The following is a 144,179-nucleotide window of genomic DNA, read 5'->3' as shown; positions in this document are numbered from 1 at the left end:
TTAGGGCCATATCCATTCTAAGTCCAATGTTCTTTTTGTCCCGCATTATTGTGTTTATTTGAATTAAATAATAGGATAAGAGAAATGAATAACAGATAGTTCCGTTATCGGGTCACGTTACCTCGTAATGTGTAACGGGTCTCTTTCACGTTTCGTAATCATTCAGGGGTTATAAAACGTGGTTAGAGGGCTGGAGTTTCACATACGGAGATACAAGTAACTCGCGTTTTTCGTTTTCTCTCTCTCTGTTATATCTCTCTCTCTCTCGATTTTCCCTGTGGGTGTTTCCCTGAAAGAAAAGTTCTACATTATCCATTTGCTGAGGTTGTCTTCGAAGAACGATCTACCATCGGAGTGCATCGATCCAGATCGTCGAGGCTACTGTATCTTGGGGGAAGGACGCTGGACCTCTTTGCACTGTATGTGAGGGCGAATCTTCTCTAAGGGGAGTATATTTATACGCTTGAGCCTTTTGCAGAATAATAACATGATTTCTTTGTTGCTTTTATTCTGTTCAATGCATATGTTTGATCTATTGATCTTGTCTGGATTTTGGTTTAAAACCTTATATGACATGCTTGAACCCTATTACAATTTGAATCAAATGTTTTATTTTTATATCATGTTATATGAAAATTCGATTTACAACATAATATTGCTTTTTATTCTAACATTCAATTCCAACCTTCACTTGGAGGATTCCAACTGTGTACAATCATACATGAAGAACATGTGAGTTTTACTCACTTCTTAGATGCTACCCAATTATCTGACCTCCCTATGCAAGGGCCATGATTCACATGGTCGAATAAGCGGTGATGAGGAAACTCGATAGATTTTTGGCGTCCTCTCATATGGTCCAACACATGCATGACATGCAAGCTGTAGTTGATTCCATAACGGTGTCGAACCACTCCATGATTTGGTTGTTATGGGATGAGGGGATGGGCTCACGCATCACGATTTTTGCTTGGAGCTTTGGTCATTTAGAGAATCGAGATTCTTGGACCTCCTATGTGATTTGTGGAATTCAGTCCCCTTGGTTGATGGTTGGGCAGCCCAAAAAATCATTGCTAAGCTTGGATTTGTGAGGGGTAAGATAATTGATTGGAGCAAGTCCACTTGCATTGCTAAGTTCAAGGACTTAGATTAATGAGAATCACAACTAAAGTCCTTACAACTACGCGAGGAAAGCATGTTGGATACAGTGGAGGCCTCAAATCTGAAAATTCAATGGCAAAAACTTGTCAATCATATTGGGGAACGAAGGATTCACAAATGTACACGGTGGAAACAAAGAGCTAAGGCCCATTGGCTCAAGTCGGAGGACTTGCATACCCACTACTTTCACTTATGTGCTTCCACAAGGAGAATGGTGAACAACATCTCATCCTTGGTCATTGATGGGACAAGAAAGGAGGGTTCTCAAATCTTGTCTTGTGCAATCGAATTTTTCAAGGCGTGTTTATCTAATGCAGTGGTAGTGGATTATGATATCTTACTTTTTGACCTTTCTGGATCAGGTGGGAATCATTAGTGCTTTCACCTTGAGGAAATCAAGAAAGCTATTTTGTCCCTTCTAAATGGCAAGACCTTGGAAATCAATGGTTCTTCATCGATTTTTTTTTAAAATACTTGGGAATATGTCAAAGGGGATTTGTTTTATTACAAATGATGGGGGACTTTAACTCCAATGCAAAAATTCTGGCAAGTATGAGAAAATCAACAGTGATTCTCATACCTAAAGACATGCAAGCAGAGGATATTGGCAGATTTAGACCCATCTCCTTGGTGGGCACATTCTTCAAGATCATTTCAAAGATATTGACATTAAGATTCAAGGGAGTTATTGGTCGCCTTATCTCGAATTAGCAAAGCACTTTCATCTTGGGCCAGCAAATTCATGACGCATGTGTTATTGCTCATGAGACTATTCACTCAATCAAGCTTGCAAGTAAGAAATCTTTTGTTTGGGAAATTAATCTTGAAAAAGCTTTTGACTCTCTTAATTGGTGGTTCTTATGGGGTTTCATGCTCAATATGGGTTCGGTGAGAAGGGGTGGCATTGGATTTAGGGATTGTTGTCTGCAACCTTGATTGTGGTGTTTATTAGTAGAGAGAAGGGAGAATTTTTAGCCTAAACGTGGGTTAAGCCAAGGTGACCATCTTTCTCCTCTTCTCTTAATTATGGTTATGGAAGCTTTCTTAGTGATGAATTCAAATGCGGAGGGTGAGGGGTGTTTCAGGGTTGCAAAGTGCTGAAGTGGGTTACTATTTCCCACATTCTCTTTGCGGATGACTTATTGATTTTAGGGGAAGCATCAGATAAGAACACGTGGGCTTTGTCAAATGTTTTTTTGAAGATTTCCTGCTTACATATGAATGAGAGGAAGAGCCAAATGATGGTGTTCAATGACCCCTACGGGGGGATTCCCAATGGTTGGCTTTGGCATTATTTAATTGAGGTGGGATAATTGCCAATAAAATATTTGGACCTTCCACTTTACTTTGAGGGTCTCTAGAGAGTCTCATTGGAGCAAGGTGGAGGATAGAATTTGTCAAAAAATTCAATCTTGTACATCCCGCTTGCTATCTAGATCGGTGATTATAAATCTTGTTTTTGTTCCATGATTCACTTACAAATTTTTAAAATTCCCCAAAAAGTTGAAAAGCACGTCAATTCTCTTCAAAAAATTTTATTTGGAATGGATCATTCAAAGGAAAGTCTAAGGCGCCCATTATTAATTGATCGGTCATCTCACAACCATTTGATGTTGGGGGCTTCAGGATTCATAACTTGGTAAGACTTAACAGTGCCCTCTTCGCGAAATGGTTATGGAGAATCTGTAGAAGGGAAGGTTGCCTTAGCTTGATTTTCTCAGAAAAAATATGATTTAGTTGGATGGTTTTGAGCTGGTTCGAAAATCATAGATGAAAACAAAAGGCTTTGGGATTTGGAAGGGATAGATCACGGTATTAGACTCATTCAACAAGGCAGTTCGCTTTGTTTTTGAGACGAAGAATTCACTCTTCATCTTTTTTGCGAGTTTAATCTGATCATCCGCTCCTTGTTGAGTTGAGCTTGAAATGACCTTTTTACGGATTGGGATGGCGTCTCCTTTGCTAGAGACAACATTTTGATTGCACCTCCTCTTCTAAACCCAAAAGGCACCTGATGGAAATATGTATGAAGTGTATGAATTTTGACAGATTGGAGTCTCTTATGTATGGCTTGAGAAGAAGCAACGAATCTTCAAGGGTAAACATTGTGACATGGGAGATGAAGATGAGGGCACGCAGCAAATGGCCGGATGTCTCCACTGACTGGATTGGGGAGTGCAGAATCGTGGTAAGAACACTATTTGGATGACCATGATCAGTAGTGAATTTGTGGAACGGTGACAATGTTTGGCCTCTCTTTCTTAGTAATGTTGTAATTCAAGTGAAAAATGCTCTTTTTTTTAAGAATTCAACTGAAATCTGAAATATTGTTCTCTGCATGCTTGACGCATTTATATTGCAGAATCTTGTATCATCTTACCTTTGTTATTGAACCCTAAATGTTGTTTAGGGTGATCCAGTCTGTCATTTAGAGTTGAGGCATGATTTGATCAATTATGGGATTGATTTTAGTTGAAGCTGTGCAGGGTTCAGATTCATTATTGGTTTAAATTCTTTTTGCAAGCAGTCTCTTGTGCTCATTTGAGCCCATATCAGCTGACATAAAGTTGATGAAATTCACCTTATGCCAAACTATGTAATAGAATTTCCAAAATGTCATCACAACCCATTAACTTTTCTGAGAACATTTGTGACAAAGGCCATATTATGGCTGCTAAATTATCAGTGTAATTGAAGATGATAGTTGAAGGAAACTCTAATCATCCCATTTCCAATTCTTTATAAGGTACTATATTTCATTGCGCTACTAGTAATTGCTGCCTTAATACCTCAGAGAGGATGTTTCATAAAACATATGTTACTGGAGAGAGAGAGAGAGATGTAAAAGGGTCGGACTCAGTTCGGATCTAGGCATTGCTTTAACTGACCTAATCAGATGTAGCACAATCAGATTTGGACTCAGACTCAGATGTGGATAAGCTAAAACCCAAATCTGGATCTGACAAACTTAAAATTTGACATTTACATATATTCAGATATGGATTTTATTCAGACTGGGACTCGGATTTGGAAGCAAAATTCAATACCAAGTGCAGTTATGATCATTAATCGGATCTGACTTTGGCTACCAAATCAGATTCTGATCTGGTCAGATATCTGACCTGAATCCAAACCGTTTACATCCCACACACAAACAGAGAGAGAGAGAGAGAGCAGTAAAATGGTTGGCCTATAATCAAACTGACATGGGTTGGCTACATGTTCCGTTGAACAAATATGGGTCCTTGTCCTGTTGGATCCATATACGCAATAATGGGATCCACCTATGTCCTAGGTCCAAGCTTATTGAGCCAGAAATGTAATGTTTAGAGGTATGGAGGTTGACTTGAATTGGCATCCAATTGAGGGGTAATCACCACCTGATTATTCCCTTCCATTTCTTCTGGGTGACCTGAGTAATAAACAAATCGGGTCCAATGGGCTCCCTGTCCTTCCAGACTGACGCACACTAGTTGATTTTGAGCCTTTAACAACCAGGGTCCAATATTAACACACTTGTTTGTCCTGGGGCAGTTTTCACACATCATTGTCAAGAAAAAAACAATAATGATCCACGATGAACATATTTGGATATTTGATTCTCTTCCAACCTGGTCCTCTTTTATCTTTTCAATGTAGTAATCAGACCCAGCACAACTCAATCCGTTTACTGGGTTTGATTCCAACAGCAGATGCCTAACCGAATCTTGTAATCAGATCCAGAATCCAGTAGAGAACTGGATCTGGTTTGATAGTTTCTTAGAATATAAATAATGTCTGAATATGTCAAAGCATATTAAGTTGTGTGTTGTGGTTTTGACAAAAGACCTGTGTTTTGTGTTTTCTTTGACAAAAGACCTACATTTGAGTTTCATAGCTGTGTCCACTGTCTCAATCATGATTTTCCTTCCTCCAGAGGTAATAATACTAAGGGTTTTCCTTTTTTTAGGCTGGTTGTGTGCAAGGAGCGATTCAAACCCCCGACACCGTGGTTCATAACCACATGCTAACAAGAATATTAGCCAAAAGTGTAGATTTTACATGCAAGGAAGACCTGAAAATCTCACATGGGATAATGTTCAGAGTTTGGAGGATCATGCAAGGCGAGGAAATCAAGGCAGAGATAGTAGCACTGGTTCATGTTCCAACGCCCCTAAGAAGTGGAGAGGAAGACATCAAAATTCTAATTTCATTTCCTTCATGAATCACAATTGCAATTTATTTACAAACATTACATCCAAGGATCATTAGCTTCTGTAGAAGAAGCACACAATTGCTACCTGAGTCGTGTCTTGTGTCTTGATCGGGAAAAAGTAAAAGCTCTCGTGTCTGAATCACTGTTGAGAGGTAACAATCTGCCTCATGGGAGTTAATGATCTTGCAAGAGGAAGAGGAACATATGCTCTAATAAAGGTACCCTCCTCCTTGTAATCCTGAACATTCACACAAAAATAGAAAACATGTCAAGAACATGACAGACAACACACAAATCAACCAATTCTTTAAATGAGAAAAACTGTGTACAAGGGCTCTTGAATTTGGAATCTTGTTTCCAACCGGTAAAACATTCAGAGATGTCCATTCCCTGTTTTACCAGGCTACTGCTACATTACAGGGGGGTAATGAATCTTTTCATGGTATTGTTCATCAGAGATAGGAAAGGACAAGCATGGCCACTAATCACTTAGGGCCAAGAGGGAAAGAATGGGGCAAGACCATTTTTTCTGCATCTATGGTGCACCCACAAAAGCCTGCTAGGCATCAGAGGGAGAGAAGGGGATGGCTTTCCCCATGTATTCACAAACGTTAAAAATTATACCAAGAAAAATAAAAGCAGTGTGATGCCAAAGCATCCAAACATAGGATTGGCCCTCATCCAAACAATTTGAGCTCGAGCAGGCCTTAGAGATTCTCAGGCTGAGTATGTACACTAGATGCTCAACCCAGCTCGGTCAGCTTGTTCGCACTTCACAACCGAGAAACATCTTGGTATAATTATAGCCTATAATAGAACAAGTGGCTTCAATATCATGTTACTGAAATTAGATAGGTTGAATCTCTGGATATGGCATAAATATATTTTATTTAGACAATGCTAGGAAACAATTGAATATGATCATAGATCGCCACAAGCATGTGAACGAGTTAATTTGTTTGAAATTGTCAAAATGATCAAATCGAATAATCATTCAAATGCATATGTTGAGGAAAATGAAATTGAGAATTATTTATATAATATAAGAGCATGATATGCCTACACCACACAAAGAAATATAATATAAATAAGCAAGGTAAAGTTCCACAATGGATGTTTATAATCCATCCAATTGTCAAGTGAGCTAATAGTTCAGAGAGAAATTCAGATCTATCTGGTGAAAATGAAAAGCAAATTATGACCAATTATAAAGTATGAGGAATTTGTAGACCGGGTAAATCCAAATGTGGAGAGTTGAAATTACAACGGATAGCTAACACTTTGCAACACTATAAAGAAAATCCCTGTGAAAAACTCATTTAATAATAGTTTTTTACCAGTCAGAAAAGCTAAATGGCAAACTAAGTTTATGAAGTGCATTAAGATGTGATCATGTGAACACTATTGATTATGTTCTATACATATATAATGTCTTACAAAGGCATTTTTGCCTTCATTAAGATGTGATCATGTGAACACTATTGATTATGTTCTATACATATATAATGTCTTACAAAGGCATTTTTGCCTTCTCTTTCTCTTCACATATAGGCTTTTTTGCTTTTCGTTCTTCCTACAATCAGAGGCAAAGGTTAGATTGGCCCTTTTTTCTTGTTTGTTTTGTATATATGTGTTACTATTTCGGTTTGTAGAGAATCCTGAAACTTCTTCAGACACTTCTTTTTTCAATCTTCATACATAAGATATTACACCATGACCATGCAGCTACAAGTCCCATTAAACCCACCTAAGGTGCAGTTTTATGTACTAAGCACGGTCACCAGTATTAGCCTCAGCAATACATAACTGAAGCACTTCATCAAGGATATTGTAGTTTTTCCACAAATGTCAACAAATAAAAAAACCTTGAAAAAGCCTTAAGAAAAAACAAAATTCTCAAATAATAATAGATAGATTTTTACCTACAGCTTTTTGTCAGCATGTATTCACTATTACATGTTCATTGCATTACTCGCATAAAAAGATTATTTTAGATCAAAGTTGCATATATCTCCAAGAATTCCAAGGATTTAAATATATGTTAACATACTTTCTCCATTCAAAAAGTTAAATGGCACGAATTTCATATGTTATGTCTGGTCAATGCTACCTTCTATTGAATCGTCCATTTTTTTATGTATATGGTAGTTTGAGCTCTAGAAAACTACAATGGAAAACAAAGAAAATTCACCTTAGTGAAATATCCAATGAGACAAAATGAAAAATATGCACAACATCCCAAACACTGAAAAGGTGGATGAGGCTTTTACCAACACAGATCCAGGAATTTTTTTTCCTTCCATCTAATAAAATTAGTTGTCAAATCCCAATATATGTTAACTTCACAGTTCACATATTTTTTACCCTAAAAGTTTCAAACTTTCATGGTAGCTCCAAATGTGAATTGTTACTTCTAATGGTAATTAATTCATTCATGAAAAAGTAAGAGGCTCGTTTATTACTTATACTTTCAAATGTAACAAATCTTCTAATAATTACTTTCCAAATTTACTACATTGCCCTTGATAGTCACAGTTAACATGAGTCACCATGATATTTCAAAATTTGTTAGAATAAAAAAGATGCGGTGAACTTGTTAACATTCACTAAAGGCCATATACATCAACAAAATACAGGAATTATTGGGATTGATTCATGGATAATATATACCATTTTTTCTACCATTCCAACTTGATGTATGGTATTGAGAAGTTCTCCTTTGTCATATACATCAACAAAATACAGGAATTATTGGGATTGATTCATGGATAATATATACCATTTTTTCTACCATTCCAACTTGATGTATGGTATTGAGAAGTTCTCCTTTGTCATAAGGCACCAGTGCTTCTACCCATACCATTGAATCCTGAAATTATCAAATATGATATTTTAATGGTGATCCAATGGACCCAAACAGAGAAGATATGTAACCCTTACATACCATCAAATCCAAGAGAAGGAAAAGTTTTACCAAGAATTTACCTATACCTTTAATTTTGTTTGAATTGCATCACAAAACTCCTGCAGTCCCTCACCAGCAAGAGCTGATATACATATAACATCACCTCTTTTGGCTGCTTGTAGCTTAATTTCCTTATAATCGTTCACTTTATCAACCTGAAAAAAATGGAAAAAAACAATCCACTTCATTGAAACACAATGAAATATTAATCAAATAACATGGTTTTGATGTGAATTTAGATACTGTCCCCCTTTAGTTTTTTTCTTCTCCGAATCTCAATTGTTTAATTCCAAAAACTTGTAGTATTTAGATGTTCCCTAAACCTAAAGTATCTCAATCTTAGGTTTTGTCATGACTGGTTGTTATTTCTCTCTCTCTCTCTCTCTCTCTCTCTCTCTCTCTCTCTCTCTCTCTCTCTCTCTCTCTCTCTCTCACACACACACACACACACACACACACACATAATTCTCACTGAAGCAAAAGGATACATTGCAAAAAAAAATTAAACAATTGACCAAATCAATGTGCAAATGCAGACGTGCTTAGGACCAGAGTTCCCAATAAGAATATCTCAATCACATTAGAGAACAGGTGGTATTTTTCTCGGATATAATCTAGGTAGGAATCTCCCTAAGCCCAGCTTGATATTTATATATACGATCAAGTTCAAAGGCAGAAGGGAGCTTCACTGCAAGGAATCACATTAGAAAACAGGTGGTATTTTTCTCAGATATAATCTGGGTAGGAATCTCCCTAACCCCAGCTTGATATTTATATATACGATCAAGTTCAAAGGCAGAAGGGAGCTTCACTGCAAGGCTCATCCATCGAGCAAGGATGAAAGTCAACATTAGTGATCTGATTGTGCCCAGTGGAAGGGTTGTCGCTCAATGGATAAAAGTTACCCTAGATATTGTTAAGTTTTATATATATATATATATGTGTGTGTGTGTGTGTGTATTTTCATACATATATATATATATATATATATATATATATATATATATATATATATATTTGTTTCATATTGTACATATATACAAATATATTCATATATATATTTATATATATTTTATTTATAATGATGTAATAGGTAATACCCTTTAGCGGTATTTTCGTCTTTTATTCTTATTGTAATAGATACTGTCCACTAGGGACAGTTTTGTATTTTTTGTTTTTCATTATTTTTGTCCTTTTTATATTGTAGGGCCTCTATGGTCATTGGGACCATAGAATTGTTGGGAGCCCCAAAGGTCACATTTATGACCGTTGGGAGCTCCCAATGGCTTCAAGCCTTGTGCCTTTTTTATATAAAGGGACTACTTGTCCCCATTCATGTTAATGCTTCTCTTAAGCATTCATGCTCAATAAAATATACAATTTTTATGTTCTTGTGTTCCTCTTTTAAATTCTTTGTTGTCTCTTAAGCATGTGTTGTTGGCATTTAGATGCTTTATTCGAACACTTCATGGTTATAAATATCAAATCATGTTCGCATTTATTGATATATTGAAATTTGTTTGTTTTTAAAAAATTGTCAAATACTTTAAAATAATTCAAAATTTTATTTTAAAATGGTTTGGTGTGTCATTCACAAGTATGTTTTTATGAGATTCTGCTTAACTTGTGTTTGAATTTATTTATTTTTCTCTTTGATGTATTATTATGTAAAACATAAAGTATTTTATGAAATATTAAAAATTATATGTGGTTAGGATCTTAGTGGTCATGGATACCTTGTTGTTTTGAAATTTGAATAAATGTAATTTTTATTGATATATGATCCTTATGCATAGGTATTGAACATGATTTCTTCATATGGGAGTTATTCACTTTTATGAATGTTTTTTAATTATTAAAAATAGTTATGTTATTGTGTTGTTTCTTAGTCTCATGGTCCTTTAATGAACATTATCTTGCATGTTTTTGCATGGTATTTAAGTATTATGTTTTTTGCATACTTAGTATTAATAAAATATTAATTTGATAATTATTAGAGCCTTCTTGTGTACCCCTTTATGGGTTTTGTGAAGAGTGTTCCATAGAGAACATTTTTGTGTTTGTCCAATTTTTGTGGACTTTGTTGATAACATTGAAGGCTTCCATATCTTCACTTGTTAGTAATGAAAATTTTTACATTGTGTTCTTTAGTGTGTGCCCTTAGTAGTCTTTGTGATCATCCCTTGTGGATAATTATGCCATGTATCATATGTTACTTTATATATATATATATATATATATATATATATATATTGCATTAGAGTAATCTATCACTTGCATATATGCTTAAATATGTTCTTATGCATATCTTATGTGATTCTTCATAGCTTTTGTATAGAATATGTGGCTTTAAGTTATTAAGATTATTGCATATATATGAATTTTGATCTCTTTATGAGTATCCATGATTAATTGTACTTGTGTATGCTCTTGGTTTCCTATATGGTTTTTTGAGAATCTTTATATATGTTTCGACCCTCTTTAATGTTGTATGACATTGTTGTCTCATAGTAAACTTGCTTATATTGACCATGCAAATGATTGCATCAATTGACATCTTGTTCTGCATATGATTTCACTATATTCATTCTAAGTTTTTATCTATCTTTATTGGATTGGATTTGAAACTTTTTTTTTTTCAAATCTATTCTTATATATGAACTCACTTATTTGAAAATTAATTTCCGTGAGTATGTATTGCCTTTTTATGGCATTTGTTTTGTCCATCACAAATTTTTTCATGATGCATCATTTCTTTTTGGCCTTGTTGTTATTGGGTCGAAGTTAGCTGTTGAGATGAGTTATTTGTACACCTCAAGTCATCTTATCAATCTGTAATTAACAAAGTTTATGAGTGTCGTGTTGACACTTGTCTTGGATCTAATTAAAAGTTGACTGGCCTCTGGATCTATATTGCTTTTATTGAACCAGAGTTTTTTGTTGGGGTGAGTTGTGTGCACCTCGATTTTGTCAATTTAGATTGTCGGCTTATAGTTTGGCTCTAACTGACGGTTGTTTTGTCCCTCTTTAATGTTGTATGACATTGTTGTCTCATAGTAGACTTGTTCATATTGACCATGCATATGATTGCATCAATTGACCTCTTGTTGTGCATATGATTGCACTATATTCATTCTAAGTTTTCATCTACCTTTATTGATTTGATTTGAAACTTTGTTTTTTCAAATTTGTTCTTATATATGAACTCACTTATTTGAAAATTGATTTCCGTGAGTATGTATTTACTTCTTATGAAATTTGTTTTGTCCATCACAAATTTTTCTATGATGCATCATATCTTTTTGGCCTTGTTGTTCTTGGGTCGGAGTTGTTGAGGTGAGTTATTTGTACACCTCAAGTGATCTTATCAGTCTGTAATTATCAAAGTTTATGAGTGTAGTGTTGACACTTGTCTCTGATCTGATTGATAGTTGACTAGCCTCTAGATCCATGTTGCTTTTGTTGAACCAAAGTTGTTTGTTGAGGTGAGTTGTGTGTACCTCGATTTTATCAGTTTAGATTGTCGGCTTATAGTTTGGCTCTAACTGACGGTTGTTTGATCTCTGGTTCTGTGAGTGTGTTGTATCAATCATTTGTATATTTGGCCATTGTTATTATGGATGCTTATAATTATGTTTATCTTTGATGACTAGTTTTTTTTTTAACCATGTTTCGAAAGTTTTTAATATTTAATATCTTTGCCTTGATTTGTAAATCTTTTCCTATTCTTCTTGGTGACATTAGTTTTTCATTATAAGTTGTTTTACCTTGTGTGTTTCCTCCTATTATGCCTCTCATTTAAGTGTTATTTTATATAGACAAGAGATGTTTTTCAATGTCGTGAGTTATGTGCACCCATTGATGTTATTTGCATTTTTTCAATCATTTGTGAGGTGAGATATGTGCACCTCTTGTAGTCGTAGCTGGTTTGTATTGTCAGGGAGTCTGTATTGCCTATGCATGATCATGGGAATGGTTATTGTTAACATTTGTGCTCAGTTTCGAATACCAGTTTATTGGTGCATGGTCACTGTTTTGGTAATGGCTGATATTTGTATTATGCTCTTGTTCTAGTAGCTGATATACTTGAATTTTGAGGTTTGGAGATCTAATGAGGTGATTGTGTATAGTGGTCAAACTACTATTTAGATTTGCAAATATCATTCCCTTTGTTATGTAGGATTCTTTTAACGAATCTCTTCATAAAATTTCTAACTCTTTTTACCTGTTTTTTCCTTGTATAAAAAAATGTTTAATAATAAAATTGCATGTATCTTATGTGCATTTCATTGATAACAGATATATATATAGGAAAATGGGTTTGTGTTAAACCAATTTGGTGCTAAACCATGTGCTAAATGGATTTTTTGGGCTTCTCCAGTACTTTTTATGTGTTCTAGCCATGGTCGATTTACTAAGAATCCACACCTGGATCATGTGTTTGAATTTATTTATTTTTCTCTTTGATGTATTATTATGTAAAACATAAAGTATTTTATGAAATATTAAAAATTATATGTGGTTAGGATCTTAGTGGTCATGGATACCTTGTTGTTTTGAAATTTGAATAAATGTAATTTTTATTGATATATGATCCTTATGCATAGGTATTGAACATGATTTCTTCATATGGGAGTTATTCACTTTTATGAATGTTTTTTAATTATTAAAAATAGTTATGTTATTGTGTTGTTTCTTAGTCTCATGGTCCTTTAATGAACATTATCTTGCATGTTTTTGCATGGTATTTAAGTATTATGTTTTTTGCATACTTAGTATTAATAAAATATTAATTTGATAATTATTAGAGCCTTCTTGTGTACCCCTTTATGGGTTTTGTGAAGAGTGTTCCATAGAGAACATTTTTGTGTTTGTCTAATTTTTGTGGACTTTGTTGATAACATTGAAGGCTTCCATATCTTCACTTGTTAGTAATGAAAATTTTTACATTGTGTTCTTTAGTGTGTGCCCTTAGTAGTCTTTGTGATCATCCCTTGTGGATAATTATGCCATGTATCATATGTTACTTTATATATATATATATATATATATATATATATATATATATATATATATATATATTGCATTAGAGTAATCTATCACTTGCATATATGCTTAAATATGTTCTTAAGCATATCTTATGTGATTCTTCATAGCTTTTGTATAGAATATGTGGCTTTAAGTTATTAAGATTATTGCATATATATGAATTTTGATCTCTTTATGAGTATCCATGATTAATTGTACTTGTGTATGCTCTTGGTTTCCTATATGGTTTTTTGAGAATCTTTATATATGTTTTGACCCTCTTTAATGTTGTATGACATTGTTGTCTCATAGTAAACTTGCTTATATTGACCATGCAAATGATTGCATCAATTGACATCTTGTTCTGTATATGATTTCACTATATTCATTCTAAGTTTTCATCTATCTTTATTGGATTGGATTTGAAACTTTTTTTTTTCAAATCTATTCTTATATATGAACTCACTTATTTGAAAATTAATTTCCGTGAGTATGTATTGCCTTTTTATGGCATTTGTTTTGTCCATCACAAATTTTTTCATGATGCATCATTTCTTTTTGGCCTTGTTGTTATTGGGTCGAAGTTAGCTGTTGAGATGAGTTATTTGTACACCTCAAGTCATCTTATCAATCTGTAATTATCAAAGTTTATGAGTCTCGTGTTGACACTTGTCTTGGATCTAATTGAAAGTTGACTGGCCTCGGGATCTATATTGCTTTTATTGAACCAGAGTTGTTTGTTGGGGTGAGTTGTGTGCACCTCGATTTTGTCAATTTAGATTGTCGGCTTATAGTTTGGCTCTAACTGACGGTTGTTTTGTCCCTCTTTAATGTTGTATGACATTGTTGTCTCATAGTAGACTTGTTCATATTGACCATGCATATGATTGCATCAATTGACATCTTGTTGTGTATATGATTGCACTATATTCATTCTAAGTTTTCATCTACCTTTATTGGATTTGATTTGAAACTTTGTTTTTTCAAATTTGTTCTTATATATGAACTCACTTATTTGAAAATTGATTTCCGTGAGTATGTATTTACTTCTTATGAAATTTGTTTTGTCCATCACAAATTTTTCTATGATGCATCATATCTTTTTGGCCTTGTTGTTCTTGGGTCGGAGTTGTTGAGGTGAGTTATTTGTACACCTCAAGTGATCTTATCAGTCTCTAATTATCAAAGTTTATGAGTGTCGTGTTGACACTTGTCTCTGATCTGATTGATAGTTGACTAGCCTCTAGATCCATGTTGCTTTTGTTGAACCAAAGTTGTTTGTTGGGGTGAGTTGTGTACCTCGATTTTATCACTTTAGATTGTCGGCTTATAGTTTGGCTCTAACTGACGGTTGTTTGATCTCTGGTTCTGTGAGTGTGTTGTACCAATCATTTGTATATTTCGCCATTGTTATTATGGATGCTTATAATTATGTTTATCTCTGATGACTAGTTTTTTTTTTAACCATGTTTCGAAAGTTTTTAATATTTAATATATTTGCCTTGATTTGTAAATCTTTTCCTATTCTTCTTGGTGACATTAGTTTTTCATTATAAGTTGTTTTACCTTGTGTGTTTCCTCCTATTATGCCTCTCATTTAAGTGTTATTTTATATAGACAAGAGATGTTTTTCAATGTAGTGAGTTATGTGCACCCATTGATGTTATTTGCATTTTTTCAATCATTTGTGAGGTGAGATGTGCACCTCTTGTAGTCGTAGCTGGTTTGTCTTGTCAGGGAGTCTGTATTGCCTATGCATGATCATGGGAATGGTTATTGTTAACATTTGTGCTCAGTTTCGAATACCAGTTTATTGGTGCATGGTCACTGTTTTGGTAATGGCTGATATTTGTATTATGCTCTTGTTCTAGTAGCTGATATACTTGAATTTTGAGGTTTGGAGATCTAGTGAGGTGATTGTGTATAGTGGTCAAACTACTGTTTAGATTTGCAAATATCATTCCCTTTGTTATGTAGGATTTTTTTAACGAATCTCTTCATAAAATTTCTAACTCTTTTTACCTGTTTTTTCCTTGTATAAAAAAATGTTTATTAAAAAAATTTCATGCATCTTATGTGCATTTCATTGATAACAGATATATATAGGAAAATGGGTTTGTGTTAAACCAATTTGGTGCTAAGCCGTGTGCTAAATGGGTTTTTGGGGCTTCTCCAATACTTTTTATGTGTTCTGGCCATGGTCGATTTACTAAGAATCCACACCTGGATCATGTGTTTTCGATGAAAAAAATGGTTTGGAGCCTAAAAAATTTACAAAGATTTTGGACCGTTGATTTTTCAAACTTTATTAAAACCCACCAATGTGTTGGAATCAAACGCTTCAAGAGTTGATCCCTCTAAAATCAATTACATAGATCACATATGTATGGTCAGAATTTAAAAATAAAATGAAAAAAGCCCGATAAACCCATTTAGCACCCGGTTTAGCACGGACCCATTACTCTCTCTCTCTCTCTCTCTCTCTCTCTCTCTCTCTCTCTCTCTCTCTCTCTCTCTATATATATATATATATATATATATATATATATTAAGATTGTTATTTGGTCCTTTGTGCTTAAACTCATTCTAGGTTGTGTGAGTGTATTCTAATGGGTTGTGATTTATGAGAATACTTTCATTCATCATTATGTGCATTAAATATGCTTTAATTGCACACATACACATATATATATGTGTGCGTGTGTTTCGTATTGATTATCTTGTTTACATTATTGTATGCATAAATTTAATTAACTTCTCTTTTCTTGAGGATTTTTTTTGAACGATTATACTTTATATGCATGTTGTTACATAAACATATTATGGAAACCGTTAGGACCCTTCTTATTTCTAAAGATATTCCAAAATCTTTTTGAGCCGGAGTCGTCCTAACTTCAACATATTTGATAAATCGAATGCCATCATCATCCTTGCAAAACATTTCTCCTTGTGAAAATTTGTTTAAGATGACACCCGACTTCAAAAGATTACAGATTTTTTGTTGTAAATGTTTCGTACTCCTATACAAAAAAGATAAATTATCGCCAAAAGCCATTGAATGTATTTTCATCGGATATGGGAAAAGTCAAAAGGGATATAGATGTTTTGATTTTAAAAATAACAAACTTTATATTTCTAAAGATGTGACTTTCTTAAAAAATGAAAATGATTTTCATAAAAGCAATGGAAAAGAGGAAATAGGCTATACTTTTTTATTTGATCTCGCTCCAAGAAATGATGATTCTAGTAAGTTCTTGAATAATGAAGATGTTAATGATAATCATCCTAGTAATGAGAGTAAAGAACCATGTGATAGTCATAGTAAAGATAGTGATATAGTAGATGAAAGATCTACTAAAGATATACATGTTTATACCCGGTATGAGCAAAGCACAAGAAATGATGATTTAATAAGTTATTGAATAATGAAGATGTTAACGATGATCATCCTAGCAATGCAAGTATATAACCTTATGAAGTGATACTAAAGATAGTGATGTAGTAGATGAAAGATCTACTAAAGACATGTGCGTTTATACCTGATGTGAGCAAAGCAACCCTCAAAATGCATTGAAAAAATATTCTTCTCCCGAAGAAGAGACCTTAGATAGTAATTTAAAGATTGATCATAATTTCCTTATAAAAGAATCTGGTCTTAGAAGATCTAGTTGTGCTTCCCTTCCACCCAATAGGTTTGTGTCTTATAACTCGAGCTTGTTTAATAGCATTACACTATTATCATGAACCATCTAATTATAATGAAGCTAAAAACTTCTCTCATTGGATTGAGGCTATGAAAGTGAAATTAGATGCCCTTATGAAAGCCAAGACATGGAAAATAACTACTCTACCTCTAAGAAAGAAAACCATAAGTTGTAGATGGGTGTTCAAGGTTAAAACCAAGAGTAATAAAGTCTAGAGAGATATAAATCAAGGTTAATAGTCAAAGGCTATTCCCAACAATACGGGATCGACTATGAAGAAACATTTGCACTTATAGCTAAGATGACTAGTGTTAGAACACTCAGTCGTTGCTTCCATACAAAAATGGCCTATCTATCAACTTGATATCAAAAATGTCTTTCGCAATGAAGAATTGAATGAGAAAGTTTATATGGATCCTCCGCCGAGCTTTGATATTGATAAAGGAAAAATACCAAGACTTAGAAAGGATTTATATGGTTTCAAATAGACTCTTAAAGCCTGGTATGATAGATTTAGTAATGTTATGACTCATTTGGGCTTTCATTCTTGTTATACGTACACTGCTTTTTTGTCAAAAGTACAGGTACTAATATTGTTATTCTTCTACTATATGTAATATTGTTATTCTTCTACTATATATAGATGACATGATAATAACATAGAATGATGAACAAGGAGTTAATGAAATTAAAAATGTTTTGAAAGAAAATTTTGATATAATTGATTTGAGATTTTTAAGATATTTTTTAGGTATTGAAGTCACCTACTCTCCCAATGGTTGTATTCTCTCAGATGAATGCAAAGCTAAGGCTTGAAGATTGAACGCTTTTGAAAGATCCTACTCCATACAGACAATTGATTGAGTCACTCACTTATTTGACTATTACCATATGCTAGTCAGTTTCAGCATGCTCCAACCACCGTACACATGAGTGTTGCGTTATGAAGGAAATCTCAATGATAGGGTCTAAACCAAGGTTGCTAGACTAGGAAACGATACAGGAAGCGAAAGCGAGAAGCTATGCATTTTAAAATGTATAGGAAGCGGAAAGCGAGAAATAAAAAATATATATAAGAATTGAATCGGAATCAAAATGAAACACAAATAAAAATGACTAATATTCAATTTTATGATTTTTTAGTGTATGAATTAAATTTTTAACAAAATCTAAAAATGATGACTACCAATTTAGAGAAAGCACATGGAAGTGAGTGAAAAAAGAGAGAACACAAAAAAAAACATGAAAAGTTGAGTAAGAGAACATATAAGAAGAATAGATGAAGTGTGTGAAAAGCATAGGAGAAGCGTGGGAGAATTGAGGTTCTTATCATATTTCGAAAGCAAGGAATATTGCGCTTCCGAAATGAGTTTTCGGAAAGCGGGCTTCCCACCTATCTAAGAAGCTTCCGGTAACTCTAGTCTCAACCACTGCTTTTTGTGTTTTATTAGGAGACTCCTTGATTTTGTAGATGTGCAAAAAGCAGCAGAAGGTTTCACTATCATCTACTGAAACTGAACATAGGGTTATGGCTACAACAATTATGGAACTTGTATGACTAAGGTTCTCAGAGATATGTGAATAAACATCTTCGGACCTTCAAAGATGTGTTGCGACAACACAAGTGCTATCTATGTTGCCAGCAATCACACCTTCTATGAGCGCACCAAGCATATTGAAATGGATTGCCACTATATACGAGATGAATATTTGAAAGGAGTTATCGAGCTACCATATGTTACTTCTAAGTACCAACTTACTGACTCCTTAACCAAAACTCTTTTTGCACCTCGTTTCATATTTCTACTTAACAAACTTTCAGTGTATACACTGTAAGTTTGAGAAGGGGAGTTAAAGTATGTTTATAAATAAATAAATATATATATAATGCCCAATAGGGGCATTTTGGTCATTTTAAGTCATGTAACTAAGTCAGTCCCAAGGTTACCGAAAACGCTATAGCACTATGGGAAGCGGGCTTCCCCAAAACACATTTTGAAAGCATGAAACGCGTCGCTTCCGAAACTTGCAGGAAAGCGACCCTTTTAAATGGGAAGAGTGGTTCCCATTTTGCTTCTCCGCTCGCTTCCCAATATCAAGAAGTGGTTTTTTTTAGGGGGGGGGGGGCTTGGAGCCTTTAACAAAATTTTTTCCCAAGATCGGGAAAACTCTATTCATATTCACTTCCCACTCGAATCCTAGGTCGTTTTCCCCTTCGTTTCCTCTTCGCTTCCAATTCGCTTCCTAGGTCACTTCCGGTTTGCTTCACTTCTCGCTTCTAAGATTATTCCTAATTCGTTTCAAAGTCGTCTCGCGCTTCCTGCTTCCTAAAATTTTAGAAGTGCCTTGTTTTTCACTTTCGCTTCTCGAATCGCTTCCTGCTTCCACTTCCTCGACAGGCAACTCTAGTCGTTCCAATAGGGACAAGTTAGTATATTTCTTATTTTTTAACTAATGTAATTAGGTTAGCCATTGAGGGGCTATGTGGAAAATATTCATAGAGTCGTTGGGAGCTCCCAAGGCTTCTTGCCTCTTGCTTTTTTGCGTATAAATAGGGACACATTGTCCCCATTCAAATCATGCTTCTAGCTAAGCATATTAATAACAAAAACCTTTTATTTGTTATATTTATTGCAAGCCTTAGTTGGCAGAACTTTTGGCTAATATAGGAGAAGGTTGTTTATCATAATGCATACGAGAATCATTGTCTCCTGAAGCGGCAGAAGGGAATGATAGCAATCATTCAACAGATCCAAGTGTGAAGAAATTCAATGGAATTACATATGTGAGACGTGATACTAGTGTTGTTCCAAATCCAAGATCAAAGACAAGTATTTTAGTTGCTGCTCCTGATGAATCGTCTTGTCCAAGAAGGTCTAGCAGAGTTCGACATCCAGTCGAAAGGTGGGTTAGTTATGAAATTTTTATATGGATCTTCGATTATTTTTTGCCTCACTAGAACAGGAGAGTGAACCGACTACATTCTATCAAGTTGTTACATCAAAGAGATGGGTGGAAGCTATGAATGAAGAGATGGGAGCCTTATATGAATGTGGTACTTGGGAGATTGTTCCTAGGCCAGCTGATCACAATGTTGTGAGATCAAAATGGGCATATAAAATCAAGCGTAAACCATATGGCAGCATTGAGAGGTATAAAGTCAGGCTCGTTGCGAAGGGTTTTACCCAAGAGCATGGGCAGGATTATGATGAAACTTTTAGTCCTGTGATAAAAATGGGAACCATTCGCATCATTCTATCTTCGGCTACTGAACATGGATGGTCATTGAGTCAGTTGGATGTCAAAAATGTGTTCCTACATGGTGAATTGAATGAAGAAGTTTATATGGAGCAACCGGTTGGATATGTAGAAAAGGACCCTCAGACTCATGTTTGTAGGTTGAAAAGAGCCTTGTATGGATTGAAACAAGCCTCACGGTCGTGGCTTGAGAGTTTTCTCTTGAGATACAAAAGCATGGGTTCTGTCGTTCAGCCTTTGATCATTCCCTGTTTATGTTTAGAGAAAATTTTGTTGTTACTATCCTTCTTATATACGTGGATGACATTATTCTTACAGGTAGCTCCAGCAGTCATATTGAGAACATTAAGAAGCTTTTGGGTCATAGATTCAAGATGAAAGATCTTGGAGATTTACGTTATTTTCTTGGAGTGGAAGTTGACAGAATTAAAGCAAAACTGACTCTAAGTCAGCACAAATATACTCTTGATGTTCTTACCAAAACAGGGATGAAGCATTGCCGCCCTATCAGTACTCCTAGTGTTTTGCATCAGAAGCTTAGTGAACAAGATGGAGACTTATATCAAGGTCCAACAGGATATCGTAGCATAGTGGGAATGCTATAATATCTTACATTTACCCGTCCTGACATTGTATATTCAGTCAATCAAGTTTCTCAGTTCATGCATCAGCCTCGTACTGGTCATATAGAAGTGATAAAACGTATATTGTGTTATTTAAAGGGAACAATTGGATATATAGACCAAATTTGACAAAGGCAAGTGCTCATGAAATTACTATTTATACTGATGTTGATTGGGCAAGAGATCCAGATGACAGAAAGTCTGTCTCAGGGTACTGTATTTTCCTTGGTTCAAACTTAGTGTCTTGGAGCAGCCGCAAACAGAAAGCGGTTGCTAGGTCTAGCACAGAGGCCGAGTACAGGGCGATGGTTGCTGCAACTTCTGAAGCTACTTGGGTGCGGCATCTATTAATTGAGATAGGAGAACCCATTTCACAATCATTTTTTATTGTCTGACAACCAGAGTGCTATCAACATTTCCTTCAACCTAATTTGTCATAGTCGAACAAAACATATTGAGATTGATCAACATTTTATCAGACAGAAAGTTGAAGACAAGGAAATAGAACCTCTCTTTATCTGTACAGAAGAGCAAGTGGCGGATATGTTCACCAAGGGTCTCACGAAGGACAGATTTTGGGCTTTAAAAGGCAAGTTGGCCATGGTTCAAAACCATGTACAACTTGAGGGAGGGTGAAAGAAAAGGAGATTGGATGAGACTGGATTTGTTTAGTCCAGATCCAGATCCATGTGGCGTCATTTAGTATGTGTTACTGGTGTAATTTTCTGTACTTTATCAGGGGTAGAATCGACCCCTTATATTTTGTAACCCTCTTTATATTGTTAAATGAATAGAACTCAAGCAGCTTGTCTGACGGCGCCTGATTGTGCAGCAGCCTCATCTTCCTCAACTTCATTCTTCCCTCATCGCGAATACTTTCTAGTTTCTAGTGAATTCTCTAAATCTAACACTAATAGGGTAGGTTTTAAGAAAAAGTGCGATGTGGCTGGAGGGCTCCATTTTATTATGCTTAAAATGGGCGCCCCATGTCTTTAGAAGAGTTTTATCACTACACCAGTTTTTATTCTTCCAAGTTATTTATAGAAAAAAGTTATGGTTATTTCAATAAATCTCAAGTTTTTCTAAGAAATATCGTGACAATTTTGAGATTTTTTTTGTGTGTTCTGCACATGCATTAATCAAACAAGTTTTATTGTTTCACTAACATATTCATTTGACCAAATATTTGGTCAAAGAATTTCACACATGACAGTAATGCTCAAATTTTATCGTTTAATTTTTTAACGAGAACCTGTCTCAGAGGAATATGGGTGCAAAAATCATATGATCCTCAACTCATGAACTCCAGTATATTCAGACAGCTACCAAAATGGTGTGGAGTAGAATTGAAACCAAAGTTGTGAAACCCCATCGGCTCTAGTCACTCCGCCCACTTTACAATGTACTTTTTACTTATAATGACATGCAATATATTTTGCAAAGAAAATTGCCAGGTTTGCCTGCAAGCATGTGCACTTCTATGTGTATAAGCAAACTCATCCCCCTTTCTCTAGACAAGCATATAAGAGAGTACAGTAAAGTAGTTGCTTTAATAAGTCAATAAACATATACATGCCTTGTTCCACACTGTTAGTTTTGGAATAGAGGTCACATCCAATTCTTTCAGAATCTGGTTGACCGCATCTGTTTGCTGCTGTGCTAGAGGATGGCTGAGTTTCATTATGCATAAATATAATAGGCTAAGATACTCAAGCAAGAGAAATGTATGGACCCAAGTATAGAAAAGATTAATAAAAATGTATACCTTATGTCCACAACATGCACTAGAAGGGAGGATTCTGAGATTTCCTCGAGTGTTGCTCTGAAAGCCGCAACCTAGATCAAGACATACACGAAAACATAATTAGAATTTATAACTTGATGATATGGTCAAAGCTAGATAGCTTTTCAGTCATATTTATGATACCAGGAGAAGAAAGGTAAAGTTACAAATGCATGTCAAACACATTCATGCTCATCTAATGGGAACAAGAACCATCAGTCAGATAAAAGAGAATAAGGAAAATATGACGCTGCCAACAGAAAGGGGAAAAATAGACAAGCACAATTGAAAATAGGCTTACAAGAGTAGTTGGAAGTTTTTGGATAAATCCAACAGTGTCTGTTAAAAGGAATTCTCTCCCATTTCCCATCTGCACAAAAATAACTAAATTATCTGTACAGCATTTAATAGATCAGACTCGTGCATAGCTAGCAATAGGTGAATGATCATCCCAGCCCAGCGCATAAAGACCATGGAATACCATGTTGGGAAGCGATAGGCACACAACCAATGAATCTACAAACAAATAAACTGGAAAAGCAAAAGAAGAAATCAAACCACACGAGGAACAAAGATTTACGTGGTTCTGCCTACGTCCACGGTCGCACTGAAACCCTGTTATTCGATTTTGAGATGCCTTACAAAGGGCGGATGGCCCTCTTTAAATAGAGGAAGCCAAAGAGTGTTACAAAGACTCTTCAAGTGTCGTTCAGCTATTACAAGGACTCTGCAAGACTTGTAATCTGATTCAAGGTGTCTATGTGACTTTTGTAGTCTGATCCTACAAGAAGTCTAGGGTAAAATTACAAAACTACCGGCGGAAGTATAGGATTCATATCCAGGTAGGGGCTCCACATTCCTCCAACACACCATACTAGGTTCACGGTATGCATGTGGAGATTGAAAACAGGGGCATTAGAGACCTAGAATGTGGGATCAAGAAGAAACATGGTAAGTAATTCTCTTGTATTTTAAGTGATTCCAATAGGAAGTGATTAATATACTATACTAAAAGATGTACCTAGAGGTCAAATGGAACCCAAGGCATGTCAGGTTCTAGATTGCAATTAGTGGGGCATTTGACAAATTTTAAGAAGAGATTATGCCAACAGATGACCTTTCCTGGATCACGAAAATAGTCCTCTTCAAAATTTCAGAAAGTTAGTTTTATATTTTGGGAAGTAAATGTTTATTTTTCCTAAGTAGTTGTAAAAAGGTTAGTTCATTATTGAATCGATTTTTTCTTCCAGGAAAATGGAAAAAGCCCTGGAAGTTCTTTCACCATGTGCTCTTCTTGTGGTTGAGGTTGACCTCTATTTGTTTTATGTGGTCGAATCTGATTTAGATCATTTATCTGTCCACAAGGCTCAGATTTTAGAATTAAACCCTGATCTGACTTAACTCCCAATTCTTTGATGAATATTTGTCTTTTTCTGGAGTCCTCATCTTAAAGATGGTATATGAAGCCTTGGTGAGTTGATTTGCATCAACAGGATGAAGCTTTATAAACTTGATTTACGTGAATGAGTATCAGTGCTTGTGTATGCTACATAAGCTGTTGTACTAAACAGATAACTGAAAAACTAAATCAAAGAAAGACTGTCTGGAATGATGCCATAATGGTTAAAGTCAAACTAACATAAGAGGTCCTTTGGAAAGATTAAGTTTTTCCTTCTTTTTTTTATTATTGCACTCATCTCAAAGTAGTTGTGTTTCCATGGATTCCTCGTTTGCTTCATTCTACAGAAGTTTTTCTCATAGAAAATGTTAGTAAATGACCTTATTTAGTTGTAAATCCAAAATAATGTGTACGTTTGTACTCCCATAACAGAGGACCTTGGGTTTGAACCCAAGAAAGACGGGCATTTCAAAAGAAAGATTAAGCAAAGCAATTTGCAAACCTTGACCCTTCTTGTAGTTGGATCTAGTGTTGCAAATAAACGATCTTCTGCAAGAACATCAGATCCACACAGCCTATTCAAAAGTGTACTCTTTCCAGCATTTGTGTAACCTACCTGGGAGATGTCAGCGCAGAACATAGACATAAGGACACTTCAAGCAAGTCAGGCTCAAAAAACACAATGATATTAATCTAAACTGAGTTTCTCCCTCCTTTTCTTTTCTGGAACCAGAAAAAAAAAAGGAGATTGGGTGACAAGGAGTAACCCGGAAAAAAAGGGAGCAAGAAATAAAGAGTAGGTACAAGAACATAATGTGAACAAAGTCTATAAAATGAGTGGGAGTCCAGCGCACTTGATCTTACAAGAGAGACTACAGGAACTGGTACAGATAAGCGTCGATTTCTGTACTGCTTTCGATGCTGCCTCACAGATTCCAACTCCTTCCTCAAAACACCTATCTGACAAAAACATAATTCAAGCATGCCACAAGTTCATCATAATTTTTTCACATAGATTAGATTGTCAAAGTCCAAACACAAATCTAATAGAAGTCATGAAAGCATGGCTGCAATGGCCATAAATATGACCACAAACAGTGATTATATGGACCTTAATGTACAATACACCTTAAATCAGCTATGAGTGCAATATTATTAGATTGAGAGGTAAAGGCAGCAGCAGAAAATAATGTCACCACGCCAAAAAAATATACCCTGAATTGCATGAAAAAAGATCAAAAGCACTCTCAAAAGAGCTGAGTATGTATATTTAAATGTTAGATGGCACTGGAAGCAAAATTTGCAGGCAATCCTAACTTCAATGAGAATTGAATCAGTATCATATTGCGTGACCATTCTGAGGTACTGCATTTCTTTTACTCATGATTGTAAATGAAGTTACATCTGCCTTTGTTGTTTTGGCGCTTATTCCTTTGCATCCAGAATACTGAGCATCTGATGAGAATATCAACATACACAAGTTTGAATTTTCACATGGCTTCCATTCAGTGCATTCAACTGGTCATTGATCTCTGCGTAACAGCATAGGCAGATCAATGAATAGCCAAAATATCTGACTGAGTATATACTTCAAGTATACTTAGTCTGCAATTTGTGGAGAGGAGACGCTGGTTGTTATGAAGGAGAAAGGCAATCCCTGGGTGAGCTTGGATGTGTTTCTAAAAGAAATACCATAAGAATTGAGGCTCTTGAACAATTAATTGGTACAGAAAATCCATCGTTTTGATAAGTGAATCCGTCTACAGTTTCATATAGCATTAGGTCCACAAGTAGCACTGGATATTAAAAAAAAAAGTGGGGGGCTACAGCCTTGACGTCCCATTCACGGCATATACAAAAAACAAAAGAAAAAAAAAAGAGAAAAAAAAAGGGGGACTACAGCCTTGAGGTCCCATTCATGGCCTATACAAATATGACAAAATTGCTTTCTTGAAAGTGATATATGCATAGTCATGGGTTGCCATCAACTGAATGGGTAATTATCCCCATCAAGCAAACTGGTTCAAGTTTATGCACAGCCACCAATAACACTGTAAGGTGGCTGAACCTCCCTTCTTGACCTTCAATCGATATGATGAACTTGGCTTCAATAATGGGCTGGCCCATCATGGTCCTATATGAGAAAGGGCTCAGTTTGACCAGGCTAAAAACAAATGGAAAAGCAATAGGCTTAACGGTCACTTGTTTCACGAGAGGCTGCAGAAAAGCCTTCCGTATGAAAGAAATAGCCCGCATAAACAACCAGACCCAGGCTTGCACTTGTGTAAACACAAATGACTGACATAGATTGAAATCTTTTCTAACTATGCTGCATGAGTGAGAAACAGAATGGAGAAACCCCATATATACATCAAGTATGCAGGGGTTGGAAGGATGCGTTGAAAGAGGAGAAGCAATTATAAAACTACTACTAAAACCATCAAAGATAAGACATAAAAATTAGTCTGACAACATTCTTATCTTCTACTGTTAATACAGTTTCAGGAATTATTTAGGCATTCTCGTGGATCTTTCAAGTTTATTCTGGCATCATCAAGTTTAGCTTTTTTCCATGGAAAAAATCATTTATACTTGGTTATTTATGGTATCACTTATTGACCCTTTCATTTATCATCTAAACAAGAATTAGGTGATATTAAATTCATTCTTGTTTACACCAAGGTTTTGTGATTATTAGAAATTGTTGCTTAAATTATTTTGTCTTCTTACATAAAAGGAAATTTTCCAACATGTTAAGCTAACCTATGCTAATACTGTCATGTCAATCTTAGATGGGCCTTTTGGGAACTGCAGCAGTACCTCTTCACCAACACATGAATACTTAACTTTCATATTCATTAAATGTATATTAAGAGAAAAACTTATTTGATGGCAAAACTGGTACTTTTTCCCTCCTTTGTTTCTAAAAGTTTTTCTCTACATCCAGCCTGTGAAGAGGGAACTACAGGTACACCTATTGCATTGTGGAAAATACATACATAAAAACCAGGGTAATGTCATCCCAAAAATACTGGCAAAGTTTTATTGGAAGTGCAAGGGCAATTAATTGATTTATCTAATGCAAAAAAGTATACAACAAATAGAACAAAATCAGCATGCAACAGAGTTGAAGGTGCCACCTCCAAATCGATGAAAAAGGACACTTACTTGAGTTCGCAAGATACGCTTGTCTACTTCTATCTGCTTCTCTCCCATTCCTTTCACTTTCCCTCCAGCTTGTCGTTCAAGGTGTGTCCACATTTTTGTCAGTCGTGGTAGTTGATATTCCATCTGAGCCAATGAAACCTAGCTACAGAAAACCTTTCATTGTTGGATCTCACTTTAAGTTCCAGGGCTTGAATATGAGACATCTAAAATGCAAGACACAAATAATTGACAGCAGTAGCCTTTTGAACATGTCAGGTACTCAACCAGACATCTAAGACCAAGTGATTCCTGGGTAGGAACTATATCTCAATTGTTATTTTTTATAATCCCATAAAAAAACTTTTATTTTCAAATACATAATAATAAGTTAAGTAGCATGTTATGAAAGTCCATCTGACAAAGGCCACCATGGAAACTTTTCTGAGAGGACTCACTTCCATTAAATAAATAAGAAGTTATAGCTGTCGGTTGATGAGATATCAATGAAACCAAGCACAGAAAAGATTAAAAGAGCACATCAATTGTGTAGTCAATCCATTGTATGTTTGAATACATCCATTTGGCTCTTGCATATAATTGAATTTCTGATTGCATGCTTCCATGTATTACTCTTTAAGTATTCTTTGAGTCCTTGGAAAATTCTTTTATTCCTTTCCTTCCAAATAAGCCACCACACAAAAAAAAAATCCACCATTGCCAAGGGCTCCCCGTGAAACAATCATCAATATCAACAAAATTAATAGTAAAATCCACTGAAATTTTTTCTTGTAAAGATTTTTGGGTTTTTGTGTAATGAGATATTGCGAAAATATAAAGAGTGCATACAAGCACTTACAACAATGAATAAAAGAGACAATATCACAAGTCCACAAAGGGACAATACAAGCACAAGCCTTTAAGAAGGCAACAATATAAAAAGCCTCTTATTGAGAAGAGAGAAAGCTCTCAAGAATGAGAAATATACAAGGGGTTCACCCCTATTTATACAAGAGGGAGAGGAGCAAAGGGATGGCCAAAAGGCCTCAAAAGGAGAGCCAAAAGGGGGCTCCCATAGAGTCGTTGGGAGCCCCCAACGGTCACATTTGTGACCGTTGGGGGCTCCAACGACTCTAAGGTTGGAGCCCCTTTTAGTCCTCAAAAGAAATAAAAAAAGAATTTAAAAAATAAAATTACATTTTATCAGAAAACGAAAATAATTGTTTTCTAAAACAACTATGTGAAATTACAAAAATACCCCTATCGGGTATTGATGTAATATACAGAATATATATATATATTAGATACATTTTAACACCCCCCCCTCAAACTTTACAGGGAAATGACGAAAAGTTTGCCAAGAAGAAACATGAAGCGAGGAGCCGGAAGAGATTTAGTGAAGAAGTCCCGTCAACTGATATTCTGAAGTGACATATGGAAGAGCAATGGTTCCTCGTAAGAATTCGTCACGAACATAGTGGCAATCAATTTCGATATGTTTTGTACGCTCATGAAAAGTATGATTGCTCGCAATATAGATGGCACTCTTGTTGTCGCAACATAGTTTTGAGGCTTCGGTAATATCAACTCCCATGTCTTTAAGCAGACTGTGAAGTCATACAAGTTCCATTGTCGTAGTTGCCATAGCCCGGTACTCAGCTTCAGTGGATGATAGTGAAACTTTCTGTTGCTTCTTGCATCGTCAGGCAATCAAAGAGTCCCCTAAAAAGACACAAAAACCAGTAGTTGAGACTCGATCATTGGGATTACCTCCCCAATCTGCATCAGTATAAGCAAGAAGATTCAAGGAAAAAGAGGAGGATAGAAATAGCCCTTTATTGATGGTATTCCGAATGTAGCGGATGATTCGGAGAACAGCACTCATATGCACAGTTGTAGAAGCATGCTGAAATTGGCTAACTGAGTGAACCGCATGAGTGATATCTGGTCTGGTGATGGTTAAATAGGTAAGAGACCCAATGAGTTGTCTGTAAGGTATGGGATCTTCCAGAAGAACCCCATCCTCCAACCGTAATTTGGCATTAATAACCTCGGGAGTCTCTACTTTCTTGTCATCAGAAATCCCAGACTTAGAATATATATCTGCGGCAAGCTTCATCTGTGACAAAAAATATATCCTCTAGGAGAATATGCAACTTCAATTCCAAGAAAATATCTGAGAAAACCTAAATCAGACATATCAAAATTATTTTTTAACATATTTTTAACATCAATAATACTATTTTGATCATTCTCAGTGATAATCATTTCATCAACATAAAGCAACAAAATTACAATACTAGAACCTGCATGTTTAACAAAAAGAGCAGTGTCGGTATAACAAGAGTGAAATCCTAATTTTATCATGATATCACTGAAACGATCATACCAAGCCTTAGGAGCTTGTTTAAGACCATACAATGCCTTCAAAAGCCGAAGTGTTTGACCTTGCTTAATATTAATTCCGGGTGGCGGATCCATGTAAACTTCTTCACTTAAACTTCCATTTAAAAAGGCATTTTTTACGTCAAGTTGATAAATAGGCAATTTTTTGGTTGATGCGACAGCTATTAGGGTCCTGACACTGGTCATTCGAGCTACGGGAGCGAATGTTTCTTCATAATCAATGACATATTCTTGGGAATATCCCTTAGCAACTAATCTAGCTTTATATCGTTCTAAGGAGCCATCGCTTTTAGTTTTAACTTTGAAGACCCAGCGACAACCAATAGGTTTTTTGTGTGAGGGTAGGTTAACTATTTCCCAAGTATTGGCCTTTTTTAAAGCATTTAGTTCAACTTGCATTGCTTCAACCCAATGTGGTATAGATTTAGCTTGATTATAGTGAGTTGGTTCAAAATAAGAATGTAGAGTTATTAAACATGCCCGATAGTTGGGGGTTAAGGAATCATAGGATACAAACCTATTTGGGGGTATTGATATTCTAGAAGAATGCCTAACTTGTGGTTCCTCAGTGGATTCAGAAATTTGAGAGTATTTTTCGAGGGCACTAATAGGATTTTCTTGATTTCTTCTTGAGTAAACATTTATATTGGTATCACTATCATGAACATTTATATTTGAATCACTATCATTTTAGGGTGTTATGTCAAGAGGGGATACCTCACGTGTATCGTCTATGTTTTCAAGAAAATCTTCTTGTATGTCATCAATAAGATCATATAAGAATATATAATCAATTTCATTTGTTTCTTCTATTTTATCAAAACCGTTTTCTTCTTCTAAAAATGTTACATCTTTTGAAACATATAGTTTATCATTCTTAAAATCATAACATCTATACCTTTTTTTATTTTCACCATATCCTAGAAAAACACATTCAATTGCTTTTGGAGATAACTTATCCTTTTTATGTAATAGGACAAAACATTTGCAACCAAAAATACGAAGACGATTGAAATCGGGTGAAAATTTAAAGAGTTTTTCATAGGGAGAAGCATTTTTTAACTTAGAAGAGGGCATTCTATTGATTAGATAGGTTGAAGTTAAAACGGCTTCGGCCCAAAACTTCTTTGGAATATTCCTAGAAACAAGTAATGTTCTAGCGGTTTCTATAATGTGCCTATGTTTCCTTTCCGCTAAGGCATTTTGTTGGGGAGTCCTAGGACATGACTTTTGATGGCAAATGCCATTTTGGGTTAAATAATTTTGGAATTCGTGAGATAAGTATTCACCACCGGAATCGGATCTTAAAATAAATATGTTATTTTGAAATTGATTTTGAACCTTTTTATGAAAATCTTTAAAGAAAGTAAATACTTCCGATTTATGACTAAGAAAATAAATCCAAACATACCGAGTAAAGTCATCAATAAACGTAACATAATATGAATAGCCCCCTTTAGACATAACCGGAGAAGGCCCCCAAACATCCGAATGTACCAATTCAAAAGGTCTTGATGAAAGAAAAGTTCTAGTTGGAAATGGAATAGACTTCATTTTTCCAAAAATGCAATCTTTGCAATTAATTTCTTTTTCCTTACAAAATTTGTTTCCAAAAGGAAAGAGATACATTTTGGAATAACTTGGATGACCAAGTCTTTTATGCCAAGTTTCCATGTTTTTTTCTTGGACATAAGAACAAAAATAATTTGTAGGGAGATCGAGATGGTCCATATAATAGAGGTCTCCCTTTCTATGGCCTTGCCTAATCCGCTTCCCGGACCGGAGATCCTGCACAAAGCAACCATTAGATGAGAAAGATATTTCACATCCATGGTCGGCAATTTGAGAAACCGAAAATAGGTTTAAATTTAGTTTGGGAACAACTCTTACTTTTGGAACACAAAAATTTTGAGAATCTTTAAAAGAGCCAATACTTAAAATTTTTAAAAAGGTTCTATCGGCCGTAGAGACACAAGAGTCCTTTGAATTGGTGCAAACATCAATAAGTGCATTTTCATGAGGGGTCATATGAAAAGAAGCTCCGGAGTCAAGGATCCAAGAATACGTACCGGATGATGATGTCGGGGCGATAGCCGCACCCGATGTGGAGGAAGAAACCTTTAGTATTTGTTGGAGAGCCATAGATATTTGTCCAAGAGTTTCTTTGATGTCATTGTTTTTGCCTTCATCTTCTTTGGTGGTGGTTTCTTCAAGAGAGGTCACCTTAGGCTTGAAGGTTCCAATAAGCTTTGGACAAGCGGGTTTAATGTGACTCGGCTCATTGCAATAATGACAAACAATCATTTTTCTTCCTCCATTGTAGTTTCCTTGTTTCCCAAAATGAGGAGGCTTATAGGTTCTAACATTGTTACCCGGTTTTGATACGGCAAGGACTTCATCAACATGCTTACTCATGTCAAGCCTTGTCTCCTCTTGAGTGATTTCGGCAATAGCATCCTCAATAGGAGGAAAAATAGATCTATGGAGAAGTGAGGATCTCACTTGCTCAAATTCGGGATGTAGCCCAAAAAGGAATTGAAACAATCGCTCTTGTTCCATTTGTTTTTGCCTTAAATCAATATCTTCCATAGAAACCCATTTTGGCTCCAAAAGAGCCAATTCATCCCATAGTGGGTTTAGGGCACTATAATAGTCTTGAATGCTAGAATCACCTTGCTTGGTGGTTCTAATCTTTTCTTGCAAGAAGTATGCTCTCGTAAGATCCTTTTGGGTATACATACCCTTCATAAAGGACCAAGCCTCATTGGCTCTACGAAATTTAGCTATAGCACATACCTTAAGCTCAACATTGTTCATAAACCACGCAAGGATTTTTGCGTGATTGTTTTCCCAATCTTCCACTTCTTTTTGATGATTTTCAATGGCCTTGAGGCGAGCATCTCCTTCAAGAGTCTTTTCTTGACCTTCTTCGTCCTTTGTGAGCATAAGCTTAGGTTCCGGAACGGTACCCATGACAAAACCCCAAAGCTTCTTTCCTTTGAGATTATTTTCCATTGTTGATGCCCACATCATATAATTTTTTCCATTGAGCTTGAAAGATAGGTCAATCTTTGCCTCCATGATGTTGCCAAGAAGTGAAAAGATATCCACTAAATATGAGATACACAAACCACACCTTTCCTTCAAGAATCGAGTGGCTCTGATACCATGTAATGAGATATTGCGGAAATATAAAGAGTGCATACAAGCACTTACAACAATGAATAAAAGAGACAATATCACAAGTCCACAAAGGGACAATACAAGCACAAGCCTTTAAGAAGGCAACAATATAAAAAGCCTCTTATTGAGAAGAGAGAAAGCTCTCAAGAATGAGAAATATACAAGGGGTTCACCCCTATTTATACAAGAGGGAGAGGAGCAAAGGGATGGCCAAAAGGCCTCAAAAGGAGAGCCAAAAAGGGGCTCCCATAGAGTCGTTGGGAGCCCCCAACGGTCACATTTGTGACTGTTGGGGGCTCCAACGACTCTAAGGTTGGATCCCCTTTTAGTCCTCAAAAGAAATAAAAAAAGAATTTAAAAAATAAAAAAATAAAATTACATTTTATCAAAAAACGAAAATAGTTGTTTTCTAAAACTATGTGAAATTACAAAAATACCCCTATCGGGTATTGATGTAATATACATAATATATATATATATATATTAGATACATTTTAACATTTTGAACATCAAAGATCCATAGGGGATTTGATTTTTAGACTGCACATCTGATTAACCTAAAATACAGCCTTTCAACTCCAGAAGTAGTCCCACAACAGAGTCAATGATATTGCCAATATTTTGAAAATATCACAATATTATGGGTATTCCAAGGTCAGCCGATATTTTCCTGAGATTTTCAAAATCACCAAAACTGAAAATATCATGATATTATCCAAAGATTTTCAAAAAACATCTTTTTATATGTTTTAAAAGTATCTTTTTTTTTATATTTTAAATTTTTTTTCTAATTGTTTCTTTATATTTTTGCAAGAAAATACTATAAAATCTATTATTTCTTATCTTTTTTATTGTTCACTATATTTTTTCAAATTTTAAAACTTCCAAAAAAAAATTGAAAAAAAAAATCCCCGAGAAAAACCTTGCCGTGAACGATACTAGTGACTATGGTTAAAGGTTCTATAGCTTGGTTCACAACTATATCACAGGGATTCGGCTAGGAGGGTGCCGCGTCGACGCGACTCGACGCGGGTGCGGGTGCCGCACCGGGTGCGGTCAACCCGATCCTGGGTGCATTGACCGCACCCAGGATCATTAAGGTCCATTTTTTTAAAAAAAAAAATTGCCCAAATGGGCTTCTCGAATTTTTTTTTAAAAAAAAAATTGCTGAGTCAGCTGCTGCAGCTGTTCTGTCAGCTGCTGACAGCTGCAAAATAAAAAAAAAAACTATTCCCCGACCCCCTTTTTATATATATATATATATATATATATATATATATATATATTACATTTTTGCCCCTGCCGCAGCCCCGCACCCGGGTTTTTTGGAAGTGCCGAATCCCCGCAACCGCATCCGCACCCATGTGACATAGGTTCACACACTTTTCAAATAAACCAGATGCATAACATTTTACAGAACTTTCTTAGAACTTGGATAGGTGCCCGAGTAATTTGAATCAAGCAATATAAGTGGGCCAAGGATAAGCAGAATTATGAAAGGCCTTTTAACTAGCCAGTGTAAGGCTGAAAAAGCATCTAATCTTGCACATTTGGACCCGCGAAAGAGGCATCTGGAAAGAAAACAATAAGGATAATCCCAAATCCTTATTTGATTTCTCAAAGATCATTTTTTAAATTTTTGGTTATGCCTTGATTAAAATAGCTTTCATAGTATCAATTGTCAAGAGAACTTTGATGGACAAAACCACGTCCATAAGAAAACCTTTCTCATTTAGATAATCTAGACACCATTATCGTGAATCATGAAAAAAATTACTAGCAGTGTTGCTTGTATGATGCAACCTCTTCTTTCCACTAACATAAAAGACTTTTAATAAACAGCCTAGACATGACATCGTTTTTACTTTAAAAAGATTTTCATCAATCAGATCATCGAAAGCATGGAAAAATTTATTAACAAAAAAAAAATATGCATGATTTGAATGAAGTTCTTAGCAAACCATCACATTCTGTCTGGACTCTGGACGAAGTCTAGAAAATTTTCTTTTGTTTGTGAAGGGCCTCAACACAGTCCTAGATAAAGAGGATATCTAATTTCCTTGGGTTCCTAAAGTGAAACCCTCGGAAACTAGTCTTTACAAAAGAGAATTTGTGTGACAGTATCTCCGTTTTGTCAGACCCAAGTCCCATGTATCCGTAACATTTGCTTGTTCAGCATTCGGCAAAATAACTCATCCAAGTCTCATCCATTTTATAGGTGTAATGAGAACTCTGGTCAATGCATGTTGACTGTAAGAAATTCTCAATTACCTGTGAGTTGCTTATGTAAAGCACCTCCAGAAGACCCAATGATGATACAAGGTTCAAATTATAAACATCAAAATAGTTTGGTATTGACATATGAACAAAGGAAAAGACTTGCCTGTAAAGCAGCTTCACGAGTTGCAGCTCGTTGATCAAAAATATCCAAAATGAGGGAAGTCCTGTCACAAACTCGTACATCTCCTCCCAAGGCCTTTTCAAGGTTGCGAAGTTGCCTGAAAATTTCAGCAAAATTAACTCCAGGCAACTGAATTTTTGCATACATTTGTTTTGCATATGCATAAAGCTTCCACATCTAGTAACCTACAGGAAGGAATTAATATAAATGATTAAAGAGCATTAGGATTCATTTTAATTCCTATGTTTTCAAAAAAACTTTTGAAATGTCACATGGAAATCCATATTGTCTTACCTATTTACCTAACTTCACCAAATTGTTCATCAACTAGGCAAAAGATTGTACAAGAAGAGCAGAGAAGTGATGTGGACAGTCAAAATTTAACTAGAGGTAACATAAAAGTTCTAAATTATGACAAAGTTTTGCAATCAGATATTGAAAATATGAGCACATTTACTCCTAAAGAGTGTACTGTTGTTCCATCTGTAACCTCATTCCCAGAATGGACCATCATGATGATTAGTTACATTTCATAAATGAGAAGCTTGTTTCTATGATTAGAAAAAAGGAATGAAGACATTTACATGTCAAAAAAGAGGGACTTTATATTGAAAGTGAATGATATGGCCAAGGGTAAAAGGATATGAGACATGCTATTATTGCATTATTTCCTATCAAGAATACTACATAACGGGTCACAACACAGGAGTGAATTGAAATATCCTGTGTAGGATAAGGGTTTTCTCTATGGTAGATCAAACACTTCTACTTGTAACAAAGTATGTGGAAAGATAAAGAATGCTAAAAAGGCATTCACAATGTCCAACAATGGACAAATCCACAAAGAGGATAATAGTCAAGTCCACTATGGGACAATACATACACAAGCTTTAAGAAAAGCACAAACTAAAATATAAAATCTCTTTATTGAGAGAGAGAGAGAGCGCACTCAAGCTTTTTGAATACAAGAGGATACACCCCTATTTATACCAAATGAATGGGGTCAAAAAGGAGGCCAAAAGGGAGCTCCCAAAGAGTCGTTGGGAGCCCCCAACGGTCACATTTGTGACCGTTGGGGGCCCCAACGACTCTATTGTGGGCCCCCTTAAATGGCTTGAACAAAAAAGAAAAAGATAAAAATAAAATAAAAAAGAAGATAAAAAATAAATAGAAAAGAAAATTAATTGTTTACTAAAATAATTGTGAAAAGACTATAATACCCCTATCAAGTATTATAGTATAATACATACATATATATATATATATATATTAATACATATATTTTAACACCCCCCTTCAAACTTTATGGGGAGATGATCAAAAGTTTGCCAAGGAGAAACATGAAGCGTGGTGCAGGAAGTGTTTTAGTGAAGAAATCCGCTAGCTGATATTATGATGTGACATATATCAATGTGACTATTTCACGTAGATACTCATCACGAACATAGTGGTAGTCCATTTCGATATGTTTGGTCTGTTCATGAAAGGTGTGATTGTTGGCAATATAAATGACACTTTTGTTGTCACATCAAAGCTTTGAAGCTTCATTAATGTTAACCCCCATATCTTTGAAAAGACTTCGAAGCCACACAAGTTTTATTGTAGCAGTTGTCATAACCCGATATTTAGCTTCAGTAGAGGATAGTGAGACTTTTTGTTGCTTCTTGCATCTCCAAGCAATTAAAGAATCTCCTAAAAAGACACAAAAGTCAGTAGTTAAGATTCTATCATTAGGGTTACCTCTACAATTTGCATCAGTATAAGCAAGCAAATTTAATGAAGAAGATAGAAATAGCTCTTTAGTTATGGTGTTTTTGATGTATCGAATGACCCGGAGCACTGCACTCATATGCACAGTTGTAGAAGCATGCTGAAATTGACTAGCAGAGTGAACAGCATGAGCGATGTCCGGTCGGGTAATAATCAGATATGTGAGAGATCTAATGAGTTGTCTACAGGGGGTGGGATCTTCTAGAAAAAACCCATCCTCCAACCTTAATTTGGCATTTATGACTTCTGGAGTCTACATTTTTATCATCTGAAATGTCAGACTTAGTACATATATCGGCAACAAGCTTCATCTGTGACAGAATATATCTTCGGGAAGAATATGCAACTTCAATACCAAGGAAATATCTAAGAAAGCCTAAAACAGACATGTCAAAGCTATCTTTTAGCATATTTTTAATATTAACAATACTATCTTGATCATTTCCTGTGATAATCATGTCATCAACATAAAGTAATAATATAACAATATTAGTACCTACACTTTTCACAAAGAGATCAGTGTCAGTATAACATAAACGAAATCTCAATTTAATCATGATATCACTAAATCGATCATACCAAGCCTTGGGGGCTTGCTTAAGAATATATAAAGCTTTTAAGAGTTTGAGGGTTTGACCTTGTCCAATGTTAACTCCGGGTGGCGGATCCATATATACTTCTTTATTTACATTTACATTTAAAAAAAACATTTTTCACATCGATTTGATATATAGGTCATTTTTTGGTTGATGTAATAGCTATTAAGATTCTAACACTTGTCATTCTGGCTACAGGGGCGAATGTTTTATCATAGTCAATTCCATATTCTTGCGAATATCCCTTACCCACTAATCTGGCTTTATATCTTTTTAAGGATCCATCGCTTTTGGTTTTAACCTTAAATATCCATCGGCATCCAATAAGTTTTTTATATGAAGGCAGTTTGACTATTTCTCAAGTATTGGCCTTTTTCAAGGCATCTAATTCTATTTTCATGGCTTCAACCCAATGTAGTATTGTTTTGGCTTGATTATAATGAGTAGGTTCATAATATGAATGTAATGTTATCAGACAAGCCCTATAATTAGGTGTAAGAGACTCATATTACACAAACCTATTGAGTGGAATTGATTCTCTAGACGATCTTAGGGGTTTCTTTTAAAGATTCAAAAAGTTGAGAAAAATTCTCCAAGGCACTAATGGGCCTTTCTTGGTCTCTTCGGGTATACACATTAAAATTTTCATTACTGATATCACCACCACATGGTGATATTTCAATATTGGATACATCACAAGTATCCTCTATATTTTCAGGATAAGCCATAGAATCATCACATATATCATCTATAACGTCATGTAAAAATGTGTAGTCAATTTCATTTTGTTTTTCTAGGTTTTCAAATCCATTCTCATCTTCCAAAAAAGTTACGTCTTTTGAAACATATAGTTCGTTATTTTTTAAATCAAAGCATCTATAGCATTTTTTTATTTTTCCCATAGCCCAAAAAAACACATTCAATCGCCTTTAGGGATAACTTATCTCTCTTATATAAGAAGACAAAACATTTACAACCAAATATGCGAAGACGATTGAAGTCGGGAGGAAATTTGAAAAGTTTTTCATATGAAGAAACATTCTTTAATTTAGAAGGCATTTGATTGATTAAATATATTGAGGTCAAGATGGCTTCAGCCCAAAAAAAATTGGAATATTTTTAGAGATAAGCAATGTTCTAGCGGTTTCGATAATATGTCTATGTTTTATTTTCGCTAGCCCATTTTGTTGTAGAGTTCTAGGGAACAATTTTTTATGACAAATTTCATTTTGTTTTAAATAATTTTGAAATTCGGTAAACAAATATTCTCTACCGAAATCGAATCTAAGAATGGATATATTACTTTAAAATTGATTTTGTATTTTCATATGAAACTCTTTAAAGAAGGAAAACACTTCTAATTTATGACTAAGAAAATATATCCAAACATATCTAGTGAAGTCATCGATGAAACTGATATAATAAGAGTAACCACCTTTGGACATAACCGGAGATGGACCCCAAACATCCGAGTGTACCAATTCAAAAGGTCGTGTAGAAAGAAAAGTTCTAGTTGAAAATGGAATAGACTTCATTTTCCCAAAAATGCAATCTTTGCAATTAATGTATTTTTTCTTACAAAATTTGTTTCCAAATGGAAAAAGATACATTTTTGAATAACTTGGATGTCCAAGTCTTTTATGCCAAGTTTCAATGTTTTTATCTTGGACATAAGTACAAAAAGAGTTTGTAGGAAGGTTTAGATGATCCATATAGTAGAGATCCCCCTTTCTATAGCCTTGCCCAAACCGCTTTCCGGACTGGAGATCCCACACAAAGCAACCATTAGATGAGAAAGATATTTCACATCCATGGTCGGCAATTTGGAAAACCGAAAAAAGATTCAAATTTAGCTTTGGAACAACTCTTACTTTTGGAACAAAAAAGTTTTGAGAATTTTTAGAGTTAAGTGTTCTAATACTTGCGATTTTTACAAAAGTCCCATCGATCGTAAAAACACATAAACCTTTTGAATTGGTGCATACATCGGTTAAAGCATTTTCATGAGGGATCATATGAAAGGATGTTTCGGAGTCTAAGATCAAAAAATATGTACTGGGTGATGATGTAAACGCAATGGTCGCACCCGATGTGGAGGAAGTGGCTTTGAGAATTTGTTGTAGAGTCATAGATATTTGACCAAGTGTTTCTTTGAAGTCTCCAGTCTTGCCTTTATCTTATTTGTTGGTGGTAGATTCTTCGAGAGAAGCCACCTTAGGCTTGAATGTTCCATTTAGCTTTGGGCAAGCGGGTTTGATGTGACCCGGCTCATAATAATGATGGCATATAATCATCTTTCTTCCTCCATTATAGTTTTCTTGTTTTCCAAAGTGTGGTGGTTTATAGGTTTTGACATTGTTGCCGAGTTTGAATACGGGAAGCACTTCATCAATGTTTTCTTACTCATACCAAGCCTAGTTTCTTCTTGTGTAATTTCGGCTATGGCATCTTCTATTGGAAGAAAAATATATTTATGGAGAAGTGATGACCTCACTTGTTTAAATTTGGGACGTAGTCCAAACAAAAATTGAAACAATCGATCTTGTTCCATTTGTTTTTGTCTTAGTTCAACATCCTCCATAGCAACCCATTTTGGCTCTAAAAGAGCCAACTCATCCCATAGTGGGTTTAATGCACTATAGTAATCTTGTATACTTGAATCACCTTGTTTTGGTGGTTCTAATTTTTTCTTGCAAAAAATATGCTCTTGCAAGATCTTTTTGGGTATACATACCCTTCATAAAAAAAACAAGCCTCATTGGCTCGGCAGAATTTAGCTATATTTACATATACCTTGAGTTCAACATTGTTCATGAACCAAGCAAGGATCTCGGCGTGATTGCTTTCTCAATCTTCAACTTTCCTTTGGTGGTCTTCAATGGCTTTGAGACGAGCATCTCCCTCAAAAGCATTTTCTTGGTCTCCTTCAATCTTGTTGAGCGCTAATTGAGGTTCCGGAATAGAACTCATTACATAGCCCCAAAGTTTCTTACCTTTGAGGTTGTTCTCTATTGTCGATGCCCACATCATGTAGTTCTTTCCATTGAGCTTGAAGGATAGATAAATTTTGGATTTCATGATGCCACCAAAGTGTACGAAGAATAGTGACAATGAATGTAAAGAATAATATCACGTATTTTCTTTTATGAACCGAATGGCTCTAATACCATGTAATGAAGTATCCGGAAAGATAAAGAATGCTAAAAAGGCATTTGCAATGTCCAACAATGGACAAATACACAAAGAGGATAATAGCCAAGTCCACTATGGGACAATACATACAGAAGCTTTAAGAAAAGCACAAACTAAAATATAAAATCTCTTTATTGAGAGAGAGAGCGAGCACTCAAGCTTTTTGAATACAAGGGGATACCAAATGAATGGGGTAAAAAAGGAGGCCAAAAGGGGGCTCCCAAAGAGTCGTTGGGAGCCTCCAACGGTCACATTTGTGATCGTTGGGGGGCCCAACGACTCTATTGTGGGCCCCCTTAAGTGGCTTGAACAAAAAAGAAAAAGATAAAAAAGAAGATAAAAAATAAATAGAAAAGAAAAATAATTGTTTACTAAAACAATTGTGAAAAGACTATAATACCCCTATCAGGTATTATAGTATAATACATATATATATATATATATATATTATTTATTTATTTATTTATTTATTTATTTGTAGGTAAATATATATATATATATATATATGTATTAATACATATATTTTAACACTACTTCCTCCTCAAGCTTCTCAACTTGGCTCATGTGGCTGCATGATGTACATTTATAAAGATTTGCAACTTGGTTTTAAAGAAATTCATTCCTGATAATGACTTTGATTTGATCTGTGGCTCCATCAAAGGGGATGCTGTTGGGTTTTTCTTATTCAATATCTCAAACAGAGAACAGTAAAAACTGACTTCCAATGCAGCATCTAATTTGTTTCTAGTGAATGCTTGCTGAGTTCAATGTTGTTTATGATCAAGTTTAAACTAGAAAAATAAATCATGTACCCAAATTGTAAAAAGATAATGGGCTACCCACATTCTTCCATGTTAGAGACTAAAGAACCAACGAGAAGGACAATCAAAGTTAAATAAATAAAAAAATTAGAGAATGGAGACAAGTATAATGTCACTCAAGAATGACAAAAGAAACATAAAATGAAAGATCAGCTAACCACTAATTTGTCATACTGTTTATGTTAAATAATCATTACCCAGCTGATAACTCATCATCAAAAATTACAGTCTCAACATCAAGGGAATGAATTGCAGCCCTGATTTCTGCAACCTTGCCAGACCCTATGTACGTCCTTGGGTTGGGAGTTCCTAGCCTGCAATCACAAGTACAAAGAGCACAAGCTATTCATTAGGTTCACGTTGATAAAACATAAAGGCCATACTAAGAGACAAAACAAGAATGCAGAGCAATATCAATAAACCTGTCCTTTCAAGAAATCCATAAAAAACGAAGTATTATTAGACACCAAAAGAGGGAAAAAATGAATGAAAGGGGGCAACTAGACCTAAAATTAAGGAACCAAGTGTTAAGTATTGGCCAGATGATAGGAGTCCCTAGAGAATATGCATTGACTAGGTAATACAAGCATAATACATGGATCATAAGTGCATTCACTATCAATAAGAATATAAGGGATAAAATTATTATGCTTACAGCAAAATGATTTATTAGATAAATGTGCAATAAAATCACACTAACAAACTTGAGATCGTCATCTAATAAGAAAAGGATGACTAAAATCTTGAAATACCAACAGTGTGTTAGCACCAAAAAAGAATGACTAAAAAGATAGTGCGTACTAAAACTAAAATCAACATGATAAAAAGCTAAAGGGACGGACAGGATTTGCACAAAAGTTTTGAGAAGTCAAGGTTCACAAAAGAGGTGAAGATTTATCTTTTCTTTGCAGTAGGCATTTATGCCCCAAAAGTCATTCTTTTTTTTTCTTTTGAGAGAGAGAGAGAGAAGCCCTAAAAATTGTTCTTAGAACATGTAAATAAATGTAAAGTGATTCTTTTTACCACTCAAGACAACCCTCACCCTTATCTCCACCTTAAGTGAAGGTTGTGAAAATTCATTTCATATGTCCAGTGTTGTCAATATCATATATTATCGTATCATAGTATCAGAAGGGGAATCTATATGATTTGAGACCCATATCGTATTCGGTACGATTATCGTACTGGTACGATTATTGTACCGGTACGACATGAATCGTATGATACATGGGTGTATCGGACTGTATGAGTCGAGCACCTTTTTTTACTTTTCCGACACAGGAAAAGTGGCAACCGGCCACTTATGGGGGCCATTTTTTAGCCCCTAAGGGTCATTTTGACCCAGTTTTCGCAAGTTCTCCCTCCTCAAACCCTTTTTCTAAGCATACCCATCATATTTTGAGATCATATCAACCCTAAAAATTGGGGCTTTGCTAGATCTATGCCTTAGAAGTGTGATTTTCCTCAAATCTCACCTATTTTCATCCTACCTAACCATTTTTGGCTTCTAGCCCACAAAACTGAACCTTAAAAGTCCTCTTTTACCCTAAAACCCCTCATTTCCATCCTACACACTCATTTTTTGGCTTTTAACCCTTAAAACTGAGTCATAGTGGCTTGATTTATCCTAAATTCGCCCATTTCCATCATACACACATTTTTTTTGTCATCTAACCCTCAAATTCGAACCATAGAGGGATTCAATGTATTTGGAGCATGACTGCATCAAGAGACCCGGCACGAGATCATTGCACACTGGTTTATGAAGGAAATATGACGTTAAACCGCTGTAACTATTGTGAGAGGCAGATTCATGGAGGCATTTCTAGAATGAAACATCATTTAGCCAGTGTTGTTATGGACCCTTTCCTACTCTAAGTCCGACCCAAAGGATCTGCCCCAATCAGGATCCAATCCAGAGGAGTCGCCCAGCCCCAAGATTCATTCCAAGGAAACCCGCCCAGCCTGGAATCCTATCCAGGCGGGGACTCTGGTGGGATGCCCCCCTTAGAATCCCATCTAGGTGGAATTGTTCTTGTGTATTTTACTGTTTTGTCCTCCTATAAATCTATATATAGATCAGGGTTACCGGAAGCGCCTAGTTAAAAGGGGAAGCGCGCTTCCCCGAAACGCGCTTCGAAAGCGCGGAACGCCGCGCTTCCGAAGCGTGGGGGGAAGCGTCCCCCTTTTTTGGGAAGCGTGTTTCCCTTTAATGGGGGACGCGTTTCCCTTTAATGGGAAGCGCGCTTCCCATCACGCTTCCCCAAGCTTCCCCCTCGCTTCCCCTGTTTTTTTAAAAAATTTGTATTTTTTATTTTTTATTTTTATTTTTTTCGCTTCCCCCTCGCTTCCGAGACGCTTCCTAGGTCGCTTCCGAGACACTTCCCGAATCGCTCCTAAGTGGTCCCACGCTTCCCCGCTTCCTAAAATTTTGAAAGTGCCTCGCTTCCTGCTCCTGCTTCTCGTATCGCTTCCCGCTCCCGCTTCCTCAACTGGCAACCATGATATAGATATATCTTGCTTAGTTTATTTTTAATAAAGTTTATTGAGGTTTTTTCTATACTTCGTTCTAGTTTAGGTCTGATATTTTCTCTGAGGGAACGCTCTTCTCCCTCAACTATCCATCTCCACCCCACGTCGTCGGCCCGGAGAGAACGACCCTTCTCCCTCCTCCCTATTGTCAACCCTTCTTTCCTTCACGCACTAGTATGCTGCCCCGGAGATGCCTCTCTCTCCCCCCCACGCAGCCCGCAACTGCGGCGTGTCCGTCTGCCCAGACATGCCAACCCCTACCTGCTCCCCTCTTCCGCATGTGACCCAATGTTGCGCATATTGCAGTGTGTCTGCCTGCCCGAACACGTCGCCCCGCTCATAGTTGCTACCCGGCTCACTCGCACCGTGCCCAGCTTTCCCGGACCGTGTGCCTACGCGTGTCTCCCTGCCGGACATGTGCCTTCCTCTTCCATTGTGTCCTTGTTCGCTTGCGCATTTCGTGTGTGTGGATCCGCAGGATTGTTCTACATGGGAGTTTGGATCCCATCAGCCAACACAAGACTTAGTACAGTCGCATGCACTTTTAAGAATTTGTTAGATGCTGTGAAATGATAGATGTATTAAAATGTAACTCCAAATTTCATTCATGTATATATATATATCTTTTTTATTATAATACCTGAAAGAGTATTTCTATAATTTTCCCTTTTACGCATATTCCCTTTGGAATTATGCTTGTAATTATTTTCTTAACTTTTTCTTTTTCCTTTTCTTTTATTGTTTTTTATCTTTTATTTTTTTGAACCACATTGGCGGCCTCCCAATGAAGTCGTTGGGGCCCCCCAACTGTCACAAATGTGACCATTGGGGGCTCCCAACGACTCCTTTGGGAGACCCCATGTTGGCTCCTCTTGTGTGGATGTGTATATATAGGGGTGCTCCCCCTTTGTAAAAATAAGCTTGAGAGTCTCAAGCATTTACTTTTTGGTTAATGCACTCATCGCATGCCTTTCTGCATGTTTGATTATTTTACGCTTGTATGCGTATTTGTTCAAGTGTTCTTTAAGTGCATTTGAGCACATCTTTTATAAAGTATTAGTGCTCGGATGTGGATTGTCTCTTCGTGAACATCTTTACATGGTATCAGAGCTTGGTTGAAGATAGAAGATCGTGGGATTCTTCATTTTTTGAGTGCCTCAAAAAGTGTGCCTTTGGTGTTTTGAAGATTAAAGTGGTGGATTCTCTTCTCCCAATATTTTAGAAGAGTTTTGCAACAAGATCTAAAAATCTTACTTTGGTACGTATTTCTTCTTCCATCTCTACTCTATAATGGGTGAAAAAGAATCTCATTTTGCTCTCGGTTTTAAACTAAACGGCTCCAACTATCACGTTTGGGTCGGGAACATGGAGGCCCATATAAAAGGGAAGGGTCTTTGGGGTTATGTGCAAGGCACAATCCCGGAACAGGAACCAAAAATCACCATGATAACGGAAGGTGAAATCAAGATCCTTGAAGGGGACGAAAGAACCAAAGCTCTTGAGGATTATTCTAAGAAGCACGATAAATGGGAAATAAAAAATTTCAAGATTCTTTTTTGGATTTTTTTATCGGTTGAAACTAAGATTAATGCAAATATTATTAAGTTCAAGAAAGCTTCGGAAGCTTGGCATTATCTTGAAAAACTGTATACATCAAGGGATTTGTCCCATAAATACTACCTTCAAAAGAAGGCTCTTACTCTTCTCCAAGGTGACATGACCGTTAGAGAATACTTCGCTGATCTTTCTTCCATTTGGGACGAGCTTGCCATGCTCGAACCAAAATGGAGTGGAGAAGCGATTGAACTTCGTCACAAACAACTAGAAGAAGATCGATTCTTAAATTTTTTGAATGGGCTAAGGCCCGAATTTGAGCAAATAAGGTCTTCTCTTTTGTCATCTTTCACTCATTCTCTTGAGGATGTTCTCACCAAATTAAGTAGTGAAGAAACCCGTATGGGTATAAGTAAGCAAGGGTCAAATGTGCTTGCGGTCCCCTCTAACTATGAAGACAATGATGGGGTCAATGCGATGTCTAAGCCCCAAAATAATGAAAGAACCTATCGTCCTCCTCATTTTAAAACTCAAAATCAAGGGAGAAATAGTGGGCAAGGAGGAAGGAAGGACTATAGCAAGATTATTTGCCATTTTTGTAAAGAACTGGGGCATATCAAACCCATATGCCCTAAGTGGAAGAAACTTCTAACCATGGCGACCACTAGTATACCGCAAAAGGAGGAGACGTCTTCATATGAATCTCTTTCACTAAATCAAATAGTGGAAGCTCTCCAACCTCTCCTCAAGAGAGCCACCTCTGGTGCCGCCGTGTCTATCGTTTCTCCTCCAGATAAAGTTTCTTGGCTTTTGGATTCGGGTGCGTCTTTTCATATGTCCCCAAACATGTATTCTCTTTCTGATTATTCGAAAAATATTTCCCCATCTTTTGTTTCTACTGTGGATGGGACTTCTCTTGAAATTAAAGGCATAGGTAATTTTGAAATTCAAGATTTTTGTATTCCAAAAATTAGATTTATACATAAATTAAACTTGAACCTTCTTTCTGTTTCTCAACTCTCGAACCATGGATGTGATATTAAATTTTCTTCTGATACATGTTTAATACAAGATCGTCGGTCAGGGAAATTGATTGGGGAAGGCTTTAGGAAGGGAGACTTATACTATATGGACTCTCTTCAAGTTCCAAAAAAAAATAATTGTAATGTTGTCAGACATAAGGATATAAATATTTGGCACAAAAGACTTTGTCATCCTAACATCACCAAGTTATCTTATTTACATTTTGCTAAAAATCTTTGTAAAAATGCATTCACTTGTAATAATTGTATTCTTGGAAAAATGAAAAGTATGCCTTTTGAACAAAGATCTATGTTTACTTCTAAATCTTTCGAAATCGTTCATTCCGATGTTTGGGGACCGGCACCAATTGTTTCGAAATGAGGATTTTCCTACTATGTGATTTTTGTGGATGACTTTTCTAGGTACTCTTGGATTTATTTTCTTAGACATAAGCATGAAGTTTTTTCATGTTTTAAATCATTTCATGTGATGATTAAGAATCAATTTAACAGTAATCTTAAGATATTCAGAAGTGATTCTGGAGGAAAATATCTCTCCAATGAATTCAAGAAATATCTTGAAGATAGTGGTATTGTTCACCAAAGGTTTTGTCCTAAAACCCCTCAACAAAATGGGTTGGCCGAAAGAAAACATACGCATATCATTGAAACCACTCGAACACTTCTTATATCCCAAAATATTCCTAAAAACTTTTGGGCTGAGGCGGCTCTTGCTTCTGTGTATTTTATAAATCGTTTACCATCTAGGAATTTGGGTAAAATTTCTCTTTTTGAAGTTTTATATAAAATGGAACCTGATTACAACAGGTTACGAGTCTTTGGTTGCAAATGTTTTGTTCTTATAAATAAGAATGATAAACTTTCTCCTAAGGCTACTCCATGTGCCTTTCTGAGATATTTCGAAACACAAAAAGGGTTTCGATGTTACGATCCTAGAAATGATAAGTTATATGTCTCAAGAAATATGACATTCTTGGAAAATGAGAGTAGCTTTGAAAAAAATATTTCTCACCACGAAAATGTTGATTATTCTTTCTTATTTGACTTACTGTCTAGTAATGATGATATGTCTAGTGATGATGAAATATCATCAAACCAAGATGATGAAAATGAAGTAGATATTGAAGAATTTAACTCACCCAATAGTCAAGGAGATAGAATCTCAAATGACCCAATAACCTATTCTCGCAAAAATCAAGATACTTTCAGAAGTGCTATTGAGCAATATGATGAGTCTGTTCCTGCTTATGATCACAGACGATCTGAAAGAAATAGGAGACCTCCAACTCGATTTGTCTCTTTGGACTCTTTTTCACCCAGATATAGGGCTTGTCTTAGTGTCATTCATTCTTACTTTGAACCAATAAACTTCGAGGAAGCCAAAAAATGTGTAGAATGACAAGAAGCTATGGAAAATGAACTTAAAGCTCTTAGGAAAGCTAAGACATGGGAATTCCAAACTCTACCTATTAGAAAGAAAACTAAAGGTTGTCATTGGGTATTTAAAGTTAAGACTAAGCGATGGATCTCTAGAGAGATATAAGGTTCGCTTAGTCGCAAAAGGGTATGACCAAGAATATGGCATTGACTATGCAGAAACTTTTGCTCCCGTAGCCCAAATGGTTACAGTCAAATGTCTTATCACTATTGCGTCTATTAAAAAATGAAACATTTTTCAAATGGATGTAAAAAATGTCTTTTTAAATGATGATCTTAATGAAAAAGTTTATATGGATGCCCCACCAGGCATGAAAATTCTTAAAGATAAAGTTATTCGCCTTCGGAGAGCCCTCTATGGTTTAAAACAGACTCCAAAAGCCTGGTATGACAGATTTAACAATGTAATGTTAGAAAATGATTTTTCTTCCTGTTATACTGATACTACATTATTCATTAGAAAATTTGATGCAGGGATTGTGATATTATTACTTTATGTTGACGATATGTTAATCGCAAATGATGATGTTCAAGGAGTCAAGGGTATTAAATCTGTCTTGACTTCGAAATTTGAAATGTCTGACTTAGGTTTTCTGACATATTTCCTTGGAATTGAGGTTGCTTACTCTCAACGTGGTTACTTTTTATCTCAATCTAAACTTGCTTGTGAGATTATTGACAGGTCAGGAATTTTTTATGACAAAATTTGCGAAACTCCTGAAACAGTGGGCTCAAAAATGAAGATTGATGATGGGATTCCTCTGACCGACCCCACTCCTTATAGGCAATTGGTAGGCTCGTTGATGTATCTTAGCATCACTCGGCCTGATTTATCACATGCGATCCACATTGCCAGTCAGTTCCAACATGCTCCCACAACGGTTCACATGAGTGTTGTTCTTCGCATCATCAGATATCTTAAGGGAACTGTAAATAAGGGAGTATTTTTGTCTTCTTCTTCTGAATTAAAGTTAATTGCTTATACTGACTCAGATTGGAGAGGTGACCCTAATAATTGTCACTCCATCACTGGTTTCTGTGTTTTCTTAGGAGAATCATTGATTTCCTGGAGATGTAAAAAGCAGCAGAAGGTCTCTTTGTCCTCCACCAAAGCAGAATATAGGGCCATGACATCCACCACCATAGAAATTGTATGGATTCGGCGTCTTCTAGAAGATATGGGAGTTCACATTGGAGAACCAACAAAGTTATGTTGTGACAATAAAAGTGCAATTTATATTGCCAAGAATCACATTTTTCATGAGCGAACAAAGCATATAGAAATGGACTGTCACTATGTCTGAGAGGAATATTTAAAGGTCATTGATCTCCCGTACGTAACATTTGAATATCAGTTGGCAGACTTCTTCACTAAGGCTCTTTGTTCGCCTAGGTTTCACTTCCTTCTTGGCAAACTTGCGGTCATCACACCGTAAGTTTGAGGGGGGTGTTAAAATGTAACTCCAAATTTCATTACATGTATATATATAAATATATATATATCTTTTTTATTATAATACCCAAAAGGGTATTTATGTAATTTTCCCTTTTATGCTTATTCCCTTTGGAATTATGCTTGTAATTATTTTCTTAACTTTTTATTTTTCTTTTTCTTTTTCTTTTATTATTTTTTGTCTTTTGTTTTTTTGTTTTTTTTTTTAACCACATTGAGGGCCTCCCAATAGAGTCATTGGGGCCCCCCAACAGTCACAAATGTGACCATTGGGGGCTCCCAACGACTCCTTTGGGAACCCCCATGTTGGCTCCTCTTGTGTGGATGTGTATATATAGGGGTGCTCCCCCTTTGGAAAAAAAAACTTGAGAATCTCAAGCATTTCCTTTTTGGTTAATGCATTCATCGCATGCCTTTGTGCATGTTTGATTATTTTACGCTTGTATGCGTATTTGTTAAGTGTTGTTTGAGTGCATTTGAGCACACCTTTTATAAAGTATTAGTGCTTGGATGTGGATTGTCTCTTCGTGAACATCTTTACAAGATGCATGAGTTCAGAGAGTCTTAGAAGACTATGAGTTGCACCATCATGGCAGATGGGTGGACAGACAGACGACAATGAAATTCGATAAATATTTTTGTTTCTTGTCCTAAACGTGTTAAATTTTTTAAATCCATTGATATGTCTAATAGACAAAAGACAGAAGAAGAGTTGTATGTGATTTTTAAAGCTGGGGTGGAGGATTGAAAATGTAGTCCAATTCATCACTAATAATGCAGCAAACTTCAAAGATGCTAGATTAATATTCCAAGAGGAATATAAATGCTTTGTTTGGTGTCCATGTGCAGTGAATTGCATTGATCTCATGCTTGAAGATATTGATGAAATGGAGGGCATTTTTGAGTGCAATGAAATGTGCAAAAAAGTAACAAAATTCATTTATAATTATTCAACCATCCTAAACTTGATGAGGAGGTTTACCAAGGGCCGAGTTGATACGCCCTGAATTGACAAGGTTTGCTACAAATGTTTTGACTGTACAGAGCCTTGTCATTCATCAAAATGAATTAAAGCAAATGTTTGCTTCACATGAGTGGTTTGTAATGAAGATTATGCAGAAACCTACTGAGGTTTAGATAGTGGAGATAGTCTTCTCTATGGAGTTTTGAAAGAGGTGCAGTATGTTTTTGAAGATGACGGTGCCACTCGTAACAGTGATGAGGCTCCAGTGATGACCTATTTGTATGATGATATGGACAAGGCAAAAGAGCAGATTATATAAATTTTCAACAGCAACAAAAAGTATTATATGTCAGTTTGGAGGGTGATTGATAAGAGATGGACTCACCAACTCCATCAAGACATTCATGTTATTGCCTCTTACTTCAATCATGCCTCTTCAATCCTGCCATCAAATTTTCTCCCACATTCGTATATGATAGGGAAGTACAAATGGGCGCCCTGAACTCCATTGAGAAACTTAATGTAGATCATAGTCTCCATAGACAAATTCATGTGGAGTTAACAAAGTATGAACAAAATGAGGCAGACTTTAGATGAAGGAATGCAATCCAATTACGCAGCTCATTGCGGCCAGGTATACATTTGAAATTCAATGTTATTATATTTAGCCCCAAGAGGGGTTGGCGTAATGGGGTGGGGTCTTGGCTGCTTGACGGGCAGTCAAGGTTCGATTTTCATGAGCGTCGTCCCTCTGCGCAAGCCAATGCGTAGCATAGGCCCTGGGGGCAGGGGTCCTAGCCTCAAAGTTTTACGCTGCCGGCACGATGACTGTAGGTATGATAGGTTGAGCCAGCGCGACCAAGTTTTCGTGCCAAGTGTGGTTTTTTCAGGTTATAAATTTAAAAATATGTATATTATATTTAATTATGTATTTTTTGTGTTGCAAGGATTCTCTCATGATATATTTTTCTTTTGTTGGTTCATATCAATAGTGTTATGGTTTGGTGGAGATGTTCCTTAATTATCTAGGTTTGCACAACGTTTATTGAGTCAGGGATGCAAAACGAGTGGATGCAAGAGAAAATGGAGTTCTTTTTTAATGCATCCACACAAAGAAAATGAATAGACTGGAGCACTCTCGATTAAATGATCTTGTATTTGTCGCCTACAACATGAGATTGAAGTAAAGGTAACATTAAGATATATGTTAGTTGATCTACTTTAATACAACTTGTATTCTAATTAATATTTGGATATTACATACATAAAAAAAATTTTGAGAAGACGCCAGAAGAGCAGCTACAATACTATCAATAGTCATGGTGTCTTGGATGATGATGATGAGGATTAGAGGTAACTGGAGGCTCAAGTGGATGATGACAATAATTATGCTGGCCCAGAGATAAATGTGGATGGAGGAGAAGAAGACAACTCAGAAAAGGAAGATCCATCATTTGAATAATGTTTTCGTTATGATCGACATATTAGGATACTTCTTCTTTTGCTTTGTTATGTAATATATAACTTTAATATCAAACATTCATGTTTGTGACATGTGACTTTTGTTAAATATTTGTTAGGAGTGTTATCAGTATCGTTTTACTAGTGTCATGTTTATGTTTAGTTACTCATAATGCATATATTCATGTTCTTTTGTTTCTATTGCATTCTATAAGTGTTTTCTGAATTTTTTAAAAAATTTTGGAAATTTTCTCTATTTTTTGTAATTTTTCAGATTTTTTTGTGGTTTTTAATTCAAGTTTTTTCCCATATCTTACGATATTGTACGATACACACATATCTCAGGCTCATGCGATATGGGTTCCGATGCGCTAATTACAACATTGCATGTCATCTTGGTTTGTTTTCTAAAAAGAATAAGGCATCTTGGTTTGATATTCAACCCAAGACTAGTGGATAACTAACTAAATCATGAAACTTAAGTGATGCGCTAGTTTGAGGGCGAGCATGAATTTAGGTGGCTAAATGGATATGAAGATATAATTTTTAATCAACTAGTAGATTTGGTGTTAACAATTTATTATGGAAGCAACTTTTAAGTTCCTGGAACAAAAGCTAATCCCAACCCACTCAACACAATCCTGTCTCCACCTTATACTGAAGGGTGTGAAAATTCATTTCATACATCATCTTGGTTTTCCTTCTAAAAAAAGGTATGTCATCTTTGGTTTGATAATTCAACACAAGACTCATGGATAACTAACTAAATCATGAAACTTATGTAACAAGCCAGTTTGATGTCTAGCTTGGATTTAGGAGGCTAACATGGACTTGATGGATATAACTTGAGTCAACTAGTAGATTTGGTGCTAACAAATTATTAGGGAAGCAACTTTAAGTTCCTGGAACAAAAACTAATCCTACCCCACTGCCTTCCTCCTGTCACTATACTATCCTCATTATCAATCAAGATCATCATTGTTAAATTGTGACCTGCACTATGCCAAATAACAGATGAAGAAAGATGATCATAGGAAACAACGTTACCTTTTCACCACAAATAAACTTAAACTATAAGCTAAATCCATAAGGATAATGTCCAAATGAGCATAATGCTCTCATTTACTGTAAGAGACTAAGAAACGAAAGTATTTCCAAGACAATTTGATAAATGGTCTAGGATCTAAATTGTACACAATAATATTCACAGATCGGATTCACAGGGGAAACTTTAAAAACGATAGCAATAATAAGTAGATGATCCCATTAGTGAATGAATATGTAGAAAAAAATAGCCTGTTAGCGTCACATGAGAGTAGCACAGTCACAAATGGCCTTGTGTACACTCTAGCAAACATCAAACAATAGAATCAATAGGAGCAATTGACCAAATATTTCTCTACGATCCACAAGAAAATATATCTTCAACCAATCAGAATTAGGGCAAAACATAAAATAGACTACTCAGCATACTTTTGATATGTACATCCAACAACCCTTAATCCAGCAGTATCTGCCAGCTGAGCAAGTTCCTTCAGCGATTCTTCAATACCAAATAAATCGTCTTGTCCTCTTTTATGTTCAACACCAACCAGGTAAGTCTTTTCCACGAAGACCTGAAAGGAGTTGCAAAATTAACAAAGATAACCAAGCATCAATCATGCTAAGCAGATAAACAGAATATAGTACTAAAAACAAAGTTGAGGACATATCTTACCTACTAAGAGACAAACCAGAAGGAAATACTACAAGTAATTCTGAGCATAACATGTCAAAAGAACATATTCTTAAAGCAAAAGGAGACCTTTTTTTTACATTAACCACTTGCTTGAGTAGTTTCACTCTGGTGTATCATTAGTTTAGCAATATTCTAAATACCGCTATTTGTGGCACCCCCTACTGATGTATGAAAACACTCCAGAACATCCAAAAATGTATTCATGATATGTCCTGGAGCACTTTTTATTATTGTATTGGTATAGTGATACTAGGAATTTAACCCAAGAACCTTCACATAAATTCTCTGGCTCACCATCCAGCATTCAGTTTACTCTTCTGGCATAAAAGACTAACTGTCAGATTTTTTTTTCACATTATTAATGGAGTTCCTTTCCATTTTTGTTCTTGTTGTTTGAAAAGACTTTCCAAATATATTGTGAATTGTATCATAAAGAGGAACTATAGATGTGTCAAATTTAAGAGTTTTAACTAAATTTCAGTCAAAGACAAATGCATTGCTAACAGCCAAAATTCCAATTCCATAGTGTTGATTAAGTTCTGGAATGGATGTTGATTGTTGAATCATTTTAAACTTTACCTCGACTACAGCTCACTAGCTTGAACTATTTCATGAGAGCACAATTAGCATGAAAATCTGGGTTCAAATTATTGAACCCATTGGCCATTTGTTAGATATACTGTGGCGTACCAACTATCAGCTATGCATTAACTGATTCTCATCTTGATTTAAAAAGATTAAGTTTGCTGAATAAGGATGCTATCAAATCGAAAGAAAAATTGCCTTTGACAGTGTATAAGGTGCCAACATCCACAAAGCAGTTAATATTTCATTGCAAATAGCATATGCCAATGTCAGTTAATGTTCTATTTGATTAAGAGTAATGCTACTGTGCTCCGGGAGCACCTATTCCCACCTACAAGAAATCATAGTTCTATGTTGCATTTTCTCAATCAGACCTTATAGATGTATTCAACATAGATTATTTGATAGGAATCAAGATTTACTTTTTAAGTCATAAAATTTTGGTACATTGTGAGCCATTGATTTTGAAGCACTCAAAAAACCTACATGGATGCCATAATGACATGATCCAAAACTTGTTTTCTACTAAATAATATTTGTAGATCATATCTATAAGGTCTTATCAACAAAAAAGCTAAAAAAAATTTAAAAAAAATGAAGCTTCTATTAGGTGGGAGTAGGTACTCCGGGAGCACCCTATCATTACTATTTAATTAAAGTCACTTGATTTGGTTATCCAACAGCATAGAAAGTCTATTGTGTAGCAATCAACCTCAAAATTTGGGACCAAAAATTTTAAGTCACAGATGAAAGCAGATACAAACAGGAAGCTATCAGTAATAAGAGACCAGGCAGAAAAAGGGTAACTTGTTTGGTATTATTATCTATAAGAAGAACGATGACCATATATTCCCTCTGACAGTTCTAAGAACGCATGACTGGCTGGTGTGATGCAATCATGGATTTGATAAAAGTCAGCCTCAGTCAACCAAGTTGGCACCATATAGCAGTTTGGCACCTATGTAGTCAAAAGCCCCGACTAGGCACCGACTAGTCCGCCTAGTCGGTCTCAGCATAAGTAAAACGCCTAGGGGCTTTGCAAATCCTTAAAAGGTACCAATTTTTTCGACTGGGCACCGACTAAGGTGCCTAATCGACAACTAAGCTGCCTCCGCCTAGGCATGAGGGCAGTTTAGTCATTTATTATTCCTATATATATTTTGTTATTTTTTTGTATATATATATATGTGTGTGTGTGTGTGTGATTTGTTCTGTGAAATCATGAAAACATGCTTCGTTATTATATTTATATGTGTGTGTGTGTGTGCTATTTTGCTTTTGGGATTTTTTTTGTGAAACATTGAAAGCATGTACAGTTAATTTTAATTGATTATGTTTTTTATATATGTTTGTGTTACTTTGTTTCTGATGAATTTTTCTATAAAAGCCTGAATGTAATATGTTATTTATATATGTATGTGTTATTGTGCTTCTGTGAAAGGTTGAAAGCATATTTTATTGATTATATTGAATATCTTATGAATAATTGAAAATATCTATATTTGTGTGTGTACAAGTATATATATGTATATTCTGGTTATGTATATTAATATATTTTGTGAAAACATGTGTAATTTTGTATTTGTGTAATAAAAACATCTTATTAGTAAAAGAATTAAACATATTTATATTTATATGTTGCATACTTTTTTATATTTTAATTGGTGTACCGACTAGTCCGCCTAGTCCTCGACTAGTCTTTTTAGGGATCTACCGACTAGGCTCCACCTAGCGCTTTTGAGTTTTGACTACATAGTTTGGCACCAACCAGGATAAAACCCAATACAAAGTCTGGTAGCCTAGCTACAAAAAACATCTAAAATCTAGACGCAGATGGCTGGAAGAAATGGTGAAAAGAATGAGACCAGGAGCTCTCTTGGCTTGGCTTCTCTCTCAGTTTCCAAATTCTCTACTTTAAGTCACAAACGTGAGATTGTGAGCCCTCCGCCAACATACCTTGTCATACCAGAGTCTGCTCATGGTTGAAAGAATCATCTAGAAACTGGTGATTTGATTCATTTGATGCTCAAAAGTCAAAACCTTGCTAATCATGGTTTCTTCAGAAATGGATGAATAGAAAATGGCAAGAAGGGTGTCAAAAAACTTTGGAATCATCTTCCATCAATATCGTTGCTGGAAAAACTACTCATCATGAGTGTATAACAACTTTGGGCCAATCTATAGCCAGATGGGAATCAATACATAGTATAACAAACAGGGGCTTCATCACAAGGATGAAGCAGAAAATTGAAAATGGAGATTCTATGTTGTTATCGTTTCTGTAACAGTGATGAAGTAGATGAAGATTATGTAACATGGAGATGATGATGATGACAATGGTGAATGAGAAGAAGATGATAATGGTGGTGACGATGACAGCCATATTATGTGATTAAAAAGACCGATGATGATGATGTGACACAGTGGTGAAGTAGGAAAAAAAGAGGATAAGGAGGATGGTGAAGTAGATGAAATTGTTCTTGTTAATAAAAATGAAGTAGATTGATGATGTGGCCAATGATGATGAAGAAGACAATGATAAAACATGGCAATGATTGCATCAATGGTGAAGATTATGATGGTGATGACATAATTAGGATAAGAGAGTAAAAAACTGTAACATCAATAAAAAACAGGTTTCCTTAACGATCAACTGCTATAATACGCCTTCCTGGCTCTCTAATCAACTAGCAATGTTTCTTGGCATATTTTATACCAAACCTAGAACTCTCAGTAAGCTATGAAGTGATCACAACGCACCATACTTCTCATGAAATATCAAACCAAAACAAAATCAAGTTTTATCATCATATACTGAAATTTAGGATTAAAAAGAAAATCAAATGTTCCAAATCTTCAAACGGTACTCCAATAATCAAGTTGGCACTCTTGATCTTATGTTACCAGATGAAGTTACTCTTCCAAGCTGCTCTCAGTGATATCATTAACTACCGTATTTCCCACCAAACATGAAAACCCCAACGGCAAAACAGAAAAGACAATAGTACCAATAAGCACAATACGACAGGTTGCCACAGTAGAGACATGGATTGATATGAAGAACGAAGATGTGTCAGTGTGACTGAAGGTCAAAATTGCAATAACAAGAAGAAGAAAAAGAACAAGATGGTGATGGTGATGGTGGTGATAATGAAATCCCACCTCCCTTCCGTTGCGAAGCGTGAACCGCTCGGAATCGTCCACATCCACCACCACCTTCTTCCTTGCTCTCTCCACGGTCCCAGAGTCTCCCCCACCTAAATCCGTCCCCTCCCCACCAACAGCACCATCCCCACGAATTGCCCCGTTGGTTTCCTGAATGCCCACGTCCAGTTCTTCATTTAGGCTGTCACCAACGTCTTGCCCACCTTCGCTCTCGACAGTCTGAGGGAAATCCAAGCCCCTGGACCCTCTGAATCGAAGGGTGGTCCTTCTAGAAGGGAAGGGGACGAGATTTGAACGGTGGGTGTCGGGTTTCCTCTGATGGGTACCCCCTGAGAGTGGAACTAAGGCAATTGGGGATGCATAACACAGGCGTAACAGGCTCATGGATGCAAAAAATTTCCTTCTTTACGTCTCCCTCTCTCTATCTCTTGCTCCACTGTGCCTTTGCATATAAGATGAGTATGTTTGCTCAAACCAAGTATGTTCTTATCCAAACACATGGAACCTTTTATCCCACCCAAACACATTTTTTCTGTCATTGTCACCGGTAACAAGACAGCCGCTCGTGGTTTGACTCAGGTTCAGCTTGTAAAGAGCTCGTTCAAACTCGTGAAGTAGACTTGGCAAGGTAAACATGAATTATATAGACTCGGTTCGGCTGGACTCGTATGAACTCATTAAGCAGTGAAAGATATATTGTAAATATATGTCATATATAATATATGTAGAGTAGAACATATGACTGAACTACTTGGTTTGCAAAAAGAACATTGTATTTTTATAATTCTATTTCTTCCAGCTGTAAAACAATATACTTTTTTTTTAGTAAACAAGTCAGCTCAGTCTCGGCTCGTTTAACTCAGGGTCATTATGAGTTCGAACACAGCTTGGCACGCCACAAGAATGAACCAAGCTTGAAACTTTAAGTTCGGCTCATTTGGCTCGTTTATGGGCCCTAGACACCTGTATCATTCTCATAAAACTTTTTTGCCCACCAAAACAATCCATTGGGCCCATATTTGAATTTTGGATATGATCACGAAACGATAAGAGTGTATCACCATATGGTATCATGCTACAGAACTATATATACATAGGGAGAGAGAGAGAGAGAGTGATAGCTTCCTGACCATTGTTGTGTCTGACCAAAATATATATATATATATATATCCAGGTTAAATCTCTTACTAAGAAATGATCGGTGGAGTCACTCGTATGGACATGCATATCCAGATAGAGGTCTAGATCAATTTGTAGATAGCTTTCTCTCCATATGAGTATGAGATAAAGATAGGAATCCCATATGTCCAATATCATTTTTGCAGTTTTATTAAGGCTTGCACATCAAAGTACTTGACATACTTCCTATTTTTCTTGGTTATTGGTTATGCAGATGGAGCTGTGCATTATGCTTCGAGTGTTGCGGCCAAGAAAGAACGTATCTGCGATATTATGGTCTCCTGGGCCAAAGGTTCTGCATGATCAACAATGTGTACCCGGAGAATTTTGAGCAAGACTTTGTGCACCAGTATTATGTGATCAACCGCCTTGAGACAAATAAGTTGCGTAATGTGGCCAAGTTCTTCTCCCATCTCCTGCCTTGACACGTTTTAGCTTACATCCGTCTGACAAAGGAGAATACAACCTCAGCATCTCGGATATTCATAAAAATTCTGTTCCAGGTATATGATTTTGTTCACTGACCCCACATTGGCCTTCAGTTGGTAAAACTAGGGGGTCAACCAGTCATGTTTGATTCTGACTCAGGTGGAACCAGACCTCATCCCGATTTTCCGAGTATAGTATTGGTCCGGACCTGGGTCTAATCAGATCCACCATAAGCGAAACCATACTCAGACCCGATAAGAACTACATGAACCAGACCAGGGTCATACCCGATAAAATAATAATTTTTAGCATTTTTACATTGGAAATTTGTGAGTCTTAATCAGAACTCAGGTCGAGCCTGGGTCTGGTATAAAATTTCACAAACTATACCCAGCACCCTGTATTAATCTGTCCTTTGGATTCAGACCGGGTCTTAATTGGGTCTTCTTATTTATCACCATACCCGGACCCTATAGGGTTTGGTACGGGTCAGGTCTTGGTAAACCCGACCCATTCGCCTTAGGTAAAACCCTTGAGGTCCTCCCTGCCCACTAGGGTGTACACTCAGCCTAGACCTTGTCTGGAAGGAGCAATCAGTGCACGTCACCTTGTGTTGGGATGTTGCAAGTTCGAAACCCTCATGGTGTAGTTGTATAACTGGCAGGGGTCTGCTTAACCCCAGCTTTCTCTGTGGAAAAAACTGTTGTAATAAGATGGGGCCTTAATCCCTTCAGCTCTATTATATACAAGCTCAGCCTGTTCAAGCTTGGCTCGTTGATCTGTTTGCAATTAATTAGAGGGACGAATTTGAGGAGAAGAAAGAACATGATGAAATGGTGTTTCTCTGATGGAGGCCAACACCAATTAAGCATCAATTCAGAGCACCAGCAATAGAGAAGCTACGTTAGATGCTCCAGAAATGCCATTAAATACTGGGAATCATTCGGATGAATTTGAAATTATCTCCGTTGAACCAATAGCTCTTGGTGGGAATCATTCTGATGAATTTGAAATGCTCTCCGTTGAGGAATAAGAGAGGGATGGCTGATATATCAAAAATAAATCAGAAGGCGCAGTTCACATTAGCAAAGCATCTGATGGAAGCTATGTTGGTTATTGTTGATAGAAAATAAAAAATGGTATTGACGGGCTCCGCGTGGTTGGTAGGAGATGTCAGTGCACGTCTGCTTTGCGGTGGGACGCGGTGTTAGATCTTGGTACCAGATCTGAATATGGCCATATGGTAACCCCAAAAGTCATTGTATGGTGGGCTCATTAAAAATTATAATGAAGCCTATTAAGTAGGATTAATGTGAATATTATTCTTGGTTTAATGGCTGAATGCATAACATATATGATAATTATGGAGGGAGTGATTAGGTTTTATGGAGCACTCCATCTAAGTTAGTGGTAAAATTAATTCAATCCTCTATGATTGCCTATTAGAAAGGTCACGACCATGGTATATTAAATAACAAACTCATCTTTTGGCTCTTTTGGAGGATTGTGAAGAAACCACGCTTAGAGTTTCACGAGGTTAGAAGTTTAACCAATCCTTCTAGCCGGCACATGCCCTGTTATCCGGTAACCATCTATCATATTCAGGTTTGGAACCTACTAAGTTCCTATATTGGTATAGAGTGTCGAATCATTGATCCATTTGAGCTTAAACGAGTTGCCCTACCTTCTCCTTGTCAGCGAAGGTGGACAGACAATCGTGATGATGTTGATGGCGACTTGATGTTGATGGCGACTTGGTGTGATTGGGGATGATGGCACAGGGCATTCCCTTTTTCAAGATTCTTGATGGAGTAATCAGTTATGTTGGGTTCAATTCTGCCAGTGTGCTCTACCTTGAAGGGGGCATCCTCATAGATCTAACGGGTCTGCTATGAAAATCCCTTCTTCAAAGAGAAGAGGGCCAGTAGAGGCTTGGATTTGCCGGTCTAAGGAAAAATCAGACCGGCATAGACCCCGATCTGCTGATCAAGGAACAGATCTCGAGGTTATGACTCAAATATGTTGATCAGGGACAGTGGCGCAGCTAGGATTCATGTGCGGGGGGGTCAAACAGGAGTGTAGCAAAAAAGAAATGTGTGATAGTTGGGGTTTCGGGGGCAGCGTCCCTGAAAAAAAAATTGAGATAAAATAAAAAATGGCTAGAATTGTTAATAAAAATCTATTTCATATGGACCAATCAAACTATTTGCTGCAGTCAGGGTTGGGTTGGGCTGGGCTACAAAAATGGATAAAAATCTATTTCATATGGAATCGGGTCTGGGCTAGGACTGGGCTTTTAAAAAAAAAACTTTTTAATTGTTTCGGGAGGCTGGACTGGGCTACAGCCCAATCCTGCCCCCCCCCCCCCCCACAGCTACGCCTTTGATCAGGGAACAGATTAGGGAGCCTATAGCTCGAATCTACCAATCAAAGAATAGATCCAGACGATATAGGCTCAAATCTGTCAATTTGGGGATAGAAGTAGTGCAAAATGATCATTGTTGGTAGTATTATGGTATGAATTTTCATCATATTAGATTATGTTTTTCTATAATTTTTTGGGCAGCACTTATCCTAAAAACAAATTATTTTAAGAACCTCGATTGTATTTATACAAAAAATCTAAAGGCTATTTTAAAATGACCTTATTTGTTATAAAAAAATTTACAGAGTTTTCTCTACAATGACTCGAATATTCAAAAAAAAATCCTGAACTCAAATTCGAGTTGTAAAAATTTTGACATGGCTTTTCGTCAAAAAAAAATTAATAAAGGTTTTTCTGGAAAATGATTCGAATGTCTATAAAGGGTTCTAAAAAAAAATTGACGAAATTCCCATTATAGAAAATCATTTTTTTTAAATATTTACAAAAATTTTGTCATAGCTAATACTAAAATAATTCAAATTTTTTGAAATGTTTATAAAAATTCTGTCAAAGCTCTGGTTATAATAATTCAAAATTTGAAAAATATTTATAAATTTTTTGTCAAAACTACTACTATAATATTCTGAATGTTTAAAAACTTTTATAAAAATTTTAACAGAACCTCTCCTGTGTAGAGGCAGAATTGGATTAAATTTTGGCAAAATTGCCTCAATTTAAATCCAAAAAGAAATCCTAAGGGTTCAAGAAAGGAATAAAAGGTCATGTGAGTACATGCTAGGGTGTAGATGACGAATACGAGTACTTACCTTATTTATAAAAATTTGGGCAGTGCTTTCGCAGTGGAATTTTAGAATTTCTATCGAATTAATTAGAACTTCTGCTATCTGGTCTCAAGAAACTGATTCTGACCCATCAACACTCCTTCAAGGAAACAAAGACTATACTTGGATAGAGGCAAAGGTCTTGGAGGGTTTTGACAGAAGAAATAAAAAATTTAATGAAGTTTTGGGTTTGAATTTTTAGAGAGAAAATGTTGGGGTTAGAGAGAATAGGAGAGAGAGAGAGCTAGAGAGAAAATGGGGGAGGAAAATTGTGTAGAGAGAGAAGGGGGTGGGGGCTATTTATAGCCCTCAGAGGCGGTGGCACCCACAACTCCCCTAGGTGTCATTTTTCTGAGAAGGGAGGGGGTGACACACCCTCTCCCTTGCTAAGTGTCAAGAAGAGAGAGAGGGAGAGTGTCACCCTCTCTCTAAAATTTTGATACCTAGAGAACATGGTTTTGAAAAACCATGTTCTTCAATGGTTTTTAAGAACATGGTTTTCAGAAAACCATGTTATATCCTTTAAAACATAATAAAAAAATAAAAAAAAATATTAAATTATATTTTAATATCCAAATTCTATACTTGAAGTGCCCTTATTCAGATCTTATATAACCAAATTACTAACTGAGTATGGAAAATTACTATTTTACCCTTCAATGGTTTAGAAATTTACATGAACTTGCTATTGAGATGGCAAATTACTATTTTATCACTGACAATTTTATTAATTCTTAAAAAATACCCTTGACATGAAAATTACCTTTTTACTCCTTTATAATCGGAGAATTTATTTGAATATGCCACTAGGGTGGCAAATTACCATTTTATCCTTGATAATTTAATTATTTATGAATATATCCCTAAATTATGGACTTTGAAAAACTCTGTTTGGATCTGTCAAAAGTTCAGATATGAGTTCGGATCACTGTTTGAATCCAATAATTATTCAAATCGGGATTTTTAGACTTCAAATCATATCCAGACTGGTTCAGTATTCATAAAGACTTGATTTTCAGAATTTATTAAACATTCAAATTTTTTGGATATTACATTAGCATTCCAGCTCCAGTTCTCAAACATCCATGATGTATTTCCTGTATCGATGTTGAGGAAATAAGTGTCAGACATGACATATATTATCCAGTACGATAAGGTAGAAGTACAAAAGGATCTCATGATCGAGGACCATCAGATGGAGATTTTGGACCGACGAGAGTAAGTGTTGTGAAACAAGACTATTTTTTTAGTGAGGGTATGATGACAACACCATTGACTCAAAGAATGTACATGGGGGCCAAAAGCGGAGATGAAAACAAAATATCTAAGCCTATTTAGTATGTAACCTTAGTCAGATTTTAAGGACAAATTTTTTTAAAGAGGGTTGGATATTACTTGTGATTTTTCCTAAATTTTTTGTGAATATTCTTATAAATAATAAATGTATAATGATAATAATAACTATGAAATAAATAAAATAGATTTTAGAAAAAAAATTAAATGATTGTCCTGCCGACCCTAGTGAAAATCGCTCTCAAAATTAATTTTAGTAAAAGTGATATTTTTGAGAAAGAAATTTAGATCATTATGATAAATTAGTATTTAAAAGAATTTTATATGCATTTAACATAATTTAGATTACATGAAGAGTCATTTCATTTAAAATTTAAAAGTAGTTTTGGAAATTTTGAAATCCAAAATAGCAAATAAAATTAATTAATAAAAAAAAATTTATGGAATAGAAAAATTGATTTTACCAAATCCTATAAAAGAGTAGAGGTCCGTAGGTGAGTCATCCCCTATGGGGCACATCTTATATGGCACCTTAAGATTAAGTTGAGAAAAAAAAATTACAATTTTAAAAACAAAGCCTTTGAAAGTTACCAAAAATCAAAATTTTAGGCTAAGTCAAAACTTGCCAAAAGCATAAGGAAGGCCCTCCCAAGAGAGGTTGTCCCATTCTAGAAGGTTCTAAGATGGGCTGGATAGCTAAGAAGAATAAAAAAAATGAAATACGAAAAGAAAGGAAGAAGGAAAGAAAAAACAAGAGACCAAAGTGCAAGCAAGTTTTACTAGTTTTGAAAATAGGAAAGAAAGCCACACAAAGGGGTGACGTCCAGCCTTGTGGACCCCCATGTATGACCTAATATCATATGATGTACATAATAGTACATCATATGGACCCCTAACTTAGGCTAACTAATTAGAAATATATATATAAGATAAAGTATACAGAAAAAATATTATGTTTAAAGAAATTAGAAAGAGGGAAAAAGAAATAATTGGGAGATCTAGATCAAGGGCTGATATTAATCCCAACACCTTGATCTAGCTTAGGGTATATAAAAGAGGAGGGGCTCACGCCCTCCTATTTTGCCAATTTATGAACTCTTCGCTTTTTTCCATATTTTCCCTCTTCTCCTTTCTTCCTCTTCTTTCTTCTTCATCTTCTTTCTTTTTTTTTGGTATTTTTCTCTTTCATACCACAAAGAGGCATGTATCACACATTGAAGGGGGACTGGTCATCGGGTTGCAACCACCACATGAAGCAGAGGAGGCGGTTCGAGTAGAGGAATCGATTTTTTGAAAAGCAAAATTGTTTTTCTCGAAAAGGTTAAGGGGTTCTATTCTCTACACATAGATTGAAAGTCGTATACACGAGTATATTCCGATTCTAAATAGATATATCCTATACTGAACCTTCCATGTGAGGATTTCGGTGTCGAATTTGTCGTATTTAAAGTAGAGATGGTTTTCGAATTGAAAACCCTCTTAAAAATCAGTTTAGTCAAAATCGGTTTTATAAAATTTTAACTTAAATTGGAGTTGGTTGTAAACACTCCAAATTTGTTAGGTCCATTCCGGACACCCTCTTTCACATATGCCAACCCCCTGTAGGGCAATGTAAGGGTCTCACCCATTGAGTTATCTGAGTTTAGAGGTCATTTTACTCCACTTCGATAGCCAAAATATCATTTTACCCCTAAATCATTCTTAGCCTTTCGTCAGTTAGACTTAGCCAAACTCATCTTAAGTTCATAAGAGTTAGAATGCCAGTCATTTCTAGCTTTTTTGAGTTCACGATAAGCAGTGTCAGTTCCTTCAAGCTAAATTTGTTTCATTTCAGGCGAAATGAGCTCATTTCTAGCTCAAATTTTAGCCAAATTATATATGAGTCAGTCAAATCCACTAGATCTTATCTTCATGAGTCTAATTTGAGCTCATTAGGAGTTTGAATGGTCCAGTTCTAGTTCTAAGTCACTTTCCACACTCTTGGACTTTCATTTCAGCTCATTTTTAGCTCATTCCAGCTCATCTCAGCCAAAATTGAGCTAACCCCAGCCAACCCAGCTAGTGTTTTAGCTCCAGATTTAGTTCACCTTAGTATAAATGACTTTCAATTCAGTTCATTTCAGTTCTATCCAGTTCTAATAAATTCAAACAAGTCCAGTATCGTGTTACACTACCCCTGCAGGGCAAAAAATAATAATAATTTGCTCAGAGCATTATTTCTATCAATTTTCAAGCTAGGACAATTCTCAATTTAGACTCGGATCAATTATTTTATATGATATTTTATCTAAATCCGAGATCCAATCCATATTTCAATTCGGATATTAGATCCAGTGTTGGATCTGATGTCCATTTTCTATCTTGGGCCTCGATCTTTCATCCAATTCATTCTATTATCCATGCCCAGAGTCCAGTTTATTTTTGAAACCTGAGATATCTCATTAGATATCCAGGATCCAATCAATCATTTTCATATCCATTCCTTAATCGAGGATCCAGTTTGATCTGGATCTACCCTCTGATCCATTCAAAAGGATAATTGGATCAATTTCTGAACCTGAACTCAGATCCATCTCCTTGTATGATATCTGAGACCCAAATTCATCTCTTGAATCTAATATCAAAATCCAAGATCCAATTCCATTTATGGGCTCGACCCTTATCCAAATCTAAGATCCAAATCCAATTTTTATCATGAGCTTGGATTTTTCATTTCAATTCATTTTATAAATCCATATTCAGGGTTCAATTGCCATTTCAGACCAATTTTCTTCATTTTTACCTCCAATCGAGATCCAGATCCAATTTTTGTATAAAATATTGAATTTCAAAGTTATATTAACTTTAAATTCAAATTTTAAAAGTAAATATTGATATTTTCAAACTTAATTTCAAATTTTAAACTCCAAAATATCTTTTCAAATGCTTTGCAAAGTCATGCATCATTTGCCTTTATTTTACATAGATTTTTTTACTTTTATTGGAGCATAAAAGGCTAATTTTGGAGAATATCCTCTAATTTTCAAATATTAAAGGAAAATCCATAAAAGCCTATATTTTTTTCTAACAAGTTTGCTAATTTTGTAGGGATTTTGATTTTTATTTTATCAATTATTGTATCAATGTAAATATTATAATTGGACAATTAATAAAAAATTTACTTTATGCATAGTTTAGGAATGGATGAACATATAGTTTAAATTTCGAAGTTCATTCTTGAATGTTTCATTTTCTTTTTGTTTTTCTTAAATTCACTATGGTGAAACACGAATGGCACGTGCACCACCTTAATAAGGTTAAGGCAAAAATTGACTTACACTCTTAGGTTATCTTCAAAAAATCATCATATTTCAAAATTTATTTATTTTCTTTCTTTATTAGAATTAAAATAAAAATTAATTCAAAGTATATATGTGGTCATAGTCATGTATATATGAAAATTTAATGTTGTTTAAATCATATAAAGGCGTAAAATTCTCGTTTAAACATAAAATTTTAAATAGTTCTTAATAAAATCTCTTCAATTTTTTTTATAAAATAATGCATCCATCATTTAGGATAGAATTGCATCATTTCTTTTCTTTAATTTTCAAAACATTTTCCAAGTGATTTTTGAAAAAAAAATCAAGTTTATTTTCAATTATTTTCAAAATATTTTCCAAGTAATTTTCAATTCATTTTTAAAATATTTCTAAAGCAATTTCAAAGTGATTTTCGAAGATAATTTCAAACCATTTTCAAGATATTCCCAAAATAATTTTGAATTACTTTTAAAATTATTTCCATTCAATTTCCAAATAATTTTCAAAGTAATCTTGAATCAATTTCAAAATCATTTCAAATCAATTTAAATGATTTCCCGGATAATTTTTCAAGTAATTCCAAAAATAAATTTTTGAAATCATTTCAAGTCAATTTCAAGATATTTTCAACAAATTTCCAAAGTATATTTTCAAATCAATTTCGAAATCACTTGGAAATTTAATTTTTGAAATATTTTTAAAGCATTTTTAATTAAAGCAATTCTCTAAAGCATGCACCATATTTTCAAAATTAACCTTTTTTAAATATCATAGCACAAGCATGATTCTTCATGCATTTTAGGACTTTGAATAATTTCTTAGGAAAATTTGAGCAAAGTAAAGGCATAAATTTGATCCTTGGTTTAATTACCCATAGTAAAGGCGCCAGGAACGGTTGAATCTCATACCGACGAGCGAGCCCCGTCTCCCAATTTTCCTGCATATTTCAAAAATGGAGGTAAGTTTTGTTTTTAAAACCATTTTCAAAAAGATCAAAAATGTTGAAATGCAAAAGATTAAAAATTTTGCATGGATACAGAAGTTTGGAGACCGTGATGGGACTTGTCCTCGTTTGATTGAACAAATGCCTTGTCTTACATGAATTGTCTAAGTTATTATCCCAAAATGTGAGCATTTGTTTTTGCAAACTTAGGAGCCTAGACTCTGACCCAGCTAACATTTTATGCATATAGGCTTAGGCGTGGTTTGGTTGGACCGATTGAAGAGATTTATTCATGCTCACTTAGACTTAGGTCAACTACAACCCTCCTCAATATAGGCTTAAATGCAAACCTTGAATGCAAGTGTATGATTCTCAATGATTTTCAAAATTCTAGCTTTTTAGGCCTTTGCATTGGAGCCTTCTGATTTTCTTGCATGTTTGAATCATATTTTTGAAACATCCCCTACCTATATTGTTTCGATCATCACGTTGTTGGGCTTTCTCCCTAAACCATAGTTTGGGATAAAGCCTCACAATTGGGCCATTTATTTGGGCTAATAACCCCCCTGCCACAAACCGAGGGCCATAGTCTAAAGTATATCAACAGGCGCTCAAGGATGTTGGAAACAAAAACCTAGAACTAGAGAAAATATCTTTATGTCACGTACGTCGAGCTGTTGCTTGAGTATATAGGCATATCTGGATTGGACTCAGATGATTTGAACCTTAGAGTTATGATTAGGGTCCTACAAGCCTTTTCAAAATTTTCATGATAGAGTGAGCCTTTAGGGAGTAATGTATGTGCATTCTTGTTTGTGCAACTCTGTTGTGATGTAAATGTGTTTTTATTTTTTTTTTGTATTTTCTTACATCTTTAGAATATTTTTTCTCAAACCCTAGAGGTCTTTTTCAAAAAATTTTTGTTCTTCCAAACCTCCATGAATATGTTTTTTCCTTCCTTATTATTCTGGATCTCGATTCTTCAATCAATCTGGTCATGTCTGCTATTTTTATTCAATAAATCTTGTGTTTTTGTCATCATTCTGATTCTCCTTTTCCTCTTCCTCAGTGTATCCCAATGGCATTCAGACACTTGACACCATCTTTCCTAAAGACCATATCTCACATGAGATAAGCCAAGGGTTTCCAAATCATCGGGTCCTTCATACCAGCCATTTCTTTTCCCGTTGGTACTATTTTTGGTTCGCCAACTTCTCACGTTGTGTGCAATCAACTCAGTGTTCTAGAGCACACCATGCAGCCAAATACAGTTGGGACTCTTGTATTACTCTTTCCATCTCTCCTGGGCCCAATATGTCTTTTGACTATCTAGAATGGTGGAAAATTGTTCACTCGCCTTCTTTTTGTCTACAATTATGCATTTTTTAATCATTCTAAAATCCTTTGTCTCTTCATATGGAGCTTTTGGTCAAAAGATATCATTTTTCAAAACTTTGGCATTTTCATCATGGTTGACGACCTCGCCTAGGTAACAAAGCATATTTTAGTTGTTTATCTACTCTCACAAAATAACAATGCAATTGTCACAATTCCTGTGATGACCCAATTCTTGGTAACAGAACACTCTTGCTTAATTGTCAGCATGAATCTTTTATTCTCTTACTCATTCCTCATTTTTCGTCATGGTTGGTGACCTCGCCTGGGTAACAAGGCACATAGTTCTTTACTTCCTTTATAGGAGTAATGATGCAATTGTCTCAATTTCTGTGATGATCCAAACCCTGGTAATGTGATACCCTTTTTCCATTGTCGACCTGACTCCAAATTCTCATCCATTATTTTCCTCCTTTTCTCTCAAAATTTTCTACAATTCTAAACCACCCCTTTTACTCTGCAGAAAGCATTGGTGTTCCTGAGTGGTTAAGACGAGATCAATAAAGAAAGTTGCACCACCTCAATATCCCAACTACATCAGTAGCAAAGAGAAAATGAATTCCCCAAGGTCGGCCAGAGGACAGGATTCGTAGGGTGGAGATGCATCGATCCTGCCATGTATAATTTGTTTCAAAAGATGATGATCAAAATACAATTAGAGCAAGCCGGGGCAGGTTCGAGGAAGAGGCCATCCAAGAAGAAATCCAAGGGCAATCTCGTAAGGAAACGTGTCAAAAGTACCAAGGAAAAGGTCCAGTATAAAGATACTTTTGAAGGGGCAGATTCCACAAAAGAAATCTTTGATGAAGAGCAAGAAGCATTCCTGCTAGCTCACCAAGCATTCAAGAAGCAGATCCTAGAGCCTGAATCTATCAATAAGCCCAAAGATCAGTCAGCTGAAGATCCTATTCAGTTGCAACTTAAGAAAATAACTCGCATGGTCAAGGACCTGCAAGCCCATGATAAAGGCAAGAGAGTCCACACAAGTGAGAATTTCTATGATGGCCTTGAAGGAGATGACAGACTGAAAGACCTTCCTCACAAATTTATCAAGTTTAATGGGACTGGTGATCCCAAAGCTGACTTGGCCATGTTTTTCGCAGAATGCACTAGATTTTGAAAGGATAATAGGGCCTTATTCAAATGCTTTCCTCTCAGCCTAGAAGACACAACAACCAAATGGTAAGCCGAGCATATCAATCCAATCGAATTACGAGAGTTTGACAAGGTTGTCAACTTGTCCATTGAATGTTTTCTCTTTAACACTGAGGCATTACTAACTCTAAACCACCTCTGCAACCTCAAGAAAAAGGAAGACGAAAAGGCTAGGGACTTCATTCACAGGTGGAGATACACCTGCAACAAAATGAGGAGTCCAATATCAGAAGAACATGCATTGTCAATCATTATAAATAATTTTTCTCAACCTCTGAGGGACCTCATTTCTACCTCCCCATCATGATCTTTCATTGAATTAACAAAACGAGCAGAATGGCTTGAAATAGGGATGAAAATAGTGTTTATGAGAGCCTCACGCTCTCAAAGAGTTGTCAAGACACCAAGAAGAAGGCACCCATCACTTTGTTTATAAACACCACTAGAGGCAACAATGATGACAATAGGGGTGGTAGCAGCACGGGAGGTTCTAAGCTTGATAGAAACAACAATGAAGGCAGAAAGAGCGACATCTTCAAGCAAAATGATGAGCCTTTTCAGTCGAGCTCTCATCAAAAACCCAAAACTCAAGAAAAGCTTAAGCACGACAACTAGAGTTTTAACCGTGACTTTACTCCCCTAGATCAGTCGCGTGAAGAAGTCCTTGAGTATATGCTGACCAAGGAGATGATTAAGCTCCCAAAAATCATTGATCCTCTTGTCATTAGGAGAAGGTTTAAGGATCAATTCTGTGAGTTTCATTGGGCATTGAGGTATGATACTGAGCACTGCTTCGTTCTCAAGAATATAATTCAAGACTACATTGATAAACATTTTCTTGTGGAAGGCAAGGAAGAAAACAAACCAGCCAGCTCATCAACACCTTAAGAGCGATAAGACCAATGATCTCTCATTTCTTTCGTTTTGCTTTTGTCATTTTATAGGGACGATGTGGTCTCATTTCTTTCCTCAATTTGTCATCATTTCCTTAATACATCAATGAAGTCATCAATTTTCTCCATGTCTTGGTGCCACCTTCTTTAGAATTTGTTATTATTCTCTAATTCTTCTGCAATATATCTTTTATGATAGGAGGATTTTCCCTAAAATCTTTTCATAATGTCTCCCAAATTCATGAGGAAGTTCATTACCAGTACTAATCTTCTTCTGTTATCCTCGCATTCTTCAAAGAACTTCCTTCAATAACAATCATCATTTATTCATTTGTCTGATATCTTCTTCCCTTGTTATACTAAGGCATATTTTGTTATGAAAAATCATTTTTACTTCAAAATATGCAAGCTGGATCAAACAAAATCTTTCGTTGTCAATATTCTTCAAATTTCCTCTTATTCTCATTCAGGATAAGGGACAATCCTGAGATCATTCATAGGAGCGATATAACTACCTATAGAGATTTGTCCAAAATCGTCAACCTTTTGAAAATTTTTAGAAAATTCCAATCTTGATCACCGAGAGCTTTAAAAGCAATGAACCTTTTCAAAATCAACCCTTGGGTTGAATCTTTTTATCAAAACTGATTTTTATTGGTCTTTTCCAAATTTTACTCTCAGATTCATCATCTTTTCAAAATAGCCCTTGGGTTTATCTTCTTTTTTTCAAAAAAAATAATTTTTACCGGACTTTCTCAAAATTAGCTCCTCGGTTGATCCTCCTTTTCAAAAAATTAAATTTTATCAATCTTTTTCAAAATCAACCCTTGTGTTGATCATTATTTTTTTAAAATCAACCCTCGTGTTGATCATCTTTTTTCAAAATCAGCCCTCGTGTTGACCATCTTTTTTAAAATCAACTTTTGTGTTAAGCATCTTTTTCAAAATCAACCCTCGTGGTTGATCATCTTTTCCAAAACCAACCCTCGTGTTGATAATCTTTCTCAAAATCAATCCTCGTCGTTGATCATCTTTTCCAAAATCAACTCTAATGTTGATCATCCCATTTCAAAGTCCAATCCTCAGAATCATTCATTTTTTTTCACCATGACTATTTCAAATTCAATCCTCGGACCGAGTCCTTTTCCAAAACCAGTTTTCAAACTGGACCTCTTCTAAAATCCAACTCTAGAGTTGGCCCCTTTTAAAAAATCAACTTTTAAGTTAGTCTTTTTTTCCAAATCTAGTTTTACACCGGTTAAACTTTTCAAATTCAGTTTTACGTTGATCGAACTTCCCAAATACAATTTTACACTAGTCGAACTTTCTAAATTCAGTTTTACACTGGTCAAATTTTCCAAATCCAGTTTTACACTTGTCGAACTTTCCAAATCTAGTTTTATAGTGGTCGGTTTTCCCAAAACCAATTTTACACTGGTCGAACTTCCCAAATCCAGTTTTACATTGGTCGAACTTTTCAAATCTGGTTTTACACTAGTCAAACTTCCCAAATTTAGTTTTACGCTGGTCTAACTTCTCAAATCCAGTTTTTACACCGGTCAAACTTCTCAAATCTAGTTTTACACTGGTCAAACTTTTTAAATCTAGTTCTCCACTGGTCAAACTTTTCAAATCTAGTTTTACACTGGTCGAACTTTCTAAATTCAGTTTTACACTGGTCATACTTTTTCAAATTCAGTTTTCACACTAGTCAAGATTTCCAAATCAAGTTTCACACTGGTCGAACTACCAAAATCCAGTCTTCGCACTGGTCGAACTTTCAAAATTCAACTTTCGAGTCAATAACAATCTTTTCAAGGTCCAATCTTTAGTAGCAGATTCATTAATCTCACATCAAGTAATTCTTTCACAAAGGATTTCAGGATATTTTGTCAATTTGTTACCAAAAATATTTGTTGATGTCAAAATTTTTTTGCACAAAAGAATTATCTCAAACTACCTTCAATATTCTCTTTAAAAGGGTGAAGCTTTTACAAATAAAGAATGAAATTCAAGCTTTTTTCTGTTGGTCAATCAAAAGGATGAGAAAAAATCTTCGATATGGCCGACAGAAGAAAATTCAATGATGTTGAAAAGCTATAAATGAATTGATATTGATCATATCTATGGCATATTTTTAAAGACAATTCTTATGGCAATAAGGCAGTTGAAATATCCCGTGCAATAAATGAATCCACTCAATTTTCTCAAATCATGCAAACATAATTAATTATCTATAAAAGGGATCTCTTAATCATCACGAAGATGAAGATTGATAGGCGAGTTAGACCCCTAGGAACAAAGAAGATTCAGATCATATCCAAGTTGAAGGAGCATGTGACATGTCCTTCTAGGAAAAGTTCAGATCATCGTCAAGTTAAAGGCTGATGCAATGAACCTATCGACAAAACCTAAAAGATATTTGATTTATGTTATCATCAAAAGATTTTCAATCAAAGAGGCAATATCATCAACCTAATTTTCAGGGACAAGGAAGACTCGATCATCTCCAAGTTCGATCATCTCCAAGTTGAAGGAGCATGAGCCATGTCCTTTTAGGAAAAATCAGAACGTCACCAAGTTGAAGGTTGACGTGACGCACTTCTCACCAAACCCCAAAAGAACTCAATTTTATGACTCAAAGAGTGCAAAAAGATCATCATGGGTAAATCCTATACATCAAACTGCCAAGAATCATCTTTATCTATGTGAAATTATTTTATCAATATCTTTTCATCCAATTGCTTTTATGAAACTAAAAACATTTCCTCTCTTTTCATATCAAGAAAATGAATAGCTTCCTTAAAGAAACTCAACAACAACAAATTTGAATTTGATTATTGATTCTATAGAGTTAGCTTAATTAGAGGTAATCTAGGTAGAAAGAGAGAATATTTTTTGCACAGATGTACACATTTTAATCATTTTGAATCAACTATGATTTTTTATTGGCAATATTTTCTGGCTATCCCGACATGAAGCAAGAACTTAATGTTTTTTTTGATATATACTGGTGTTGTTTTATCCCTCATTGGGACTTGATAACCTGGGTTCTTAAGATCCTTTCCTTCTTTTTTATTTAAGCGTCTGGGCTCTCAGATCTGCACATTTCCCTATTATCCCCTCTGTCCCGCCATAGACAGTTCATTTTTAGGTCAAAGGTTGAGCCTGTTTTTCTCGCAAAAGGTCATTTTTAAAAGCTATTTTAGTCACAGTCATGAGGCGCCCCATTCCAATCCCTTTTCCAAAGCTTTAGGGACCCCCATTTTCTTTGCCTTTTGCAATCCCTTTCAGACTCTTAGTGCAAAATCCGAAAGTCTCAACATGGTTTCTTCATTCGAGGATTACATATTTAATTTCCCGATCAGGTTAAGAGTTAAACCTGACCCTTACTTCATGAGGCATTTTATTTCTGGATCAGGTTAAGGGATAAACCTGAATCTTTTTTGCAAAAGGTTATTTCAAGAGCTCATTTAATCTCAGTCATAAGACGCTCCATTGTCAAACCCCTTTTCCAAGCTTTAGGGACCCCATTTTCTTGCCTTTTGCAACCTCAATCCATGAGGTATTTTCCATGGTTTTTTCAAATTTTTTCTCTCGAGGACTCCATTTTCTCTCCATTCATGTAAGGGTTAAACCTGAATCTCATTTCATGAATTAAATTTCCTCATTCTCTAACCTCACCCCATGAAGCAAAACTTTTCCTTCATCCACTCGCCTCGTTTCAGACATATTATTTTCGTCCCATCCAGGTTAAGGGCTAAACCTGAATTTCTGCAAAAGAGTCATTTCGAAGGCTTACTTCTCCTTTATCAATCTCCATTTCCAAAGCTTTGAAGATCTCATTTTTCTAGCCTTTTGCAACCTCTCTTCGTGAAGATCGTGAGACATTGCATTCCCCGTTCAGGTTAAGGGTTAAACCTGTCCCTCACTTTGTGAGGCATTTCGTTTCTCGATCAGATTAAGGGTTACACATAAGCCTCATTCCATGAGGTATTTTCTCCCCGTTCATGTAAGGGTTAAACCTGAGCCTCATTCCATAAGGTACTTTCTTCCTGTTCAGGTAAGGGTTAAACCTGAGCCTTATTCTATGAGGTATTTTCTCCTCAATCAGGTAAGGGTTAAACCTAAGCCTCATTCTATGAGGTATTTTTTCTCTGTTCAGGTAAGGGTTTAGCTCATTCCAGCTTATCTCAGCCAAAATTGAGTTAATCCCAGCCAACCTAGCTAGTGTTTTAGCTCTAGATTTAGTTCACCTTAGTATAAATGACTTTCAATTCAATTTATTTCAGTTCTATCCAGTTCTAATAAATTCAAACCAGTCCAGTACAGTGTTACACTACCCTTGCAGGGCAAAAACAAAAAATAATAATTTGCTTAGAGCATCATTTCTATCAATTTTAAAGATAGGACAATTCCCAATTCAGACTTGGATCAATTATTTTATATGATATTTTATCTAAATCCGAGATCCAATCCATATTTTAATTCAGATATTAGATCCAGTGTTGGATCTGATGTTCATTTTCTATCTTGGGCGTCGATCTTTCATCCAATTCATTCTATTATCCATGTCCAGAGTCCAGTTTATTTTTGAAACCTGAGATATCTCATTAGATATCCAGGATCCAATCAATCATTTTCATATCCATTCCTTAATCGAGGATCCAGTTTGATCTGGATCTACCCTCTGATCCATTCAAAAGGATAATTGGATCAATTTCTGAACCTGAACTCAGATCCATCTCCTTGTATGATATCTGAGACCCAAATTCATCTCTTGAATCTAATATAAAAATCCAAGATCCAAGGTCCAATTCCATTTCTGGGCTCGACGTTTATCCAAAACCAAGATTCAAATTTAATTTTCATCGTGAGCTTGGATTTTTCATTTCAATTCATTTTATAAATCCATATTCAGGGTTCGATTGCCATTTCAGACCATATTTCTTCATTTTTACCTCCAATCCAGATCCATATCCAATTTTTGTCCAAAACCTTGGATTCAGATCCTTTTAAGATTTAATTTCAAAATTAATCCTCTCATTTCAGAACAAATCCAGTGTTTTCCTTCTTTCAAAATCGATATTTCAAAACTGGATCCACTTTGAAATCTTAATTTGAATTTCAAATATCAAAATGGATCCAGATCCAAATTTTAATCTTAAATTCAAAATCAATCCTTAAATTTTAAATTCATCATTTTTTTTACAAAATCTTTTGAAAATTAGTTTGGATCTAATTTATAACTCGATTTGGATTTTGAAGAAAAATAAAAAAAATCAAAATGGATCTTAGATCCAGTCAAGATCTATTAAATTCAAAATTCTCTTCTTTGTTTTCACTATCTCTTTTAAATCCTCTCTTTTGTTAGATTTTAAAATCAAAAAGAAAAATTCCTTTTTCTAAAGGGACGCCACTTGGCATTTTCTTTCAATTTCAAAAATGAATTTCACTTTAAACTTTTTTTTTTAGATTAAATACCTCTTTTTCAATTGTTTTTAACTTTTCCCTTTATTTTTTTTAAACCCACATGAGCACTCACTTGCAAAGTGGTGCCATGTGTCATATTTTTCCTAAAGTACCCACTTCGCCTCTTTTAAAAAATAAAAAATGCCCACATGGGGGGTCGACCCCCTCACTCTGATTTTTTTTTGTCAGCCTTAAAACACATACCTGAATGTTGTTAATGTTCTTCCCTTTATTGCTAGTCTATGTGTCATTTATCTATGTTACTTTGATTTCCTTAGAGTAGGTGCATTGCATATAATTTATTTCATTATATATTTTTTATCAATACTAACATTTCGATTCTCTTGTAGGATGCTGGAGATGATCAACGTAGAGGAGTTGATATAGGCATGGATGAAGGGGTGGATCGAGATAATGAAGAGGATGATGCTCCAAATCTTAGTGATGATTAGATTGTTGTTTCAAACGAAACTCTTTGTATATGTTCACTTGTAACTAATTAGTACTTGACGAGGATTATAGTGGGTTGTTAAATTTGTTGCACTTATAGTTTGTGCAAAATTTGTTTCTCTTGCTTTATATATGTCTTTTTTATGTGTACTTTTTTTTTATACACAGGTTATATAAACTGTATAACGAGAAAATTTTTCTCGATATTTTTATTTCAAATAATTTTTTTATTTTTTTAAAATTTTGCGATAGATATTTTTCGTCGCAAATATAGCGATGAATTAGGGATGGATATTCATCTGTCTCAAAAACTGAATCAGATGATGTTTTGCGACGGAATGTAATCCGTCGCTACGCCTTTGTTAATTGGGCGACGAAAACGTATTCATCATAAAATTTTAGCGATGACTTAGAGACGGATATGTATCTGTCGCAAAACTAAATCAATCCTTATTTAGTGACAGATCATGGCATTCGTTAATCCGTCGTGAATTAGCGATGAAAGTAGTGACGTATCAGTTCCATCATTAATTAGCGACAAAGAAATTGCGACAAACTATGTTCATTACTAAGCCATCGTCAATTCGTCGCTAAACCGATTAGCGACAGATTTGTGATGAATTATCAATAGATAGCGTTTGTCGCTAATCCGAAGATTTCTTGTAGTGCATCTTAGCATGCAAAACGTGCCCTAAAAGTATCCCTTGCCACTCATCCCCTCTTATCTAATGTTTTGGCTTGCATCATCTAGTCCATCTCTAAGAAATTGCCAGTGTGCATCCAATGCAAACGATTTTAATTATTAAATTAAGAAATTAATGTAAATAGGAGGTCCATGAGAAGGGTTAGGTACATATAGCCCTTAAGTAGATGGGATCATTTTTTGTATTCTGTATTTTGTTTTTTTGTTCAAGTATGACCTACAGACTTTGATTTTGTAAGATTCAGCTCTTGAATTATCTGATTATGTCAAGTGACCATATTCTTTAAGGACTTAAAAAATCAGTAGGTTACAAATTCCATAAATATTCTAAATATAAAGATCATATTTGTCATGAAAAAACACCATTCAGATGTTGATTTCTAAAAAACAGATCATTCTACATATATTTATAAGGTTACATTTACGAAAATAAACCGTCCATACCTGGTTCACAGGCCTATGGTGGTATGTACCTACATCTAAAGGATTAGAACCGTCAGAGGTGTCTTGGATGCCGTTCACTCATGTGATGATGAGCGGCAACCCAAGCACCATGGTTGGATAGTTTACTTCTCAGATGGGTCCCACAATTTTTTTGAGATGGACGGCATCTAAAGCACAAAATACGAACGGGTGAAAACAAAGAAAAATGGTGGTATTTTCGAGGCACATTTGACGACAACATCATTAAAGGTGTCTCTGACCTGATAGGGTCTCCTTTTATTGTCAGTATCGGAATATGACCTGTATCGTTTGCCTAATAAATCGGTGTATCAGCCGATACGATACTCAAGTGTGTAGTTTTTAGTTGGCAAAAAAATATACGTGTCAATCTTAACGTGCCACATTTTAAAATAATTAAAATAATTTTAAGTTATTTTTATATTTATTAAGAAATAGCCGATTCAAGTCTGTATGGTATGATTTTCTGGCGATACGATGCGCACCGATACTTACAACATTGGTCAGATCTGCTGCCTTGATAATTAAGACACTGTCTTGTCCGGATCTCGGTTGCCCATTTCTAGATGGATCGAGGTTCAGCTCAACTGTGACAGACCTAGTTGTCAGGCGTGCTGGTACAGTACAAACTTGCTGTGTTATGTCATCATTCTATGCAGACAAGAACTATCGAGTGATTTCGAACTCACTAGACTTATTCTAAGCCAACTCTCTAGATGGATGGACTAAAAGGTAACGATCCGGCGTCACTTCTGTTACAAGACAGACAAAAGATGACAATGATGATCTGTTTCTTTAAGAGGGCGTAATTTTTTATTGAATATATATTTGCTATAAACCTACAATTGAGTTGGAATATCATGATGCGTGCTGTTTTGACTCAATCTAACCTCATATTTATGTTCAACGTGCTAGATTTAGTTGGAATTGACCCTTGGATCATGTTTTTTAAACACGAAAAATATGTTTTCATGAGTCAAAAATATTTGATGCTTTCGTAACCGTTGATCTTTTAATTATTGGAAAAACCTGCATATATGTCGGATTCTCATGAAACAAAAAACCATTCGCACTAATAAAAGTATGTAGATCACATCGATCGATGGTGTTAGATGTAAGAGAAAAAACAAAAAAAAAGAATTATATGCTAAATTGATTATAAATACACAAAAAAAGCATTATATGCTAAATTGATTATAAATACAAGCAAGCATTAACCCTTTTTTGGGTGAACCAACTTATCTAAAAAATTAAAATAGATCAAGATATTGCATAATGGGAAGTGACCTAAATTTCTGCAGGGCAGGTAAATGAACCAAAGGTGTTCTAGCTTGGCTTGTTTTTTGTGGTGAGTCGAGCTGACGTCGAGTTAACTTGTTTAGAAAAGAAATATACTTTTATAATTAAAAATTAATAAGATTTAGACCCTAAACCTAGGGGTGGCAATTTCTGACACGACCTACCAACCCGACCCGCCAACCCGCCTCTTAGGCGGGTTCGGGTTGGGCTTAAGCCAACCCGTTTAATAAACGGGTCGACCCGTGTAACCCGTTTATTAAACAGGTCAGGTTCGGGTTGGGGGTATGCCAACCCGGCTGACCCGTTTAATAAACGGGTTAGGCGGGTGGGTCAACCCGCCAACCCGTCGACCCGCCAACCCGACCCATCAACCCATCAACCTGACCCGCAAACCTGAGAACCCGTTTACCCGACCCAACCCATTTATTAAATGGGTTGGCGGGTCGTGTCGGGTTACCCGTTTATTAAACGGGTCAGGTTCGTGTTTGCCACAGCCGACCTGATTAATAAATGGGTCGGGTTCGGGTTGAGGTATGCTGACCCGCCAACCCGTCGGGTCGACCCGCCAACCCGACACGATTGCCACCCCTACCTAAACCTATTGATAGTAGCTCAAACTAGCTTATTTACAAAATAACTGCATTATTTCAACGTTGTAAGCAAAAGGATTTGAACTCCAAGTTTATTGCTTGTAAGCCAAAGACTTCAAACATCTGCTTTCTACGGTATACAATATATGTAAAATGTTTTTATTAGTAGTTAGTGAGCTATACGAGCTGAGCTCAACACAACACCTGTTGTTAATGTTTGGCTTGCTACGCCTGTTTCAGGAGTTCAAGCAATCTCTTTATGAGCCGAGCTCAGCTGAGCCGAGCCACGATGCAACCGGTCTAATTTCTCAGCCCTAATTCCTAGGCTTATCTTATTCTCGTGGGACAAGTGGTTGCATTCAAACACCCTTTGAAGGAATTTCATGAGTGTTGTCACAGGTGTTTTTTTTTTCTTGTTTTTTTTTTATGTTTTGATAATCCTTCCGATTCAAAAGTACCCTTGGTTATAATCAACGTTGTCAGTATCGTATTGACAGAAAATCGATACGATTCAGCTTTGAATTGGCTATTTTTAATCATTATAAAAAATACTTAAAATTTAAATTTAAATATTATTTTAATAACTTTAACATGTGTTATGTTCAGCGTAATATTTTTAATTGTTTTTTAGCAAATTCAAAACGATTCACTTGAGTATCGGTATGAACCGTTCGCTAAACGATACAGCTGATACTGACAACATTGATTATAACCATCCAGCTCTCATTGAATTCCCACATGCATACACGCCATTTTGTTCAGTAACATGATTATACATGTTCACAGAGATATTGACACGTACATATTTTTTTTTCTTTTTATTTTGAGGCAAGCTGGGTTTAGGCTGACCCCTATTTTAATAAAAATAGGGATCAGCCTATTTTAGTTTAATATTATATTTGTAATAATATTTTAATAAAAATACATTTTAATATTAAATATAAAAAACATTTTTATTAATTAAAAATAACAAAATATAATGCCTTTGTCTTGAATTTTCCAAAAAATTGTTGAGCTTGCGTGTCGATCTTGTAACGCGTTTTAGGTTCTAACCGTGTCTTTGTCACATAGGTTGTCTAGAAAGTAAAAAGGAGTTCAAATAGGATATAGATGATTTTGGTTGCAATATCATAATCCAAAGGGTTTTGGGTCATATTCTAATATGAATTACAATCCAGTTTTTTTTTTGTATATTTACAGGAGGAATAAACCGCCCCTAGGATCAGAGACTTAGCTGCTTTGGCTGTGCTTGTCGTACTTAAGATCACTGTCCTGGCAGCGTAAAACTCCGTCGGCAACCCTTGGCTCCAACGAAATGCTTGCACAAGGGGTGACGTGACGCCCATGGGATTTGAACCTAGACTGCTTGCTTAGCGGCCTAGGCCCCATCCCACTGCGCCAAACCCCTTTGGGGCTAATTACAACCCAGCTTATAAAAAAAAAATGTTGGGATTGGATTTGTTAGAATTAGTTTTTCACTGAACATGAGTTCTATGGAATTACTGGATGAGAAATTAAAATCAAATATGCAAAGACAACTTGAAATCTGATAAATTTTCTATTTCACATCTAATTTTTTAGTCACAAGGGTTAGTTGTGACTACACTCTTCAAATACAACCAAACCTCACCTCCTCTTTACATAATCAGCTTCTAAGTTGCATTCTTGAACTAGGACTAACATAATCATTTTTGAGAAGCCTCATAGAAAGAAAAAAAATCTCAAATCGTGAAAGAAAAGATAAAAAGAAGGTGAGAGATCTTATTCAAGCACAATATATATGAGTTTAGCCCATTTTGCCCATCTAGTAGATGCAAATAGTAAACATCACCCAGCCACAAGTTTTTTTTTTTTTATGGACCAGCTGGGGTTAGGCAGACCCCTACCAGTTATACAATGATACCATTGGGATTCAAACTTGCAATATCCCAACACAAGGTGACCTGCACTAGCTGCTCCTACCAAACAAGTAGAGCCCTAGTTGGTGGGAGGCCACAAGTTTAAACACACAATAACACATCCTTTGCCACTAGGTTAAAGCTGAGTGTACTTCTTGGTAGACCTGAGACTTTATGCCAATGAGTTTCATGAGCAAGATGGTTTTTCTCTATGCATATTATAACGATGCAAACCGGTACCTCTCGAGCCTGAATTCGTGGACATTAGTTTTCAGAAGAAAATTATCAAAACAACCTTAAAAAATCATGACATAATTTTATATATATATATAACAAGTTTCATACACCTATCATAAATAACCATCCAGATATTAAAAATACTCCAATTACATATCTCAATTAAAAAGAATACAAAGATAAAAATATTATACTTTCAGTACTTTAAGATCCAAAGGTAGTCAAGTTCAAGTTCAAGTCCAAGTCAAATCCTTTTGTCAACAACAGTCTCTGAACCTACAGTTGTAACCAAGCGAGAATGAGTCTACAACTCAAAAAGTTCTCATTTACAAATAAGATACGACCGTTACAACTATAGTAAGCTCTGAGCTCATAATCTTTGTTTAGTTTGTTAACTAAACACACATGTTATTTATAAATTTTATATATTTTTTAATGATTCTCTATCCTCATTCTCAAAGTAGACATTCTCAATATCATACTCTACACTAATCGGCTATTCCAAAAATAGTTTTCTTGGGTGTAGAAACCGATGTAGACAATTTCAGAATTTATGGTATTTGTCAAACATATATGAGCCACTCACAATAATATAGTTCAAATAGGCTCAGACTATGGACTCACAATCACTACAATTTTGCCCACCAATTGCAAGTCGAGAGCACCAAATGTTCATCGGTAGCTAGCCGAAAAGCCCGAGACGCTATACCTGCCCTCAAGGTGTTCGATAAGATATGCCTATCCCTAAAGTTTATAGTTCGTGCTATATCCCACATGTATTTATTGAGCAATGTTTTTAATCCCTAAGGGTTACCCAAAATTTTTTGAACAAATCTTGTGGTACAAGTGAGGTACACACACCTCAAACAATGTCCTAGACTATATATTTCCTAGTAAAGTTCATTATCATACTATGTATTGTTACCCTATATGCATAATTCTCTTATCTTTCAATTCTTGGTGTTAGTGCATTATACAACAATCAATGTATTAACTAACTACATTTAACATGTAATAACAAATACATGCCTTATTTATATGAATAACCACCCATCACAAAGTCAACTTATCAACTCATGACATTATAGCACTTACAATACTCTTATCAAGGTATAAGCATGACATCCTCAAAATAAATTATAGTCTAACATTCTTTTTTTGCAAAGTCACGTAGAACTCTATTATCTTTTCTCAAATTCAAACACTATTTTTGTAACGTTTTGCATATATTAATGTCATGAATATTTCTACAAGGGTACATTCATGATACAAGTCATGTCATCTTATGATATTTACATAATGTGATGAAGGATTAAAATAAACATATAATATGTATCATCATCTGTATGTATCTTTTTTAAAATAACAGCAATATGAATTTCTAAGCATGTCATTTAGTTGAACTACTTAAAATATGAATCATTAGTATACTTATAACACATGGAATCACACAACAAGATACTTATAGTAACAAACATGTATCTTATTTAACTAAAGATAAATTTGCAAATATTCACTTGCTTGAATCACTTAAATATCGAATTAAAGAATAACTTTAGTCTTCCTGCAAATCCTTATCTGAAACAAGCAGAAATCTCAAAAATTACTAAAATATCATTTAAAATATTATTTTATGTAAAAATTATGAAAATACCCCTAAGCCTTATTGCAAAACTTTGATTTCATATTCACCGAGTTTGCCATCATGCCCTCCCAATGAATCCTTCACAAAATGAGAAATTCAAGGATCCAAAAATCACCCAAATCTGATATAGGGTAAAAAGTTATGCCTAATCTACCAATCGGTTATAGCAAAGGCAAAACAATCTTTTAACCTTTCATACAGATCAAAAATTCGAGTAACGAAATTCTTCAGAGATTTAGAATAATATCCAGATATGATTCTTAGATTCTTAATCAGATCTGACCCGAATTTGAATTTATAAGTATCTTATCCAAAATTGGGTTAAGTGTAATTTGTTTGCATTTTTTCTTCAACTAAACCAAGTTGGTCTATTGGTAAGGAGTAATTTACTTTGAATGAGTGGTTGGGGGTTCAAATTCCATCCCCTCTTTTTCATAACTCTTTACTCTGAACCCACTTAATTATTGGACTCGATCCAAACCTATTCAGGGCCGAGTTCTATCTTATCTTTATGACAAACCTAGCCTACACTCGTTCTGGTATATGTTTAGTCTAATTGGATCTTCTTGATTTAGTTTTGAATCAAGATCCAATCCCATTATGATGTCGATTTTAAAATTTTAAGCAGAGATCCAACCTTTGGTTCTTATATTGGATCCGAATCTGGTACAACAGATTCAAATCTTGTTCATACTAGGTTTGGTACAAATATGGTACCATTGATAAAATGGGTTTGGGTTTGAACTGAATCCAATTAGGTTTGGTCTTACCCAATCCATTCCTATTGGACCCAAATCTAATCTAGTATGGTTGAGTCCATCAGATCCAAACTAGGGTTGTTTGGTCCATTGGATATGAGATCAAATCTAACTTTGAATCCAACCAAGTCCAAACCCAGATTTAACTCACATTGAGAAACCAAGACAGTCTCCATCTCCGGTTATCGATGGTTCCTTCCTGACGGAGACAGAGGACACCTTGTGTCTTTATTTTTTCTTCAAAACAAAGGTAGAAGAGGGAGTGACTTACCTTACGCCAACAGAGTGTCAACTCCCTCACACCCTCTCCTTCTCTTCTTCTCTCTCTCTCTCTCTCTCTCACTGGCTATGGGTGAAGGGCGTTTTTCCCTCCTCATGAAGAGGAGTTCCTCCCTCTCTCCCCACTGCTCGTACGTGGGAGAGAGGGGGTTATCCTCTTAATTGAATGAGGAGGTGGGGCCCCTTCCTCTCCCCCACTAAGAATTTAATGTATGGGAGGGGGTCCCACCTCAACTAGCCCAGCTCAACCAGGTGGGTTCGAGCCATTACACATATATACATGGTTAACGACTAACATGTAGACTAAAATAAACAAAGCCACTTGTGGGAAAAAAAGTCAAAGGCAACTTCAAAAGTGTGAGGCAATTAAGGCATAGTTGGCTCACTCGGTGACTCGGGCAAAAATCATTTGGGGTCATAGTTGGCTCACTCGGTGACTCGGGCAAAAATCATTTGGGGTCCAACTCCTGACTCGACATGACTTTGCGAGTCAACTCGGATGACTTGGAATTTAGGAAACAACTTTCCCTGAATGATAACAACGGGGCTCCACTTGTGAACAAACCCAATGGTATAGTTGTATAACTGTTAGGAGTCTGCCTAACCCCACCTTGCCTTTCAAAAAAAAAAAAAAAACATTCTCTCAATGACCTAAATTCATTAACAATAAAATACTCATTCTCTTGTATTAATTCAAATAAGTATAAATTTTTTCTATATCATAAAAGGAAACCTTGTGTCTTTCACGTATGCAAACCCATGACTAAGTGTTTGGAAGGGAATAAAAATCGCAAACCCTTGTGTGATCTATTGTAATGCCTTTATTTTTTTCTGAAAAAAATCAACCCAAAAATACATCAAATTTTTGCGATAAGCTGGAATGTGAGTCTTGGATGAGTTTTGGGCTGAAAAGTGGGAAATAAAAAAGATTTTGAAATTCGGTATGTAGATAACTTGATGAAAATAACAATGGCAACAATGAGTTTTTGTGAATTTTCGTTTCTCTCTCTAAAAAACACAATGGTAAACCAGCCACGTCTTATTTTTTAGTTCAAAATAGATGGAAGTATTAGATACCTATTTAGGTTATACATGCTGTTATTTTTCCAATTCCCAAGTCCAAGATGGCATGACATAGGAATTAGGGCATAGGAAAAAAAAGGAAACATTAAATGTCATAGGAATTAGAGCATAGGGAAAAAAAGGAAACATTAAATGTCATAGGAATTAGAGCATAAGGAAAAAGTGCGAAAATTGGATTTGGGTTTTGGAAACAAAGTTTTTTTTTTTTTTTGAGGAAAGGAAACAAAAAATTAGAGCATAAGGAAAAAGTGAAAATTGGATTTAGGTTTAGGAAACAAAGAAGCAGGATGGGCAAACAACTCAACCGACACAATATCCCCAACTCGCCGGTTCTTAACCAAATATGAACTCGGGTGAGTGGACCGGTTTATACCGTGTCTAAAACGAGTTTTGGTCCATTCCGGTTTTAACTCAAACCGGAAATAGTTTGACTCGGCGAGTCTGCAACTGTGCTTTAAGGTAATAGCAGATCTAGTTAGGAGACGCCCTTATGTGTTGCGGTTAAGGGTTAGTTTTTCCCTTAATGTAGTGCCATATACATTTGGATCGGATTAGAATATCGGATTCTATTATGGGATCCAAGTCAATCCACATTGAGAACTAGACCCACTTTATGAAGTCAATCATAGTGTCTGGTAAAACATGACCCCGCTTGCATCCGACGGTCATTAACAGCTCGTATCTCACTTGATATATATTTATTAATTGACATATAGTGGCCCATAAGGCCTCCACATGTCTAAGTGGGTAGGCTTAAGGCATTCAAGTTGAAAGATGTCACGAGTTCGGTACCAGAAACACATCCTTTGCTTTAAGGCTGAAGCAGCAGGCTCCCTAATGAGCAAAAAAAAAAACTGGCATTGGGTTAGATCTAAAATATAAAATACCTTCCCATGCCTAGGCTCGAACATCTTGGTTGAGTCTTATTGGTTCGAACTTTGGTTTGAGTTAACTATTAGAGTTAGAGCTGGACATGGATTTGAATTTGGCCTTTGATCCACATTTTGATTTCCTCGCCGCCGATACGGATCTTAAGGCAATATCCGAACGTGACCAGATTCAACACAGACTTATGGTGTTGGACTTTTTTTGTGGATTAAAATATGAATCAATATTTTCCACTGGATTTATATATTAAATATGATCCACTTAGAATTTTTACATGCAAAACGCTTGTTTCCAACCTTTTTTAATGGATTCATCAAAAAATATCCACATAAAATTTAGATATGGATTCAACTCTACATCATTGGATGGTTGAGGTATACGAGTATATGAACCTATTGCTCAAAAATTTGGATTCATTTTCGGACCAACCATGACCAAACTATATCCAGTCCAATTGCATCAAAAGCCTCATTATTCTGTTGGGCCTTCTCCACATTCAAACTATAATGGGAAAACTTATCTTCTCCAGCTAAAACTAAACTTATCTAACGCATACAAAAAGTTTAACACCTGAAGGTCATTTCGGATCTGACCTAGACCCGGTGCCCTTAAAAGTTACAAAGAAACCCTAACTTGGAATTAAGTACCTTCTTAATATCTTCAAAGTGGGACCCATTGAATGCCGCCTTACATTACACATATCTAACATGAAAAGTCAAACCATTTTTTGCCCCTAAATCATGCTAAACACTCATGTTCATACTAACCGACATTTAATCAAATATAAAACATTTCCTCCTAAAGTTTTGCTAATATGGATATGATAAACTATGTCTATTATTAAAGCATACAATAAACACTCGCTATTGCATTTACTATGTTTTTATCAAAATATTTACTCTTAAAACACAGTTAAACATAGTATTATTATAAAAAATTTATGATATTATGGCAATGCTTGAGACTACGCCATACACACAATGAGCTTAGTTTAGATGTGCACATATGCACAAGAGAGAAAGAGAGAGAGGAGAGAAAGAGAAAGAGGGTAGGGGGGAGAGAGAGAGAAAGAGAAAGAGAAAGAGGGGGGAGAGAACGAAGCCCTCGTTCTCCACATCTGTATTCCTTTGCTCTCCCACCCTTCCGTTTCTCTCTTGCAACCTTCTAGAGAAGGCAAAATCTAGCGGCGAGGCGCGTTATTGTGTCTTCTATTAGAGGTATGCTATCCCCATCTGCCTCTTTCACGCTTTTCTTTTTCCTTTTTCTGTTTTTGTAGGGTCAAACTTTGGGTTTTCTGTGGTTTGATTTTGTGGGTCGCGTTAATTCATTGATGGGGAGGTCTGGATTTTTCCAGGTGGGTTTGATTTCGACGTTTCTGCAATCGGGTCGTTCAAAAATCGGGATTTTGATGTTGGTTTTGCGTTTTGGAGGTGAAGGAAGGGGGATTTTGGGGTAGTGAGCAATGGCTGGGTCTGTTAGCGATGATAATGGGACGGGAAGATCTTCGGATATGATCTCGAGCGGCCAGAGATGCCCGTCGGGTGATTCCTTCTCGGAATGGAGATCGTGTGAGCAAGTCGAGAATGGGACCCCATCTACATCTCCGCCGTATTGGGATTCCGATGACGATGATGATTGCGGTACGTTCAGTTTTTCTGCATCCTATGATCCTTCTATTTTTTTTTGTGTGTGTCCCGTTCCGTTCTTCCTTCTCTAACCCGTAGTATCTTCCTCACTTCCTGTAATTAAGATCGTTGTTTTGCGTTCTAGTCGAATTAATCACTCTTCCGATAAAAACCCATGCTTTACGGTCGTGTTGATTACAGCGTCTTGCCTTTGTTGCTCGTCGGGATATTTAGGATCCATGACGGTTTTAGAGGTTTCAAAACACACTGTCAACAAGTTTTTTTTTTTTGGAAAAAATGGTACTGTTAGATGTTTCTTATTTTGGTTGCAAATTTGACGTTTTTCCTCCATGTGAAGAAAATTGTGAGGTAGATGTTGAAGTAAATGAGTTTAATAAAGATTTGTAGTTGGATGCCACATGTTAGACTTGATTTTGTTAAGGATATAAATGAGATTCATGTTCATTTATTTTGATTCCTTCTTGGTACTCTTGGCCTGCGTTTGTCTCCCATTTGTATATTGCAGTGGAGGTGTTTTGTAATCTAAATATGATAGCTAGGCTGCTAGCATGTGTTTGGAGCCTACCCAGGCAGCCCATGTTTTGCGTGGACGGTTCTACTAATATTGCTGATACCCAATCATTATAAATTTTTAATCACCCACCATCTGTTTGTTTTTCTATAGTATGTTATGGTATATGATGTCGTGAGATTTCTTCCTTGGCCACTGTTATTCGTGCTTTCTTGTTGTCCCGTGGAAGTTTTCTCTGTTATATGTTTAGTGCTTTCTTGCGACCTTTTTGGCACTGGGAACTTTGCCGTTGTTGACTCCTTTTATCACCTCTTGCTACGGGTTCATGTTAAATGCTCATGATAGGCTTGATTTATTGGTGTAGCATCTATCATAGACTAGTTTAATTGGAGGTATTTGGTATGGTGGAGGATGATATAGTTTTATGAGAATCGCTGCTTCTGGAGGTTTCTATTTTTTATAATAGATATTCAAGTGTTGAGTTCTTCCAAGCTATGGTGCATGTAGAAACAAAAATAAAAACCTGTACAACATAACATGGTTTCGAAATGACAACATGAGAATAAAAGATAGCGAGAGAAAGTGAGACTAGAAAGGAGTAGAGTTTCACATCAACCCAGTGAAAGAATTCAAGAACATAGAGTGTGTAGTTTTTATCATGGTGCTTTACACAATCTGGACCCCTGACAAATAATTGTGAAATTAACTTCAGAGATGATGTTCTTTGTATCAGGGGTGTTTATTTCTGTCCATTTAGGTTATTTTCACAATTAGTTAATCTTTTTATCCATTATTTCCATTTTAGTTTTCTTTTGCAACAGTGATAATCTAAGTGCAGTCTGGAGGGTTTGCATACACCAGATTTGCTTAAGCTTTGTTGCCTTTAAGAATCTTTGATTATCTATTAGCTTGCCGCTGTTAAGTTTTTATTCATGCTGACCCTTACAATATAAATTATTCATGTGATTGGAGGTTGATTTTAATGTGTGTTTAGGATCAAAGCCATCTGAGTTATATGGGAAGTTTACTTGGAAGATTGAAAATTTTTCACAAATAAACAAAAGAGAGCTCCGTAGTAATGCATTTGAGGTTGGTGGTTATAAATGGTAAGGACTCTTGTACATCTAGTTTCATGTGACTTATTTGTTATTTTTTGCTGTTGCTGTCTTTTTAGGTCCATTTGTTGTATGCTACTAGTTTTATTATCCTTTGTTTTTTCAAAAAAATGCCAACATGTGGGCTCCAATATCATGTGAAATACATTTGCAGGTATATCTTAGTTTACCCCCAAGGTTGTGATGTGTGTAACCATCTTTCTTTATTCCTCTGTGTTGCTAATCATGACAAACTTCTTCCAGGTGAGGGATTTGATGATTGACATGACATTATTGCATATTCTTTATCCTGCATTAATAGAGGGATCATGCATTCCTTTATTTTTTATTATCATATTTTTTTTGTGTTGCAGGATGGAGTCACTTTGCACAGTTTACGATAGCTGTTGCGAATAAAGATCCAAAGAAGTCAAAGTATTCTGGTGTGCAAGAATAATTCCTCACTAAATTTAAAATCTATACCTGAAACTTGTGCCTGCTTTGCAGTTTTCTCAACCCCTTTTTTGCTGACATATGAAGGGAACTTATGCAGATACTTTGCATCGGTTTTGGAAGAAAGAACATGATTGGGGCTGGAAAAAGTTCATGGAGTTATCAAAAGTGTATGATGGCTTCATTTCTACTGACACACTTGTAATAAAGGCCCAAGTTCAGGTGATTAGGTATGCTGTATTTGTACTTAAATACATTTTTGATATGCTATATTGAGTGGCAATAAAATCTTGTACCTCTTCTTCTCAAAGTTCCTTTTATATAGTGAAAGCAGTTCTAGTTGTTGGTTATACCATGTGTTCATCATGTACTATTTTTGAGTTTAGTCATAGAGGTTCAGATCATGTTTTTTGTCTTAATTTTATCTTTTTCTGTGTCCAAAAACTGTCTTACTTTCTTGAGCCCCTATCTGGATACTTAGCAAACATTATATACCTGTTGAAGACCGAGTTCTTCCATGTCATTTCTCAGGTAATGTTACATGGTATCTTCTCTCTTTCAAATAAAAAAGTAATTATTATAAAAAGTTAAAAGGGTACAAAGTGGCAATAAGTCACCAATAGTGGAGATTAGTTAGGATTGGGAAAAGCTCTGATATCCTATCCATGAAATATTAGTCCTAACCCTTGTCCTTCATACAGGCTAGAATGTCAGGCTGGGTCTTTAAATCAATAATTAGGTTGCTTGAGAAACTATTTTTGAGTGCCCTTCATTCCTCTCAATCCGGGTAACTACTGCTGTCAACTCAAATGCCATCTCCTGCCTCCAAATCAAGAGCCAAGTCGAGAATCCCTTTGAATGGTGCTATGCCTCACTAATCTAGTAGATCTGGCCTGGCGATCTTGAATAAAACACAATAAAAGTTTTTTTTTTTTTGGATAGGTTAAGTGGGGTGTTGATTCCTTGTGTTATAGCACTGAGCTTTGGTTGGCAAGGTTAAAGCCTTCCCACTTCAAGCTCATGTGAGTTTATCTGATTGAGAGATACCAGCCGAGGAGATGGTCTTTTGTGGAACAGGGCAGAACTCGGTTCTATAAAAATATCTGACTGAAAAAGGATCTGGACAGATTGCTTCTCCAGATCAGCTGGTTCATTTTCTTAGTTTGCATCTGGAATTTCCGTTCATAAACTCAATCCAATTCGTAAATTTGCTGTTCATGAAGTTTCTTCTGAAGACAACACACTAACCTCCCTCCACTGGCTAACATTCCTCAGTTGAGCTGTCCTGTCTAGCTCATCTGGAAAGCACTGGGAGCTTGATAGCCAAAGTATCATAACCACTCTAGGTCCTTCCAAAAAGATAAAATGTTACCTGACACCAACTCATTTACCTGAGACTTCTCATTTTGATGGCCATCCTTTTATGCATACTTATGCCTAAGAAAACAAACCCATAGATGAGAAAAAAAGGGCTGCTGCTGAAGAGTTTTGTTCATTAAGCTGATCTTCTCGGTAAGTCAAACAGGGAAAGAGTCTGTTTGGTCATAATCTATGTCACAGGGACTCTCCAACTAGGTGCCGCACCCGCGTCGCACCCGATGCGGTCAACCTGTCCCTGTGTGCAGTCAACGCACCCAGGGTCATTTATGTCCAACTTTTGGACTTTATATATATATATATATATTTATATTTTTGCCGCACCCCTGTACCCAAGTTTTTTGAAAGTTCTGCGCACCCGCACCCGCACCCGCACCCATGTGACATAGGTCATAATGACATGACCGACTTCTAAGAGTTCAAGTAGCCACTTCCAGGTTCCTACTACCTTTCCATAGGAACGGTTGGAAAGTTCTTATTATCTTTTTCTCATTTTCTTTGAGATCTTAATAGGCACGAAGGATTCATGTTAACACATTTGTAAATAGTAACTTTATCAGCTGATCATAAATATTTTGCTGTCCACATCTGAACTCTCTTTGCGACCTTCGATGACACACACACGCATGCACTACATTCATAAACAAATTGGAACCCATCAGTTCTCATTTCCTCTCCACTAATTCTGAGTCCTAATTGTTCTGCGTCTAGGCATGAGAGGCTTCCTCAAATACTAGGATGTAATCATTAGTTTGTAGTTGTGCTAGGATTCTTTGTTGTATCTTTAAAGTCATTTATTTTTTGGAGATTTTATTCTATGGCACTGGAGCAAAGTTTGTTGTCCAAATCTTTTGTACCTGGAAAATAATTGACATAAGGAAGTAAGATTTCTAGCATTGAAAACCAACTTGATGAAGCAATGGCCCTAAAGGGGTTTGGCTTAGTGGGATGGGGCCTAGGCCACTAGGCAGGCAGTGTAGGTTCAAATCCCATGGGCGGTCGCCCCTTGCACAAGACGAAGAATGGCGACTCTTTGGGGGCAAAGGGTAAGCCCATGGAGTTTTACACTGTCAAAACAATAATCGTAGCAAAGCCACTGCGTCTAGGTCTTTGATCCTGGGGCAGTTTCTTTGTGTAAATATAAAAAAAACTTGATGAAGCATTGATTACGGTTAATTTAGTAGGAGTAATTGAATCCACTCTGAGCAACTTTGGTATGAACTTATTATACTTTTCACTTGTTGGTCTTTGAAATGTTACATGTGGTGTTATCTCACCTATTAACTTGTATGAGCCTCTCCTGCGAGTGTTCATGAGGTTTGACCTCTTAAAGTGAAGATTTCATGTGGGGCGTCATGGAAGAAATTAGCAGAAGTATATGACAACCTCAAAGAATAAAATCCAAGTGAAGTAGATATTGAGAACTAAAGTCTCTTCCAGAGTTTGGGCAACATCAACAAACTCACTTTCACCTTCTAATAAATCCCTGAATTGTGATTGATGGCTAACAAGGGTGAAAGAGTTGTGCATTAGTGTATTAGATGCTTAGCAACCAGATTCTTCCTCTTGTTCTTTGAATCATTGATTGATAGTCCCATATCTGATTGGTGCTCCCATAATGCATGATTTAATTCCTACAAACCAATAAGTGTCTTATGGATTTTCAACTTTAAACATGCAAAGAAGGCAAGTTCAGGCATTGTTGCATACACTGATAATTTGAATATAATATTGTAATTGTCACAAGCATAAAATTTATTGCGAGCCCGTGCGGCGCCAGATTGCTAGGTCTGGCCAGCCTAACGGCCAAAGGCCTCGCACAAACTCATTTCCGTGTACTGAATAATTTCATTGGCCCTGTGCACAACTGCGTAAGCGGAAGCTGATGAAACTCATCTCTTATGTATATCTACTTGGCCCAAGCTGCTGGTTTCGCACATCGCCATCATGCTTCGATGAATAACCAAATGGGTCGTAGTCCAAGTTCAAAGGAAAGGGTGGCGCTCACACCCACCGAACCAACAACCAATCCAAACAGTAACGCTGCACCTCTAAGGCTGCAACACAACCTCCTGAGAGTGTTACTCGAGAAGGCCTTGCAGGTTTGTAACAGACGAAAGAAGATTATTTCAAAGACTACCTAGCCTTTCGGTCAGTTGATAGCTGATGCGTCATAACAAGCAACACTACCCATATTGCTCACCGATGCCTGGGAATTCACTCGCCTAGCCCCGAGTCACCTTTCTCGGTTGGAACCACCTAATGTGATCCTTGAGAGAATTAGTCTTAACCCACATGCACCCCCGTGTGACCAATGCTACGCATGAGATCCGCTGGCAACCTCCTCTGATCCGCTGGCATACTGCTTAATAAAGCAATGCTCTACATCTGTGCCGCTACATACCATCACATCAATGACAATACCGTTTGCTTATTGCATGCCATGCTACCACTGCTTGTCACCAATCAGCCCAACACATATTGCACGTTCGTACACTCTATGCATTTTTCCCTCTGTAGAGCTCCACATTGCACATGCCCCATTCCGAAAGCTCGGTTCGGGATAGTAATAATATCATAATATATTCAAGATATTGGTCAAATGAGAGCAAAAAATATATTAAGAAACACAAAAATACAACCTTTGTTGAATCTCAGTTTCAAGTTTTTAATCTCTTTTTATGGACCCAACATATAGATAAAGATCATGATAATGTCTAAAAATAAAATCACACAAAAAATGAGGCCCATTTTGATTTTTTTTCAATACCCAAATAAATGGTTGATTTTCCAGAAACTTGAGATCTTAGGAATTTCCTGGTTGGATGAACCAGGGAAACCGTTTTTATAAAGTTTTTCAAAATACGATGAATCTATTTATGTGCAGAACATATACTCAAATTATCTACAAACGCTGAAATATGTGGGAGATCTAAAACGATCTTGAACTCCAACTTCTTGATGAGTTCACGATAGAGGTATTTTGGAGATTTTTGATAATATTAGAGGCATGTCTCTCCTTGTTTTTGAAAGGGATTAAAACTAAGAGAGGTTGATTAGGTTTGGGCTGCTTAGTTCTCGAGGATGAGGGCTGGTGAGAACTTGGGGAAGAAAGGAAGGAAAGATGGAAGGAAGGGAAAAAATAAAAAAAGGATACGAAGGGAGAAGGGAGAAGGAAAGGACAGAAAGGTGGAAGGAAAGAAATAAAGGAAGAAAAAAGAAAAAAGGGAGAAGGATGAAGAGAAGAAAGGAATGAGATGTTTCTGTTTGTTGTCAAATTTCTAGTTGTAATGCAATACTTAGTATGATAACTTGCAAGCTCGGATGCATGGTTTATTAGTCAAATCTAGGGTGCTTTCCATGACCTTTTTCCCCTCCATCTTTTCAAAAACTTCTAATATTTTTCTTTTTCTTTAGGCGCCCACATTCCACCCTGATTGAAATCGTCAGATGTTGCTTTGTTGAGATATAGCTGACACAGATACTATGGTTAATGGTTAGGATTATTTTGGTTATATATAAGAATTCATACAGCTTATTGTGTTAATATATAAGTGAAAATATGCAAATAAACAGGATAAATTGGTGTGATAAATGCTACTATATATGAAATAAATATGTAACACAACTTTGCTATATATTTTGGATGCTGGACATTCTTGTTATAAGATAATTCGTGTAATGCTTTTGATCCTGTCTCATCAAAGATTTTAGTTGTGTGTTTTAGTGAACAGTAGTGTCCACACCAGGTCTGTGGCTCGCCAAGGTCCAAAAACCTCTGTATGTTAGGGTAGGATGATTTTAACTAAATTGGAACCTATTGAACTCATAGTATTAAGTGATGGGTCACAAGACATATCCAAGATAGAGAATACCAGTCTGGTAAAGTTATATTTGTATTAGCGTAAAGCATCCTTGCATTGTTTAGTAGTTTTCCAAGATTATGGAGTTGATTTTGCAAAATGTCGTTGGCGGTACTATCCAAAGCAATGCATGCCCTTAGCTGTTTTGAGCTTTGTCAAGGTAAACCAGGAGAGCTGAACATACGAGTGTACTATAGGCTGATTGCATTAGCAACATGCACACACATGGGTACGTGCACCGCACCCGTGTGCAAGATGTATTTGTGTCCTCTGAAGAGATCTTTCAGTGAAGTCCTTTTGCCTTCCATGCCATAGGATCTAAAAAGCTCCTATAAGAACATGCTATGCCATGTCACTGTGGCTTGATTAAGATTTAGTTCCCTCTCTAATTTTCGGGAGGTAACTAAGGGGGCGTATGTTACACCTCCACCCAAGGGAAGTCACTTTCCCTTAAAATGGATGCCTAGGAGCGAAAGTGCTTCCCAATGAGGGGAGTGTGAACCCCTTTTGATAGGAAACATGATTTTTTTGCATTTACTATGTGGGCCCCACCACATTTTTTTTGTAATGGAGATGCTTGTTTCACCCCTTCTAGGCCAGAGGTTCTCTTTCCTATGAAAGTGGGCTTTTTTCATAGGAAAGGGCATAAATAAGCACCCTTTTATGGAAAAGCAAATTCCTTAATGTGTAAGAGGATGGTTAAATGTGATGATGAGAAGTCCCAACAAAAACAATTAAAGGAAAAGCAAGATACAAAATGAGGTACTGTCAACTCCAATAGAGTGGCCAATTGTGGGAGTGCCAGTCTAGCCCAAGTTCAATGTTGGCCATTCCTCCTTTGCAGAGTGGTGCAAGTAGAAGAATATTCTAATTACAAACATCTTTGCTCAGCTCAATATGAAATGAAAGGGACTGCATATGACAAGTTGATGTTTGATGTGCCTTCGGGTAAAGATGTCTTCTTTCCATATATGTAGGTCTTGCCTCTCTTTAATAATGTTCTTAGTTTGGCTTGGTTGAACTTAAATGCAAAAGATTTCTACCTCATAACACGCATTGTGGCACCTTCAGGCTCACTGTGGCTCAGGGTGGCAGTATTGGACATAGTTGCTGTTTCTTGGCTGTGGTTCATATGGCTGTAACACAACCAGCAGAACCTTGAAGTATCCAAAAGATAGTGGGATCTATTCAATCATGGCTAGCATTTATGCTGCGGCATTTAGATGGGATGATGTTGCTAGAATAAGGAAGATGATGAACACTAGTGGGTTTAGAAAGGCTCCAGGATGCAGCTTTATTGAAGTCAATGGTTTTTTTACACACGAGTTCGTTGCTGCAGATAAGTTGCACCCTCAAATTGATGAGATCTATTTAGTTTTAGATGGGATTGGCAAGCAGTCAAAGGTAACATTGCTCGGTGATTATGATGGAGAGTTTGACATGGAGAATGAAGTTTAGGAAACATGCATTTGCATGGACCCTGTCTCTGGTTGCTTTCTTAGTGCCAGCGTTCTAAAAGACACTATCAAGATTTGGTCATAGACTGCTTTGAGGAAGACGAATGTGTTATCCCAATCCTTGTGGAATCGTCTGTTAAAAAGTATATACATATACATATATTTATATATGATATATATTATGTGTACATACCAATGTATATACACTTAGTATATATATATATATATAATATTTTTTTCTTTATTTATTTTTTCCATTTATTAATTTTTCCTTTTAGTATCTAGTTCCATTTGAACTAGACTTACACTAGTCAACATATTGTTGACTAGTTTAGACTCCTTTTAGTATCTAGAAATAGAGCCGTTGGACTAGCTCCGACTCTCTTGGGCTTCTCTTAGCTTTATTCCAAGAGCTCATTCATGTGTATAAGTAAGGGTTATCCCCCTCCAATTGAATTAATTTTTTTTAAGCATTTTATCTGAAGTTAATAAAGATTATGCATTTTATTCTTGTGCCTTCTTATTTGTGCCCTTTTGTGGGTTTTGGTTAATGTGTCTTTTATAGACACTTGTTGTCAACATTTGTGTTCTCGTTGAAGGTTGATATTTCATTACATGGTATCAGAACTTGGAAGCTCTTAGAGTTTTTTTGAAAGTTGCTGCCTCGTTGTCCGTGCTTTTGAAGCAAGAAGAAGATTCTTTTTCCGATCATGATTCAAGTGTCTTTATGCCAGCATAGCTGGAGAAAAGTGTGTTTCGTTGGCTCGTGTGATCGTTGACACCCCTCAAAGATTTTGAAACCGTGATTGTGCTATTGTTCTTTCTCTCATTTTATTTATTTTTTTGGTCTCTCTTTCTCTCATCTTCTTTTTTCTCTCCTTTTCACCCTTGTAAGAATGAATGACAATGATAAAGTCACCATTATGTCCAAAAAATTAAATGATACCAATTATATAATGTGGGATTCAATTATGAAGCATCACATTTGGGGAAAAGGGTCGTGGGGTTAGTAGATGGTTCTGATCCAGAACCAAAGCTAATCCTCACTAAAATGGAAAATGAGAAAGAAGGACCTCTCACGGGAGGAGAGAAGACTAAGGCCTTGGCCACATATGAGAAAAAATGGAAAGAATGAGGCTTACCAAGATCATGTCTTGGCTAATTAACGCTGTAGCTATCAAAAAATGCAAGTCTTGCCAAATTTGAGCAAGCCGATAAAGCTTGGGATTACCTTAACAATATGTATTCCCTTAAAGATATTGTACATGTGTCCAAATTCCCTTAAATATATTGTACATGTGTCCAATTTGTAAGACAAGGTACGAACTACGACCCAAGGCGGCATGAGTGTTAAAGAATACTATAACGAGTTGTCCAAACTTCGAGAAGAATTGACTCTTCTTGAGCCAAAATGACATTACCCCGAAGATATCGAGCTTTACCAAAAGCAACTTGATATAGAGCACTTTTACCAATTTGTAAATGGTTTGAAGCCAAAATTCGAAACCACCAAATAAACTCTTCTACGTAGAGGAAAAGTTTCTTCTATTATTGATATTATTGAGGAATTAACTATGGAGGAGAATTGTCTAAAAAGCATACGTCAAAAAATAAAGATGATTTCATTCTATCGTATCTAAATAAGGGAATTTCATGCGTACCTATAGACCACCTCATTTTGGAAGACAAGGCAATATGACAAAAGGAAAGTGATTTGCAACCATTGTCATGAACCAAAACATTATAGCTCTCAATGCCCCCAAATTAAGAAGGGATGACAAGAAAGTGGCTTCGGTTAGCTCATCACAAGAGTCAAAAGATTCAAGAAATCGAGATGTTCCTGTATCTATGACTCAACTAATGAAAATATATCAACCTCTTCTCAAAGGAACATCTTCATCAACTATAGTCTCAACTGGAGATGCAGTTTCATCCTTCTCCGATTCTGGTAAATTTCCTTGGCTTCTTGATTCTTATGCTTCTTTTCATATGACCCCAAATAGTGGTATTTTGACCGAATGTCATAATAACTCAAGTGTGATAAATGTTTTCATGGTCGATGGTACATCTCTTGAAATAAAAGGAATACATAATTTCAATTTTTTTAAAAATTTCAACAAATTTTTTATTCCAAAAGTTAGATATATTCTCAAGTTAAATTTAAATTTTTTATCTGTTTATCAAATATTTGATCATGAATGTAATATCTCATTCTCTTTTGATGGTTGTTGGGTACAAGACCTCCCAGTCAGGGAAGCTGGTTTGGGAAGGCAATAGAGATGAAGGTCTCTATTATATGATTTTTTTCGAATTACCTAATGATACTTTTTGTTATAATGTTCAGAAATTGGATTTGGATTTGTGACACAAAAGACTTGGTCATCCTTACATATCCAAAATTCAACATTTTCCAAATTTAGGAAAATTTTGTAATTCTGAAAATTTTACTTGTAAATATTGTATTCTTGGTAAAATAAAGAGATTACCATTTCATGACAACTTTTTGTTTATTCTAGGCCACTTGAGTTAATACATTCAGATGTTTGGGGTCCTGCACCGGTCATATCAAAAGGTGGATACACATATTATGTGATTTTTGTCGATGATTTTTCTAGGCATATTTGAATTTACTTCCTTAAACATAAATATGAACTTTTCTTACACTTTCAAACATTTCACAAAATGGTCAAAAACAAATTTCAAAGTGATATTTTCATTTTCGTACTGATTCAGGTGGAGAATTTTTATCAAAAGAATTTAAAGATTATCTCATTTTATATGGCATCACACACCAAAGATCTTGTCCTCATACACCACAACAAAATGGTTTGGCTGAACACAAACACATTGTAGAAACTACTAACACCTTATTAATAGCAAACCAAATACCAAAAGAATTTTGGATTGAAGTAGCCTTAACTGCTACCTATCTTATTAACAGAATGCCATATTCCTCATTAAAAAACACAACTCCAATTGAAAAACTTGTTAAATTATCTCTTGATTACTCCAGATTAAGAGTTTTTGGATACAAATGTTTTGTCTTCACTAAAAGAAATGATAAACTTTCTTCCCGTGCTATCTCTTATGCCTTTTTAGGTTATGCAGATAATAAAAAAGGCTATAGATGTTTTGACCCTCAAAATAAAAAATTGTATGTTTCAAGAAATGTGTTCTTTTTGGAAAAAAGTTATTTTTGATTTTGAAAATGCTAAGTAACTGAGTATTCATTTCTATTAGATTTAACTTAAAAGCATGATAGTTGTGATTATGAATGTAACCCAAATGATGGTCAAGATATGACAGATTCAGAACAACACCTTGACAATGTATTTAATGAAGAGCAAACCCAGAAGGACACCAATTATTTACAATACTCCAAGCGTAAGCATCCCAATCTTCCATGTGCTTTAGAAAAATATTTTGAAACACAAACCAAAAAATCATTTTGAAGTTCTAAACCTCTAGCTAAATTTCTATCCTACGAATCATTTTCTCCAAATTATAGGGCATTCATTGCATTAATACACTCATACATAAAACCTTCAACCTATGCTCAAACCAAAGAACATTTTAAATGGATAGAAGCTATGAGAGTAAAATCAAAAGCCTTAGAAAAACTAACACTTGGATTATTCAAAGCATTCTACAAGAAAAGAAACCCATAGGACCTAGGTGGGTATACAAGGTTAAAACCAAAAGTGATGAAACTCTTGAAAGATATAAAGCCAAATTAGTTGCCAATGGATACTCTCAAAAGTATGACATACATTATGAAAAAACTTTTGCTCCAGTTGCCAAGATGACAACAATTAGGACTTTAGTAGCCTTAGTTTATATTAGAAAATGACCTATATTTCAAATGGATGTCAAAAATATCTTTCTTAATAAAAACCTCGTTGAAGAAGTCTACATGGAAGCACCACCTGTTATAAGTATTCCTAAGGGTAAATCTCTTCGTTTAAATAAAGCTTTTTATGGTCTTAAACAAACACCAAAAGCTTGGTATGACATATTTAGTCATGTTGTAATCAATATTAGATTCCGATCTTATTTGACTGACACTGCTTTGTTAAGATTTCTGATGCAAGTATTATTATTTACCTTCTTTATGTAGATGACATAATCATTACCGGAGGAGACAAATAGGGAGTTGAAAATATTAAAAGGCCTCTTAAAAATCATTTTGAAATGGCTGATCTGGGTTTATTAAGATACTTTTTAGGAAGTGAAGTGGCTTATTTTCCTAGAGGGTATCTATTATCTCAATTTAAATTTGCTTTTAATATTGTTTTCAGGTCTTAAGTTACAAATGATAAGAGAGTTGATACTCCTGAGGTTGTTAACACCAAAATGCGAATTGATGATGAAGAACCTCTTGAAGATCCCACTCCTTACACAACTTATTGGAGCACTTTTCTATCTGTTAATCACTTGACCTGATATAGCACACACTGTACATACAACTAGTCCCACTTCTGTTCACTTGAAGCAGTTTTGCGTATTATTAGCTACATTAAATTTTCTTTTTCTTGAGGCCTTTTCTTGTCTGCTTATCTTTATTTGATTTAATTGCTTATGCTAATGCTGACTGGGAGGTGATTCGAATAACAGACACTCAACCATTGGTTTTTGTGTTTTCTTAACCGGTGTAAGAAGAAGCAGGTCTTTCTTTGGTCAACAAAAGATGAATATCGAGCTATGACAACTACAACCATGAAGGTAGTTTGGCTCAGAAGACTGCTGGCTGATATGAAAATTGAAGTGACAAAAGCATCACGTATGTACTGTGACAACATGAGTGCAATATACATAGCCAACAACCGAACGTTTCATAAACGCACTAAATATATTGAAATAGATTGTCACTACGTCAGAGAGGAGTATCTATATGGGACTATTGGTCTGCCTTATGTTACTTCAAAATATCAAATTGCAGATTTCTTCACCAAACCTTTCGTCACTCTTAGATTTCATTTCCTCTTATACAAACTTTCAGTCATTGTACCATAAGTTTGAAGGGGAGTGTTAAAAAGTGTGTATATATATGATATATATATATATATATTATGTGTACATACCTGTAAAAATGTCTACGAAGAGACAATATGCATACAAGCACTAATACTTCACAAAAGATGTGTGCGAATGCACTCAAAGAACACTTGAACAAATACGCAAAAGGCGTAAAATAATGCAAACATGCACACATTCATGTAAAATGATTATATTGAATAAAATGAGAGAAGCTTTAAACTCTCAAGCCATACAAAATACAAGGGGAAGACCCCTATTTATACACAACTAAAGGAGCCACCTAGGGGGTTCCCAAAGGAGTCGTTGGGAGCCCCCAACGGTCACATTTGTGACCGTTGGAGGCTCCCGAACGACTCTTTGGGGAGCCTACCTAGGTGGCCCAAACCACAAAAATGAAAAAGAAACAAGAAAAGAAAAGAAAAGAAAAGAAAAAGAAAAAAATAAAAGAATAAAAAATAAATACAATCATATTCCAAATGGAATATGCGTAAAATAGGAGATTACAAAAATACCTTTTTGGGTAATAAAGAGAAAAAAGATATATATATATATATATTCATATATATATATAGATATGTATACATATATACATAGTATATATGTATATATCTCTCTCTCTCTATATACGAATATATATACATACATATGACGAGATTGAATACATTTTAACACCCCCCCTAAAACTTACGGTGTGATAACCGCAAGTTTGCCCAAAAGAAAATGGAACCGAGGGGACCAAAGCGCCTTAGTGAAGAAATCCGCTAGTTGATATTCCGATGTCACATATGGAAGATCGATGATTTTTTTCAAATATTCTTCCCGAACATAATGGCAGTCCATCTCTATATGCTTTGTACGCTCATGGAAGGTATGATTTTTGACAATGTATATCGTACTCTTATTGTCACAACATAACTTTGTCGGTTCTTGAATATGAACTCCCATATCTTCTAGCAGACGTCGAATCCATACTATTTTCATGGTTGTAGAGGCCATGACTTTATACTCAGCTTCAGTGGAAGACAAGGAGAGTGGTGGAGTGACGGTTATTAGGGTCACCTCCCCAATCAGAGTCAGTATATGCAATTAAATTTAAATCAGAGGATGATGAAAGAAATACTCTCTTATTTACCGTCCCTTTTATATATCTGATAATTCAGAGGACAACACTCATGTGCACTGACATCGGAGCGTGTTGGAATTGACTGACAATGTGCACTGCATGAGATATATCCGGTCTAGTGATACTAAGATACATCAATGACGCAACAAGTTGTCTGTAAGGAGTATGATTATCTAAAATAACCCCATCATCTATTTTCATCTTGGACCCCACAACCTCTTGTGTTTCACAAATTTTGTCATCAGTAATGACTGACCTGTCAATTATCTCACAAGCAAGCTTAGTTTGGGATAAAAAATACCCTTTATGAGAAAAAGCAGCTTCAATGCCCAAAAAATATGTCAGAAAACCTAAGTCTCACATTTCAATTTTTTCAGTTAGTGCAGACTTGATTTTTTTTATTTCCTTGATATCATCACCTGTGATTAACATGCCATCAACATATAGAAGCAAGATCACAATTCTTGCATCAGATTTCTTTACAAATAAGGTAGTGTCAGTATAACATGAGACAAATTCATTTTCTATCATTAAACTGTTAAATCAGTCATACCAAGCTTTGGGGGCTTGTTTTAGACCATAAAGAGCTTTTCGTAAACGGAGAACCTTACCATTAGGGCATTCCATGCCAGGAGGAGCAATCGTATAAACTTCTTCATTTAAATTCCCATTTAAAAAATTATTTTTAACGTCCATTTGATAAATATTCTATTTTTTAATTGAAGATATGGTAATAAGACATCTAACGGTAACCGTCCGAGCAACTGTAGCAAACGTTTCATCATAGTCTACCTCATATTCTTGATCATATCCCTTAGCAACTAGACGTGCCTTATATCTCTCAAGAGTCCCATCACTCATGGTTTTGATTTTAAAAACCCACCTACAACCTATACTTTTCTTTCGAAGATCTTGAAATTCCCATGTTTTGGCTTTCCTAAGGGCCCTTAGTTCATTTTCCATGGCTTCTACCCATTCATTCATCTTTTGAGCTTCTTCAAAATTTGTGGGCTCAACATATGAGTGAATGGTGTTAAGGCACACTCTATGTTTGGGATAAAAGGAATCATAGGATATGAAACTAGAGGGAGGTCTCCTATTTCCCTCAGTTCTTTGAGAACTTATTATCTCATTAGGCTCACTATATTTTTCTATAGTACTTTTAAAACTGCTTTGGTCTCTATGTTTGTATACAACAAGCTCTCTAGAAGTTCGATCATCTGTCTCATGAAAGATGAAAGGCTGAGGAGGATGGTTATTCTCTTCTACTTCATTTTCACTTGGTGTGAATTCATCATCACTAATGTCATCATTTCTTGATAAAAGTTGAAATAAAAAGGAATAATCCGTATTTTCTTCATGAGGTTCAGGATTTTCAAATCCACTAACATTTTCTAGAAAACTTACATTTCTAGACACATACAATTTATCATTTTTGACATCGTAGCATTAAAATCCTTTTTGGGTCTCAGAATACCCAAGGCACATGGAATGACTTTACGAGAGAGTTTATCATTTTTATCTGTCCAAATAAAGCATTTGCACCCAAAAACCCTTAACCTGCTATAATAAGGATCTCTTTTATACAAAATTTCAAATGGCGAGATTTTATCCAAATTTTTGGATGGAAGGCAGTTAATTAGATAAACAGATGCAAGAGTCGCTTCGACCCAAAATCTTTTCAGGATCTTTTGGGAAATGAGTAGGGTTCTGGTAGTTTCAATAATGTGCCTATGTTTCCTTTCGGCCAAACCATTTTGTTGGGGTGTTTTGGGACATGATTTTTGATGAATTATCCCATATTTCTCAAGATAGCTTTTTGAGAGATATTCTCCTCCAGAATCAGATCTAAAGATTTTTAGATTTGCATCAAATTGATTCTTAATTATCATATGATAAGTCTTAAATGTTGTAAAAACTTCATGTTTATATTTGAGGAAATATATCCAGGTACATCTAGAGAAATCATCTACAAATATCACATAATAGGAGAACCCTCCCTTTGAGATAACAGGTGCCGGTCCCCAAACATCCGAATGAATGAGTTCAAAAGGTTTTGTAGTAAACATGGATCTTTGATAATATGAAAAACTTCTCATTTTTCCAAGTGTGCAATCATTACAAACAAAATTTTCCTTGCATAAATGTTTGGCAAAAGGAAGATACAATTTTTTTGTGACATTGGGGTGACCAAGTCGTTTGTGCTATACATTAATGTCTTTGTGATGCATCACATTATAAAAAGAATTTTTTGAAATTTGAAGAAAGTCTACATAGTAGAGATCTCCTTTTCTAGAGCCTTCCCCAATCAATTTTTCGGACCAGCGATCCTGTATCCAACATTTATCAGATGAAAATTTTACATCACATCCATGGTTCGAGAGTTGAGAGACAGAAAGCAAGTTTAAATTTAGCTTTGAAATAAATCTGATTTTCGGAATAAAAAAACCTTTTTTCTTCAAAATTTCCAGTGCCTTTAATTTCTAGAGAAGTGCTATCCGCAGTTGAAACAAAAGATGGTGATGAATGTTTTAGAAAATCGGATAAAAAACATATGTTGGGGGACATATGGAAGGAGGCACCCGAATCTAAGAGCCAAGAGGTCTTACTAGGATAAGGCGAGGTAGATGTAGCTGTTCCAGAAACAACTCTCTTAAGAAGCCATTGAAGTGCTTCCACGATTTGATGAAGAAAAAGAGACCCATTTGAGGAAGTCACATTTTCTTCCTTTTGAGAAGTGGTGGTCATGACAAACAACTTTTTACATTTAGGGCAAACAGGTTTGATGTGCCCTGGTTCCTTACAAAAATGACACACAAGTTTGCTGTAGTCCCTTTTTCCTCCTTGACCACTTGATCCTTGATTTTTATTTTTGAAGTGAGGAGGCTTATAAGCTCGTACATTGTTTCCCGGTCTTAAAACAACATTAGCAGCATCACTTTCTTCATTAGATGAAGTTGTAAGAACACTCAAATTGTTTTTGCTAGAATTCATACGAGTCTCCTCCCCACTTAGCTTAGTATTGTCATCTTCAAGCGAGGGGGAAACGAAAGAGGAGAGGAGAGGAGAGGAGAGGAGAGGAGAGGAGAGAAGACTGAATTTGCTCAAACTCGGGTCTAACACCATTCAAAAAACTGAAAAAATGATCTTCTTCCAATTGTTTGTACCTAAGCTCAATAGCTTCTCCACTCCGCTTAGGCTCAAGCATCGCGAGTTCATCCCATATGGATGACAATTCCGCAAAATATTCTCTTATGGACATTTCATTTTGTTGAAGGGTCAAAGCCCTTTTTTGGAGATAGTACTTGTGAGATAAGTCTCTTGATGTGTACATTTTCTCAAGATAACACCAAGCTTTTGATGCTTTAACTTGATAATATTTGTATTGATCTTAGTTTCAACCGATGAAAAAATCCAAGAAAGAATCTTGAAAATTTTCATTTCCCATTCCTCATGTTTCTTGGAATATTCTTCAAGAGCTCTACTTCTGTCTTCTCCTTCGAGAATTTTAATTTCATCTTTATCTACCAAAGTAATATTTGGTTCGGGTTCCGGTATAGAACCAAGAACGTATCCCCAAAGACCTTTACCTTTTATATGAGCTTCCATGTTCCTGGCCCAAACATGATAGTTTGAGCCATTCAACTTTAAGCCAAGAGACATGTGGGAGTCTTTTTCGCCCATTAGAAGAGAAGAGAGAAAAAATCACGTACCGTAATAAGATTTTGGGTCTTACTTGATATAGGAAACTTCCAAAATATTGAAGGAAGAGAAGCCCTCACTCCAATCTCCAAGAAGTCAAAGGCACTTTTTTTGAGGCACTCGAAAAGCGAAGAATCACACAATTTTCAATCTTTGACCAAGCTTTGATACCATGTAAAAATGTCTACGAAGAGACAATACGCATACAAGCACTAATACTTCACAAAAGATGTGTGCAAATGCACTCAAAGAACACTTGAACAAATACACAAAAGGCGTAAAATAATGCAAACATGCACACATTCATGTAAAATGATTATATTGAATAAAATGAGAGAAGCTTTAGACTCCCAAAGGAGTCGTTGGGAGCCCCCAACGGTCACATTTGTGACCGTTGGAGGCTCCCCAACGACTCTTTGGGGAGCCTACCTAGGTGGCCCAAACCACAAAAATGAAAAAGAAACAAGAAAAGAAAAAAAAAAAGAAAAAGAAAAAGAAAAAGAAAAATAAAAATAAAAAGATAAAAGAATAAAAAATAAATACAATCATATTCCAAATGGAATATGTGTAAAATAGGAGATTACAAAAATACCCTTTTCGGGTAATAAAGAGAAAAAAGATATATATATATATATATATTCATATATATATATAGAGAGAGAGATACATATACATATATACATAGTATATATGTATACATATCTCTCTCTCTATATACAAATATATATATACGTACATATGATGAGATTGAATACATTTTAACAATACCAATGTATATACACGTAGTATATATGTATATTATATAGATATTTATATAATGTATTTTTTCTTTCTTTATTTTTTCTTCTTATTTATTTTTCCTTTTAGTATCTAGTTCTATTTGAACTAGACTTAAACTAGTCAACATATTGTTGACTAGTTTGAGAGCCGTTGGGGCTAGTCCAATGGATACAAATCGAGCCGTTGGACTATCTCCAATGACTCTCTTGTGCTTCTTTTAGCTCTATTCCAAGAGCTCATTCATGTGTATAAATAGGGGTTATCCCCCTCTAATTGAATTAATTCTTTTTATGCATTTTATGTGAAGTTAATAAAGATTATTCATTTTATTCTTGTGCCTTTTTGTGGGTTTTGGTTAATGTGTCTTTTATAGACACTTGTTGTCAACATTTGTGTTGTTGTTGATGTTGGTATTTCTTTACATTGTCATCATCAAATACTTTCATTCTCAAGATTTTTGAAATGGTCGGCGTCATTCCGGCTTGCTAATGCATTGAGTTAGTCTGTATACATTGTAGCATCTATCTCTTTCGCATTTGTCTAACCTCTGGCGTTCAATTGGTCTATTCAGTTGTTTTCTTGGCAAAGCATGTAATGAACTATTACTTGTTTTGAAAGATAAGGAAATTGTATATTCATTGGTCTTCCTTCCAGAGATTTTGGCACGAGAGTCCCTTTAGTGTTACCGTGTTATATTAACAATTTTTTAAATTGACTTTTTTTCAATTCTTTGTGTTTAATCTGCCAAAACTTTGAAAGGTGTTACATTTTGTTTATCAGAGAGAAGTCGCATCGTCCTTTCCGCTGCCTTGATTGTCAATATAGGCGAGAACTTGTGCGAGTATATCTAACAAATGTAGAAGGAATTTGCCGACGCTTTGTTGAAGAGAGAAGGAGCAAACTTGGGAAGTTGATTGAGGACAAATCAGGATGGTCAAGGTATTTCTTGCTTCTTTGGTTTTGAGGGACTATGATTTAACTGTAAACTTGTTTTTTTTTAAACAAGAATGCTGGGGGGTTACCCCGATTTTATATAGCTGTAATTTACTTGTTGCTTTACATAAATTGGGACTTCCTTTTCTGATGTCTGTTTACCAAAATTTTCTTGATGGGTCTATCACGTTACTGATTCATTGTTGAGCTTTTTGCAGCTTTCGTGCATTTTGGTTAGGAATAGACCAGAATGCAAGGCGCCGCATGTCTAGAGAGAAAAGTGATACCATCTTGAAGCTTGTTGTGAAACAATTCTTTATAGAGAAGGAAGTCACCTCTACACTAGTCATGGATTCTGTATACAGCGGTTTGAGGGCTCTTGAAAGCCAAAGTTTAAACAAAAAAACTAGAACAAAATCAGCAGAGCTGGAGGAATCACCTCCTCCAATTGTTCGTGTTGAAAAGGATATGTTTATCTTGGCTGATGATGTGTTGGTTCTGCTTGAGAGGGCTTCAGCAGAACCTTTACCTCCATTGAAGGATGACAAGGGTCCTCAGAACCGGACAAAGGTAAACTTGAATGGTCATACAGTTATGTTATATTTTCTGCAAATGTCCATACATCATTGGCATGATCTTGCGCTGATATCTTTGACTTCCCTGGAGAAACAAGCTGCAAATGGTATTGAGGTAGCATCCTTGTTTTGATAAATGACATTGAGACTCTGTTTGGAAACTGGCAGTCGGATGGAGATTGTGCATTTGAAAAAGTGGCAGCTACCACTTCCTAGGAGGTGGTAGCTATCAATTCCATTCTTTAGTGTAAATGCAAAGGAGAGAGGACCTCACTTCCCATCCCAAATGCATAAACACCCATCCCAGCTACCAGTTTCCAAACATTCACCACCAAGGTAGTTTGACCAAGTTTTTACCATTTGCATTAACTCCCATCCCAACTACTAGTTTCCAAACAGAGCCTGAAAGTTAGTTCAAGAAAGAGCTCGAGCCAATTGAATTTTTAATGGAAAAAATGTGATTAAAAAATATACTTTTCTGGATACTAAGGGGGATATGTCAAGATCCTAGTGGGACAGAAAGAACCCTTATCAAGGGGAGGATGCAAATGTCTTCATTTGGCTACTTGTCTAGCTGGATAATTCCCTGTTCTTCCCTGTTGAATTGGTTATGTCTCGGGAAATATTTGGTATCATATGCATGAGCGTCTAGTGCAGACACTTCTCCAACTGGTATGAGAAAAATGAGCCATTAAACTCAGGATGCCTTCTGTCCAAAAGCAAAATTTTGTTTCTTTTCTATGTGACGACTGCACTTCTACAGGCTTTTCTAGTTTTTGAGCCTTTCTAGACATGCTTCATGTTGATGATGTCATTGGTTGGAAGTTTTGGAATATTTATTTTACTGCAGAACTTGAATTCGGCTTCAGTGCATATCCATATCACTGTGCCAGTGATGCAATCGTTTCAGGCAACCTCGTACATGAGTAGTGGTGCTTTTATGCAAGCTGTTAAGATGCTCTTCAGATTCCTTTTTCACATAGGTTATACTACAAATTTGAAAATAATTCCATTCTTGAATATGCCTATGAAAGAATCTATGGTCAGTTGGCCTCTGCACGGCTCAGACTGAGGCAACTAGTGGGTGAATCTTAGGATTGATTGGGAATTCATTTCATCCTTTGTCTACCAAGCGTGCTTCCTTGTGATGCTGTGCACTGTTGTGGTACTTGTTTATTCTAGATTTAGATGTTTCGGTTGGAAAAACATTGGGAACTTTAATGTTTAGCTCAATTGATATTGTGTAATGGATTGACATGAAAATTGTCTGTTCTCTATATCATTCCTGACTTTGATTTGTGCCTGTTGGATTTTTTTTTTCTGGTACAGAGTTATTGGGCCTTGCCCTTTTTTTTTGCCTTTGCAGGTGCTTATCTTTGTGCATGTGAACTGTTCCTTCACTTGCTTGTGATTCTTGTTTTCTCATATGATTTTGTTATGACTGATTCTGCATTATTAGGAAGGAAATTCTGGGGAGGACTTCAACAAAGACTCCATTGAACGTGATGAAATACGCCTTACAGAACTTGGACGGAGGACTATAGAGATATTTGTTGTAACCCAAATATACAGGTAATTTCAAATTTGTGATTTGTTTGATTTGCATTCGTGAATATTAAAACTATTTATCTGTAGTTGGCAATGTCTAGATAATCTGAGGGTTTACAAGTAAAAGCAGATGAAGACAAGTTGAAGGCAACTGGTTTTTTCACAATTGGCTGCAGTATATTACAATAAAGGGAGGCTTTTGAAGAATTATGGTTTAGTTTGTGAAAAGGCCTGTTGAGAGAGTTGTGGAAGGAGAGGAAATAAAAAAAGGTTAGGTGTGTTATATGATATGACCTTTGGGTTGGCAACTTGGCACACAGGCTAATTGTTAACATAATAATCCCTAAATTCTTTAAATATGAAATCAGCTGCAATATCAAAAGAAATTACAAGAATAATTTCTTGTCGCAACCTGGGTTCTTTATTTCTTCTGCCTATATTTTCTGTTAATGATATATTTCAGTGCTTTAGTTTATTATTCTATGTTGGGATGGACATTTATTTTTTAGTGACATCAATTTTTCTTTTCTAACCAAAAATTTTAAGATGCTAAGTTTACATTTGGTGGTTTGATTTTTCTTGTAGATATATCTGCTTATGTTTTCTGAATTTCGTTTCTTGAGGTTTTTCATTATGCTTTCTTGCCTTTACATTGTCTTTGCTGCATATGTTTCATGTTTATCTTGCAGCAATAGAATTGAAGTTGCTTATCAGGAGGCTGTTGCTTTGAAGAGGCAAGAGGAACTTATTCGTGAGGAGGAGGCAGCATGGCAAGCTGAAAATGATCTCAAGTCGAAGCGCGGAGCAGCTGACAAAGAAAAGCGAGCCAAGAAAAAACAGGTTACATGATTGGCTAAGGAATAAAAGTTTGTTATGCTTTGAAGTATTCAATTGAGTCCTACGAAACTATCTTTTTAGTTTAAATTCAGTATTTGTCCATATTGTTTTATTTTCTTTGATACATTCTATTAACAGAATGCTAATGTGGAATTGTGGCAAAGATATTGAGTGATTCAATTATCAAATTTCTTTCCTACTCATATTTCTGCTTCTGGATGAACTCAAGACTTGCAAAAGTTATTGTGAGTGTCAGATCTGGGCTTGCAATATTCTAATTCATCTGGAGTCCTTATTTAATCTACATCTTGAGCAAAGTATGTTATGCTATTCTGCAGCATTCTTTGTCGCATCATACTACCTGACAGGCGCTTTTTGTTGGGTAGGTTAATATTGTCTTCGTTTACTGAGTCTTTGTTTTATCTGTTTAAGAATTCTATATAGTTTTTCTTGTTGATTGCTAGCATATTTTGTTGTTCTCATAAAAGGTTTTCTAAAATGAACTTGCAGTTTCTCTTTTAGAGTAAGATTGAATGGTTCTCTTGTAAATAAAAGCAGTTGACTGCACTTTGTAGTCCTTTGCTTTAAAAACTATTAGCAGTCACATTGTTTCAATCAATGTTATAAAAAGCATATCATAAGGTTCTAATTTACAAGTTAACTGTCCCAATATCATGTTGTAAGATATGAAAAAAAGTTAAAAATAAAAAATTAGAAGTTAAAAATAAAAATTGTGGATACTAAAAAATTGATTACAAAGTAAAGCAAACCGTATTTGAGTAATCAACTTGAAATATTAGGTAACCCTAGGTGGAATAAATAAGACATGAATGCATATATGACAAGAATAATTGTTATGAAAGAATATCAATATAATGTATATAAAAGGTCTAAGATTAAAACACTTGAAAAATAATGAATAACATAAAATAACAGGCCATGTAATATAAAACAGTAAGGCATCAACCATCAAATATTTACTCCAAAAGTTTTATTTTTCTTTTAATACTGCAAGAATATGGCAATTGGCAAGTTTTAGTAAGCATTAAAAAAAAGTTTCAGTAAACATTAAAGAAATTAGACAAAACAGTTTCTTTGTGTATTCTGTTGATCACTTTCACTGGTGACAATAACCACAAAAATAAAATATTGGGTTCCTTTTTTGTAATCATTTCCTTCTTTCTTGCCTTCCTCTTTTGTTTGGTCCTACTAGGGGTGGCAATTGGGTCGGGTCGGCGGGTTGGTGGGTCGGGTTAACGGGTTCGCGGGTCAGAATACCTGAACACGAACACGACCCGTTTATTAAACAGGTCGGATGTGGCAAACACGAACACGACCCATTTATTAAACGGGTAACCCGACACAACACGGTTAACCCATTTATTAAATGGGTCGGGTCGACACGATTACACGACACGGCGACCCATTTATTAAACGGGTCGACCCGATAACATAGACACGATAACTGACCTGAGTAACCCGAATAACCTGTCTAACCCGAATAACACAATTAGAAACACATACACAAAAAAAATACATATTATACTTTTTTTTTCTGCAAATCTCAATATGGAATTGTACTACCAACATTAACATAAAACATCAACATAAAACTTCAACATAAAGTCATATATATAAATGGGTTGTGGGTTGATGAGTTAGTGTAAACGGGTTGACCCGCCCGCCTAACCTGTTTATTAAACTGGTCAAACGGGTTGGCGGGTTGGCATACCCCTAACACGAACACGACCCGTTTAATAAACGGGTTAGGCGGGTCAACCCGTTTACGACACAAACCCGTTTAAGCCAAACCCTAACCCGGCTAAGAAGCGGACTGGCGGGTCGGGTCAGATTTTGCCACCCCTAGGTCCTACATATTCTTGATAATAAACTGAGATGAAATTTCTTCTCTTTGATTTTCTTTCCTTAGCCTATGAATAGGGTGAATGGGACCTTAATAAACTTGTATTTATTAAAAAAAACTCTCATTAAAAGTGAAAAATAATTAAATAAAATCATTTGAAAATTTCTAAGAAGGTACTAAAAGGTAGCCTTATCTTACATATGGCATGTATTGTATGTTATGATACTGTCCCATACAATATGATACATTCAATTTTTATAGCTTCAGTTTGGATAGTTCTCCATACCTATTTGGTTGCATAATTCCAATTATTCAAGTGATGAACATGCACTGACATGGAATCCTAAAGTGCTATGCATGACTCCTACCTAGGCAAAAGTTGTTAGTAGTTTCATGTACGCTTTATCCAGTTCCAGCTCCTTTTCATGACTAAGCATCAATAGAGACACCGATTTTTGAAAAACACAGAATGTATATGGATTTTATAAAATTTTGAATGAAGATACATATTGCAAAAATTATTGCAAGACCTATGTTACATGGGTACGACACGACAATTTCAAAAAATGCATGTATGGGGACACAACTATATATATATATATATATATATATATATATATATAGAGAGAGAGAGAGAGAGAGAGAGAGTTTTGGGTCTGAGTCTGGATAATATATGGATCCACTATATTAGAATCCATATATAAGACACCCCTTTTGCTCTCTCTCTCTCTCTGATTGTTGCAGGAAGAAGAAGAAGGTACTCTCTCTCTCTCCTGTCATTGAGGGGGAAATCGAGAAAGGGGAGAGAGACGAATTGAGAGGGAGACCGAGAAGAAGAAGAAGAAGTGGGCAAGCAGATCGGAAGAACGAGAAGAAGACGAGGAAGAGGGGGACCAGTGCTCTCTTTCTATGGCTGATTGGAAGGAGAAGAAGAAGAGGAGGAGAGGCTCAACCCTAACGGTATGCCCTCTCTCTCTCTCTATGTTTCTTCTTTCTTTTTTTTCATCTTCTTCCTCCTTTTTTTCTTCTTCTTCTTCCTCCTCTTCCTTTTTCTTTTCTTCTTCTTCTCCTTCTCCCTCCTTTTTCTTCTTTCTCCCAGTCTTTCGCTCGAGAAACCAAAAACAAAAGTTGGGTTGGGTCAGGGTTGGGCCCGACCTGACCCGGACCAGCATGTACCCATTCTGCGTCTGGTACCAGATCCCGTGTCGGGCCATGTCAACACTGGTACCTCTGCCAAACAGCCCTGTGACAGTGCAAGACATATAATGCATCTGTGAGATGAGTTTTTGTGCATTATATACAGTTACTGTCATAGATAATCTCAAGAGAGTGCTATATATCTAAATGGAAAAGAAAACTTTGATTCTTCACGGTCAATACACCTACATCATAGTGATTTTTTTTTTCAAATGGTGCTCTATTCATTCATTAAGTAGCACAGACATCTAATGCATAAACGGTTGAAATTTAAACTATAAAACATGTCTAAACAAGCATTATGGTAAAACATGTCTAAACAAGCATTATGGGTCGTCAAACAGTGTGCAACCAAAATACCAAATGTCTATCCATAAGGTACCTAAGCTTCAGAAATCCATGGATGTTAGGGATAGATAATGTTAGTTTTGCAATTCTTGTAATTTCCCTTTACAATAATCTCTTGTCTACATGTTTGTAACATAGTTGTTGTATTGAGTAATTTAGCTTTTTCTCAATGCAGTTTGGAAAAATTAATATATTAGCAACCATTTAGATGTCCTTTCCACATTGGCCTGTATAGATTTTCACAATAACATCATATCATGTCATCTACATCATGACATGCGGTGAGGATTTTAAGAATAGAAGCATGTGCACGCCAGGGAATTATTGTTGCATTATGTTTTCCATGTTCTAGTTGGTCATCTGTAGCTATGAGAAAATTCCTGGGAGAGGGCACGCCACTGTTAACTATGTGATTCCAACTACATAGATGAAGTTCTTGGATGCTCATTAAAGTCACCACTTTGTGAGCTAAGTTTAGCCAAGGGATTTCTTTAACCACTGCAGCCATGACAACAACTTTTACTGATATGGCTTTTCTTCGGAGGGGTCATGTTCTCCTTGGAGGCCATTGGCTCTCAGAGCTGATCAGTGGTATGCTTATAAAGCCTGATAGTGGTATAAGGCTGCATTTGTGTAGTTGGAGAGGGATTCTTCATTGAAATGAGAATTGTCAGAGTAAATGGAGTTGCTAGGGTAGGGACTTTGAGTGGCTCTGGAATTGCTCATTTTATTTCTCATGTTAAAAAAACTTGTGACTCTGATGGTAGATCATAAAATCTAAGGCTTTAAGGAGATTACTTCTTATTGCAATTCTTCTATTGTAATTCTGTTGAGTGAATAATATTTTTCTTCAGAAAACAAACTTGTGTAAATGCAACCTTAAATACGACTATGTATACCATGAAAACTTCTGTTATAAAGATATTTTTCTATACTCATATTGTTGTGTTAGGCTAAACAAAAGCGGAACAATCGTAAGAAGGATAAAGCCAGGGATGAGAAATTTGGTACACCACTTCATGACAAACACCAGAGGGATCGACTTTTTGAGGAAAGGACTCTTGGGGAATTTTCTGCCAAGGAGCATTCAATCATTGACAAATGTGATGCCCAGGAAGATGTCTCTGGTGTTTCAGATACAGGGGAAGATGCTATCGAAGTTCGTGAACCAGATGCAGAAGATAAGGATGCCAGTCCAGTCAATTGGGACACTGATATGTCAGGAATGCATCATGTCACAGAAGTTAGCAGCTCTGGGATGAGTGTTCAACCTATAGAAAATGGGAAAACAAAGAAAATAAACAGGGCTGCAATGGATGACAGCTCTTCAACGTGTTCTACTGATTCGGTTCCTTCTGTTGTAATGAATGACCCATATAAAGGACATTCTTTGCCTGGCCAGTCATCCCCAAGCAGGTGCGTACAGTTTAATGTATTGATTCTGGTTTTCTTTCATGGCAGATGATTACTTTGTCATCCCTATCTGTTTTTTTTGTGTCTTTTTGAAGAGGAAAAAATCAGAGGAGCAAAGAAGACAATGATCAAAGTGGTTGGACCCATGATGCCGACAGTCAATCTTTGGATTCCGCCCCCGACACTGGAGTAGTGTGTGATGCTAGTGGCACCTGTGGAAGCACTGGGCCTGAACCAGATGGAGTCCTCTCCTTGAAGGATAGGATTCAGTGGCTAGAGCAGCATTTAGTTGAGAAGGTTACGCTCAGTTTCTTGTTTGAATGTGTGCATGCATGCATGCTTGTGTCGTATGTGTGTGTAATAGAGCTTCAAAATTTTGATGGAAGCACCCTTAGAAGGTTAACCTATTTGAGTATGTATGCATTGATGCATCATAGTCTTTCGTTCTTACAAAAACTTTCTTTTAAGACTGACGTTAACAATTTTATCTATTTGAATCAACCCCTCTTCAAGGTTGATGTGATTAGTCTTATAGACAGCTGTGCAGTCTACATCTGAATCAAGGCTATCTTGATAGGGTGCCAATTTGCCACCAAAAACTGGCATGCTTCAATCTCTATGACCTTTAGGACTCGAAGCCATTCTTTTCTGTGGGTTTCTGGATCTCAAGATTATCATGACATGACTTGAGTGTTTTTGCATCATTTCCAGGAAGAAGTTGTTTCATCACAGAGGAAACTTAGCGTCGAAGGCCATGTTGATATTGACAGACCTTCAAATCAATCATGTGAGCCAGCAGAGGAAGCTTCATCCCCTCCCACCAGTCCATCACCTGCCATAAGATATGTGAAGTCTACTCCAACAACCAGTGAAGCAAGTAGCCCAGCTCTTATTGAACCAATTCCTGTTAGGCATGCATCTTCAAGTAGCCCATCAGATAAAGCGATCTCGCTCCTAACCAGATCTCCTCCTCTCCCATCAATATCACAAAATGGAACTCAAAAACCTATAATCGCAGCAAAGATCCTGGCAAATCACCATGACAACACCTCAATGAAACCTACTGATGTTGATGCATATTCCGCATTGTCAAGGGCATCTAGTACTCCACTTTTGGCTGTGCCAAGACCAACCATTTCAGTTATACCCATGGCTCAATCATCACCATCATTGGCACGCTCAGTCAGTGCAGCTGGAAGGTTAAGCACCAGCACCGATCAACTGCTATCTACTTCATGCAGTAATGTTTCTCAATCCTATAGAAATGCCATTATGAATATTAACAAAGTGAGAACTGCTCCAGTCATTCCCAGTCCTCCCTCTTATTCTGTTGTAAATCTAACTTCGTATTCCCAGTCACTCTCTTCAGGCTTGCCATCATCACGACTGGCATCATCATCAGCAACAGCACCATCAACTGCATCATTGCTGTCTCAGAGTGCTTTCGCAAAGGAGACTAGCAACTATGCAGGAACAAATGGCTGCCCAGGTTTTACTTTTGGCACTGTAACACCCGAGATACTGCGGCCGCAGCAATCTGAGTTGCTCTCTGATGAACCCAGTTCATTTTCGTGGATGAATAATGAACACATGCTACACAAAGGTGGGAATAGCTTCTTCTGTGAACAATATTTTCCAAAGGACGTCCCAAGCATGGAGATGTATGGTTCTGGTAGCAGGCGTCATGTGGGTCTTGGTGACTCACAGGATGAGTTCCCCCATCTTGATATTATCAATTACCTGCTCGACGAGGAATATGGCATTGGAAAAGCAGCAACGGCTGGTGGCATGCTGCAGAACTCGGGAAATCATGTTTTCAGTAGGCAATTTACCTTTCCTAGGATGCACAATGTTGGCGGAGGGAGTGATATGGGAATGATGGATGCAGCTAGTTCTCTGAACGGCTGCAGGTTTGAGAGATCAGTGGGGTATGCTGAGGACAGTCTCCAGCATGCCTATGGCTCGCAAAGCTGTCCATATGACATGCAAAGAGATGGACATGATGTGGTGCTTTCTCCATACATAGTGCAGCATAACGGGCAAGCAGAGAGGGTATTGAGCATTAATCAGCTGGGTCAGCATCAGTGGCCTGCCGATTCTGCTGATATCTCATTGTTGAGGAACTCTGAGGCAGCTGGGTCTCTCTTTCAAATGCCCATTTCCGACTATGCCAACTTGGGTTGCAGCACTGGGCTTAATGGTTACACAGCGTTCAGACCAGCCAATGGACATTGAAGGCTGTCGAGGTCCTGCCTTCCTCTTGGGTGGTGGCATGGCCCCCTCTTCCTAATAATGTATCTGAGATGTCTCATGTGAAAGTGAGGTAATCCTTATCGCTTGAACATTTTGTAAAGTGATTCTCAATTTGCTTCTAATTGCATTCCACTATTTGCTTTTAGTTTTGCTGTTCGCTTGCGCTGGTTGGTCTGTAACAAGGTGATCTCATATTTCTTTCCAGGATCTGGGTCTACACCCAAGCTTCTAATTGCATTCCACTATTTGCTTTTAGTTTTGCGAAATATTTGCTGAAATAACATGCTTTGAATCCCTTTTGGTTCAGCCGTTCTGTTAGTTTAAACCTGGTTGACCCAGCAGAAATAAGAGAAAATAGCAGAAATCCCAAGCTTGGAATTGTTAAATCCTGCATGGTTATGCATCCTGACATGGTAGGGCATGGTGTCGTGCCCCATTTGCATTGAACGATTCAAGTGATTTGGCCTGGTGTCTACCAAATTTCTGACAGCATTTAGGCCTGAAAATGTTTTTTTTTTGGAAAGGCAAGCCGGGGTTAGGCAGGACCCCTACCAGTTGATTAAGAATCAAGCTATCTGTTCCCTGCTGTATAAAACCCACTATACGTCATTAAACACCGGATGCCAATCAGGCGGCCGGTTAATCCAATGGTGTTCCTCAAAATCAATGGCTAGCTTCGCTGGGCCTGAAAATCTTTTTTTTAAAGGCAAGCTGGGGTTAAGCAGATCTCCACCAGTTATTATTCAAAGTACCGCTGGGGTTTGAACCTGCAACGTCCCACCACAATGAGACATGCACTGACAGCTCTTACCAGCCCCGTTGGCTAGGCCTGAAAATGTTAGCAAAATGTTAAGTGACCCTTTTTGCATTTCCCTTATATAGTGGGAATTCACAGGTGCAAGCTTAAGTTGCTAAATGTGACTTCTGCTTATCTGGTAGGAGCGGCTTGTAATGTCACCAAGTTGAGGGGATGTCATGAGTTCCCTTGGCCCCGAGGTCGAAGCTAGTTGTGATTTCAAAGATTTTACCAAATGGAGGTTTGCCAATGTGCAGTTGCTGATGGAGGGGTTTTCCTTGACCTAGCTGAAAAAAAAGTGACTCCATGGGATGCATTCAACGTGGCTTGTTTAGTAAAAACCAGCAGGATTCACTAGACAGTGTTGTACTAATCACATTACAAAAGTGTATAGTGGTTGCCTATAGTAGAAACGACCCATTTGTTCAAAATTTTCTGGACTTTTTTGTGGATCATGCTTTATGAATAGGTTCTACGTGGATTGTCAGTCAAAACAATGTTCTGGACTGGTTGAATCGTGTAAAGAGATTTTCATGAGCTTCTAAAATCAAAGGTCCAAAATCCATTGATTGAAAAGTCAGTTTTTTACGTTAAAACCACTGATTCAAAGTGTGTTTCCAAAGAAATGAACCATGTTGAGCACATCTACTTGCCTGCTCGATGTGCTGGACATGAAATTGATACCATTGTTAATACAGAAAACAGGTAGAAGAAGAAGCTTTGTTTATTAAAAAATTTGGTACATATTAAGCTAACTACCGTACAATATTGTACGGGTAAATTGACCCAACTTTTTTAAAAAACCCTACAATTTTTGATATTTACTTGATGTCCAAAATCACAAATATCCAGCATTGTTAGAACTCTTTTACCTTTGACAACTGCCAATTTAGCCTTTTTTGCAATAAAATTGTACCGCCTATTTGCTATTTTAGGTTTTTTTATGCGAATTTAGACCTCACGAACTCGCATAAATTTATTTGCAAAGTTTTGGTGAAACTGAAATCACCAAAATCCATATTTTTGACAATGGATGTGGCTCCCTCTCTACTCACTTATGTACACAAAGCCATGCTTTTAAATTACTAGGATGACCTAGTTCATAGTTTTTCGTTGGCTTTTATTGTTGTTCTTGGAAAATTTCAGATGATGTGGGTGTAGTCCCCTTCTTCTTATTAACCATATTGTATTAATGAACATATTCAATTTTTTTATAATTACAATACAAGAAATATTAAACAAGCATTGCAAAAAATAAACAACATATTTGCATTTGAAAAAGCATTAAAAAACCACTGTGCTTACCGAAAAAAAAATTCATTTCAAGCAAAATAAAATAAAATAAAATAAAAGTGAACACTGTTTCATTCAACCATTAAACAAAATATAATAGTGTTTGATTTAGCCATTAAAAAAAATGGAATAGTGTTCAATTCAACATTTAAACAAAAGAGCACACTATGCATAGCGGAAAAATATGCCGTCAATGATTCAACAGTGATGAAATGCCTCCGATGAATAGTTGCCAAAAATATTTAACAAAAATAGTTGCCAGAAGAAAAGCAAGTTGGGGACCATTGGTTGGGGACAAAAAACAAACAAAAAAATTCCTAGATTATGCGAAAATAATCAGGTTGGGGACCACAACGAGTTTATATATGATTTGAGAATTTCACAAAAATAAGACATGTCACATATTTTCAAAGTTTTGTAAATATTTATGTATGATATTTGTGATATATGGAGATTCGCAAATAACTTCATGAGAGCGCGTGCAACATATGCGAAAAAAGTAAGCTATTTGCAAAATTAGTGGTAAGTATTTCACAAATAAATTTATGCGATTTTGAAAAGTATATGCAAAACAGTAGGATATTTGCGAGAGGTGTTTTCCAAATATATTTATGTGAAATATTTTATTATATGCGAAAGAATAGTATATTTGTGATTTTGGTGGTTTTAGTTTCACCGAAATTTTGCAAATAAATTTATGCGACTTTGTGAGGTCTAAATTCGCATAAAAAAACATGCAATCATGGATTTAAGTGGTGTTGGACATAGTTGATGGATGGTACAAATTTATCATAAAAATGCCTAAATTTGCAGTTGCAAAAGGTAAAAAGGTCCTAACGATGTCAAATATTTGCAATTTTAGACATCGAGAGAGTATCGAAAATTATAGGGTTTTTAGGGAATCGGGTCAAATTATCTGTTGGAGGTGTATTGCTTCCCCAACACCCTCAGATGTTCGGGAGCAACATGTGGTTTCCTCATCACCTTCTGTTGTTTGGGAGCATTGATGTACTGGTCTTGCCAAAATGCTACCTTCGGCACGGAGAGTTCACAACCTCAACACCATTCACAAAAGGATGTTTTTGGCAACTCGATCCCTAACGCCACATTTTGGCAAGACCATGTTTTAGCAACATTAGATTTTGGCAACACATGTAAACAGAGTGTTTACACCCCAACTCAAGGGGTACCAAACAGAGCCTAGATGTGGTTCGACGGCATTGCTCACTGAACCACAACTTAACAAGTCCAATAATCAATATCGTACAGTGGCATTGCTCACTGAACCCCAATTTAACAAAGTCCAACAGAGATTTTATCTGAAAAGCTCTCATCAGCACACTTAAGTTTCCAGTATTCGTTCATTTGTACAGAAGCCAAAACACATGCCTTTTCTAAACTGCAGAAAGAGTAACTAACGTCAGACGGTCATTTATGTGTCAAATGCACATATTTGCAGAGATAAAGCATCCTTCCATCGGGAAACTTTTTACAAAGCAAGAACACGTAAGTAAAGCATGTCTCAACCAAACACGTTACCAAGACTAATCACCTTGACAGAAACGAAACCATTAGCAAGTTTGAACACACCAAAGATGTAGTCTAGGCAAGACAGGTTATGTTCTCTAATACTGCCTCCATTTATGTTGACATCGAGGCAACGTTGTGTGCACTTATCGACCTTCTCTGGAACTCTCTACAACAAGTTCAGTTACCCTCCCCCCCTTCAGGCCCCTTGAGATATCAAGGCTCGGTGCCATCTCCGGTCTACGCACCAGGAGTCCCACCTCGGCCATCAGCAGATCCTGAGGTTGAAATGTCTCTGCCTGCCACATCCTGTTTTCCAGCTCCACGTTGCTCCATAGCAGTAGCTCTGCCAGCAGACTGAATAGCTTCACCAGATCCGGCTGAGCTGCGACCAAAGTCAGGGAAGCCACCAGTGGATATTTGTCCACCAGCACCCACATTAGCCTCACCATGCAACATGTGAAAACCACTGTTACCCGTAGGGTTCATGCCAAGTTGGCTATGTAATGCTTGCTGCTGCTGTAATGCAGAGAGAGACTGCTGAGCATACATCATGGGTGATCGGGCACCCATCAGTGACTGTGGGGTCAACGCTTGAGCTTGTTGGTGTTGCAGATACTGGGGACCAGGCTGCATGACCGCATTGTGGGGAAACTGCTGCAAAAGATAAATAAAAAATGTTTTTGCTTTCATTCCCTTAGGCAGGTTCATAGAATTCAATGCCTGAGAGGATGTTACCTGCGCATGCATGGCAGAGGGCTGTGGCTGAGCATCAGCAATGGCAGCCAAGTACATCAGATTCTGCTGAAGCCTTGCTTGATATCTGCAATCAAGATCAAAAGGATCAGCAGATGGAAGCTTCATGCACATTTTCACAAGAAATTATGATTTACGATAATATGATGCAAATGAATCGCAGAACTATTCTACTACAAGGAAAAAATCTCAAAAAAAATGGTTTTCCCAAGTTCCCAACATCCTTCTTGGATAATTCAGCTTACGACCTTGAAGCAAATGAGCACAAGAATCAACATCAGAAGCAAATGTGGTAACCAACTCTGCTACAGGAATATCAAATTCAAACATGTGTATAGAGTATGGACTTGCATGTGAGATAGAAACAAAGTTCAATAATCGTAATTAATTCCAATAGAAAACAAACTTATGGCTAAAAAAGTTCCTGCATCTACTTAATCAGATGTGCTTGAGACTTTTTTTCTACAGTATTTTACTCAGAAATCGAGAACTCTTCCCTTACATCCTGCCATCCCATGATCTTGAGACACCTTCAACCCTCCCATCAAAATATACGTGGCCTAAATCTAAGCCCCTCTTTTCTGCAAGACCTTCCACCTGTCTTCCCTAACATGAAGTGAGATCTTATTTTCGGATAGAATGCTGCACTCTATGACCATTGCAACATTAATGAAGAGTGTTCCTATGTCTAACCTCTATAAAAGGGATGAGACTGCAGGAAGCGGAAGCGGCCAGCGAGACACTTGCAAAATTTTAGGAAGCGGGAAGTGCAGGACGACTTAGAAGCGAACCAGGAATCGTCTCGAAAGCGAACCGGAAGCGACCTAGGAAGCGAGGGGGAAGCGAAAAAAGAGAAATAAAAATGAGAACACAAAAAAAAATGAAAAAAGAAGCGAGCTTCCCCTAAATGAGAAGCGTGCTTTCCAATTTTTTTGGCGCTTCCCAGCACGTTTCGGAAGCGCGAAACGTGATGCTTCCGAAATGCACTTTCCCATGTCCTATGGCGCTTCTGGTAACCTTGGGATCCTCCCATCTATGTAAGTCGCTCCCTTTCTTAAAAGGGAGAGGCCATCCCCTGTAGTACAGATCGAATGCCTTATGAATTGGAGGGTTTCACACCATTGAGAACACAAATAACATAGTGGAGTGGGAGCCCTTGAACCTTTTTGATAAGCCACACCGAATTCCTTTCTTCCTCTTGGATCTCAGCATTTATTGCCAGTCTCCCTCCTCACCCATCAAGGAATCCCTGAACAGAATCAAGTCTCCTCAAAAACTGAATGACGCCCCATGGCCATAGAACAACATGATATACACTTGTATAGTCCAAAACCCAAATCAGGTGCCCTAGCCTTTCCCTGTAAATGAGTAACTAAGAAATTGTACAATGGCTTCAGCAGGCTTGTATCGAACCCCAAGGAGCTGCTCTGGTCCAACCAAAGCATGGCATAGTCGCTCTCCTTAGAGTATGCCCTCCTCCATATACTACATACAAACCTTTTCCGTCAATCTTACTTAATTGTATGAAGAATTCAATGCCCAAACCCAAGGAGCAACTCTCTTGCCTCCATAATGTCCAAATTGCCAGGACCCTCCTGATCCGAAAAAGGGACCCTCCCTAAACCGATGATACCTCTCTCTAACCCGTTGATATGCACCCATCCATTCTCTACACAGAACACATCATGAATACAATGATCTCACCTCACTCTGCCCCAGGAATCTCATCTCAGTGAAAGACATGTGGGTTTCTCAATGAATCAGAAACTATGTGATTCCAAGAAACGCCGAGCCCATACCCCTCCTCACACACCCAAAAGGGTCGTGCCAAGGCTGCTCATATCCCCTCCTCACACACCCAAAAAGGTTGTGCCAAGGATGCTCAAATCCCCTCATTCTCTTCCTTCTGGGCTTGTTTGTAAGCAAATCTTGCCTCCTACACTAGGGACCATTAGCACCAGGACCCCATAATCTTTTCAAACCAGTAAGAATTATGAACGGTGTTAATCAAACAACTTTAACACTTACACCAGGGACCATTAGCACCAGGACCCATCTAATTTTTCCAAAGTTCCCAGCAAGAACTATGAACAATATTAATCAAGCAACTTTAGCTTAAGGCCCATTTAGAAAGAATTCACTGTTTAAACTCTATATACAATATTCTAGATGAGTCATGGGAAACCAAGAGCACCAGCCATGTTGTCCGTCAATAACATATGCTGCAACTGATCACTGCAGAACCAAATATCACAGAAAGATGCTCGTACTTCATAGTCCAAAAAAATAAATGAATTCAGGAAAAGCATGCATGTGAACGTTTCTTTCATATGTTTGAAACTCATATTAGACTTACTCAAGGAAATCCAAACATAAAATTGCCATCAGTACTTAACAATAAAAAATATATCTGGGTCAATTCCGCTCTGGTACGCCATATTCAAATATTATAATGATACTTACTGTGCACATTCACTCAGCCTGCCCAAATTCTGGTTATCAAGTATTGCCAAAATCAATGTCTTGTTCTCATCCAAGTACTGCACATATGGAAATGTAAGGAATGAGGTAGTTGCAAAACAATAAGAGTAAAAATACAGCAAATATTACTGTTGATTGCAAATATAGAAATATTCAAGATCCACAAAACCCATGGTTTTATCAAGATAAATCAATACCATCAAGCATGTAAACGTAAAGATACATTAGAGGGCAAATAAATCTCCACACTTTCAAACTGAGAGTAAATATATCAAGTAAACACAAAGTTGCAAGACTAGCAAGGAAAAATTGGTGATGACAACTGCAATGGCAAGCAGACAAACCATTATCCGAAAGTTGACTGGAATCCTTACAATTCTAACACCCACCTATTCTAGACGAAAGCATGCACAAAGCCAAACAGAATAAACAAATGCCACAGAACATGACCAATTTTAATATCCTACCGCTGACATCGACAACACCATTTCATCATAATTTTCCTTGACATGTGAACACAAGGCCAATTGGTTTTCAAACAGGCATGAAATAACATATCTTCCCCATCTCCGAAGCCTCCTGGAAGATCTATTATGATAAAGGCTCCAGGAAGTTTATTTGGAAAACCATAATTGCAATAGTAGACACATGTTGAAGTAAATAATGATTCAAAAGACTTTTCCCAACTGCAAAAGGCCTTTCCCATGGTGTAAAGTGTAAACCCAAAATAGAATTGCATTGTCCATTTCTATCCAAAAAAATAAGAGAAAGGAAAGGTCAAAATGAAAAAAGACACTACACCCCCTCTCAAATAGCCAAACAAAGGTTCCAGTTAAAGCCTTGAATTGATGATGGACCATCTTCCAATGGAAGTTCAGCAGCCAGCCACCATGAAGAGTACCACTAAATTCTACCCCTAGAATTTTTAGAGGGCCCTCTGATGTATCTGAGAAGAGTGACCTCTGGATTATAGGAGAACACAAATGACATTGGTCCTCATTAAGGCAACAATATAATGGCCTACAACCAACCCTTAATTTTGCAGAAGTTTAAATATACTTCATGCGTTCCAAGTAAAAAGTACACCAAGGAAGCAACAAGAACTTTACGCCCATCAACGATAGTCACAGATATCGGTGCTATTTTGAAAATATAGCGATATTATTAATGTAAATTCACCAAATGATAATATTGTTAAAATATCACAATATTTTGAAAATATCGCTAATTTGATAATATCGTGATATTATCACGAGAATATCGTGATATTTTAGTGATATTATCATGATATTATCAATTAGTTTTACTGTTTTTATTTATTTTTTGCATTTTAAATATGTTTTTCTTATTTCTTTTACATTTTCTACTTATTTCAGTTATTATTTATGTATTTTTTGACTAAACATGATATTCTCTTATTTTTGTTATTTTTTATAGTTTCTAAGCCCCAAGATTTTTCCGATATTTATCACCAAACCTACAATATAGCGAGAAATAGCCTGACGAGATATAGCCAATACTGATATTTGTGACTATGCCATCAACTGTGTAACAAAAGTTTCATTAAAAAAAACCTCAAAATGGAAATAGACAGCACATAGAACATTCTAGAGTACAGTAATAAACCTGCTAAAACTCGATTATAAATTAAATATCAAAACAAAATTTTCACCAAAGCGCTGACAAGAAGCAACCATATGACTCTGCATAAAGAAGTCATTTAGTTAGGGATGTAAACAATTCGAATTTGGGTAGGATGTGACCAATACCCGTAACCAATCAGATGTTAGCTAAAGGGTTTCAGATTCGGATGGTGAAAAGCTCATACCAAATTCGAGTTTTTGCATGTAATTGGTTTCAGATATCCATCAAATCTGGATAACCATCAGATTTGGTTTTGGCTTACCAAATCTGATTAAACAGAGTCAGACTTGGTCAGATATCAGATAAAAGCTGATCCATTCACATCCCTACATTTAGTGTAAGTCAAATGGCACACATAGAAAAGAAGTCAACCACAAATAGTCAGCAGTGTATTCCTTTCATCGAACCCCAGGCTACTGATCAAATCGTTGAGGCGTAGCGTAGTGCTCCACCAAAAACTAAAGTGAGGGGTAAAGCGTAAGCCTAAAAAAAAATTAACTTAAAAAGAACATTTAAAAATATCTACAAATACAAACAAATAAAATAAATGCTTTATTGATGAAGCAACAACCAATAAGAAATAAAAATTCTCAAATAAATAATGAAAAATATGAGATTAACATGTAAAAGTAACATTAATGCAACAATTAAGTAATAAAATCACTAACAATAAAATTTTACAAATTCATGTCATCATCAGAAAATGCATCTTTAGTGGGATTTGGAACTTTAATTTCATGATCCCATACTACATCTCTTCCCATTCCCATTGTTCAACTGCAAAAATTGCATATAAGAAAAGACTAAAACAAAGAGTCAATTACAATTTAGAGTTATAAAAACAAACAAATGAACAATCAATTACAATTACATATAAAAACACAAATAAGGAGGTAGATAACAAAAAATAAATTAAACAAAATCAGATCTCAGAAAAAAAACAGATGTTGAAATACAGATTATATTGCAGTATATATAATATACTGAAATACAGATTATATTGCATAATATACATAATTACATATATATAACTGTATATACATATATAATTATATATTGCATTGTAGAAGCACATTAACACACAAACATGCTTTCGGGCTTTTATAGAAAAATTCACAGAAACAAAATTCAGAAAGTAATAACTATGCATATATCAACAAAATTAACATGCTTTCGGGCTTTTATAGAAAAAATTAATCAACAAAATTAACTATACATGCTTTCGGGCTTTTATAGAAAAATTCACGGAAACAAATAAAATTCAAAAACTAATAATTATGCACATATCAACAAAATTAACATGCTTTCGGGCTTTTATAGAAAAAAATAATCAACAAAATTAACTATGCATGCTTTCACAGAAAAATAAAAATTCAACTAATAAAAATTTGAAAAAATAAAACATACAAATAACAATCAAAAAAGAGGGAGGAGGCGAGCAAGAGAAAGAACAAGGGAGAAGAAGAAGAAGATCAGGGGCGAAGAGGAAGATGCAGTGGGGGAAGAAGAGGTGAAGGAAGGAGGAAAAGAGAAAGGGGAGAAAGAAGAAAGGGGAAGGGAGGAAGAACAGGGGAGAAGAAGAAGAACAGGGGAGAAGAGGAAGAAACACAGTGGGGGAAGAAGAGGCGGAGGAAGAAGGAGAAGAGAAAATACAGAAGGGGAGAAAGGAGAAAGGAGAGGAAGAAGATGGAGGAAGAACAAGGGAGAAGAGGAAGAAATAGTGGGGGAAGAAGGAGAAGAGAAAAACTAAGAGGGGGAGAAAGAAGAAAGGAGAGGAAGAAGATGGAGGAAGAACAAGGGAGAAGAGGAAGAAATAGTGGGGGAAGAAGGAGAAGAGAAAAACTAAGAGGGGGAGAAAGAAGAAAGGAGAGGAAGAAGATGGAGGAAGAACAAGGGAGAAGAGGAAGAAATAGTGGGGGAAGAAGGAGAAGAGAAAAACTAAGAGGGGGAGAAAGAAGAAAGGGGAGGAAGAAGAGGGGCCGGTACCTGGAGGTCTTCTTTTTCTTATGTTGCTTCTTCTTCTTCATTTGTTGCTTCTTCTTAGAGGCAATACATGAGAGAGAGAGAGGGAGAGGCGAGAGAAGATGGAGAGTCGAGATGCAGAGAGAGAGGGAGAGTTGAGAGGCGAGAGAGAAGAGGGAGATGCAGAGAGAGAGGGAGAACCGAGAGGCCCGACCCTAATTATGGTCAGGCCTCCCCCAAAATCTTGGTCAAATGGGGGCTTTGACCCCCATTTGACTTGGATTAAATGAGGCATGCACCACACACTGAGGCACGCCTAGCCCTAAGGCGTACGCCTCATAACCCGTAAGGCGTACGCCTCATAACCCGTAAGGCGTACGCCTTAGGGATTTTATGTTATATGCCTACGCCTCAAGGAACAATTTTGCGCCTAGAGGCGCATTTTTAATAACACTACTACTGATTTATTGAAATCTAAGGGTGTATATTATGTGATAGCAAGCTACAATCTCTGATGCAAACTTCAAGCGAATAGTATCAGCTGTAGAAAATAACAGAGGAGAGGTTGTACACAAGAGGTGTCATATGCCTCTGAAAGCCTCAGTATCCATGGTCTTATGCAGTGTCACTGATATTTTGAAAATATCATGATATTATCGACAATTTCAAGTCAGCGGATAATATGGATGGAATATCATGATATTTTCAAAATATTGCCGCAACATTATCGCGATATTATTATGTTATTTTTGCGATACTTTAAAAAAATCTTATTTTGATATATTTAAGCCTGATTTTTTATTTTTTGTTTCTTTTAGCATTTTAAAAGCTTTTCAAAGTTATTTCCTTATATTTTCCAAGAATACCTATTATTTTATTACTTTTATTACTTTTATTTTTTTTTACAATTTTAAAACTTCTGGGATTTTCCAGAGAAAAATCAACTATTGAAAATTTTTTCAATGAGAAAAACCCTAGCTGAGAAATTACCTTGTATGATATAGGTAACTATGGCCTTAGGTAAATCTAATAACTCAACGTTCTCACCTTTCATCTCAATTCTCAAGCCATAGCTAGACTTTAGCATATTTTGTTCATAGTAGCATAAAAAGGGAAGAGATGTTTAAAAAGAGAAAAGGACAAATAAAATAATAATAATAAAATTTAAATTTCATAGAGGAATAAATTTAAAAACAAAAAATGTCATAATCTCATGATACTTGCTGGTATTTGTGAGTATGCCTCAAAAAACCCTATAAACAAAACAACAATAAAGTTGGAGAATGCTCCACAAGATTGATGATAGCAATAGTGAATCCTACAACAACAACAAACAACAAACAACAACAACTACGCCTTCATCCCAAAACAATTGGGGTCGGCGATATGAACAAAAAAAAAATCATTCTGGGTCTTCCACATGAATCCTTCTCCTCCAATCATTTCTATCAAATGCCATGTCCTCGGTGAGGTTCAAAGCATTCATATCCTTTCCTATGATCTCCATCAAAGTCTTCTTTGGCCTACCCCGACCTCTTTTAACTAATATATTTTCCCATTTCTCCATCCTTCTAACTGGAGCATCATTAGGCCTTCGCCGAATATGTCCAAACCACCGTAAACGATTCTCTCTCATCTTATTTTCAATGGATGCAACACCTCCCTTCTTACGTATCTCCTCGTTTCGAATCTTATCTTTTATTGTATTTCCACACATCCATCTAAGCATACACATCTCAGCTACACTTATTTTTTAATATGATGTCTCTTGACAACCCAACATTCCGTAGTCCTATAAAACTTTTCCTTCAACCGCAATGACATTCTACGATCGCACAACACTCCAGTTGCACTTTTCCATTTCATCCACCCAACCTTTATCCTATGATTTACATCTCCATCAATTTCTCCATACTTTTGAATGATAGATCCCAAATATTTGAAACAATCATCCACCGGTATTTCTTGCTCACCAAGCTTCACTACACTCCCATCACTACTTCGTTGCTTACTAAACCAACACTCCATATATTCTGTCTTACTCTTACTCAACTTAAAACCTCTTGCTTTCAATGTCTGTCTCCATAATTCTAACTTAGCATTAACCCCAGCTCTAGACTCATCAATCAAAACAATATCATCAGCAAACAACATACACCACGACACATTTTCTTGAATTGATCTCGTAAGCTGATCCATCACTATAGCAAATAGGAAAGGGCTTAAAGTAGATCCTTGATGTAACCCAACCATTATAGGAAAATTGGTTGTCACCCCTCCACAAGTGCGAACATTAGTTACTACTCCTTTATACATATCTTTAATTATACTAATGTACTTGAGAGAAACACCTTTCTTCATCATTGTCCACCAGAGAACGTCCCTAGGTATTCTGTCGTATGCCTTCTCCAAATCAATAAAAACCATATGCAAATCTTTGTTCCTCTCACTATTTCTCTCAATAAGTTGTCTAAGAAGATGTATAGCTTCCATAGTTGATCTTCCAGGCATAAAACCAAATTGATTCTCCGATATCATGACAACCTTCCTCAACCTAGACTCAATCACCCTCTCCCAAAGTTTCATAGTATGACTCATGAGTTTTATACCACGATAGTTTGTGCAATCTTGTATATCACCCTTATTTTTATATAGAGGCACCAAAGTACTCTTCCTCCACTCATTAGGCATCTTATTTGTCCGCCAAATCTTGTTAAAAAGATTTGTCAACCATTCTAAACCTTTCTCTCCCAAGCATTTCTAAGCCTCGATAGGTATACCATCTGGGCCAACTGCCCTTATTGATTTCATTTTCTTCAAAGCTTCTGCAATTTCTTTCTTTTGAATCTTGCGCATTAAGTCACGATTCATCTCATGAAAAGGAATGGAGAAGTCTCCAAGATCCTGAGCATGACTTCCATTAAATAGTTTATCAAAATAATCTTTCTATCTCTCCTTAATCTCGTCATATTTTACTAAAATCCTTTGCGTTTCATCTTTGATACATCTAACCATACCCAGATCCCTCGATTTCCTATCTCTCATCTTTGCAAGCCTATAAATATCCTTTTCGCCCTCTTTGGTATCCAATTTGTCATAAACCTCCTTATATACCTTATCCCTCACATTTCGAACTACTTTTTTTAGCTTCCTTCTTTGCTATCATATACTTCTCCAAATTCTCATTATCACGACTCTTACTTAGATTTCTATAACACTCTCTTTTAACCTTAATAGCTAATTTGACATCCTTGTTCGACCATGATGTATCCTTACCTAGCGGTGCACCGCCTTTAGACTCACCCAATACCTCCTTAGCCACCTTTCTCATGCCACCCGCTATCTTATTCCACATTGTTTCTGAATCCTCCTCGAGACACCAATCAGCTTCCTTAACTACCTGCTCTACAAACATTCCTTGTTTAGCTCCTTTCAGTGCCCACCACTTAATTCTAGAATCCATCCTATGTCTATCCCTTTTGCGGCATTGTCTAATTCTAAGATCTAAAATTAAGACTCTATGTTGTGTAGCTACACTTTCTCCTGGTATAACCTTACAATCGATGCAACAACCCCTATCTCTCTTTCTAAGTAGGAAAAAATCTATTTGACTCGTATTAACCCCACTTTTAAATGTTACTAGGTGAGACTCCCTCTTCCTAAACCAAGTGTTTGCTAAGATCATATCATAGGACAAACCAAAATCTAAAATCCTTTCTCCACTTTCGTTATAAGGAGGTTTATGATAGCAATAGTGAATCCTAATAATTAAAATATCAACAATACATGTGATTATGTCTTAAACAATCTAAAAATCAGTGGAAAGTACTATGAGAAGTGTTTCATGAGATCAACGATAGAAATAATGACAGATTAACCAAATAATTTCAAATCAGACTCTACCCAAAAAAAGGAAAACAGCTAGAGTGCGTATCTAACAACAATGTCTTAGGGTATAATTTGGTAATTTCCAATGGTTAGTTTTGCTAAGAGATGGGTATCATGGACAAATAATATGTCAGTGCGATATTAAAAACAGGTGTTTGAAGAGATTTAAGGATTAGCTACTTCAGACTTTAAAATGTCCCAAAAGTTCAATGACAATTTTTAGTGGTTGTAATATGTTGTAGCACAGAAACGCGTGCACAAGAGAGAGAGATAAAGGTGTGCATTGATTTTTCGCCTAATGGGCGAGTCTCTTTGCAAAAATTGAATTAGTGTTAATTCCGGGAAAAGATCACAAATTTAAAATGAGAAAAGATAAAACATAGATAGAGCAGTAGAATCATAATAAAATCATTTCTTCATGTTAGCATGAACATGAAGAAAGTAGGGGCACAACTTTAATTCAAATGCATAAAATAAATGATAGCTAGTGATCTATAAGGCAAAACACTAATTTTACAACGATTGACCTCATAATCTACTCTTCTTTTCTGACCACTAGTTATCTGAGACAAATCCAGTTAGGCCTCATTAAATGAATTGAACTCTATTAAGCCAGATATGCATATAAATTATGTTCCTAGTACATTTCCAATCCATTGTTTTCCAACAATTGATTCATTGGAAAAATAGAAGAATATGAATAAAAAAAAAGATTGGCCATAAAGAGGAGGGCCAAATATCACCTCAACTAATATAAAACAACAACAATGCTCTTGTTCCAGATCGCCATGTTTTCACTTTTGTTTGCTTGATGTAAATACCTCTTTGCTTTCTTTAAGTGTTTGTAATGGGATTTGCCCTAAAAAAAACCAAATACAAGGTGAATTCGGGGTCCCTCTGTACTCATTAACTTTCCTGATATAAGTTCTTGCATTCTTGCCTTTTTCTATTCTCTTTGTCACTCTGCTATCTTTATGCGATTGTGTGTGTACGTGCTTGTGCGACTACGCCCGTGCGCTTGACAAGCGACAGTTAGCTCAATTTTTTATGTGCACTTGAAAGACCGTTCTGATATTGGGGTACATCGAAATACATCACAGGGGCCTTCGCTTTTAGCCTGTGATAAGTTTGTACCAGAGCCTTGTAGACGTTGTGATTGACAATGCATCCGAAGGAGCAGAAAGAAAATGCTCTGGAAGTCAAGTTCCTCCCTAAGAGTTCATGGCTGATGATTGTGTAACAACTCTCGTGTGCGATGTTGCCGAGCTGACGGAAGTCATAACCAACGTGGAGCGGTTGGTTGATGTTAATACTGCTTTCAAGACACTTAATCACGAGATCAAGACTGCAGTAAAGAGAGTGAAAGATAGTATACATGCCACCAAAATTCGATGATGTATTGGAGCCTTGAGAGATTCAACACCATGGCAGAGGAGATGGCTGAGGTCCGCAGAAAGAATGACCAGCTAGAGACAACTGAGGAATGCCCCAACCGGAGGAAATATGACACATGGGGAAAGGTTGTGTATCAAGTTGCCCAAGCTTGCAAAGTATAAGGGCACTCGTAACTCGAGAGATCTCGAGAATTTTACTTGATAGACCAGTACCTAGAGGTTGCAGGTATTGTAGAAGGTGCAGATACATTGCGCACCATAACGATGTACCTTGCGGATATTGCCATGCTTTGATGGAGAAGCCGCCTAGACGATAGGTGTGGATTTGTTGTGATAGATTCATGAGAGGACCACAAAAGAGAACTTCACAACTACTTTTTGCCAAAAAATGAAGAAAGAACGACTGACAACAAGATGCTAGCATTGAAACAGACGAGATGAGTGCATGATTACGTCAAGGCTTTCACCTCGGTGATGTCAAACATCGAGGACATGAGCAACGTGGACCGGTTGTTCTACTTCATGTGTGAATTGCAGGGGTGGGCCGCTACAGAGTTGAACCGGCAAGACCCTCCAACTCTTGTTGTAGCACTTGTTACTGCAAAGCGATTAGCTGGGATTGATAGGAGCAATACGACATTTCAGGGCAGACAATTCTAAAATGTCCGTAACAATAACAATTAGAAGGATAACCGAAGGAATGACCATGGGGATAATCCTGGTAATGGAAACCAACAAGGTGATAACCAGTAGAATCGTGGCCGACAGGATGGGCAAAATAGGGGTACACCGGGGCACATCATAGGGACCTTCGCATAGCTCTACCATGCAACCATAAAGGGCTATAGTTGATGACCTTCTGAATTTGCATATGTCAATCCCCACTTTTATTTGGCCCACAAGATACATTTTTATAGCAAATTTTACAACATGATGCAGTTGGAAAAAAATGCTCCTAGAAATAGGTTGTAACCAACCATTTTTTTTCAACAGAATCAACATAACACTCCAAGTGAACCACAGAAAGATCAACACATAAACTGATGAATTTACAAGTTAATGTCCTCTTTTAACTTTAAGAAAATGAAACCAATTATTGGTTTTTCTTGTCTAATATAACTTGTCTTCACGAACTGCCAAATGTGAAGAATCACATTACAACAAGTTTTAGTCAGTGCTAATATTAGAATATATTTGGGTCACGTTCCCAAGAAATAACATTATATATCATCAATAAACAAATTATCAAAGCCTCTTTTGAATCCTATGCTAACAAAAACAAAAAATTTAAAAGTGACAAATGTGAGCATGCCATGCTTTCTTGAAAACTTTTATTTACAGTTGCTTCAATCTTTAAAATACTTATTTAGCGATAATACCAACTCTTATAATCCAAATGGTTTGCATTTGAATCCTAGTTCTTTTAAATAAACATAATAATCCCACACAACAGTGAAAATGAACACTTGATTTGCATATGAAATATAGTCATGGCATCCGTAAACTCAAAATATATCATAAATAAACTACCCAGTTAGCTAATAAACTAGTACCAAAAACCTAATGATTCTTGGCTATTTGAATAGTGAAAAAACACAACATAATTGTTACATATTAAAAAGATGCAAGGAAAGAACCGGCGCAAGAAGGTAACTGATCCCAATCACCATTTACATGCACTACAAAGGATACTGCTAAAATTTAGTCAAGCTTATTCAAGAACTGCAAATTATTATTGAATAGAGATGAACAAATTTTTTCCACCTTAGATTGATATATGTTGAACAAATAGAAAAACAGACACCGAAAGCTTCATGTGCATGTTTGAACATGCAGTAAGGGGCATGATGCATAAACCAAATATGCAAGTGAAACAACAAACATTTTCAAAAGGCAAACAGAAAATAACATATAATCAATTTAATCAGCAAATATCAACACAAAATTTCAGAAACACTGTCAAAAAACAAAAGGGGGCAGCTTGAAGAACGCATCAAGGTACCCGATCTGATACAGAGAACAATTTTGTTACAGTCTAACCCCTGTACACTAACATGTCAGATGTTATTTGTTACAGCCTGTACAGGATGGGGAATGTCTCATGGAAAAACAAACCCCAACATATAGTCACTCAGACTATTTTTTGAACCTGAGGTGTGTATATTTTGTCATCACTATTTTGTAATTACTGTTTTTGGCAATAAAAGGGAGGGGGCCTTAAACCCCAGCTGATTCTCATTCGAAAAACTACATACTCAAGTACATTCAATGGCACTAAACACTGCATTAGTTATTTTATCAGCCAACAACCTCTTTTAGTTCATGCAAGTATCAAAACATAATCTGGATTATCTTCATAAACTAACAAATAATAGAAGCTAATCTGGTTAGCATTACTCAGATAACCTGAATGAAAGTACAGAGGAAATCCATACCAAAAATCTTTGCAATAATCACTGTATGCACATCATGACAAGTACAAAAGAATGCCTATTAAATTGACCTTTGCAACAGCATCACATGCTCATCCATGGAAAAAGACAGATTACCATATGGAACTGAGAAACCACCTAAATATGCAAAAAACAGCCTATTGCGCTGCCAGGTAACATGAGAATTCAAATGCCCCATAAAATAATTCTCTCTCAATAGCATCAAAAGAGAAAGCACAACCAAAATGACAAATTGCCAAGAAAATCAAAGCCAGCTAATTATAACTGCCAAAACTCACGTGCACAACCAATGAAGGCCATATCTAATGTCGTGCGTAGTTCTAATGCAAGACAACCTCAAATGTCTGATTGCAGGCATTGGGAGTGGATTTAAATCCCATAGATGCGTTAGAAAAGGACAGCCACCAACGTGCCATAAGAGAAATCCAGAAGTAACACAGGCAGTAAAATAAAAAACTAACCAACTGCATTAAAAAATACTCTAAGATCAACGATGAATTATTCATCCAATAGCATTAACACGGGTATCTCTTCTTGAACAAACAATAAATAAGAGTCACCACTGACAAATAAATTTCTTGGCATCCAAAAGATTATGACGCGATAAAGAAAAAGAAACATTGAAAATTTCTCAAACATTCATACCAATCGGCAACGCGTCATCCCAAAATAAACCCCACACGCAAAAGAAAGAGGCATGAAGATTCAGATGAACCAAGCCATAAACCCTAAGAACCAACTTCATTTCGTCCAAAACAAAGGTTTCCTACAATACCAACACAGAGGAAAACCTCAAGATCTCTTTCCCAACAGTAAACGCTTACGCCATCATAAAAAAAATCCCTCTTTTCAATCAAATGGAACACAAAAACCCTTAAAAGACGCACAACCCCAAAACCCCACATAACCAATCCGTGACAGCAAAACCCTAACGTATGACGACCACACGCAGAAAAAGAAGAACAGAACCTCACATCAGAAAGCCCTAACCCGCACCTTATCCGCATCAAAATCCAACATTTCCAGAAAATGAGGAATATTTTATTGGGGAAAGAAGAGAGAGAAAGAGGAATAGAAAAATCGACCTTTTGAATGACATCAGTGGTGATATTTTGTGGGGAGTATGCCCCCATCATGGGTTGCATCTGCATGAGATGTTGCTGCATTTTCTCCAACCCCTTCTCTCTCTCTCTCTCTCTCAGTTCACACTACACAGAGCAGACCTTCTCTCTAAAAATCCGTGGCTTTGCCGTTTTCACTTACAATAACATATGTTTTTTCAACGTGTCTCTCTCTACAACTTTCTCTCTCTACCATCTTAGTCACGTTACTATGTAGTATCCGTTCAAAATGCCAAACGCAACACCCCATAAAACCTACGGCCTAAATCTTCGGTCACATGTCCGCTGGTCCCACGACTTCTACCAACGGGGGCTCTGCTTGTCTGGTAGGAGCACAGCTACTGCACGTCACCTAGTGTTGGGACGTTGCAGGTTCAAAACCCAATGGTAACCCCAGCTTGCCTTTCAAAAAAAATGTCCGCTGGTCCTCTCTCTTCTGTTGGTTCTCAATAAATCATCTATGTCTGCCCTTTTTTTTTATCCAAACACTCATGTTTCCCTTTTTATCCTCACTACTCATTCAACGAAGATTTGTTATACGAGGAAATGTGGGACCCACGTTTTGAAAGTGCATGTTTTCTGAATTGTACTGGTGATATCGACCGTTCATCTCTAAAATGGACGACCGGAGATGAGTTTTAATAAGGGCGTCTATTGTGTTTAGGGAGTCATGAGGGTGTTGGTTGTGTTTTTTTGTTCTTGTTCTTATTTGGTTTGTGGACGTGTATTTGGTTTCCTTGGTTGGAAAAACAGGGTTGATGGGTCATTGATGTCATGCTCACCTCAATTGGGACAAGTTTGTGCCTGTGATATTAAAAATGTAGGGATGGTCCTATTTTAGGGTCGTTTTCTTGATGTAGCAGAAATATTGTTGGATTTTTATGGCTGTTGGTTCTAACTATTAGATGTTGGAGAATAGTGTGTGAATGCTCCCTGGTTGCATAAATATATACGTGTGAATGCATGTGCTTTGATGGTTGCGATCGTAGGAGGCCTCTGTTCATTTTGTAAGGGCGAACTGTCAACGTCACTAAGCTGAAGGAACATCACAACTTCAAAACTAATGCATGAACGTCCTTTGCCATGAGAAGGACTTGAGGTTTTGAGCCAATGAACTTCATGAGGGAGGCAGTTTTTCCCCACCATCCAAATAAAATAAAAAAAAGTTGCATTTATTCTATAGCTGCTGTATATTCTTTGCAAAGCTAGGGCATTCACTCGAGGCCTGCTATCTACGCGGGAGGGAGGGAGGGAGGGGAGTTGGGATCAGGTGATATTGAAAATCACCACCAATTGTGATTTTTTCAATGCCCACCACACATCATGGTGGTACGGAGTACCTTGACAGGGGAGTTTCTAGGGTATGCTTGAATCACTGTCCCTCGACCTAAATGGATGTGGGGGACGGTGATTTTAACAAATGTTGGATGTGGGGAACGCTCAAAATAGCGTCTGTCGCATCCTTAAAACCCTGTTCTTTTTGTAACACCCTTCCCCTTGTTGCAAAAAGAACAAGACGCGGGGAACAAGTTTTAAAAAAAATGAGCCCGACTCCTCCTCCCCACCATAGGCTGAACCTTCAGTGTTCACGACAGAGGAACTCGACATGCTGGAGTCGTCCGCCTGGCCAGCCGCGTCCTGACCATCATTGCAGATCGAAGGAGACTCGTTACCGTTCCTGTCAGTGAGTTTTGTGGGCTGCGACTGCTGCTGTGGCTCATCGTTCAGATCCAGCATCTCGCTCATTCCCCTTTCTTTGCGTTCTTTACTCCCGCCCTACTCTCATTGTCGGTCGTTCTTTCACTCACACTGGTTCCTTCCTCTATAAGATTCTTCTATCGGTGGAAAAAGAGCTAGAGGAGATACAGGTAGCGACAGGACAATATGTAAGGGGCGAAGAACATTTAAGGCTCGGTTTGTTATACACTGCAGGAATTGGAATACGTTTAACATCAAACCCAGAGATCTAGGGCTTTTAATTGTCACTCTGCGAGACGAAAGACTAGACATTCACCAAAAATTTTTGTGGATCGATGGGAACATGTACTTTTTTCTTCTTCTTATTTTATTTCGGTTTGAATCAATTTTTTTAGGTTTTCATATGTGAGGGTTTTCTTAAATTAAGGGTTTTTGTTTGATTTTCATAAATTAGGTTTTTGTTTGATTTTTATTGATTAGGGTTCTCTTCTTCATTAGGGTTTCGAATTCTTGATTAAGTTTTTTTTTTCATTGATTAGGGTTTCTTCTTCTTCATTCTTTCCCTATCAAACAATGGACATTTGTTTGACAAAAGAACAGAACGAACAGAATCAATGCTTTGTTCCCTTCTTTTTGTTCATTTCATTCAACCCTGTACAAATGATCAAACATACCCTTCTGTTTAGGTTTGTCCTTACTTTTTATAGTGTACTTTATTGCTCTGCCTCTTCCATTCATTAAATGCAAGCCTTCATGCTTGATACTGTATAGGGGGAGGTCAGGCACTTTAAAGTTGAAACTGCTTTTTCAGCTAGATCTAAACTCAAGGGTAGGGTACTTTTAAGAGTACCATGCTTGTCTCTTTGCTTTTTATTTATTCCTAGCACTAGTCCACTGGTACAGGATATTTTGCAATCTAATACAAGTACAATATAAGTTTCTTTTTAACTTAATATTTTTTGTTTCTTCTTGTCTTAATGCTTTTCATTGTCTTGGTGTAAATGGTATTCAACAATAAAAAAACAAGAAAAATGAAAGAGAAAGAAACTAACGAAATTTGGGTGATTACCCTAAGTCACAAGTTGAAAACCGGACATTAATAGGGTTGATGTCCTAGCAGTAACAGAAGAGGATATTTGTGCGAGCGAGGGGTGAAAAGATCAGGTGCAATATGATTGCACAAATATTTGTGCATTAAGCACCTGATCACCATCCATCTTGGGGACAGGGTCTGTCAGGTGTGGGACCCAAGACTTGACCCCACTAGAGAGTATGCCAAACCAAAAGATGATGGTCAGGCGACGTGGCATCGAGGCTGGTATAAGAAAGGGAAAAAGAGCTCTGAAGCCAGCTGACTCATAACTGAGTGCAAGAGGCCCTAGAGGAGTAGACCCCGATTCACAAGACAGGCAAAGCAGTTGCAACAGTCAAGGGGAGAGTTGAGCTAAACTCTCTCAAGGTAACAAGTTGGGGACAATCGGTGTTGGAAGAAGGATAGAAACACAACCTCTACCATACACATTCACACAAAGAGAAACACTAAACTACCCCAATGCATTAACAAAAAAAGAGAACAAGAAAAAAAACAAAACATACACCTAACATTTGCGACTAATGCCTCTTTATACAAACATACAACCATTAAGACATCACCCATGTATTACACTAACACCACTAATACCATTAACCTTTTATTGCCCTTTCACCTTATATGACTTTTGAACTCACCCACTATTTCACACACAACCTGTCCTCATAAAAAGGACATTACAAAACCTATTAATTCTCATCAGTTAATAACATTAACTTTCAACACTCTCCCTTTGATGCGAAAGTGGAGACGCCAAGTGAATCTTTGAATTTGATGAACTTTGGATGTCATTTGTAGAACCGTGTTTCAACACAATTATATTTTCAACAATAGCATTCCGAATGAAATGATAGTAGAACTCCATATGCTTGGTTCTGTCATGAAAAACATGATTTTTTGTCATTGCTATTATAGTCATGTTGTCGCAATAATTTTTTTTTCAGAAACTTGAAATTATTGCACATCTTCTAAAATCTTTCTCATCTATATAGCTTGACAAGTTGTTGCGAAAGCTGCAATATATTCAGGCTTCAGATGATGATAACATTGTAGAAGATTATTTCTTTGAGCTCCATGATATAGCACTTGAATCAAGATTGAAAACATATTTGCTTGTGTTTTCAATCATTGTCAATAAAACCAACTAAGCTAAAATTAAAAACTGACTTATACCGGATTCTATAATTGTTGGTTGCATGAATATAGCGAAGAATATGCTTGGCTGCTCCAAGATGATGCTTTAAAAAACCATACATGAATCTTGAGACCAAGCTAACAGGAAACATGATATCTAGATAGTATAGAGTTAAATGCATTAACCCACCAACAATGCTTCTCAACAATCTTGGTTCTAAATGCGGTGTTCCATCATTTGATGCCAACTTATCATTCGTGTTCATTGGAGTAGAACTCTCCTTGCAATTTGACATATTATGCATTTTAAGAAGATCAAGCGCATGTTTCTCTTGAGAAATAAACATATCATCGATTTTTGATGAATTTGAAGTCCAAGGAAGTAATGCAAGAGCCTCAAATCAGTTATGTCAAAGTTTTTCATCATATTGTTCTTAAATTTTTCAATGAGAAGATTTAAAAAATCAATGTAAATGATATCGTCTACATAAACACAAACAATGAAAATATCATTACCTTCCACTGTGACATATAACATAAGCTCATTTTCACTTTGATGAAAATCATTTTGTTGAAAGTATGAATCAAGCATCTCATACCATGCTCTTGGTGTCTGCTTAAGACCATAGAGTGCTTTCTTCAACTTGTAAACTTTCTCCTCTTTTTTTATCAACAACAAATCCTTGTGGTTATTCAACATACACATCTTCTTCTAAAAACCAATTAAAAAAGTTGATTTGACATCAAATTGAAAAACTTGTCATTTCATTTGAGCTGCTAATGCCAACACTAGTCTAATAGAATCAATTCGAGCAATAGAAGAGAAAGTTTCAAAGAAATCTATACTAGGTTTTTTTGCATACCCCTTTACAACTAACCTCGCTTTGTATTTGTTTACACTTCCATCAGAGTTGCACTTCACCTTGTAGACTTCACATCTATTGCATCTATTTTAGGTAGCAAGTCTACAGGCTCTCACATGGTATCTCTTCAGTCATGCATTTTCATAACATGTAGGCTTTGCAACCATAAGAGAAAAATTGCATGATTCATAAATTTTAGGTAAGAATCATACCTTTTATGGAAGAGTGTTGTTGTCTAGGTCATTTAAATCATTGGATGATGTCCTTGAAAGAGGAAGGAGATAAAAACCCATGGGGTGGGATATTCTCATTTGATGGAATCGACTTAAGTTCATCCTCCAAAAATGTTAAATGTTGGCATAATTCTCATTTCCAATTCCAACAACTATTTTCATAAAAAAACATCTCTTCGAATAATCAACTTTTTAGTAGTAGGATTAAACAACTGATAACCCTTTGTTTCATCATTGTACTCAATCATCAGAATGAATCAATGCATAAGCAACAAAACCAAATATTCTCAAAAAGCTTACGTTAGGTTTTTGTTTTCACCAAGCTTCATACGAGGTCTTGTTGCGCAATTCCTTAGTTGGTGATATGTTTAGAAGATGAATTGATGTCACCATTGTTTCAGCCCAAAAATCATTTGAGATCCCCTTCTCACTTAGCATACTTTGAGTCATTTCTATAATTGTTCAATTTTTTTGTTCGAAAACACAATTTTGCTCTAGTATTTTTTTTATAATCAATTGCCTATGTGTATCATTTTTCTTCCAAAAAGAACCAAATTTATCAGATAAAAATTCTCCTCCTCTATCAGTGTGAAGAATTTTTATAACACGCCCGCTTTCTTTTTCAACAAGGGCTTTAAATTCCTAAATTTTTTCAAATGCCTTTGACTTTTGAACAGGAAACATCCAACTCATACGAAAAAAGTTATAAGTAAA

At 36.3% G+C, this 144,179-nt stretch overlaps 3 protein-coding genes across 11 annotated transcripts; 1 reads left to right on the top strand and 2 right to left on the bottom strand.

The window, feature by feature from the left end:
* Positions 1-5,180: 5,180 nt before the first annotated feature.
* Positions 5,181-58,037, bottom strand: LOC149827828 (GTP-binding protein, HflX). Of its 2 annotated transcripts, XR_016434965.1 has the most exons (14): positions 57,559-58,037; positions 53,547-53,689; positions 41,827-41,943; positions 35,233-35,347; positions 27,285-27,422; positions 24,981-25,076; positions 24,619-24,732; positions 23,019-23,087; positions 22,700-22,770; positions 22,511-22,604; positions 8,348-8,476; positions 8,136-8,225; positions 5,442-5,594; positions 5,181-5,314 (listed from the first exon to the last, which is right to left on the bottom strand). XR_016434965.1 is itself a non-coding variant. In XM_090019675.1 (13 exons), exons 1-13 carry the CDS (start codon positions 57,943-57,945, stop codon positions 5,496-5,498), a joined length of 1,662 nt encoding a protein of 553 aa, XP_089875801.1. In that variant the 5' UTR covers positions 57,946-58,037; the 3' UTR covers positions 5,330-5,495. The 2 variants fall into 2 exon arrangements, 1 of the variants encoding a protein (XP_089875801.1); XM_090019675.1 differs by lacking the exon at positions 5,181-5,314 and having other exon boundaries at positions 5,330-5,594.
* A 30,112-nt stretch (positions 58,038-88,149) lies between these two features.
* LOC149827827 (TNF receptor-associated factor homolog 1b-like) lies at positions 88,150-119,277 on the top strand. 7 transcript variants are annotated; one of them, XM_090019673.1, is made up of 14 exons: positions 88,151-88,338; positions 88,476-88,761; positions 90,273-90,384; positions 90,548-90,636; positions 90,747-90,815; positions 90,926-91,055; positions 108,924-109,103; positions 109,316-109,667; positions 111,132-111,244; positions 111,910-112,060; positions 116,419-116,882; positions 116,975-117,176; positions 117,591-118,166; positions 118,249-118,628. In XM_090019673.1, exons 2-14 carry the CDS (start codon positions 88,584-88,586, stop codon positions 118,387-118,389), a joined length of 2,757 nt encoding a protein of 918 aa, XP_089875799.1. In that variant the 5' UTR covers positions 88,151-88,338; positions 88,476-88,583; the 3' UTR covers positions 118,390-118,628. The 7 variants fall into 7 exon arrangements, with proteins under 7 accessions (XP_089875796.1, XP_089875799.1, XP_089875800.1 ...); XM_090019674.1 differs by having other exon boundaries at positions 117,591-118,119; positions 118,236-118,477; XM_090019672.1 differs by having other exon boundaries at positions 88,152-88,338; positions 118,236-119,277.
* A 3,384-nt stretch (positions 119,278-122,661) lies between these two features.
* On the bottom strand, positions 122,662-138,572 carry LOC149827826 (GRF-interacting factor 1-like). Of its 2 annotated transcripts, none has more exons than XM_090018260.1 (4): positions 138,412-138,572; positions 125,968-126,044; positions 123,487-123,571; positions 122,662-123,405 (listed from the first exon to the last, which is right to left on the bottom strand). In XM_090018260.1, the coding sequence occupies exons 1-4, from the start codon at positions 138,490-138,492 to the stop codon at positions 122,989-122,991; spliced, it is 660 nt and encodes a 219-aa protein (XP_089874386.1). In that variant the 5' UTR covers positions 138,493-138,572; the 3' UTR covers positions 122,662-122,988. The 2 variants fall into 2 exon arrangements, with proteins under 2 accessions (XP_089874386.1, XP_089874387.1); XM_090018261.1 differs by having other exon boundaries at positions 122,662-123,402.
* Positions 138,573-144,179: the final 5,607 nt, after the last annotated feature.

This window comes from Nuphar pumila, chromosome 10, assembly GCF_984573655.1.
Source record: "Nuphar pumila chromosome 10, dmNupPumi1.hap1.1, whole genome shotgun sequence".
NCBI lineage: Eukaryota > Viridiplantae > Streptophyta > Magnoliopsida > Nymphaeales > Nymphaeaceae > Nuphar > Nuphar pumila.
Note: the sequence above shows the minus strand (reverse complement) of the source record. Positions and strands in the feature narration are given on the sequence as shown.

Bases quoted from the DNA above. Each gene is read 5' to 3' on its own strand.
- LOC149827828 (XM_090019675.1), bottom strand. From the start codon at position 57,945: ATGAGCCTGTTACGCCTGTGTTATGCATCCCCAATTGCCTTAGTTCCA. The intron at 41,944-53,546 runs GTATGCTGAGTA...TTGTGATTGCAG, and splicing joins GTTGGATGTACATATCAAAA to GCTAGGAACTCCCAACCCAA. The intron at 23,088-24,618 runs GTTTGCAAATTG...ATTTTTGTGCAG, and splicing joins CAACTACAAGAAGGGTCAAG to ATGGGAAATGGGAGAGAATT.
- LOC149827827 (XM_090019669.1), top strand. From the start codon at position 88,584: ATGGCTGGGTCTGTTAGCGATGATAATGGGACGGGAAGATCTTCGGAT. The intron at 111,245-111,909 runs GTAATTTCAAAT...TTTATCTTGCAG, and splicing joins GTTGTAACCCAAATATACAG to CAATAGAATTGAAGTTGCTT. The intron at 112,061-116,418 runs GTTACATGATTG...TTGTTGTGTTAG, and splicing joins AGCGAGCCAAGAAAAAACAG to GCTAAACAAAAGCGGAACAA.
- LOC149827826 (XM_090018260.1), bottom strand. From the start codon at position 138,492: ATGCAGCAACATCTCATGCAGATGCAACCCATGATGGGGGCATACTCC. The intron at 123,572-125,967 runs GTAAGTATCATT...TCTTGATTGCAG, and splicing joins AGGCTGAGTGAATGTGCACA to ATATCAAGCAAGGCTTCAGC. The intron at 123,406-123,486 runs GTAACATCCTCT...TATCTTTTGCAG, and splicing joins CCTCTGCCATGCATGCGCAG to CAGTTTCCCCACAATGCGGT.